Source organism: Pseudochaenichthys georgianus, chromosome 24 (genome assembly GCF_902827115.2).
Source record: "Pseudochaenichthys georgianus chromosome 24, fPseGeo1.2, whole genome shotgun sequence".
NCBI classification, from domain to species: domain Eukaryota; kingdom Metazoa; phylum Chordata; class Actinopteri; order Perciformes; family Channichthyidae; genus Pseudochaenichthys; species Pseudochaenichthys georgianus.
Genome location: NC_047526.1, coordinates 9325088 through 9435486, shown reverse-complemented (window position 1 = coordinate 9435486; position 110399 = coordinate 9325088). Strand labels below are relative to the sequence as shown.

At 41.2% G+C, this 110399-nt stretch overlaps 3 protein-coding genes across 3 annotated transcripts; 2 read left to right on the top strand and 1 right to left on the bottom strand.

Annotated features, from left to right (window-relative positions):
* Positions 1-2858: 2858 nt before the first annotated feature.
* Positions 2859-6886, top strand: sf3b6 (splicing factor 3b, subunit 6). Its single transcript, XM_034076711.2, has 4 exons — positions 2859-3022; positions 3963-4081; positions 5609-5747; positions 6339-6886. The coding sequence occupies exons 1-4, from the start codon at positions 2993-2995 to the stop codon at positions 6426-6428; spliced, it is 378 nt and encodes a 125-aa protein (XP_033932602.1). The 5' UTR covers positions 2859-2992; the 3' UTR covers positions 6429-6886.
* A 14572-nt stretch (positions 6887-21458) lies between these two features.
* On the bottom strand, positions 21459-56960 carry vsnl1a (visinin-like 1a). Its single transcript, XM_034075342.2, has 4 exons — positions 56692-56960; positions 49675-49841; positions 27902-28117; positions 21459-23552 (listed from the first exon to the last, which is right to left on the bottom strand). The coding sequence occupies exons 2-4, from the start codon at positions 49834-49836 to the stop codon at positions 23355-23357; spliced, it is 576 nt and encodes a 191-aa protein (XP_033931233.1). The 5' UTR covers positions 49837-49841; positions 56692-56960; the 3' UTR covers positions 21459-23354.
* A 341-nt stretch (positions 56961-57301) lies between these two features.
* Positions 57302-74782, top strand: LOC117440280 (uncharacterized). The gene is made up of 7 exons (XM_034076583.1): positions 57302-57373; positions 60575-63618; positions 64625-64756; positions 65265-65345; positions 67328-67442; positions 74431-74507; positions 74751-74782. The coding sequence occupies exons 2-7, from the start codon at positions 60594-60596 to the stop codon at positions 74780-74782; spliced, it is 3462 nt and encodes a 1153-aa protein (XP_033932474.1). The 5' UTR covers positions 57302-57373; positions 60575-60593.
* The last annotated feature ends 35617 nt before the right edge of the window (positions 74783-110399 follow it).

Below are 110399 nucleotides of genomic sequence, written 5' to 3'. Positions count from 1 at the left end.
CGCCCTAAATCAGCAGGATGTGCATGCTGCAGGTCAATCAGACTCTCAAAGTCTGTGAAAGGCTTGTTGTTCTTGGCCACATAATAGGCTGTCATGAATACCTTGGCAGTAGACTCAAACAAAGACTCCTGACTACTCACGTTCATGTTCAGAAGAATATATTTATCTGCTGTCTGAAGAATCTTGACTGCTTCATTATGTGCTGCAGAGTTCTTGTGCTCACGGATTTTTTTGCGCAGTGATGAAAGCTGGACATCCCTTGATTGACCAGCTGGGATTATCTTTCCATCAGCCCACTGAATAGCAATATTAACACCACGGGATGCCATGACACCCAGATCCTTCACATCATGGCATGGGGTACAGCCTAGCCTTCCATTGTGAGCATACATCCATTCATTTTTCAGTTTGAACTGTTCATATTGTTCTTCTTTCCATATAGAAGGGTATGCAGTAGGGCTAGCATCACTTCTTCTGGCTGAGTCTCCTCTTCCTCCCCTGGGCCTCAACTGTTATAAATTAGAATACAAATGTATAACTAAATTCAGCAGACAGTCAAAAATGTACAAATCTCTGTCTTTCTTAGAATTTTCAGAATATTGGTTACATAAATTAAAATACTAATAAAATAAAATGTCTCAAAATGTATGCAACAATGTGCAGATTAAAATAGAAGATATCAAAGCAAAAATATGTAATGTTTATATTTAAGATATACAGTTTGCTAGTTAGCTAACTTATTATACATCATGGCCAGGTTCATTCATGGGCTAAATAAGCATCATCACCTGTGTCATCTGTGGGTGTTGTTTTTCTAATTTTAAGCACATTCTGAGTTTCTTCATCTCTCTCCTTTCTCTTAAACATCTGAACAATCGTCGTTTGCATTTTTGCTTTAATTACCACGTAGCCTAATTTTCTAGCTGTCATTCAGTCACTCTATTCCTTTCTCCTCCCGCTGTTCTGATCAAGTGTGAAAAAGCAAATACCCGCTCTATCGAAATCAGTCGGAAGTCTCAACGGCTCATTTCAAAATAAACGTGGATTTGCGTAAAAAAACTATTTTTTCGGGGTTCGGGTGTTTTATTTGATTTTAAACAAACAAAGTCTTGGCTTTCAGAATATGAAACATTTCCAAAATCACACGATAAATACATTTTTGAAGCTTGTAAAGGGACGAAGACAGGCACCTCTCCCTCACAATCTGCTCTTCCAGCAGCGTCACCCCCCTCCCTCCGGCTGACATTATGAATGTAAGGCGTATAGTAATCATAGATAACACGGCAGGGTCCGTGACAGTTTGTTTTCATCTGATTTCAATTAAACAAAGTCTTGGCTTTCAGAATACTAAACTTGTTTCGGCAAATTCAGGTGATAAATACAACTTTGAAGCTTGTAACGGCATAATTACAAGCAGAGAACGGAGTAATTTAACGCCACAGCAGGCATAACAACAGCCGGTGTTTCTCGTGAGTGTTTTCCCCGGGAAACAAACACAATACGCACAAACGCAAACATACACAAACACACACACACACACACACACACACACACACACACACACACACACACACACACACACACACACACACACACACACACACACACACACACACACACACACACACACACACACACACACACACACACACACACACACACACACACACACACACACACACACACACACACACACACACACACTCGCGAGCTTCCCCCAGACCAGTAATCCAAACCAAAATATCTTCCCTTCGTAGTATAAATTCCACGGGTGGAGCTGTCAATTCTTCCTGGTCCTCCGGACCGCCTGGAAATATCTTACCGGTACTAAGGACCGGGTAGGACCGGCACACTTTCACCACTGCATACACTCATCCTGCGGGGGGCAGCACAGTAACGTAACTTGTGTCAGTATACACCACAGAGTTGTTGGCATTGGTGTTGTCATTAGAATAGAAATGGATAGAGGAGAAAGAAATACATAATAGTGTAATTGCATCTGACAGCTTTTCAGCATTATCAAGTTCAAGATCAGGCAGATCTTCATTTAGAATGGACATAATAAAGAATGGACATAATAAATGAAATATTTCTAATTTTATATAAAATGCAAAACAAAGGCATAGCAACTCGGTTCATCTGGGTTCCTGCTCATGTTGGTGTGGAGGGTAATGAACAGGTGGATATTCTGGCCAAACAAACACTCAGAATTATGAACATAGACATAGAAGTTCCACTCAGCAAAGCGGAGGTTAAAACATTCATTCAGAAATATGCACAAACAACATGGCAAGAACATTGGGATCTTAGTGATACAGGAAGACATCTTTATAAAAATTCAAAGGTGGGGGACGGAAGGAAGGTAGGGTTTAAAAGAAGGGAGGAAAATGTCATTTCTCGGATGAGAATGTCATACAGGTCTCAATCATACATTAAGTATAATAGGAAAGCATCCAACCGGAAAGTGTATACACTGTAGCCAGCCAGAAACTGTGAGCATTTTTTACTGCTTTGCAGGAAATATAGTAGGCCTACTCAGAGAAATGTGCTTTTCCACCTATGTTTTCCACACACTGAAGAAAGCAAAATTCCATGACTTGTCACTATCAGGGCTGTTAGGGAAAACATCAGGCAATATATAGTGTGAGATGATTACGTTTCTAAGAGAAATTGATACATTTAAAATAATCTAGAGTTTGATCCTTTGTTTTGTTTCTTGTTTTCTCCATAGTCTCTTGTCCACACTCCAGTCCAGTTGGTGGCGGTAATGCACTTACAAGTTGGTTTGCCAACCGCCAATAAACACTAAAGAAGAAGAAGAAGAAGAAGAAGAAGAAGTAACGTAACTTCACTTTTGGCCGGTCTCTCAACCGGAAACCGGAATAACATCATCCACTGAACAACGCTGCCATTTTGACTTCTTCAGAAGCGAGCTCGGAAAACTGCGTGTGTGTTCTTTTAGCGGTCTTATTTACACATAACATATTTCACCATGGCTATGCAAGCAGCAAAACGTGCTAATGTAAGTATAAACGATTTGGCTGTTGTATACTGAGGAATATAACTATGTATATTAGCTTGGTGTGGCTAGAAGTTAGCGACACACAGCGCTAGCATACGGTTAGCATGCTAACGGATTGAAAACAATCACACTGTCTGTGTTAAAATTGTCCAGATTCTTGCTATTTACAATTCTACTTCTTACAAAAACGTTGACCTATTTGGTGCGATTTGAAAACGTATGTTTAGGAAATGTAAACATGAACATTTTAAACAATTCAAAGTCAGTGTTTCGAAATGGCCAATGTGCTTGCTAAATGTGGTTAATGGGGTTTTAAGAATTGTGTTTCTAATATATGGGGGAATGCTTGAATTATCACAGAAGCGAGACAAATAACTACAACAAAGTGTTGCATTACAGGTTACATTATAATAATGTTTACGTTACAAAACTCTACAATTCGATAAATTGATAGATAGACATTATTTCGTCACAGCAGAGGTGTTATTTGCATTACACATGACTAACATATCTTTTAAATATATTTCAAAGATCGAATAAGATACGAATATAATAAAACATGTATGTATGTACACATTCACGGAAGAAAAAACATATCACTAGAGGACTAAAATAAATAATAGACAATATAAAGAAAATACTGAATACATTTTAATAATCTTTAAAAGACAATTTCATCAAGCAACAGAAATATACTACAGAAAAAGAAATCTATAGACATTGTATTCTATTATAGACATTACAATTGTGCAAACTAGCTGTTGTACAAGAGGAGAAACTTAAGAAGATTAACTTTATGAGCGGGTTGACATTGCTTCAGTAGTAGTTTGACGGTTTTTCAATTATTAAATGTCATTACATCTGCTTTTACTTCTCTACTTTTATAGCTATTATATAAATCTTCGTTAACTCCTCTGTTTTTTCTTGTTATGCGTTTCAGATACGATTACCTCCTGAGGTGAACAGAATCCTGTACATCAGAAACCTTCCCTACAAGATCACAGCTGAGGAAATGTATGATATCTTTGGGAAATATGGACCAATACGTCAAATCAGAACGTAAGTGTTTAAAATACAAGGTAGCTTTCAGCAGGATTTTTGATTACCACCATGGTAAAAGGAAGTACTTTAATGTGATCATTATTAATATTGACAATGCATCAGATCTAAGAGCACATAGGACATTAGGCCACATCTCACTACAGTGCATGACATTAAGGATTTTGGGAGATGGTCCTGTGGGCCATCTAAGCTAATTTACAGATGGCCCTGAGCCATACAATATCATACATTTATTTTTAACCGGTGGGTTTCCATTATAATGGTAATAAGTACTATCCAGAGATGGGGTCGTTAATCAAAAAAAGTAATATATTACATATTACTTTAAAAAAAAAGTTATATATTACTTTACTTCGTTACTCTCTACATAAACGCGTTACTTTACTCGCAGGGCCGCCCCTCCCTACAGGCAGATCACACAGACTGCGGAGGGTGCTTCATTTTGCGGAGGGAGGGGGCGGCCCTGTTTACATCCTCACTCTGTGTTCGGGGGTCCTTAGCTATTAGCTTCACGTTAGCATGTTGTCTTTTGCAGGTGCTTGTTGAGGTTTGACGTTGTGTTTGCAGCAGTGGATAAAAGCTTCTGGCCTAGATACAGTTTGTTTGCACCTCACCGTCACATTCCTGTCCTTTCTTCGGACAAACTCAAAATAATGGGCAGACCTCCACCCCTCAAAAGTTATCGCTGTTGACTGAGCCATATTTATGCACTGCATGTGGACGCGCAAGTCGCGCAAATGTTACGTAAATATAAACCTGCGGCGGTAATCCCTCTTGTCTTTCAAAGGGAGAATCTAGTAATTCTTTATGTTAGTAGGCTAACTGTAGTTTGATTACTGATTTTATAAAAGTGTCGGGCAATGTTAGTAACTAGTGTGATTACTGAATTATAAAAGTGTTACACTACTCCGTTACCGACAAAAGTAATATTATTACAGTAACGCGTTACACCCAACTCTGGTACTATCATAATACAGAATGGAGATATGGGATATAGAATTTGAGATGGTTCCAATTTTTATACAGAAAACATTAAAAACTATAAACTCTAACACGGAAAACTAACCTAAACTACTAAATGTTTCCATTGAATGTATTCAATAAGTCATTGGTTTAAATGAGGTAAAATATAATAATAATAATTTTCTAACACAAACATAGAAAATATTACTAGGTAATTCAAGCTTTGACATATTTCACTGCTGCTTTTTATAGACACAGAGATAGACTGACATTTTTATAATTTGTATTGGTTTGTTATCAATCTGATTCCTTACCTATGTAAATCTCACTAAAGCTATTTCATTTAAGTATACATTTATCAGCCTTTTAAGGATGCTTTTTTAAATTGCTTATATGTATACAAGGTATGATTGTTATGATTAGGTTGCAGAGTATGTCATTAGATTATTTACATTTTACATTCGTTATGTACCACTTATTTTCCCTTCATGCCAGTGGGAATCTGCACATGATGGTCTAATTTTCACTACTCTTGTGTTTCTACTGTTTCTCCCTTCTCAGAGGGAACACACCTGAATCACGAGGAACATCTTACGTGGTTTATGAAGACATCTTCGACGCCAAGAACGCCTGCGACCATCTGTCGGGTTTCAACGTCTGCAACCGCTACCTGGTGGTCCTCTACTACAATGCAAACAGAGTATGTATCAGTGTTACAGTAGCAGGGTTTCTCCTAGGGTTTTTCAGGCCTTTCTCTTTATGGATGAAATTTAAGTAAATAATTCGGATAAGCAAACCACACCATTTAAACCAAATCACACCTGCTAGGCATCTTCACATTTCACGTACAGGAGACACGGCTCCTCTCCTCAATTTTTCCCAAATAACCTCAGATTATCACAACCATTGACATTCTTGTTCTTCTTTACAAACCACTGTACCAAACTTGTCTGATAACGAAAAAAGATGTGCATTTGCGAGTGTGCAAAATTGATATTTGATTTCTAGATACATTTAAATTTTGTTCATTAATTACAAACAGTTTAAAAATACAACTTCAATCATGAGACATAACGGAGAAATGGGGCACCCCAATAAAGTATCCGAAATTGTATTACTAACAGATCTAAAGTTGGATAGAGAGTTCATGTATTATACAGAAACATTACAAGTGAAAAAACACCAACCGTGCACAAAATGCATTGGGGTTCAACAAGACTAAATGCAATCATTTTACTTTATCAACACATTTTATTTTAATGTGTTTCTCTGTTTATCAACTCTTTTTCAGGCTTTCCAGAAGATGGACACAAAAAAGAAAGAGGAACAGCTGAAGCTTCTAAAAGAAAAATACGGCATCAACACAGACCCTCCGAAGTAGCATTCCAGAAACCCCATGCAGCTCCACGCCTTTCACCTCCATCTTCTTTTTCTGTCTTTACTGACATGACATGTTCATTGATGTATGCTGGTAATTGTTTACTGATACAGCTGTTCAACATGTCATTTGTTGATGATTTGAATTAAAGGAGGTGTTAGATAATTTCTTTGTTTTTATTAAGTCAACGTTGATTTTTTCCAATCCTCACTTGGTAATCCTGACAAAGCTCGTATAATAAAAGGTTGCCCAACATTAAGATGACTGTTTGTATTCACCTCATGATAAAATTTTTAAATCTCCCAGAGTATTTTTCAATTTTTCTTTGTTAATCTCTTCATGGGTCATTTTTTAATTTAAAGCTAATGATGGCCAAGTTGTTTGTGATGTGGAATTGCAACGATCAACCGACTGTCTGAAGTTTACGATTTCTGTAAAATAAATGTTCTTTTGCTAAAAGATCCTGTCTCCTCCCTTTCAACATTCTGTGAAGTATAGAGGATGTCCTCTGTGTGAACCCATTCAGATCAATAAGACGGTGCATACATTTCCACAGGGGTTCGGGAGTCACCTGATTCTCATTTTGCCTGAGCCCCAAACAGCTTGTGATGTTGCAGTCCCTGGGGTTTTAGTTTTCTGTGTACCGTGAGGGCACAAGCCTCCAGTTGAACCCTGTGTGATGAGTAGTATTGTACAGGATTTCTTACTTTTCCATGCCCAAATGTTACTTTCAATGCTAACCCAAAAACAAATATATATTTCCATAGAGAAACATAAAATATACTGTTAATCTAGACTTGCTCCTATAGTACAATGTCTCAACAGTGACATCTGGTGGCAGTACAGGGGCATTATTTTAGAAATGTCTAACGGTAGGCACCATAGATATATATAAACACTAGATGACTCACCCGCGCTGCTGGCCAATGGAGACCGACGTTGCCACTTGGCCGCCATCTTGCTCTCATTCATAACATTATGGTTTACTATTTAAATAACCATAGCTTGCTCAATTTTTAACCAATTTTCAAACGGTTTGGTTTTTTATAAACATCAAAGATGTAGTTATGATACTGCATACTTATAATCATGGACTTTCATATGAAAATAACATTAATCAGATAAAGCAATAGCTATACACACACACACACAAGGTATTTATATTAAATATTTCCCGGTGTATATATTTCCATTTATTTTATTATATTGTTAATATTTAAAATAAATTATAAAATTAAAATACATTTATATTTTATATATAAAAATCGGTCTCATGTTACCACTCTGTAAGCCAAGAGTTGTTAATTTAGCAATGCCTTAGCTTTAAGAACAGGGACGCAACTAATGACAATAGCATATGTTGGTATATTATTTAGATATTCACACCTTTATCAGAAGAACCAAACCAACATAAAATGTGCTCACAGACAGGCCAGTTCTGTCTAATTTATCACAATTATTTTTGACATGAGATCTTCATATCATCCTAGTTTTGTATTTAGTTTCTAGATTTGTAAACAAATCCAGAACCTTTGAAATATGTTATTGAAAAAAGACCAAGAATAATATAAACTGTACCATGTGTCCTTTTGTCTGTAGTCCATTTGTGGTTTGTCTTGTCTCACCCCGGCTGATATATCACAAAATCCACTGTTTAAATTGTTCCCTATATTGCCCCTATGCAATATAGGGAACAATTTAAACATAAACTATCCTATGTGTCCTTGGGTGTTATGAAAGGCGGCCCCCCAAAATAAATGTATTATTATTATTATTATTAAGAAGAACAACTTGGTGTGGTGTGGAGGGGATGTAGGAAGCAGCAGCAGGTGGGGAGAAATGGGACTTCAAGGTTATTTGTTTTAAATGTGTCTTGGAGATAAGGACCAGCTGCACACAATAAAATACAGTATAACACAAAACCAATAAGACACACGGTGACACATGGCACACCAACAATCAATCATCGTCCAGCCTCAGCTTTGGTATTCTTTCACAACCATGTTATGGGTTTATTAGACTGAGCAAACATAAACTTATGTGGGGAACATAGTGCTGCGTCTCATGGAACATGAAGATTTAATAAATACATAGTAGGTGGCGATATATGCTCCTAGTGGTAGCGATTCGCCATTAATATATAAATATCAAAATATAAGAATATATAAATATAGTAATATGGAAATTAATATCCTTCTTCTAATATCCCTTCTTGTGCACAGCGTCAGTGTTGATCCTCCAGTTCAGCCCATTGTCTAAGTGCACTCCCAGGTATTTCTAGTCCTCCACAACAGCCACATCCTCTCCCAGAATGCACAGGGGTAGAGGAGACGTCCTCACCCTCCTGAAATCAATGACCATCTCTCTGGTCTTGGCCACATTCAGAATACTCACAACATTAGGCTGAGGTTCATCTTCCGCTCTTCTTGAAGTGGTTGTGCTTCTTGTTGCTTCCGGCTAAAATAAACATTAAAGACATGTTGAGTGTTTAAAATGTGCTGTAATACACAACACATTATTTATTCCTAAACTTGCAGAAAGAAAAACTAAAGTGTGACATTTAATCACATATTTATATATCAATCTTATACACCTTGAATTGTTGTTGGCCAATGATACACATTGAAGATGAGCTGGGAAGTTGAATATTGTTGGCACAACACCATCTTTAAGCCGGACAGTCTGCCCTGTCCGGTGTCCTGTCACAGGAAACAAAACCGTCCCTTCTTAGGGCGAGTTCCCACTGCCTCCTCCTCTCTTTGGTTTTGGGAAACCTTAAAAACATGAGAAAGGTAGCCAGATATATAAATTATTGTCAACATGTTCCTCCCTTCTTTCCTTTAACATTAAGGGTAGGACAAAAACACACACCGAAATTATCATATTTTTGGTATGTATGCATGTATGTATAGCCTACTTTAAGAATAAGACAACCACACTAAGAGTAATAAAAAAGGTGTCCAATAGAAATGTTGTAGCCAATTTGTGTGTGTGTGTGTGTGTGTGTGTGTGTGTGTGTGTGAACGCGTCATCTAATCTGCGCACCTGGGAGCACGGGAGGTAATCAAGCTATATGTGGGCACAGGTGATCAGTGGGGATGAGAGGTTAGAGAGGAAGCCACACGTTTTTTAACCGTGTGCGTGATTGTGATATGTTAACCAAGATTTTAGATAGGCCTAAAAGAACCTTTTAACATTTTATAAAGAAATAAAGCATTACAAATTACGTCATGGTGGACCTCATCCTTCACCACAACACGCGTTGGGAACTCTGGCCGCTAACCTCCATGAGTGGCTTTGTTTTGATGAGCGATCGTCGCTACACTTGTTGAAAAACTGGCTCCAATGAATGAATCGGAGGATCTTGGACGGAAGAAGGAGCTGCTGCGTTCCCACACAGCTCCAGATGATTGCTGACATGTGAACGCTGTGAAAGCCACGAGGAACCACGGTAGGATCGTTAAGAATTGTTGCAAGCTGTGAAAGACCTTCTCATATCAGGGTAAAGGTAAATCGTGCGACAATTCTAAACTAAAACCTCACGCAGCTGCTGTGTTACTGTCAAAATGAGCCAAGAGGGGAGTCGGCCTAAAGCGCCTGCCACTCAAAGTGATACAGAGAGTGGGCTCGGTAAAAGACAGCCTAAACTCACTGTTAAAGCATTGGAATTAAAAATAACTTCAATTCAACATGAAAGGAATTCAAGGATAAAGAAACTGCATACATTAACAAAGGATGTTGAACAATTGATACTTTCAAGCCAAAATGTGTCTGAGGTGGAATCCATGTGTGACATTTTTGTGAAAACAATGATCGAATTAAATGAGTTGCATGAGTCCCTGAAACCATTAATACCAGAGGATGAAGTTATAAAACAAAATGAATGGTTTGAAACACGAATGCACAGCAATCGAGAAATGATGAATACAATGAAAAGGTGGTTGCAAACTACAAAGGAGCAATTTACACATGCAAATGATGATGATGTGGTAAATGTCAATGCTGCAACCAAGACTGTGGTAATTGATGACATCTGTCCAAATGTCAGCGTTTCTAATGTAACCGGAAGAACGTGCACATCAGCTGGTCGCTCCAGCCACAGGTCCAAAATGTCATCCATCTCGTCTGCATGTATCAAGGCGGAGGCTGAAGCGGCTGCTCTCAGTGCTATGGCGGCTATCCTCAAAGAAAAACATGCACTGGAGTGTGAAGAGCATAGCCTCGCAGCAGCCAGAAAGTGTGAAGAGGACAGCCTCGCAGCAGCCAGAAAGTGTGAAGAGGAGCAGATCAGACAACGCAAGGAGTGGCTTGAATTGCAAAGTGGAATTGCTGCCTATACAGCAAAGGCCAATGTGCTCAGGTACAGAGGATCTGAGGTTCAAAGCTCAAGGGCTGATTAAAATGGAATGAATTCATATCTAGACAGAGCCAAAAGGAAACTCTCTCTTAGACCCTCTGCTACAGAATTCATCCCACAAGGTTCAGAAGGTCAGTTCAACCCCTCACCAAAAGGGGGCAGCAGAGCGGTAGTGTCAGTGGAGACTCTGCACAACGATGCAAACTTGCAGTACCATAATCCTACAGAAGAGGATAAGAACTTTGCTCTGTCAATGGGTGTGTGCCCCAAAGATTCAAACCAGCAGTTGCATCATCCACCAGTAGGTGGCAGTAACACTCTATTGCCAATGGAGGCATTCACAGCCACAACAATACCAGAAGGAAATGGATCTAAAGCCGATGAACTCAATCCCACGTCATCTCAAGTATGTCAGCAGACATTCTCTGCCACACAAGTCACTCATGATCTTGACACACATTTGGTGCAGGAAACCAACCAACATACGGGTTCAGTGCAAGGTAACATGAATCAAGGCAACATTATCAACATCATGCAAAGGCAACATGATATCACAGCTCTGTTGGTGCAGCAACAGTTAACATTGTCACTGTCACCAAGAGAAATACCAACCTTTGATGGAGATCCTTTGGAGTATAGTGCATTCATACGAGCATTTGAACATGGAGTGGAAGCAAAGACTGCTACCAATGTTGATTGCCTATACTTTTTGGAACAATACACCAAGGGACAACCCAAAGAACTGGTTAAAAGCTGTCAACACATGCCACCCGACAGGGGATACCAAAGAGCAAAGACACTTTTGAGAGAACAAATAATAGCCACTGCATACATGGAGCAAGCGCTTGGATGGACACCAGTGAAAGCAGAGGATGCTAAAGCTTTGCAAACTTTTTCTTTGTTTCTCCGTGTTTGCTGCAATGCCATGGAGGACATAAGCTACATGTCAGAGATGAATATGTCAACTAACATGCAGGCGATGATCTTAAAGTTGCCCTATAAAATGAGGGAAAGATGGAGAAACCTTGCTTACGAGCTACAGGAGAGGCAACATCGTCAAGCAAGTTTCAGCGATATTGTCAAGTTTGTTGAGCGACAAGTATCTATTGCCTCTGATCCACTGTTTGGAAACATTCAAGACACGTCCATCTCTTCACCAAAATACATAAGTGGAAACAACATATCCCAGCCTCGCAGCCGCCAGAAAGGAAGCAGTTTTGCTACTTCTGTTGAAGCTGTCAATTGTGGAACTGCACCTGAAAAGCAAAAGGAGAATAGCCTACCGTATAGGCCAAGAAGGATATCTTGTCTGCTGTGTGAAGAGCATCACAAGTTGGAGATGTGCTACAAAATGGAGAGGATGATGCACACAGAGAAAATTAGTTTTCTGAAAGAAAAGGGTGCTTGTTTTGGTTGTTTAGCTGTTGGACACATGAGTAAGGACTGCCGCAGCCGCCTGTACTGCCAAGTGTGTGATTTAAAACATCCCACTATCCTCCACATCCATTCACCGAGAAAGGAAGTCTCATCAGAGGACATACAGCACGAAACATCAACAGAGGATCACAAAGTTTCTACCGAAACATGTGGCCATATTGGGGCTGGAGGACAGGAGTGTGCCTTGCCCATTGTGCCCGTTCAGATCAAGGCTACAAAAGGCAGCACAGTGATACACACTTATGCCTTCCTAGATCCTGGTAGCACGGCCACCTTTTGCTCAGAGCGACTGATGAGGGAGCTTAAGATGACAGGAAGAAAATCCAAATTCCTGTTGAGAACAATGAATCAGGAAAAGCTTGTGGGTAGTCACATCATTTCTGGGTTGGAGGTGGCTGCACTCAACAGTAACAATTACTATGAGCTACCTGATGTGTTCACACAAACTGTAATGCCTGTGACAACATTCCAAAACAGGAAGAGTTAATTGCATGGCCCCACTTAAACTCTGTGAAACTTCCTGTCATTGACGCTGACGTGGAGCTGCTAATTGGAGCTAATGTCTCAAAACTCATGGAACCATGGGAGGTGGTGAACAGCGATGATGATGGACCTTATGCTGTCAGAACCCTGCTAGGGTGGGTTGTCAATGGACTGCTGAGAGGAGACCGCCAAATTGTAAACAGCTGTCCCATCATTGCAGTCAATCACATATCATTAACCAGCTTGGAGGAACTGCTGGGAAAGCAATACAACCACGACTTCAATGAGAGATCAGTTGACGAAAAGCCAGAAATGTCCAGAGAAGATGTTACGTTTTTGGAAATCATGAAAAGTTCCGCCAACCTCACTGATGGACATTACAGTCTGAAACTACCTTTCAGAGAAGAGAAAGTTTCAATGCCAAACAATCGTCATGTTGCTGAGCAAAGGGCTCTGTGTCTTAAAAGGAAAGTCAAGAAAAATGCAACATTTAACGAGGAGTATGTCAACTTTCTGGGCGATGTCATCCAAAAGGGCTATGCAGAAAGAGTGCCTGAACAGCAACTGGAAGACACAGAGGTCAAAGGTGAGGCGACAGTGAACGCCATCATCGTCAAGGATGGACGGACTACAACAAACCACATGATAACCTACTTCTCATCATGGACAAGGCTGGAAAAATCCGTTGCATGGCTTCTGCAGGTTAAAAGGACGTTGCAGATGTTGAGTAAAAATCGAAAGGATATACAGGCATCTGCGTTAAGCAATGCACTTGATATGACTCACCATAAGAACACAGTTGAAAAGGAGATGCAAAGATTCAGAGCCACACTGGGCGGTCAAACCTTGTCCATGGATGATATTGACACAGCAGAGAGAGCCATCATTCAATTCTGTCAAATGGAAAGGTTTAATGACGAAATCACTTCGTTGTCTGGAGTGAGCAAACAGAGTCACATTTATAAACTTGATCCAGTGATAGACAATGGCCTTTTAAGAGTGGGAGGAAGGCTCAGCAAATCAGCGATGCCTAATGACGTGAAACACCCAGTCATTCTCTCTAAAGATCAACACATCTCCACTCATCTTACGCCACATTCACGAGCAGCTTGGACATTGTGGAAGAAATCATCTGCTTTCTAGACTTCGGCAGAAGTATTGGATCACCAACAGCAATGCTTCTGCCAGGAAGATTATTTCCTCCTGCACTGTCTGGAGGCGTGATCGCGGAAAGCTGGGCGAACAAAAGATGGCAGATTTGCCAAAAGACAGACTTCAGCCTCACCTTCCACCATTCACGACAGGGTTTCCGCTAGGATTTTTTCTCGCCGGTCAAATGTCCGGGCAGAATTTATTTTACCGGACTAATTTGAAACTTACCGGTCATATTTCAATAATAATAGTTGTGTAGCAGAGTTTCCGTTAGCAGGTAATTACCGGACTATGAGCAGATATGCTTCAGTTTAAAACTCAGTTCACGGGGCTCATTTTTATATTGCTTCAGTTTATAATCGTAACAGATCGAAAAATTCAGATTCATTTTTCAATAAATTATTCCACAAATAACATAATTATTACATTCAAACAAACTACTTGTAGTAGATAACGTACATTATTCAGAAGTTTACATCAACTTTGAATAATAACACGGGAGAAACGGATCCTCTCCCTCTCTCTCTCTCTCTCCTGACAGCACGTCAGTTTCTCATGCAGCTCCTGCAGCCCGCTAAACAGAGGGCGGGTCTTCAGGTGATTATGCAGAGCTGCGTGTCTCGGTCAGACTCAGCAGCCGATCTGATCTCTCTCTCGCGTCCGGTTACACTTCACTCGCGTTTATGTCCATATCGCTCAGACCCAGCTCTCCTGATCGGCCTTTATAGAGAGCACCGATCAAACTATTAAGAGTGAATATCGGCCGATAATGACCGGCGGCCGATCGATCGGAGCCTCCCTAATTATTACCAGACAATTTGACCGTCAGGTTTTGAATTTACCGGTTTTTTTAATACATTTTACCGGCTAACGGAAACCCTGATTCACGAATGTGGGTGTAGACTATTTTGGCCCATTTGAGGTGAAAGTAGGCCGCAGCCTCTGCAAACGGTACAGGGTTATCTTCACTTGCATGGCCAGCCGTGCAGTGCATCTGGAAATTGCCTACTCATTAGACACCAGCTCTTGCATAAATGCCATACGAAGATTCATTCCTAGAAGAGGCCAAGTTTCATGCATATTATTGAAACGTGTATTATTGAAACTCTTGCGACTGAACTTTAGGTCTTCTGGACAAGGATTGCATGGATGTTTGGGAGGACACCACCCCCAGAGATTATGACTTCTGCCAGCAGTGTGTTGATCTCTTCGTCATTTCTCACTGCCAACAAGATGTGTTGAGGAGTAATGCTTCTGTACACCAAACAACGTTGGAAGCAAGGTCAGTTCCTGGCAGATCTCTTTTGGCGCAGATGGATCCGGGAGTACTTACCACTGTTACAGGAACGTCAACGGTGGACAAAGGAGAAGAGGAGTTTCGTCACAGGAGACATCGTCATCATTGCAGACTCTACTGCTCCCCGTGGATCTTGGTTGCTAGGGAAAATACTGCAGACCTTTCCTGACGCACATGGACTGGTGCGGTCTGTTAAAGTCCAGACAAAATGCAGTATACTGGAACGACCAGTCACCAAGATCTGTCTTCTCCAGGAAGCTGAATGAATAACTGACATAGATCCCTATGTTCGGATTACTTTTTCCTTTTTTTTTTGGGACCCTTTTTGACTGACAGTATGGACTGAGACACTCTCGTGCTCTTTATTAATAATTGACTCCACTAGTGTTTTGGTGTAATTGTCACTTTATTATACAGTCACAATTAGGGGCCGGTGTGTTGTAGCCAATTTGTGTGTGTGAACGCGTCATCTAATCTGCGCACCTGGGAGCACGGGAGGTAATCAAGCTATATGTGGGCACAGGTGATCAGTGGGGATGAGAGGTTAGAGAGGAAGCCACACGTTTTTCAACCGTGTTGACCGCGTGCGTGATTGTGATATGTTAACCAAGATTTTAGATAGGCCTAAAAGAACCTTTTATAAAGAAATAAAGCATTACAAATTACGTCATGGTGGACCTCATCCTTCACCACAACACGCGTTGGGAACTCTGGCCGCTAACCTCCATGAGTGGCTTTGTTTTGATGAGCGATCGCCGCTACAAGAAACATTAAATAATTGTGTAAAGAAATGGTAACAACATATTCTAAAGAGGCTGGGTCAACAACAATCTTGCAATACTATTATCTCACATAGCCCCACTGATCCTGTGTAGCAGGACTTGTAATGTACATACATCCACCAAGTAATTAACGATTATCCTAATTGTAGTCATAATATTGTCATATCTTACACGTGAAAGGTGATCCCACGGGTTCTTGTTTCCAGACTGTGGTGATTAGAGCATCCGTAGGCTGCACAAAAGTCCGGCATAGTCAGGTACTTCTGTAAACACAAAGCCAGCAAATTCCTGTATCATAATGCAAGATGTTTTTAACAAGCCAAACCACTTGGAAGAAATCATGTGTAACTTAAGTTGTGTTGAAAAGAAAGAGCAGTTCTGCCTCTCCCACTGGTGGAGTTGTGGGTCAACTTTGTAATACTAGGTCTCACTCACAGCCTCTTGTTATTAGCCAGCTAATAAATACAACCACATACACAAAGAAAAGCTGCCATTTCAACATGTCCAAGCATCCTGTATCATAGCCATGCTAATCATGTTTATAATAAACCAAACCGTTTGTAAATCAGTCAAGATTTCAGTGAGTTAAGAGTATTTTCGTGCAGATCACTCACCTTACAACAGCTACCATAACGCGAATCAGAGTAACTGTTGACTGTAGCAAGATGGCGGCCGGTCAGCTACGCTGGAAAATCTCCCATGAGCCATCTAGTGTTTATATATATATATATATATATATATATATATATATATATATATATATATATATATAGTAGGCACTGCATCAGTAGCCTACGACAATGAATCGTCTATTCTTTGTACTATTCATCGTTTATTGAGGGTTCGTCAGTTAACACCTAACAGTTGTAATCGGCTGTATGGTTGTAACTGTAAGGTTGTAATGTATTAAAGTATTAGGTTGTTAAGCCCTGAGACACAGTTTCGTGAATATTGTTGTTTTTAGCCCCCGGGGGCTCCGGGCTTAACAGGTTTAAGGTGGTAATTCTATTTTAAAACTTAAGTATTGCTACATTTACTTAATTCCAACTTTTACAAAAAGACTAAGGACAGTGGAGGAGCCATTTTATGGGTGATGCTTAATTTATATTCTTATACTTGCCATCTGAAATGCATCATTGCCCTGATCATATTATTGGACATATTCCACAAAAAGAAAATGTATAAAATCCTCCCCAGTAAGGTTTAAGGTCTGATTACATAAAGCAGCCAAAACAAGTCAGGTTGAAATGAATACTTTTGGAATAGCATGCGTATTTAGACTGAAGTCAATAACTTCACATGAGAAACTCTTAAGTTTGGAGATGTATCCAAATTGAACGGCCAGGTCAACCTTTTGTTCACAGTTGTTACTGATCAGAAATGTAAATCATGAGCAGTGCCTAATTGTAAACTGCAGCAATGCCACTCGTTTCTCAACAGCATGTGGCTAGTTAGACAGACATATTTCTGCAGACATAATTGCATCTTTATCCTAAACTAAAAATCACAACCTGTACATATTTAGGGTCCTATGGTTGCTGTTGGACTAGGAGCTTATCCTACAAATAATCAGTGAAACTTGAGATTCCTCAAAGCGCATGCAGTTTCCTTAGCTAGGAAGAAATACATTGAGCACTTTTCTTAGCATTCGACCAAATTTGTTTATCTGCTATTTAAGTGTCAAATAAGGCAAGCATCAGTTTAAAAAACACAACTTTATTATAAAATTAGCAAAACATGTATATTATTGAAACTCTTGCGACTGAACTTTAGGTCTTCTGGACAAGGATTGCATGGATGTTTGGGAGGACACCACCCCCAGAGATTATGACTTCTGCCAGCAGTGTGTTGATCTCTTCGTCGTTTCTCACTGCCAACAAGATGTGTTGTGGAGTAATGCTTCTGGTTGTCACGGCAAGCGTTTCCTGCCAACTCCAGGATTTCAGCACAGAGATATTCCCGGACTGCTGCGAGGTACACTGCACACTCTCTTCAGAAACCTGTGGATGCTGCCCACTGGGAAAGTGAGCCCTGCTCTGGTTTGGACACAGCTTTCTTTCCATGGCCAGACATCTTTAATCTGGAGTTGAGAGAAACGTTTAGAGTCAATTCAAATCAACACATATCCCCCTTCAACTAGAGATCCATAACAAAGACGTGCCGTCTAAAATAAAGACCTACAGCATTGTTGAGTCATAAGGCTAAATGGCTTTCCTAGGGACCTTTTGGAACGTTTAAACATTAGAGCCATCACCATCTTATAAAGCACAACATAGCACTCACCAGTATTCTGCACTTCCTTCAAGTTGAGACAGGCGCTACACTGAACCACAGACTACTGGTTTTATGTGAGACAGCCAGTAATTGGTTGATTGATTACACCTGGCTCCTCTGCTTCATGGATGTCCTTCAATTAAACCAGACAATGCTAATGCTCACACACTAAGTACCAAACTAAAACCTTTGTGAACTAGATCCCAATAACAGCCTCAACAATATCACTTCTAGCTTTAGATGTATGCGCTGTTAGTGGTAGCAGAATGACCTAAACACACACATATTGTTTAAATTAGTGGAACATTTAATTAAAATCATTTATGGAAGTACAACCTCCTAATGAATCAAACTTTAGAGATCCCAAATGTGCTAGATTAGATTGGTACAATTTAAGCAAGATTTGTTTGTAAAGTGAAGTGGTCTGTAACTAAGAACAAGAAGTAAAGTAAGAGCTGTTTCTTTCTGTTTTTTCACTCTAAATTAAGATCTAAAATCAACTGAAGGCTATAAATCAAGATGGATGTAGGTCTGACACAATTATCATCTTTCCCACTTGTGCTGATAAAACCTCAACAGCAGATGGCAGCACAATCCTCAGATTTAAAACATGCTCATTAAGACCCTAGTGCACCTGATTTTATCAGTATAGATGCTCTACACCCACTACTTCTAAATCAAGACTGTTCTTAAATGTTAGCCTACTATAAGACATTACTTCTCTGATAAAGATTGCGCATCCCCCTCCCTGACCATCAATTCTCTTGTTTTATTGCCCCAATAATGAAGTCCAAATGAGTCTTCAGCCATGTTTCTTGAATACAAATAACATCTGGTTTTTCTTTTAACTGATATATAGATCTTAAATTATTGGCCATTTGCAATAAAGCTTCTAGCATTCGACTGTAGAATGAGAAAAAACATTAATCTACTCACTAATCTGAATCATCATTATTGGGGGCTAGCATATATATCATGTAGCATTTCAACGGTCATATCCTGTTGCAACACATCCTCACAGGGGACTTGACATAACGTCAACATAGGCCGACCTGGGAGTGAGGATGTGTTGCCTTTACCCCCAAACATTCACCTGCTGCTTCCACTATTGTTTTCAACATTCACCACTTTTCCAATAAAGGCCACACATTTGTACGCATTAACAATCAATGCATCCTCTCCTATCACACACTTTATGTGAATATATTGTGGAGCTTTCCGTTGCCTGTGGGAGTTTGGGAAAATCTTTTGAAGAGAATATACTTGCTGCTTTGGGATTTCCTAGCTATGTTTTGTGATACCTGTTCTGTTGCTTCAGCATAATGAGACTTTGTTTTGTGCTTTGTATCTCTTTGCTCAGTTTTGGTCGCACAGTGATGATACTTATACCATTGGAATCTGTGGAATCTCAGCTTTCATGTGATATCTAGTTTGTACAGATCCGATGAAGTATAACATATTTCTACCGTAAGTTATGTGCTAAGTGCGTTAGCACTCTTTCGCTTAGTGCTGATTCAGACGCTCGGCATTAGAGTTGTGTTTTGTTTAGGTAAGAATTGTTCATATCGTCAGGTAGCTGAGTTTCTTCCAGTTAAGTGGGTATGACACATTAATAGGTTCAGGACCGTCCCTCCCTACAGGCCGATCATGCAGGCTGCATGGGGCCTCACATCGCGCAGGGCGCCTCGGTTTCTGAGCTCGGCTTGTGCGCAGCTCTCAGCATCTGCAATTCACGACATGACGAAGGCAGTCTCTGCAGAGCATACAGGCTAATGGAGAGGCAGTTATTTCCAGCATTCTTTATTTACCATTCAAGTATGCTATGCCTTTTATCTGCTAATGTACAGGAGGAAGAGTGATAAACTGTCTGTCTAGTTGGCTTACATAACAGTTAAAGTTTACAGCCTGAAAAACATGGAGCATTTTCCCCCCTTTTATTCATTTTTATGTCAATTTGCACATTTCATGGTGATGCTCAGCCTCTCCCCTAACTGCTAACAGTCATCATCATGTCAACCACAACACAGAGAAATACTGATAGCAATGTGTGTGTAGTTGTTGATACATTGCTGACAGAGGGAACTAGAATACAGATTTAAGAAATATCAGTTTTTGAGCATGTCATAAGCATGTTTTGTCTTGACTATATTATATATAATATAGTATTTATTTTATTGAATTGATTATGATTATTATTATTAGTAGAAGTAGCTTATGTGCATTAATTATATTTTAATCTTTTTGAGGCTAGTATTTGGCAGGAAATGCAGACGTATTCACATGTAAACGCATACTGAACGACATACAAGCACTTTTACCATTTAGCTCACTGTATAAAAAAGTAACTGTGTTGATAATAATAAACAGGAATTATATTGCAAAGTACTTTGTTTCCAAAACATTTGTTTCACTCCTGTCGGTGGGGGGGGGGGGCTCCATCTCACAATATCGCTTAAGGCCAGGGACGGCCCTGGTCTTATGTCTTCAGAAAGCTAAGGAATGTCGTTGGCAAGTGCGAGGCAAAGTAAAGCTAAAAGTAACGGGGAAACAGTTGATCAAATTAACTTAAAAATAAATGAGAAACAGCTGACTCACGCATTCTGGTGAGATCAGGTTGGCCAAATGTGGTTGATTAACCGTTTGAATAGTTATAAGGTAGCCTACAGTTAATGGAGTTAGCTAAAGTAATAAATAAACAGTTGAAATAGCCAGTTTAAAGTACTTTCTTCATCATCCTCTTCATCCCACCTCCTCATTAATCCAGATCTTCAGCATCCTCTTCATCCCACCTCCTCATTAATCCAGATCTTCAGCATCCTCTTCATCCCACCTCTTCATTAATCCAGATCTTCAGCATCCTCTTCATCCCACCTCCTCATTAATCCAGATCTTCAGCATCATCACCAGGGTCTAATCACCAAAGACTATTAACATTTATATCATACGGAGCATGTTTCAAAATGTAATCTCTGAAATATTAAATTGGATTAATCTAGTGAAATAATGCATAGTGTAATTTAACTAAACCAAATTAAGCCATTAAAATGTAGTTGTATGAAAATGAATATCCATATTTTTAAAGCGTTAATTTACATCTAGTAAAATCTAATACAATGAGCACATGGAACATTACGGGGTGTATTTGAGCTAATCCAATAGAATGGTTTGGTTTACTTCCAGCAACCCCATTGGGGAACAAACCCCTGTGCTGCTTGAGGAGATGATTTGCGGAGTTAAGAGACCAGACAAGAGCCCATAGAGTTCCTTTTATTAGATTAAATCACAACACAGGGAGTAGTGCAGCCATGTCGTCAGGGACACAATACATGCTACAAAAGAATCCTTGTACACTTTTGCTTACATTTGGTATCTTGATAGCAATCCTATTAATAACAGAGTTGGAATTAAAAACATTGTTTGGCCAAAAGATGTTTATGTAAAGAAGTTCAGAATACAAAGTGACATTGCTGAGAGACAATAGACGGGTCTGCTCGATCTTTATTGCAATACTGTTTATTACGACATATCACATCTGCTTGAGCCTCCGCTGCTAGTGTTGATGCATGTTGGAATGTGTCTGCTGCGGTGCTTTCAGACGTGACCAGGTCAACTTGTTGAAGTGGGCGCACGGGTTATTTCCAAATCATTAGTAGGAGACGCCACACTCCACTGAACTTCTCTACGTTTCGAATGTCTGAGTACGATGGGTGAGAGAAGGGAGTAAAAAAGTACAAAAAGATTGACTGATTCTTAAGAGGGAATTACGTCGAGGGTCTGGGGAGGGAGAATCGTCCAACTTACTAAACACATGGCTTCACAGGAAGGGCTGTCTTCTACTAGTTACAATGGAAAAACATTCACTGCTCCTCTCACTACTTCATTTACTTCCACTGAAAAAATACAAACAGGAAAATGCTGCACGGGGCCTATTTCTTCTCTTCTTTGACGCTCTAAAATAACTCCTCTGGATTTGTCTTCTTGATATGCAACCTGCAGGCTAATTGGAAAAGAAGTATATGTGATGGGAGGTTTGATAACAATGCTCTCCGCCTATAGATTCTTATTTCTTCCTTCTAATCCAATCATCTCCAGCTGAGGGACGCTTCATTCGTTCTCCAGGGAATCCTGATGGAAATGTTTGATCTCGCTTCACTTTCTATCGCCAATACTGGTTCCTCTGCATCGAACATCTACTTCTTTGTAATGACAGTGTGTTTAAATGCACAGGGGCAGGGTTTTAGTTCTTAACAACATATACTACAGCTATTTTACAAGGGAACATGCGCCCACGGTTAAAGCAGTCCAAAGGAAACGCCTTGACATATCACATCATTGACACCCTTGACTTGTAGAAGGACCTACTTCAATGTTTTTTTGCTCCCTATTCAGTAAACATATTTTCTCCCAAATTCTCCAAAGTGTCCCGCGCTGCTTCGATAAGGCTTTCTGTCATCGATTACAGGATGCAAAATTAGGATATTTTTTTTAAGGCAGAACCTAAAGGCATGCAAATTAACTACATTTACATATTTTTACCGACAGTACAGGCATGTTTCAGAAGGAAAAGTTGGACGTACGCTATAATCCATCTCTTCTAATAGTGCTAATATTTCGAGACGATGGATCGAGTGTTATTGGAGGCAGATACATTATCATAGGATTTGGTTCAGTCGACATTACTCGGTATTATGAAACACAGACAGCTAGCGTCAGTAAACTCGGAACAATAAATAGAGTAGCGGCAAATCAACGTGGCACATCCATGGTGCCGAGCTCCAGTCAAATGAAACTGTATGGAAAATACTTTGCACACTTCACATTTTGGCAGTTGATCTTTAAATAATTAAATATATATTCATATATATCTATATATATATTATTTGTGCGAGGTGTTCATATGTAGTGACGTGTGTGTGTGTGTGTCTGTGTGTTGTGCACTTGCACTGTTTGTATGTTGTGTGTAGATCTTTTTTATAGCAAATAACATTCTCATGCACACGAGTGTTCAACACAAGAAGCAGATCCATTGAAAGGTAGTCCAAGCATATATATAATTTTTTTCAGTGGAAATAGCTGCAAACTGAATGGAACATGAAATTCTTTCTGTGCAGTCCGTGCGGCAGGTGGAGCTCCGCTTGCCCTCCGTTCTATTTCTGGAGGTCGCACTGCAGCAGTAGTACGATGGACGGGTCGCTCTTCGCCGCCTCTTTGAACTCGTCCAGCGAGATCTGGTCGTCGTTGTTCTTATCCATCTTGGAGAATATCTTGTCCACTCGCTGCTCGGGCGTCAGGCCGTCCTCGTTCATCTTCATCATGATCACCGTGCCCACCATCTTGTAGATCGCCTGCAGGGGGAGAAAGTGAGAAGAAATTAAGTAAAGCTAAAGTATTGGGAAAACAGGTGAAATAATGAGCTTCAAGTAATGGATAAACATTTTAAATGATTAAAGATAATATACTTGATATTATCAGTTAAAATGTTTGCATAAACAATTGCTATAGTAAGGTAAAATTCATGTAATTAACTAAAAGTAATGGATATACATTCAAAAGGTTGCAAAAGTAACCGATACCATTTTGAAAGAATTAGCTAGGAGTGCACAAAGATAGACGTAAGCCTCACGGATCATCAACGGAAATAATTGCTAAAAGGAAGTGATGCATTTTTTTTAATATTGAGCTAAAAGTAATTGATAAACAGCGAAATATCACAAATAAGCAGATATAATTAGCCTCAGGTAATTGTTGGCATTGTTGATATTCCATTGTATATAAATAAATAACAGCCTTTTTCGTAGTGTTACTTCAAATCTGTTTGGAGTTCGACTGACATCACATTTGAATCATAACGGGGGTGTGTTTCAGTTAATCTGATATTATTGTGGGGTTCTGTCACACCAACACATTTGGAAACTCCTGGTCTTCAGCACATGCTCGCACTGCTTGAGATCATTTGCTTAATAATCCGATCAGACAAGAAGAATGCGTGCTACAAAAGAATCCTTGCTTTTGAGAAAGAGAGGGATTTATTTGAGAAGAGACGCACTACATCTGAAGTCTCTTGATGCGTCCATGTCTCCTTCACTCGTGACTTCCCTGAGATTCAAAAACAAGGGAAATGTCTCCGTGTTGGAACCAGGTTTCAGTTTCTGTGGCAGCACAGCTGGAGCACAGCTGGATAGGCCGTCAGCGGCTCTATATTTGTGTGTTCATACCCTGGTGTGTGTATTTCAAAGATAATGTGATGTGCTGTCCAAATGACAATAGAGAAGCACAGTAACTACAGCGTACGACGGCGTACGCCAGTTTCTTTTTTTGTGACCAACTTTTTATTGTTTTTTTTTTTGCCCTCACAAAAGGGACTTATACAGATACAAATGATATAGACAATACAAAAAGAAAAAGAAAAAAGAAAAAATAAAGAAAAAATTAAATATATATAGGGAATCCCTTTCCATGCCACCCCGTCCCCCCCCTCTTCCCCACCCATCTTGCCATTTCACAGAAAATCCTACATGATGATTTTAGCAATCGTCTGAGTTCATCTATATATTATATATATATTATAGCATAACAATTTATAGCATAACAATTTATCCACATAAAATACATACATTCATTCCTTTTTTTTTTTACGCCAGTTTCTACGCAATGTTTGCGATTTATAAAAAACAAACTTGACGGGAAAATGTGCGGTCCTCCACGCAAACTCTGACCCATGCGTACGCACTAAGCTCAACAACGGGAGAGACGAGAAACTGCGACACCGCGTTGGCAGAAGGAAGAATGGAGAGAAATATGTGGAAATAATACCATAAATAAAATGTTACCTCATTTATCATGTATGAAGAATTCATTTTCAAACATTGATTAAAGCCTGTTTGCGACTCCTCAGTGCACACAAAAACATAACTTGGAGAAATAAATAAATACGGATGTTATTTAAAACTACCTCGAATATGTTGTGTTAATGTTATGAAATGTTTTCTCATAAATGATGCGGTAAGCAGGAGGGCAGAATTACGTCTAAACTGACGCTGTTTTGCATTTCAGGTTGTAGATACGAGCATGGTTTTATATACTATTATGATTAATTGTGTTTTATGCCGTTTGCCAAGACTTGATACGTCGCTCGTAAAACACAGGAGGTATGGAAGCTAAGAACACCATGTGTGGTAAATTGTACAGCTGATATAACGCAACACATGAGTTGTATTTCCTCTAACTGGTGGATTATGGATATATAGTTGCTGATCGACAGCTGGAACACAAACCACCAAATACAAAACAATAATTCAGATCCAGTCGTCATGACTCCACTCCGGGGGGATTCCCCGATCACTTCTTACAGTCTCTCATCAAGGGCGTGTCTCCGGTCCCCGGTGCAAACACACTGCCTGAGGAAGGCAGTGTGTATTTTTGTTGTCATGAACCTTTTTCGGACCACTTATTTATTTAGGTGACGATCCGACCTCCATGCTGCTACTCTGGTTCAAACTGCATCCACCAAACAATATGATTTATCTCCACCTCCCCAAAATAACCAAAGTCTGACACGATGTGAGATGTCTTTTTTAGCTGTTCTGTCGTCATTTCCTGCGATCTCCTTCCTGCAGTCAGTCAGAATGAATGAATGGGCGTTTCTTTGACTATTTATAGGCAAATATGGGCGTTACGTGAAACCCGCAAAAGCTGCGCCGAATTTGGAGTTGATTGTGATTTATAAAGGGAAACCGGCGTAGGAAGTGCCGTACGTACGCAGTCTTTTATGAATCGGAAAATGTCTGTGCGTGTTTATTTGCTCTGTCCCACGTAAGCAACCTTCCCACGTGAATCCTACGCAAGGCTTTATAAATGAGGCCCCTGATCTTTTTGCTTTGTACAGTTTATTAGTGGGCGTTGCTGCTCTGTTATTGAATACATACATTTATTAAATAATTTAGATTACATGTCATTAGCTGACAGATCCAAAGCGAATGTAAAATGTAAATACCGTGGATCTACAGGAGCAATTAACACGTTGACTGCAGGTTACAGGGACTGAACCGCGGACTCTTTGATTAGTCGACACCGATTAACCCTATTTGCATCTGCATGTTTGGATATTCTGTTAAATTGTTATTTTGTAATCCTGCTTTTATAAAACATGTCTTATAATCTTTTCAAATAGTTTATGATTTTGAACAGAAATTAGCCTTTGTTAATATATCTATCATTACCTCTAGTTACACGAGGCACAGAGACTTCAGCATCGCAGTGAATCAAAGCGTTTGTTGCGCTGCCTGCATGTAATCCTCTCCACGAGGCAGAGACACAGCGCCATACATCCTGCATGAGCTGCTCAGAACATGCACCTCTGCCTTATTGTTGCTTGTTTCATAATATATTTGTGTTTATGAATCATTTGTGTCGGAGCGCTGCAGGCTCAGAACTGGGCTGTATGACCTTTGACTTAGGTCAGGTGCCTCTCTGTGACGCACCAGGCATCAGAAACAAAGCACTTGCTGCCAACGGATTACTTTCTAAGTATGCCATATGTTATGAAATAAAATGCGGTTGCCAGTAAACGTGGGGTGCTACTTAATTGAGGCATTTCAAGATACTGTAGATATATAAAAAATATTTAAATTACTAATTATTTTTACCTAATAATATTGATATTATAATGACATATTGGTATTCCCCCCACAACATCACACTCAAACACATATTTATTTATTACTTATTTATAAATATGTTTGACTTATGAATATAGAGGATATTACGTAGAAATAAAGGAAATCATTGATATTCTGAAATTGTATTTATTCTCTTAACTTTAAGTATGTGGTTCACCAGTATATACATATTCCCTAATTTATTTTCTCTGATTATTACCTCCAATGTGTTTACACTGGATCTTTATGTGTATTTGCTAAATGTCTTAACATAATACTGAGTTTAATTCTGCTTGAGGACTACCGTACTTTTCGGACTATAAGCCGCGACTTTTTCCCCCATTTTTTGTGTACAGCTAACGGCCACTAGGGAACCTCCTAAATCTATGGATTTTACAGGTAAAATTAACCACCTTTAACACTATGGGCTCTATGACCGGTCCGCGCCCGCCACCTTTAAGCGGCGGGCTCCAGCAGGAAAAGCTGGAGGCCGGAAAAGAGTGAGACAGGTGGCGCGCCAAAGTAAAAGTGGAACCGAGAGACAGAACGAGAGCAAGACAGACGGACAATTTAGCTGCTGCGGCTTACATGCAGGTGCGCTTTATAGTCCGAACAGTACGGTAGTTGAACTGAGACTTAACTTTAGGTAAATGCACTTTTGTGTTTTCTTTCAAACCCCTCATTCTTCCTGGGACTCAAAACAATATAATGATGCAGTATATAACACATGAGCTGTATTGTATTACCCCAGCTTGACATGATCTGTCTTTGTGTTTCCTGTTTTGTTTTGAAACGTTTGTCCACCCCTGTGTTGTGTCTGTTTTTACTTCCTGTCTTTCCCACTGGTCTCCTGTTGGTCTTTGTCGGATCATTTTTATGCTGTCTCTTACAAAGCTCCGTATATTTCTGTAAAGGCTTCCTGGTAAGTGCCCTGCATTTGGGTCCGCCCTGCTACGCTTGCTGAGACACAGTTCTCATGTTCTTGTTCCACTAAAACAAAATGACCAGTGTTTAAAAACAAATCGTTGCTGTGTTACCTGGATGATCTCCAGCATCTCCACCCGTGTGATCTTGCCGTCTCCGTCCAGGTCGTACATATTGAAGGCCCAGTTGAGTTTCTGCTCGAAGCTGCCTCGAGAGGTGATGGACAGAGCGCAGATGAACTCCCTGAAGTCGATGGTGCCGTCGCTGTTCTTGTCGAAGGTCCTGAAGGCGTGCTGGGCGAACTTAGACGCATCGCCGTATGGGAAGAACTGGGATGGGGAAAAGAAGAGAGTACAGAGATAAGTAAAGCTGCTTCACAAGATCAAGATCACTTCCAAACATTATGCATTGCGTATTTTTTTGCCTCTCCTTGGGATTAAATCAACTTTACTCTGAGTAATACGCTTCAAGGGAACATCAGTATTCAGCGAGAAACCGCTACACATCCAAAACATGTCATTAGTTATAAACCTTAAAATGATTCACTGGGTATAAGAGCGTTAGATTAAAGACTCAACGCAGGTCGTTCCACATGTTGGGACACTGCAGTGAAACGGGCAGATGAGGGAAACGGACTGTGCTGTTCGGGAATATAATGAATCATTTGCATTTTGGTCCATGCACTCTGATATCCTGCAGTAACCAATGGGTCGTGATTGTCTGTTCTCATCAGGGCTTTAAGGCTCGAGCTCTGCTCATGTTTTCACTGGTCTGTGACTTGGTGTGTGAGTTTGCATAATCATCTATTTAAATAATCTTAACATCAAATTCCAGTCTGTCACATTCAAGTACAGTTTTGAGGTAGTTGTAATTTACTGGAGTATTTCCTTACACTTCTACCGTAACTTCTATACTTTTAATGAACTTTTGATTCAAAGACTTTAACTGTCACCGAATATTTCTACTTCCACCACATCGTCAGTATGCTGTCCAATAACTTTCCTTTATTCGCAAAACGAATGACATTCCCATAAGCCTCGGTTGCACGTTGTATCAAGTACTAACTAGCAAGCATTAGCATGTGGAAATGCTTAACTAAGATAATATACATGGTAAACATTGCATCTGTGTTGTTCGCCCTTTGTGCATGTCAAAGGTTGCTTGAAATGGATTACACTTGACATGAATCTGCTATGGTGTGACGACGCCAAAGCCCACTGCCCAAGGATCCTCTGTTTTCCTACAGTAACCAGAATGCATCAGCCCTGATCTCAGAGTGAAACGCAAAGCCGCTGTGCACTGGCAGGTTATCCACGTCCTCTCTGCACCCCGCACTACACGTACAGCGAGTCAGAGGCTAATGCAGCGACCTGCTCGGATCTCATCCACCGAACACCGTGACCCCTGTGGGCGGCCGTCAGATGCCGAGTGATTCATTAGATGTGACCTTCCACTTGACCTCTCCGCTAAAAATTGGTCGAGCCGGTGGGTAATCTAGGCTGAGCGAGGCAGCTCTCTGAGGACTCCAGTGACAGCCTTCATCAGGGAAATGAAACAAACCGGGGAGATTTTCCATTCTGGTTTAGTATGTGAGGGACTGTCTGGCGCTTATCTCACAAAAACAACTCCGTCCTGGTTGGATGTATTTCAACTAGAAAATGAAACATATTTGATCTATGACGGAAGCGGTGTGTGAGGGGACTTTGTTTTGCCTCTTTGGATTTTGTTTGCTTATTTTCAGTGAACGCTGCAAGCATGAAAGTATTAAGTCATAGGGAATGAGCTCAGAGGAAATGTACCGTTTTTTTATTTTAATATTTCATCTACCAGGAAAAGTCGGCACACCGTGCTTGTACTGACAGTTCTCATGAACCAATCAGAAGTAGGGAAGTCAAGTCTCAGGAGTCAGGCAGGCTCTTTGTGAACATGCAATATGGCCACCTTTTGACAGCAAAAACACATTGGAACACCATTCTGACATTTAATCAGCTTTTAAGGTTAACAGTTGCTGTGTAGCAACACATTAGCGTTCATTTGTAGTTTCTTTCTTGTGAATTTAAGTAATATACACTTTATCTTTTAGCTCGGTTTTCGTCTCCTCCACAACTTTAGCTGCTAAATTATTAGCTACACTCTCCAGCCAGTTGATTACTTTCTCTGTCTGCAGTCTGCTGCAGGGAAGCTAGTAAACATCGAGATGTGTTGCATCTAGAAAGGATGTAAACAAGATCCGTAAGAGTGAATCAAAGCAGTTTACTTGCAGGTCGCATAACACCCTCAACACTTCGGTAAACCGCCGGAGGAGAACATCACGGTAAGTTCATCCTTGTCTGCGGTGTAATCACTAAAAGCAACCCATTTGACTTAAGAGCACACATTTCATCCATAATTAATGTACACCAAGTAGGATGATGGCAAGTTAAAACCATCCAGAACTTTACAAGCAGTTGGGAAATATGTTCAGTATTCAGACACACGTGTGTTTGTGTTCCAGGCGCTACGAGACTGTTTTACACCGTGTCCTTGTTCATGTGCGCTGCAGACAAAGGACGAGGACGCACACACTAACTGCCCCATCACGCACAAACTGTCTGAGTGAAGACGGAGGGGAATTGAAGGCCATGAATCCTAAAGTGAGCGAGAGAGTGCAGAGGATGGGAGATAAAAAGAGAAAGAGATGAGGGAGGGAGGGAGGGAGGGAGGGAAGAAGAAAGAGGAGGATAAATGAGACGGGGTTAGACGGTGAGAGTCAGTTAGGGTTGCATTAAAGTCCCACCCATGCACATTCTGCGGCAGTGGCAAAGCGATCAGACTGCAGTGAGGAGTTAACAGACAGGAAAAGAAGGGTGGGGGGGCGGCAGAGAGGAAGGAAACGAGCAAATAGATGAGAATAGACAGGAAAGTGAAAAGATGGAGGAGACTTAAATGAGAGTGACGGGGAGAGAGTTAGGAGAGTGACAGCCATCCCTATCTGGCCTTCTGTTCTGGAGAACTCATTTGAGGAAGGAAGCCCCCTGGGGACGGGGGGCTTTGGGAGAGGGGAGGGGGGGGCTCGAGTGATCTGCTAGGATGAACAGGACGTTTTCTGCACGAATGCGGCGTGGCTTCCTGCCCCCGTATGGCCCCGCTTTAGCTCATCTGCACACAGCCCGGAGGAAGAGGAGGAGGAGGGGGGCACGTGGACCGGCGGCGGGACAGAGCGCAGGGGGAGGGTTCGAGGAGGGGAGGGGGAGTAAAGGTGCCAGGGAAAGGATGCAGCGAGATGTCGACGGTGGGAGGGTGCGAGAAAGCCACTGCGGATTCGCGACAATCTGCAAAGTTATGAAACATTTAGTTACTTAAAGAGGGAGGGAAGAAAGAGGGAAAGCGGGGCAGGGGGTGAGTCTGTGAAAGTCTTCCATCGGAGTTGATTTGGTTCGTATTTCCTCGGTCACATAAGAACATGCTGTCAAGCACGGGAAACATTCGATAGATGACCAGAGTCTTGTTTCTCGCCTCGACAGCGACGGATATTAGCGCCCAACATCACCACGAGGGCTTTTCCCTGTCCTGGATTGGCCGTTATGGTCATTCGGGGCCGGCCATCAAAGGACCGGCTGAATGCCAGACTCTTTGTGTCCACTCAGGGAGGAGCGGGCAGGCACAGCTGGTTTAATAAAGGCTAACGTCCTTGTCTGTGTCAACTAGGAAAGATACACTAACTCAGACACACAGGACCCAAACATGCTGCCTGTAAATGGAACATTAAAGCCTTCATAAGCGGGCTGCAAGCTGCCACTGGTGCTGATCCAGAAACAGAGAGAGGGGAAGAGAGGGAGGAAAACAGGGAGGAGGAAGTAGCGAGATATAGAGAGTCACACTCAAACAAGGCCATTTCGCACTGACGGAACAAGATCAGAGAACAGATGAATAATAATGCTGCGAACAGCAGCACGAAGCAGCGATTCAACAGCTCATCAATAACAGGCGACAAATGGCGTCAAAATAACTTCAGTTGTTTAACGCGAATGTTCGATTCCGGATTGGTGTTTAGTCGCCCTGCCTGCAGTAGATAACAGCTAAGCTGGACCGACATCTTGAGGCTTAAAGGCTTCCAGTGATGAGCTGCCGAGGGTCAGGATTGAAATGCCATGAAGATGTGTTTACTGTACGACCGTGTGTTTCAGTTTAGGCAGCTGCAGATTGCATGGACCTGGATTCCTCTGATGTCTAAGTACAACGTGGTAGATATAAGCCTCTGAGTGTAGGTGATCTGAGACGGACTACAGGAAACAGTTGTGGCAGTCTGCAGCATCCTGATGATGTAGGTAAAGGCTGCGCCCCCCCACCCACTGAGACACCCTGCTGTAATAAAGCAATACTAATCAGGTTGATGGACCTCTGGATGAGCTGTACTCAACAGTCTGAAGCTCAATCCACATATGGATGATGATCAGCTTCTTTCTTTATTTGCATGTTTGTTCATTCTGATCAAAGCTGGTTTATCTACAGTTGAAGATGAAGATTAGACTATGCTAATATTATTATTATACTATTTGTAGCAGAAGATTGTTATAGTGGGGTGTAGGATTGTGTTGTTGATCTGCACATGTCCAATATCTCCAGAGCATGGAATTAGCACATCCAAAAGTCAACAAAAAAGAGAGATGTTAACATTTGCAAACTACTAAACCTGTTTTGATCAGTTTCATTGGCATCCATACTTTCAAAATAACTTCTCACTGCAGTGATAACAGCGTTTGCGTGAGGCTTCTTACAGTGTGGTCAAACAGCAATCTAATGGCACTATGAATCACATTTATATAACCATAATGCCAAATATCTTTCAAGCTATAACTAATATTGCAGTAAATAATTCTGTTGGTATTATTTATATAAAATGAACTGAAAAGTTATCAGATATGACGACAGAACTTTGAAGATTCATTCGAAGACTTATGAGCATAGAATAAAAAGATTGGTTTAGCCCGGCTGATATGTTGCTCTTCAAAAAGAAAGTTGTTCCATCAATTTAAATAAAGATGAAGATGATGATGAATTTCTGTGAATCACTTTTTTAAACACAGGAAAGGCGGCAACAATGATAGCCACTATACAGAGTCATGTAAGCATTTAGAGAACCAACATGGGTTTGATTAATAAAACAAATATATATTCAGTACAAATATTAAGTGCTGTATTATAACTTTAAAGGTTTAATTATGCGATTCTATCTTGATTAAATAACATTATGAAGACCCTACAACAGACAGCAACACTGACAGGCTGCAGCCCTCTCCCTGTCCTCCCTATCTCCCAGGACATGACCCGGTGTGTGATCATCCGTGCGCTCACTGTCCCATAATGTCTGTACTGGATCGCTGCCATGGCGATTCCATGCTCTGTCGTGTGTACTGCACCTCTATTTTCCACTGATGGTGTCAGATTCCACATCAATCCCTCTCCGTATCTTTCTGCTCTCCCTGCTGCTTCCATAGTCCAGAGACACATGATGAAATGCCACGCACGCACGCACGCACTCACTCTGGTAGCCTCAGAGCTCATATGTGCATCGCCTTCCTCGCCCTAAGCAATATGGATGGTATAAATGTGTATAAATGTTTTCATTACCTGCAGGACTGAAAGAAAAATGAATTCTTCACCATGACCACCGAACAAACAAGTGGAAAATTAAAGAGTATTATACAATAGTACGGCTAGGAGAATAGATGGTGTACAGTCTATTATTGTTTCCATTCATAAAGCCGACAAGGTCACGTCTCCTCGCTTAAGGGTCATACAGAACACTGCATCCAATGTTGTCAACAATTCGTAGCAGGTTTTCTATTGGCTATTCATCTCCACAGCGTACAAGCACAGGTTTTAGAGGTCAGACAGGATTTCCATTGCCTTTCAAAGCACTTACATTTTTCTCCAAAAATAACTTGTTTTTTACTGTGGCACTACAGGGGCCCTTTTATGATTTTGTGGGGTTTTTCAGTGCGTTATTCAGGTTTTTGTGCATGTAAATTACATGTCATTTTTCTTTTTTGTTAGACGCTTTTATCCAAAGCAACTTACATACATTCAGTACTGTGGACAATCCCCACAGGAGCAATTTGGGGTGAAGTGTCTCGCCCAGGGACACAACGACATGCTGACTGCAGTGGGACTTGAACTTGCTATCCCCTGATTCGAAGTCCAGCACACTATCCACTGAGCGACAGCCTCCCCCCTAAATGTTTACATTGCTTCATCAAAGCATCGCTAAGATGCTACTTTATTTGCTTGAGAGGCAGAGAGAGAGAAAGGGAATACATGCATAATCCATCACAGGGTTATTTACTGTGTGTGTGCGTGGGTGTGTGTGTGACGTGTGTGTCTGCGTGAGAGAGACAGAGCCTGCATGTACTCTTACATAAACCCTCAGTGACATGCCAGGCAGCAACAGAAACTTAGCCAGCGCACTGCTGCTTCCAAGCCTTCAGGATCTGTCAGGCAGAACACACACACACACACACACACACACACACACATATACATATATACATATATATATATATATATATATACATACACACACACACACACACACACCCCTCTGCACAGTGAAATGCATTATTAATTATCCTCATGTTATTCTCAGATGGGTTTGAAGTCATTTATCCCTGAGAATAATTTCATCGATATCCTCTATAATTATTCTTATTAAAAGTCAAAAATCATCACATTTACAAATATCCCTGGACCTGAACTACGAGTAAAATGTGTGAGGGAGGCGATTTCAGCTAAAACAAGGTGTTCAGTTAGGGCTAGGAGTCCAATCGATCAGGCAGGGGGTGTGTCGGATGTTGCATTGTATTTGTATGTCACTGCCAACAATGGTGCATTTTGTTCACAAAGTGGGCTGAAAGTGGCAGGCATCTGTCTCTGACTACTGCTGCCTAATAAGAATGCATTAATACAATTGTGACCTTTGTTTACGGTCAAGGTCTGTACGATTGCTTTTGCCTTGAGGGATGAGCCTTTGATTCAGTGGGACAATAGACTTTCAAGAAGACGGTGCACTTGATCAAACATAAACCGTGCATCATGAGTGTAAGAAGTCCTGTATGTGTTGGAGCAGATAATCCTCTTCTGTTTGACACCACATGGAAACCGTACTGTAGATTAACAAAGAGGACATTCAACCAGCTTTGAATGGCTGACTCGATATCACTGCTGCTGTTTGTCCTGAATGGCTGTGTTTGGATTTCCTAGACGGCACACAATCATTCAGCCTGTGATTTAATTGGTATTGGAGGCAGACCTGTCCCTGAACATGGTTTATCTGTGGTTACAAAACACCCTTCTGGCATCAGGAGTGTAAATGACAACACAACAGCAGATGGCACCATTGAGTGGAGGGGATGGTGAGGAGAATAGTTATTGGCATTGAGGGATGAAGAGGATAGCCAGTATGGACTGGCTGCAATACATGGTACTTAAATAGCAATTTTCCTATTAATAACCCAGTCCAGTAACGTTATGTTATGGTGATAACGATATCATTCAAATAGCACAAACAAGACAATGCCTGGCGCATTTCACCAGTGCCTTTTTGGATGCCAACTCTGATCTAAATCAGAAACAGAAAGGTAGCCAAGCAGGGCAGGAAGCAGAGCATGACTCACTGCTGGCTGCCAGGTAGACCAGAGGGCTACCCTCTGCCATGTGACGAAGCTGAAAGCGAGGCAGAATAATAGAGAAAGAAGGTAGGACGTGCTCCCTTTATCTTCTTTTGCCAGTGGTGTGTCCAGAATGGCTGGTCTCTAAAGTGCTTGGCAAGATAAATCCACAGCAGCACACTTCTAAGCCACCTTTTAAAAAGCTTATAATCTGCCTGCAAGCTTCTCGTGCTCACAGCACCAGAGGAGGAAGGGAGGAAGAAGAGAGGAGGAAGAGAGAGGCAAGGGAAGCGAGGGGAGAGCCAGAGAACACCACACAACCTCTTTCCCGTTTTCTTTAAATGTCCACAGTCTGGTTCATTATTCATGCTGTATCTCCTTCTACGTGACTCATCAAAGCTCCCTAAGCATCAATTCATTCTTCATGGGTGCTCAATCATGTCTGACATCCTTCATGCGTGCATGTGAATGAAATAACTGTCTGAGCGCGCATGCAATCATTCACATGTTTGTGCTCCCTTCTGCCGGAGTCCCTACTGTTTTTTTTAACCAATTGGTTAGGTTAAGGAAAAGACTGTGGTTTGGGTTAAAATACATACGTTTGAATTACTTGGGTGGGGTTAGGCCAAAAAACTACTTAGTTAGGTTAAGGATAATATTGTGGTTCAAACATTGACTTTTTGTTTCATACATGACGTGAACAGCAGTGTTCTGGGTTAAAGACTTTGTTGACCTAGGTCTATCCACCCCAACTATTTACCAATGCAGACTTTGTCTGTTTAATTCTACATTACAATTATCGTGCATTTCTTTTCACTTAAGTACGAACAGTGAATGAGAATAGCCTGATTTGTTCTTACCGTGAGGTGCATGATAATATAGAGATATCTGTTTTCTCCTGACAAGGGGGATTCAAAGGTCACAAACAGGCCTGTGAGCCATTTTAATAGCAGATTGTAGTTTTTCCAGCTGACTGCTCTATGTAGTTATCAGTGATCTCAAATTGCTATGCAGTGAATTATTGTGTTCCATTAAGATGAACTGTACCAATCTTTTTAATCCCCTCTCTTTATCTAATTCGCACACGTATCGACACCTTAGGTAGCCTGAATGCTACGTTAGTGATCCGTGTCACAGTAAGAAACTGAAACAACTTAACTAATGCTCTTTTATGTAACTGTTCAAATAATATAGAAGCAGGTAGCATCTTCTGAACCGGGACACAGCTATAATTTTGCAAAACAAGCCTTTGGCTGTCATCCCTCTAATGGTTTCTCTTCCCTAGCTGTCCTGCTTTCCTGTCTTGCTGTTTTGAGAAACGTTTCAATCTTTCAGGCAGTAAAGTCATGTTAAGTTATGCTAATCGTCGGACAGCTGGGTCAGTGAGGACAAATGACAAAACTGCGAAGAACAAAACGTCAGAACAAAAGCTGTCTGCCACGACTTTTAGGAATGACTAATAGGAGACAATTATGTGGTCTCTGGTGACCTCAAGACTGTTAATAATGTGCTCATCTACAGATAGCAGTGTCTGGTTCCCGAATTGTTCTGAAAGTGTCAAAACTGTTTTATGCATGATGAGAATAGTACTACTTTGATTGAGCTAAGTGTCGCTGGTGTTTTATTTTATTTGGTTGTTTAGCCCCTCAGGCTATAATCATGTGTATTTTCTCCATTCCTGTTCATGTGTCTTCTCGCAATTATCACTGGCCCCGTGTATCGCCTAATCGCTATAACCGGCCTGCTCTCGTCTATCCCACATGCTCCACTGAGATCCAACATCTAGTTTCAGGCGGCCTGTGGAACTGCCAGTCAGCTGTTCCTGAGGCTGACTTCATCTCTGGCTACGCCTCCCTGCTGACCCTGGATTTCCTTGCTCTCACTGAGACGTGGATTACTCCATCCAACACATCCACCCCAGCAGCTCTCTCCACAGCATATTCCTTCTCCCATACACCCAGACCCACTGGTAGAGGAGGTGGCACTGGTCTCCTGCTCTCTCCCAAATGGAGCCTTTCCCTCTTCAAGCTACCTAACTTCACTCCTTCCACCTTTGAATTCCATGCCGTCACAGTAACCCATCCTATACAATTAACCATTGTTGTTCTCTTCCGTCCACCAGGCGCCTTGGGGGACTTCTTGGAGGAATTAGATCATCTCCTCTCACACATCCCTGAAACTGGCCCTCCCGCTGTACTTCTCGCAGACTTCAACCTCCAGACGGGGAAGATAGACGAACTAACATCTCTGTTAACAGCCTTTGCTTTCTCACTGTCTCCGTCCCCACCAACTCATAAAGCTGGCAATGTCCTCGATCTCATATTCTCAAGGAACTGCGCTACTTCTAACCTCTCTGTAAACCCGCTCCACACATCCGATCACTTCTTCATTTCATTCTCTCTACCCCTTTCCAAACATAACAAACTAATCTCTTCTCATCCTGCACCTGTCCGCCGTAACCTTCGGTCCCTCTCCCCCTCTACCTTTGCCTCATCGGTGCTCTCAGCCCTCCCTTCCTCTGACTCGTTCCAACTCCTACCTCCAAACTCTGCTGCAGAAACTCTCCTCTCTACTCTCTCATCCTCTCTGGACTCTCTCTGTCCTCTCACATCTCGGCAGGCTCATCAGTCCCCTCCTGCTCCCTGGCTAAATGATGCACTGCGTGCTAATAGAACCGTCCTTCGGGCAGCAGAACGGAAATGGTGGAAATCCAAACACCGTGACGACCTCCTAACCTATCAGGCTCTCCTCTCCTCTTTCTCTGCTTCGATCTCTCAGGCAAAAAGCACTTTCTTTCAAGATAAGATCCAATCTTTCTATTCCAATCCCAAAAAACTATTTTCCATCTTCTCCTCCCTCCTGGACCCCCCCAAAGCCCCTTCCCCCTCCTCCCTTCTGTCAAGCGACTTTGTTAACCACTTTGAAAAAAAGGTTGATGATATTCGCTCTTCTTTTTCTGACTCACCTCTACTCACCGCTGGGTCACCTGAGCCACCTTCAACCGGCACACTGACCTCCTTTCCCCCTCTCTCTCCAAGTGAGGGGTCTTACCATCATTACCTCTGCCCGCCCTACCACCTGTCCTCTGGACCCTATCCCTTCAAACCTCCTTCAGACTATCGCTCCTGATATTCTACCGTTTCTCACCCATTTCATCAACACTTCTCTAACTTCTGGTCACTTTCGAAACAGTCTCAAGGAGGCAAGAGTAAACCCTCTCCTAAAGAAACCCACTCTCAACCCGTCAGATGTTATAAACTACAGGCCTGTCTCTCTCCTCCCGTTCCTGTCTAAAACACTTGAACGCGCTGTCTTTAGACAACTCTCCTGCTATCTCCATCAGAACAACCTTCTGGATCCGCACCAGTCTGGTTTCAAGACAGGTCACTCCACAGAAACGGCCCTCCTTGCTGTCACTGAGGAACTGCACACTGCTAAAGCAGCCTCCCTCTCCTCTGTCATCATCCTTTTGGACCTGTCTGCTGCATTCGACACGGTGAATCATCAGATCCTCCTTCGCACTCTCCAAGAACTTGGAGTTTCAGGCTCTGCACTTTCCCTCCTCACCTCATACCTCAAAGACCGCACCTACAGGGTTACTTGGAGAGGGTCCGAGTCCGACCCTTGTCAATTAACTACAGGGGTCCCTCAGGGCTCTGTTCTTGGTCCCCTCCTCTTCTCCTTGTACACAAACTCGCTCGGATCAGTCATTAGCCCGCATGGTTTTTCATACCACTGCTACGCTGACGACACCCAATTAATTCTGTCCTTTCCCCGCTCAGAGACCCAGGTCGTCGCACGCATCTCTGCTTGTCTAGCTGACATCTCTCAGTGGATGTCTGATCATCACCTCAAGCTCAACCTTGACAAGACTGAACTGCTTTTCCTTCCGGGAAAAGATTGTCCCACTCTTGACCTAACAATCAACATTGGCACCTCTGTTGTTTCCCCGACTCAGACTGCAAGGAATCTGGGTGTGACCCTAGATAACAACCTGTCCTTCACTGCAAACATCGCTGCTACAACCCGCTGCTGCAGATACACGCTTTACAACATCAGGAGGATGCGTCCCCAGCTGACCCAGAAAGCCACGCAGGTTCTGGTCCAGGCTCTCGTCATCTCACGCCGAGACTACTGCAACTCCCTCCTGGCTGGTCTACCTGCATGTGCCATCCGACCTCTGCAGCTCATCCAGAATGCAGCTGCTCGCCTGGTCTTCAACCTTCCTAAATTCTCCCACACCACACCACGCCGCTCCTCCGCTCCCTCCACTGGCTTCCGGTAACTGCTAGAATCCACTTCAAGACAATGGTACTTGCGTACCATGCTGCGAATGGATCTGGACCTTCCTACATCCAGGACATGGTTAATCCGTACACCCCAGCACGTGCGTGCACTCCGCTCTGCATCAACCAAACGGCTCGCTGCACCATCGCTGCGAAGGGGACCCAAGTTCCCATCAGCAAAAACACGTGGGTTTGCTATCCTGGCTCCAAAACGGTGGAATGAGTTCCCCATTGACATCAGGACAGCAGATAGCTTACACACCTTCCGGCGCAGACTGAAAACTCATCTCTTTCGACTCCACTTCGAGCAATAGAACTATTAACAAAGCACTTGTATACTAATAAAGGGCTGGCTTATCTAAAGCCAGTTGAGTAGCACTTGAAATGTTTTTGCTCTATGAAGCCTGATGTACTTATATGATTCTGTTTTCTTCAAGTTTGTATTTTGTTGGTCGAACGCACTTATTGTAAGTCGCTTTGGATAAAACGTCAGCTAAATGCAATGTAATGTAATGAATAGAAGTGGAAAAGCAAAAGAGACACTAAAGTATGTTGCGGGAATTAAGACTTAACTTTACTTAGCATTTATTTAAAATTGAGGCAGGATCAGGGGGGCAGAAGCACAGAAACCCAATATTCAAAATAAAAGGGGACCCAATGTTAAACCCTGAGGAGCACCTGCATACATTGTTTTGTTTGTGTACAGATTAAACAAACACATTCAAACAGGCGCTGAGAGATTTTTTTAAATAAGCTAAACGTCCCTGGCTATATATTCATATTTAGCATACAGATATGGTAACATTAGAAAGAAAAAGACATTGAGTTGTTGGATGAAATCATAGAATAAGTTATCCCGTAATGGACCAAGTGCTTAAAAATGTCAGCATAAATAAAAATGGCTGCCATCTGAACACCCAGCTGTGTTCATTAATATGAGAATCTGCGTTTTACTCATTCTATTTGTAAAGGAGAGATAGAGAGAGAAAAACAAAGAAAGCAAATATTAAGATAAGGAGAGCACAGGGAAAGCCAGGCCCCTAACCTAATAATCGGCTAATCCAAAGCACTACAAGATAGCAAGAAGAGTACCACTCCACTGATTTACATCTATTTACAGAGTACTCTGACAAACACAAGATTAACTGACTTGACATTGAGTGCATACACAACATGAGTCTGGCCTAATTTTTGTATCATCATTTGTTTTTCCCTCATCTTTGTATTCATACACATCAGTAATGTCATCAGATTCCTGTAAAGAAACTCCTTCCTTGTCTCTGTCCATTGATAGGGACTCAGCGTCTCTCTCATGGGTGGGTATTTGCTGACACGTGGCTTGAACCCTTGTTAACCAGATGGGGGTCACCCTCAGTATCACCCTAATGCATCTTGGGATTTAACCTGCACAGTGAGACTAATGGCTTTTTGGCCTTCACTACTCAACCATGATAACTGATTTATTCTCACAGAGGATGTGCTAATGGTTATACACAGCTTCATCTGATTATGATTTCCCACCAGAACAGACACTATTATCATATGCTGTGCATCCAAAGGTACTCAGTAGCTTCCCATTTCCTCTTTTCACTGTGCAGAAGCATTGGGGAGACTTTTATGAAAGTTGCTGAATAATTCAATTACAGCTTCAAGGTCCATAGCGAGACATTGCAAAGAGGCTATTGAGCAGCTGATAGGTCAAACACAATTCATCAATCCTTTGTTACCTCTCTCTGTGTCTGTTCTATCTTCCTTTCTGCCTCTCTAAGTGCATTCGTGTGTCTGTCTTCTCTGTAACAGCTCATTACCGATGCACCTCGACTGCAAATACTGAAATACTGTAGATACAATTAACACTTTTGGTAATTACTCGGCATGATGGTAAAACCTCCACGGCGAAGAAAAACACTCATGTCTTCGAGAAAATTACAGTCTGCTTACTCGGTGTCAGATCCCCCTCCCGCTCTGTTTTCCAAACATTGCAAACAAGTCATAAGTGAGTCACTTTGTTCAGAGTTCATCATTACCATTTGACTCAAATCTTCAGAGCAAAGAATCGGGATTTTTCTATATTTGAGCAACTCACAAAAAAAGTCTTGTGTTTTATGTTTGTAAAGCACACAGACAGAATTCCTTGCCTTTTAGGAGACTGTGTGTGTGTGTGTGTGTGTGTGTGTGTGTGTGTGTGTGTGTGTGTGTGTGTGTGTGTGTGTGTGTGTGTGTGTGTGTGTGTGTGTGTGTGTGTGTGTGTGTGTGTGTGTGTGTGTGTGTGTGTGTGTGTGTGTAGTGTGTGTGTGTGTGTGTGTGTGTGTGTGTGTGTGTGTGTGGTGTGTGTGTGTGTGTGTGTGTGTGTGTGTGTGTGTGTGTGTGTGTGTGTGTGTGTGTGTGTGTGTGTGTGTGTGTGTGTGTGTGTGTGTGTGTGTGTGTGTGTGTGTGTGTGTGTGTGTGTGTGTGTTGTGACATCGATAGAGAATGGCATGGGAGCTTCTGAAATGACAGAAGCTATTATTAGTGTATGGAAGCCGCGAGCCGACCCCGACAGAGAGGAAGGGAGGTGAGAGGAAATGGATAAAGAGAGAAATGGGAGAGAAAAAGAAGCGAAAGAGGAAAAAGGAGGTTGGAAAGAGAGAGTGACTTTAGTAAGACAACGGTGGAGTGTTATAAGGCCGGTCGCCAATTTGAAGGGGAATCAATTCATTTGTTCAATAAAATTCAAGCTTTTAAGTTAAGAAAAACAAAAAGTCTCAGACATCGAACCCAGCTCCTTTCTCAGAGTGCAAAAAATAATTAGTTACTTTCAGTAAAATCCCATTATGATTTTTAAAGCCAGTTTGGCCAATTTGTATCTCCAAATGTTATACTGAATATATTCTGAGACCATAATTGCTTCTAGAATACATCTATGTATATTTCAAATAATAAATCTTTGAGGACTAAGCTTATGTTTGTATTTGCTATTCTTTCTTAATAACGTGTGTACATATTTACATATATCTTTATTGACCTTATTGGGTCCATGTGTAAAATAGCTAGGAACAATTTGGGATGTAGAAAATCATAAACATTTGGATCTAAATAATATTTGACTTTTCTGTAGTTTGTTATGTACTAGGAACATTTGTGATCTAAAAAACTAAAAATAGTTTTACTTGCATTGTAAAATTATCAGGATGACGTACTATATTATAAGCATTGTTTTTTAGAAGATTTTGAAGTGTGAGTGTGTCGTTTCTAAGTACATTGTACGTAAAAAAAAAAAAAAAAGACTTATTGCCTGATGCAATAAAGAACAGAATATTGGAAAACCGTTCATTTATTTGAACTGTGAATTGGAGTCAATACACAGCATCAATGCAAATTAGCATGTTTTCTTTATCATCTCTAATGCACGAGTCAGCCATTGCAGTGGCTTATCTCCACTTTGTGGCACATCTATCTATATTATTACAGAAGCATTTTTTTCTCCAAATAATTAAAAATTATTTTGACGCATCTCTATCTGTTCTGTCAGTCTCTGTCTCCTGTGATCAGTCACCGTATGTTTTCCTCACATAAACAGACTGTTGACCAGATGATGTCAGTGTCTGTCTGTCGCTTCATTTACCTTCCTATCACTCTGTCTGTCTGTCTGTCACTCCGTCTGTCTGTCTGTCTCTCTCTGTCTGGGGAGTCTCACAGTCAGTGCTGTTGGATAGCCAGCGGTGCGCACACAGAAACAGACACACACACACCCGTCATCAGCAAAAGCCTTGAGGCTATGCAAGCGAGACGCAACCGAGCGGAATCCATCCATACATCTACATTCAGGTCAGCATCTGTGTGTGTGTGTGTCTGTGTGCATGGGCCAGTGTCACAACAATGCTTCCAATCTACAACAAGGCCGTCCTCTTTCCCCTTAATATTGCTTCTCTTCTAACCAACAAACCAGGATTAAAGTGTTCAGATTTTTCATTTCAAAATGTAAAATGTAGGATGGTATAAAGTTAACAGAAGTGAATTCCAAGGCATAATAGAATACTTTTTCTTATGTTTTATGCCTTTGTTGAAACCATGACAGCACCTGCAAGTTCAAAATTGAAAATAAAGTGGTGCAGGAATTAGTCCTAAGACCCTGAAGCAAGTTAGCATTTTAGCACTTCTGAGTTCCTTTCGTCTCCAAGTTAAGTGTTTTTTAAATGTGCTTGTTGTTAGATCCCTGAAATAAGGTCTGTGGTTAACACAAAAACAAAATATATGTCAATAATTACCCCACTGTTGAATGTTCGAAGCTTTTGTGTCATGAAAATGTGACTGAAAAAAACGACTCAACATCATCACACCAAACATTATCCGCCTTTAGCTTAGCGGTGATGATGCGCAGCAATGCTACCATGATGTGCTTTGTTTTCTAATTCAAAAATCATAAAAGTAGGATATTATCCTGCGCAACACGATGTGTGTCTATCTTAGAGGTATGTTTTCTACAGTTCTTATTTTCTGCAATATTTCGAAGGGACCCATTGAGTTGCTTACTTCCAGGTATGCCTACAAATATACATCATTACTGCACCACTCTATTGTAATGCATTTGTTCTACTCCTGTAGTTCTCCATAGAAACAATAACAGAGTAATATGAGTGGAAGAGCCAGAGAGATGATGCATGTTAGCAAAAACATAATGAGGTTCATTATCGAGTTGTTGAAACGCTACCCCATCACACTAACAACAGAACACCACCTGGCAGGAGACCAACAATATTGGTGCTAATTTCATATATTATATAACGGAACAAGTCAATTATAACCATATTTCAATAGCTCACTGTTAAATGTGTGTGTGTGTGTGTGTGTTTTCATGGCTATCTGTCAGTGACTGTTGTCTCTGCATGCGTCAATCTCGAGAAAAAAAAATCCAGTGACAAAATCTATCACCTTAACATTTCAGTGTTGTTATCCTGTTACAAATGGCTCCTAGAGCGGCTGCTGTGTCGGCGCTGAGAAACGTCACACGCCGTAGCATATACAGGTGCTGCTGTGTGAACAGGCACGGAAGCCCCTTTACATCGCTGCATGGCTTTGGAAATGCCACTAAAAGGGAAAATCCACTGGGAAAGAAGGAATATGAAATATGATGCTGCCCTTGGAAAGTGTTTTTGGTTTGACATATTGCTGCGACAAGATAACACTATATAAAAATGAATATTCACTAGATTGTACTACTAGTGCTGTCTATTTTTTGAAAAAGTGCTTATTAATTGTGTGTGGTTGCCCTTGTGCACATTATAATAAATAGTATAATTCAAATAGTTAATTCATAGAATGTTTTATTTTCTCATAGTTGAATAAAAATAAAGAAATAGGTGATGCATAAAAAAGTAGGGCTCCTATAATGATCATTTAATCAAAGATGAATTATTTATTATTAATGCGTTTTGCTGTGTGGCTGGCTTGGTACACATTATTCTAATATGGTATAACTCAATACATCTAATTGACAGAATATTTTATTTTTGTCTCACAAATAGTTAAATAAAAATAGATATATATAGATATTTGTGATTAACTGATTAGAAGAAGATGGAGATTGCCTTCGTAGATACGTTTTGTTCTAAAGATCTTAAATGTAAAAATGTCATTCAAATATGCAATTTCATTTGAATTGTCCTTACTGTTGGACATTTAAATCATCTTATTATAATCTGGGTCTCATTTCAACCACTTATTTCACAATCCAAATTTCTATATCCATTTAGCCATGATTTTGAATCCACCAATTCATCACGAGTAATTCTTAAACTCAGTCAGACAGAAAGAACTGAGATTGTTCACTTTTAATGAGTTATTTTATATTGATATACCAAGTAATTGATGACCCCCAGCCCTGATCAAATGAAACTGTAAGCTATGATAACACTGGTTACGGTATACAAAGCCGCAGACTATATGCAACACCACAGCATCAAATATGAATATCACAGACTGCCCTGAGATACGACATCCTACACCTGCTTTCCCTCCCTTCCTCTCTTCCTGTTCTTTGATGCCTCTCAACTCTCCCTCTTTATCACTTTCTCTTCCTCTGTCTCCCTTTACGCAGCCTAAGAGATGATTACCTGAGTGAGAGACAGAGCACAGAGAATAAGAAGAAAAAACAACGCGTTTATGTACAGCCAAAACAGTACATTAGATCCAGGCTGGCAGCCGAAGGCGAGGTAACTGCAGTTTGCACCCCGCGACTGTCGCAGGTGCAGATCTGTGTTAGTGTGTGGGCGAGCAGAAAAATAAAGATATAGGTGCACAGATGTAAGTGCACCCTGCCTGTCTCACGCATGCACGCACCGGGAGGACACAGACCATAGAAACAGAATAGGAGAGATTCCTATTTGAATGATTTGAATCAGAATAGAGTCGTGCAGTATTGGTACCAAAACCCGGAATTGAGTTAGCATTTTAGCCCTAGTCAAAGGTTTTTGAAACGTATTTTTGGTAAGAAGCCTGAAATAAGGTCGAAGGTTACCACAAGCTAAAGAGATTTTCACGTGTTGTTCTGCGACATAAAATACATCAGTAAATACAGAACTCGTGAATCTCTTCAGCTTCAATGTGTGAGTGACTAAATGAGACGACTAAACGCCTTTAGCTTTGCAGTTGTGATGCGACCCTGATGTAGTTTGTTAATAGCCTAATGTTAGCTTCACCCTTTAAAAATTATAAAATGTGAGATTATCCTGCTGAACTGTTAAGTATCATAAACGTGTGTTGGCCAGCTAGCTAGCAAAGTTATGGTTCGGTACCAAATCATTAAAGACAGTTTTGATCAGCCAATAATCAAGAACAGTGGCTTCTCTTAAAGTGTTGTGAACAAAAACAGGTATAACTTTAATCTGTATAGTGCTGTGTCCACCAAAGTAACCACAATTGCAGCCGGTTACGCCATCTTTGGTTGGTAGCCAAGATGGCCGCTGTTGAGGGTAGGAAGTGGCGTTCCACACTCAACTTTTTACTGTTATGCGGGCACCAGGAACTCTGGGATGTTCCTACATCCAGGACATGGTTAAACCGTACACCCCAGCACGTGCACTCCGCTCTGCATCGGCCAAACAGCTCGCTGCACCCGCACTGCGAGGGGGACCCAAGTTCCCATCAGCAAAAACACGTGGGTTTGCTATCCTGGCTCCAAGATGGTGGAATGAGCTCCCATTGACATCAGGACAGCAGAAAGCTTACACACCTTCCGGCGCAGACTGAAAACTCATCTCTTTCGACTCTACTTTGAGCGATAGAATTACTAACAAAGCACTTATATACTAATAAAGGACCGGCTTATCTATAGCCAGTTGAGTAGCACTTGAAATGTTTGGCTCTATGAAACCTGATGTACTTATATGATTCTGTTTTCTTCAAGTTTGTATTTTGTTGGTCGAATGCACTTATTGTAAGTCGCTTTGGATAAAAGCGTCAGCTAAATGCAATGTAATGTAATAGTACACAGAGTACAGAAGTATACAAATTGAGAAACAGCATAATTCTGCAAAGGGATCAGCGCCATTTTCCTCTGAACTAATTAAATGACCACGTCAAACAGTTTAATATCCGCTCTTATTCTATTTATATCAGGCAGACTCTCACAAACACAACTCTTCTCGTACGTTTCTCACAAATCCATTTTTTCCTCACTTTGCTTACTTTTCCCGTCTCTGTCCCTCTGCGTTTCTCGCTTTCAACCAACGCAAAACACGCTGTGCCGTCTCCCTCCATCTCCCACTGAACATATGACCCCCTCAGCGCACACACACGCACGCGCGCGCACACACACACTCTTCACAGGAACAATCTGTCCCATTAATGTGAGGTCGCAGCAGACCGTTTTTCCACTTATCAGCTCTCTGGATTTAAATAAAGCCCTATCACTGATACACTGTTGCCTAGAAACACAATAAGATGCATCAATAATAGGATGTACCCAGAAGCCTACAAGACCCCTTTAGATCTTAGCTGCCTTTCCCCCTTTGTGCAGCTTCAGATTTCCCTGCATCTGCTGCTTGTGTGCCGTCGTATTGTGCTCGAAAGAGATTTTTATTTTATTTGGTGTTTTTGTCCCTCGTTTATTACCTTATTTCCCAGGAGTCCAGGTTTCTTTTGTAGTTCAATTTGAACTCAATTCAATTTGATGCTTTTCCATTTCGTTTTGTTAACATGATACATTTGGCCAAACTGAAAACGTCATTCCCAGTGGTGACAGATGTGCTTTGTCTTGTTTTTTGAATCCAGTCAGCCCTACCTCAATTTATTTCTGGGATTTTTTTACTTTCTCTTTTGGTCTTAGCCGATGCTTGAGCTCCGGTGGCATTTAGAGGAAGTGCCCCCATGCCCTCAGTTCCAAGGAGTGTCTTATGTAACGACAGCCCCTCTGGTCGTGAGGCATTTCCCAGCACCAGAGATAAAAGATGAATGCCTATTCTTAAAATGGTCAGAGAGCTTTTTTAAGAACTCTAAGGAAATTGAGGCGTTCAAGAGGACACAAGATAAGCCTGTCCTACATTACGATTATTTATACAGTATTATTGCTCAGATCTAATTAAACCAGCAGAGATGGTAGTTAACTATTGCAGGTTTATTATATTAGTAACCTTTATTCATAGCCACTTATTAAGCAATGTTATCACAATTTCCCATCATGAAAAGGCCATCATCGTTTTCATGATAGTGCTCCTGCCTGTTTTATAAGACTTAATGAATACATAATGGATATATTCACACTTCTCTGTCAGTCAGAGGTAATGAGATATAGGTTAGCAGTAGAAGATAAAAATAATAATCATCTGAGCGCCTCTGATATCTGCCTCTGTTCATTTTCTGCCCAGATACGGCAGTGGCGAATGGGGATGTGGCAGGGTGGGTGCCTGCTCACATCTTGCAGGGTTTTTAATAGGAATGCATTTTCCCTCAGAGGATTCCCAGTGTAATCATGTGACCCGAACCAACCCGGTTAATATACATCGTGGGAATCCCAACTGAGAATGGTCTTTTCAGAATCAACAGATGGCTTATTATTGACCGTGATACTTCGTTACTATTACTAGTGTGTCTTCTGCTAATACTTCTACAATCAAAAAATGGTGTTAATACTACCATTATGACTATTACTCTGAGTTACAAATACTACTAGAGGTTTCACCTGGTACTTTTTAAGTTAAGCTAAACCACCACTTAAATCCTACAATAATCGATTGTGCAGTTCCCTCAGCTCTACAGAGTTTAAGTGTCTTTTAGCTAATTGTATTGGTTTTCAGGAATTTGTTTGCCACGCGTATCAACCTTATTTTGATTTCAGCAAAAGAAGTCTGAAACATGGGCTGTGTGGTACCGAACAAGCATCAAACAGGAAACGTAAGAAGTAGCAGCTAGCTAGGGAACTTAGCAGAGCATTTAGCCACTAAAAAGCCAGATATTTTCTCTATTAGGTGGCGGAGACCAACACAGAGGAAAAGGAGAACATGTTGGACTTCCTGTATCAGGGGTCATGACACATAACTTTAAATAAATGATTATGTTTCTTCTTTGTGTCTGCAACGTGTTTGCTAACACGCTAACCATACAGTGATCATATGTAAATTCTGTTTTTACAGCTTATTCCACAAGCCCTAAATGGCACATAACTTTTTCCTTTTTTAATTAAACATGAATTTGTACATCTTTGAATACATGGTCTGCTGTACTACATTCCTATTACTGATGAATACGTTTTACAGTCAATAAACTATGATGACAAAAAAACATTATCTAAGGTTTTTTGTAATCCGTTTGTATGAAATCAATCTGACCACAGTCAGCATGTTAAACCAAACTAGTGTGTGTTCAGCAGCTTTGTAGGAACTGTGAGCTGTTGTCCTCCGATGAACTCCAGTCAGATCAACAGGAGCGTCTCGTCTGTGTGTGCATCCATCAGGTGAAAGTGAGTCAGTGGAGTCTCACCTTGACATACAGCTGCTGGAACTCCTCCAGGTTCAGGCGTCCGGTGGGACAGTCCTTCAGGAAACCCTTGTACCACTGCTTCAGCTCATGTTCATTAAACTCTGTGTTCTTCACCAGGTCCTCCATCACTTCAGGGGTCAGCTTGCTGTTCTGTTTCCCCATGTTGCCTGCGAGAAGGCCACACACATAAAGAACAAACAAACACATTAGTTCATGATTATAAGCACCTTTCAGAATACAAGAGGTACCTTTTTATAAAGTGATGAAACTAAGTGTGGATGGTGGAAGGAAGAGTGACTTATGAATGCTAAAAACAGATTCCTAGAGAACTCTAAAAGTGCGAACCAAAGCTTTAATCTAAAACTAAGTGTAATATAATGAACAGGGACAGTCTCACTTGATGGTTAGTCCAGTAGTTGTTTCTTCATGAGGAAAGGGTCAGTTCAAACACATAGAACTGTCTTCCTTTGATCCGCGGCTTGCCCTATTTTATTTTATTTCGTTAGCCTAATATTTACATAGCATGTTCAAATGAAATTTCACAACATCGTTTTTAGCCACTTCTTTTTCAAGCTTTAAGATTATTACTTTCCAAATGGAGAAAGTCTCACCTCCAAATGAAACTCTTTGAATGTGGAAAGGGCCAATAGTTGGCTCTCTGTGACTTTTCAGAACAACTGAAATGTGTTTTAGTGTTGATTGGCTGCATCGGCACAGTGCTGATGCAGCCACTTCACCTCCTCGAGTACATTAACCAGTCTGTAAAGATCATAATCAGCAAAAGATGGTTTGAGTTTTTGGAAACATTTCTATTTCTCATTGCTTAGGATCGTTAGACGTCTTATGGACAGACTGGCAGCAGCAGTGTGTGTGGTGTGCACAGAGGTGAGGTGAGCATATACTGAGGACATGCTGCATTGGTTTTTGCAAAGCATCATTTAAGGACGCTTGTTTAAATCGACCATGTTTTTAAAGCATGATATAGGTTTTTAGATTGATTTTGCACCTTCAAGGTTGTAAATAGTTTCATTTGTGTTACAATACGCCAAGTAAAGAAACCATGCCAACACCTACAGCTCACCTGGGACTAATATTGCATCACTTTTATGCCTTTGTTCACTGCCAATGTTACATTATTGCTGCATGAGGTTACGTGCAATGACTATTTTCAATACTTTCCCAGTGGTGATTTAAAAAAAGCAGCAACATACAAACCGCACCATTTACATGGCAAGGAATAACTTAACAGACTAAAAATGAAGCATCTACAAGTGTAGTGATTTTTCTTTTTCAGGGCTTTATGGTGTCACAGGATGAATTAACCACATTTACACAGGAAATAGATCTACACTAGATGGTGGTTTTCCAAAATGGTCCTTTCTCAGAACAACACAAATAGAGTTCAGTCAGACAGCGCCATACAAATAAAGAAGTAAGGTCAGAAAGAATGAAAATCAGCAGTTGGATTTGGAAGTGAGGATATCAATATAAAATGTCAAGTGAACTTCGCACGTTGATACGCAACAGAAAATATATTTATTTGAGGTGGTTATCAGTTTGCCGGCAGGATTTCTGAAAAAACTACAGATCCAAATGTAATGAAACTTGGAAGGGTGCGGCATGGAACAACCAATCAAATGTTGAGCCAAATCGTGGCAAATCCACGCACACATTTTCACTGGAACAGCCTAAACGGAATTCTTCGCTCACTGATTGCCCTTTTATTTTGTCATTAATTAGATAAAACCTGCTATACCTCTCGTATAGAGCTTTAAAAGGACAGCTTGACATTTTGCAAACACCCTTATTTGCTTTCTTGATGAAAGTTAGATGAGAGGATCGATGGCGCTCTCCTCGGAGAGTCAAGATCAATCTTCTCCTCTAGCTCTTGGCCGGAACCCAAATAAGCTTATTTCGCCAAAATACAAAACTATTTGTTTAGGCTTCTATCGGGATGGAATTGGAGAGGGAGTAGTGTTTGTTTTAGTGTAATAAAGAGATGTGTGTGTATTTTTCATACAGGCATCAATATACACAGGGGTCAGACTATTTTTGGGAAGTTGTGGAATGGAGGCATGAGGTAGTTCTGTGTGTGTGTGTGTGTGTGTGTGTGTGTGTGTGTGTGTGTGTGTGTGTGTGTGTGTGTGTGTGTGTGTGTGTGTGTGTGTGTGTGTGTGTGTGTGTGTGTGTGTGTGTGTGTGTGTGTGTGTGTGGGCTATTATGTGATCTCATTTAGTTATCTGCGTTGTTGACAAAGTACAAAGACTGCCCCATCGATCAGAAAAGTTGTCCTTTGTGAATTGAGAAACTATTTTTTCATCTCACAAAGATTCCTTAGAACCTTTCCAAGCAGCTCAGACAGTCCCTGAACCACCATTTGGAAACCATTTGGATAGATTTTCTTTGCCCTGAGGCTGAAATACAATTTTAAAAACTGCTTTGATCCAGGCTTGACCCGGGTTCACCAAGGACTCATAATGAACAAAGTGGAAATTCACCTTATGACTGAACATGCTTCCATCCTGCATGTATACTAAAAGAATCAATACAAAAGAAGTGATTCATTTGTTAGGAATCAAACCTCTGCAGGTAAGACAATAGCTACGTTGTTCTTATGTTAATAAGGCATGTACTTATTGGATAACGGTGAATAGAAAACGCTATTTAATCAGGGAAACAATGCAACAATTTCATTTAAAAAAAGAAAAAAAAGAATCTTATTAAATGTAATAGCTTAACCTAAAAATCACAGACAAACGCACGCACGCACGCACACACACATTGATGAATTATTAAAGGATATGCAGCATTTTCGGTCACCTGCATTTGTGTGAAGCAAGGACCTTAATACAGGACAATGATAATGAGCTTTGAGCTTAGAAAGCCTTAATTTCAAAATGGACACTTGATATAAAAAAATCTTGATATCATCGAAACACCTTTGCCACGAATTATGGGTAATTTATTTAGGTGAGAGACACTTCGGTACATAACCATTATAGGACCATTACATCCCCGACGTCTCCCCTGATGTGCAGCCCTCTGGACCGATATGCAGTCTAATGACATGCTGTGTGTGAGCAGAGCATGCTCTGTAAAGTCACTATGCCACAGTGATATGAGCACAGCAGTGTTCAGATAAAAACCTTGCACCTCTCAAATAGAAGCTTTTTGGCAGCAAAGAAATGAGCCGTGTGTTAATGTGACCTGCAGAGCAGCCCAAGTGCATTCAGATGCCTCTGAAAAAGAAAGGAGAGGAAGTTGGACAATTCCCTCCTCCATAACTGACCCTGTGTGTGTTTCAGTGTGGGAAACAAAACAAGTGGTGTTCTGAAATGTTCCAACAGTAACTAAAATGATTCAGCAGCATAACTGTTCGTCAAGAGTTCAGAATATGTCTCTTTGATATGTGAAAATGATGCGAACACATCAATTGAAGGACAGAAACATTGGCATGCCCTTGCATAAGTGTTTGTCATTTGAGTAAATGTTTTATTTCTTGGTAGAATTGACAATTTTCTCTTCGGTTCAACATGATTGAATAAGAAACATTTATGATACTAACACCATTTATGGTAGATTTTTGGGACGAAGAATGGCATCACTAGAAGTAACAAGCTAATGCTAGGCTATAAAGGAACTTCATCACAGTAGGCTGACTGCTGGCGAATGACTCATGCTAAGCTAAAGGGAGCTAATGTTAGGCGTAATGATGTGTTCTAGTGGAATTCAGTCAATTGTTAGCAACTCCTGTTTTTATGACACACAGAAGCTTTAGGGCAGACAATAACCACTGGGGTAATTACTGACGTAAATGATGTCGTGAACATCTCTTCAGCTTGTGTTAACCACAGATCTTATTACAGGCATCCAATGAAAAGATGTTAAAATGCTAACTCATATCTCGGTTTAAGGACTCATTCCTGCACCTCTCTAGTTTTCCAAAAAATATTTTGTTACTCCAGTGAGTGCAACAAAAATATCCCAAAAAAGAATTTGATAATGGAATAATTAGAATGATCCTGAAGCATGAATCAGTATGCTACCCAGTGTTCAGCTTCTGTCCCAAGGGGTAACAACCACGCACTGACTAGAGAATTGTAAATTAGAATATCAGACCTGCAGCAATACTAATTACCATGCAGTTATGGGTTGAACTTTACTGTCTGAATATGTCAACTCTTTTCTCTGTGCGTAGCGATCAGAAACATCCTGCTACATGAAACGTCCCTAAGTGCTGCAGTGAAAGTGAGGAGGCAAGTTGCCAACACTGTTCTCTTACAACACAGGCTGCCAGACAAGGTGGGCTGAGCCTGGGCACTGCAGCTTCAGAGGGAGACAGGTGTGTCCCCCGAGAGATGTGCACAGCCATAACGTGCCTGTGTGGGTGTGTGCGCACGTCCGTTTGTACCTAAACAGCAGGTATGTGAATGTATACAATTGTTCATAGTATGTAAGGGTATTTGTGTGCAACCTACGGAAATCATCATTAAGTATTAATCTAAAGTAGTGCATTTGAAGGCATCACAAGCATATCATCAGCATATTGTCAGCTTACACAACTTCCAAAAGCTTCCGGGGAATTATTACGTTGAAAGATGCAAAACGATATGTTCATTCACTTCTAATATGCACACAATATGCACAAAGTTGCATGCACCATAATGCACTCGTCTTTTCTCATGCATGCAACAAAGCAGCAGAGCAGAACCTGCATCTGTATAATGTCTGGTGGCCCAGCTTTACGTCACCATCCATGATATTTCTTTCCATATCATACAATAAACTGCTATTATGATAAGATGTGATTACTTTACTTCTTGCACAATAATTTATCTCCAGTGTTTATTTATGATGTACCAGAAAGAAAACTAACACTTAAATAAATCACCGCCCACTCAGCTCTGCTTATATAAAACCTGCAACTGCACAACCTCTAAAGTGACGCAAGTGGCAACATGGTATGGCGGAGCACTTTCACAACATCATCTTCCTACGCCTTTTACTTTGTAAAGACTTTCATTTTGTGACGGTCCTCACAGATCTGAGTTGTGTGACGGTCAGTTTGGCCCAAAGAGAATACACATTTTTGTGCAGGTTCGCAAGATCAAATCAAATGTGTCTTCCATATCAGACCGTTGTCGAATTGTCAATTTTCAGAGCTATGCGAGAGCCTCTCTCATTTTTCTTTTGAACATGCATCAACCTTGTACTGCAATAGAAGAAGGAATGGAATGAAAAACATCTTTAAATGTTTGATAACTGAACAGATGTTCCCCCTTAGCAACTGCTTGACAATCAACAGCCTGCAAATGTGATAATGATGAAATCCCCTCTATATATCCAGCTACAAATTCTTTAGCAGTAAAAGATGTACACTGTACAAGCACAAGCTGCGTAAATCACAGTTAAAAGGATAAATGCTAGGAAAGTGATGTGAAAAAAGTCATGCAGATGTCAGTGCTTCATTTTAGCCACAAAAAAAAGAGAGTCGAGAGACACTTGGTTAGTCTGCAGAGCAATGCAGAGCAGAGCAACACACCTGAGTCATTACCCTTTGTCTTCTCGCCCACTGGGAGACACAATGACGATACATCATAGCTGTATCTGCAGACAGGTGTGGACTGACACATTTTACAGTCCTGTTACAACCAGACCTGCCTCCGAGCCGGGCGGATGGCTAATATATATCTGTCCCTTCACCAGCATTTACAAGCAGGGGATGACCTTGAGATGCAGGCAGAGCCCCAGCCAAGAGAAGCAACATTAGATAGGAATTATGCAGTTAGAGGGTTTGATCCAGGCACATCTGGGAGATTTCTGTGTAATCCTGCTGCCTTTATTGTCTAGAAATGTGTGTTGTGTATGTGAATGAATGTGTGTTTGTGTGTGTATGAGACGTGGGGGCACAACACAACACTGGTACTTGCGTACCATGCTGCGAATGGATCTGGCCCTTCCTACATCCAGGACATGGTTAAACCGTACACCCCAGCGCGTGCACTCCGCTCTGCATCAGCCAAACGACTCGCTGCACCCTCGCTGCGAGGGGGACCCAAGTTCCCATCAGCAAAAACACATGGGTTTGCTATCCTGGCTCCAAAATGGTGGAATGAGCTCCCCATTGACATCAGGACAGCAGATAGCTTACACACCTTCCGGCGCAGACTGAAAACTCATCTCTTTCGACTCTACTTTGAGCGATAGAATTACTAACAAAGCACTTATATACTAATAAAGAACTGGCGTATCTATAGCCAGTTGAGTAGCACTTGAAATCCTTGGCTCTATGAAACCTGATGTACTTGTATGATTCTGTTTTCTTCAAGGTTGTGTCTTCCTGGTCGAATGCACTTATTGTAAGTCGCTTTGGATAAAAGCGTCAGCTAAATGCAATGTAATGTAATGTAACAAGCATACAGTAGAGGCTGGTGGATGATTGATTTGCATAAAAGTGGCTTCCTTGTGAGGATGATGTGGGCTAAAGGACATACCACACCCCCACCTGCGCACACACACACGCACACGCACCCTGTTGCAACATCAGCACCAGTGCCAAACTACACCAGAATCATCACACCACGTCGTGCCAAGCAGACATCCCACGCAAAAGTCACAATTTTAGTCGACAGAATTCTCAGTCTGCATGAATTGCATAAATCAGACGTCACCAATCCAAATGTACCCCAGTCTTTACACTTTAATAGTTGAATCTAAATCCTGGTGTGTAGGCTATGTGTGTATGATTAGTTACTAGTTAGTCACCCGAGCAAGAGATAACCATGTTTATCCAATGCAGACAAGATTTACGTGAAAAACGTGCATATGGCAATATATAAAAGGCTGAATTGTGAATTGTGTCGTTATTGTAATTTGCGTATTTTTAGTCCTCTAATTAACCCATACATTAGCCTAAAGGGTGACGCACTGCAGGTTGAAACATGCATGTCAATGTGCAATACTATGTTTATATTTTCTTCAAGCACAGAAAGGGTTCTAGTTTAATAACCAACCTACCTTGAGAGAGTGCCGAGTCAACGGGAGAAGTCTGGTCTGATGTCTGGAGTGGTCCAAGAAACCTGCGAGGACTGAAAAAAAGAAGCGATTCAAAAGATCTGAAACTGCTCTTCTGTCGAGCCACTAGTAGCTTTATAATATTGTCGAGTGTTTTGTTTAATTCTATGGGGCTGTGGGAGAAAAGTCAGCCTCGACTGAAAGTAAGCGTTGCGGGTCCGTCGGATGATGTTGCTAAACACACACTGGTGCTGATGTACTGAGAGGAGGAGACCGATACAGAGAGAGAGAGAGGGAGGGGAGTGCATCTCTGTCTCTTTCGCTCCCTGTTTTTGGTTGAGTATTAGCCAAAGACGGTATGGCATTAGCATGATGTCGGAAACAATAAGTTACAAATAAAGGCAGCAGGAATAACAAATACAAATAGCCTACTAGTGTTCATATTCGACACTTATATTGAACTATTTGTTAACTGATTTTACTGCACATTCCAGCAATATATAAACTTTTTCTAATTTATTTAACCTGAGACAAAACAAGAAGGCTATGTTAGCTAGCTAAACCATTAACTAACGTAAAGGGAGTCCTTCTTTGTTCAGCGGTAGCAGTTTGGCGCCACATAGAGGACACCGGGGAAACGTCAGGACCAGAAACTAACGATAGCCACAACAGGACACTTGGCTAGGTATGTTGAGCTCTATTATAGATTTATTTAGAAGGTAAGTAGCTTACAAATATATATGTTAAGTAAAATATATTACTAGCTTAAAATATCAGCGACTGTCATCTTTAATATCCGAAATTACAAATTACGTTATTGAGTTTAAAAGGTTTGCTTATGCTAACATTAGCTGCATATGATTTGTGTTTATCGTGGTTATCAAACTTTAAATGGCGAATTAGTGGCTTAAGTTATGGAAATTGTTTGGTTCAAAAATATAATTCATACATTTCTTAAAATACTGTTGTTTTTTCAGTCATTTTGTACACTTGTTCTTGCTGGCTCAAATCTAGCATATAGGCTAGATCAGTGGTTCTCAACTGGTCAGGCCTCGGGACCCACTTTTTACTTGGTCAATACATCGCGACCCAACATTTTGAAGCACTCAAATCTATTCAACAAAAAATCGTGCTGTAATATATACGCTTTTCAGCATACAATATTAATAAAAGTGAAGTACAGTGCATATATCCCTTATATCCCTTCACAGAACTAAAGTATGCTTTAAAAAAAGGTTTAATGAGATGATGGAATCAAAGCTGAACTATATAAAAAAGCATGCATGCTGAAAACCCAACCCCAGCAGGGGGTCTGGGGGGATTCTCCCCCAGGAGATTTTTAGAAATACTAACATAAACTATGCATTCTGGTACACTGAGAAGAAAATAAATAAATCGATTACTACCCGACATATTATTAATATTTTATGCCATTGTTTGTTTTTCACTTTGTTCTGACATCTTGCAGAAGAGTAAAGAGGATAGTCTGTGTGACTTACTTTAAATTGTGGGTAAGGGTAGATAGCTCCCATTGTTCTGTGACCTGTCAGTCACAGTGGCGTTTCTATATGTACAAAAGTGGTGGGGCACAAAAAACGTAGATGTCTATATATAAGCTTCTGCAGTGAGGTTCATGGCTGGCGAGGCACTGGCACTGACTCTTCAGGTTTACCAATATTATATTTTGACCTAAATCAAAATATAATATTATTTTCAAAAGCCTCTTTAGTCTGATGCTTCAATTAATTTTAAACAGACAGTTCAACAAAAGGATACCCAAAACATGTAATTTTATCATTTAAATATTGAATTGTTCTCTCTTAGTAAGATCCCATTTTCAATAAAATTGCAGTCTTACCTTGACATGAAGATGACGTCCATTTGCCTATCCTTCTGGACAAAAATCGCTATTACTTTTTTGTAAAAGTCCTCCTTATCTTCTTGTAGTTTCAAAAGTCTATCATAAATCTAATCTAATCAATAGATTTATGATTCGAAAATTATAAAAGTAGGGTAGACATGTGGATATTAACCGGCTGAACAAAACGTGCATTTATCTAACAGGTTTGTTTCCCACAGATCTTATTTTGAGCTATTTTCTAAAATCCTATGGAGAAATCTCATTGCTTTTGGGTCGAGGGAAGCCATGCGCAGTTTACTTCCGGGTTTTAGGACGCCTCACTGCAGCTCTCTCGTCTCCTCTTCACACACCACACTTTTCGCGGCACACGTACTTACAGCCAATCAGCTCTGAATTATGTGAGATGACGTATGGTGGGGATGGCAGCTCTATGCCCCTATGGTCATTATTTTTTTGCCACACACATTAAATAGGACAATACTCTGAGCATGCGCAGTGTAGTTTTTACAGTCACCATTGACTTAAACAGGGAGAGGGAGGGGCAGGATCTGGTTTTGTCCCACATGGCTCTAAACAGCTCAATAGTCACACACTGTAGACACTAATCAGAAGAGCACAGACTGAAACAGCAATGTACAGACGAATCAGACGATTAAACATGATCTTAAAATATATTTTATATATTTTTATATATATTTTTTTGCATTTTTTTGTAATCATTATTTTTAATACTTTCTGCTGACACTAGGTGGGGCTGTGCCCCACCTGCCCCTAATGACCAGTCGCCACTGGTCAGTCATCAAACCGGGGGTCATATTTCATTATGTGTTCATTTCTATCTGAAGTTGTAACCATGGATGTATAAAAAAGAGTTCTACCGCAAAGTTATTCTCCGTATGGGGACTTCCGGCAACAATCTTGATTCTGATTGGCCAGAAGACTCGAAAAAACATCAGCAAAGATATTTTATTGAGAAGATGATCACTATGTGACAGAAGTTTTCAAAACCGTTTATGGTCTCCGGTACTTCCAGTCCAACGCCGACTGCATGCACAGCGTTAGAAAATCGGGCCTTCAAAATAAGTGTGACTTTCCCCCCAAAAAAAAAAATTCCAATTTTTTTTTTCTTCAATTTTTTTTCTTCACTCACACATCCGCGACCCACCAATTGAGAACCACTGGGCTAGATATCTAATGGAAAATCTTACACCTTTATCTAAGGATAGCAATAGCTGACCACCATAGTAACATTGGTGAAACATATCAGTCCACACTGCATTAACACTGCAATTTATTTTTCTTAAGAGAGCTTTGTGTATTATTATTTTGTTATGATATCCTTTATTGCTTGATATATCAAAAATAGCTCAACAAATCTCACACTGTAAAGTACTGACTAGACTAGAGTATTTAAACAGCTGACAGAAACACAGTCATGGCTCACAGGGACATTTTATTGAAACATCTATGTGATAAGAAACACCTGTGCTTTTTTTCTATCGAGTTTCTATCAAGTCAGCACGTTTGATTTTTAAATGGCCTGATGTGTGTAACAAAGATAGCATTGTCAAAAACGGATTCTCAGCAGTTCCTGATTGGGGTGTTATAATAGAGAAGCAACAGAGCAGTGACAGTGCCACAGTGCCATCTCTGTATTCTGCACAGTGAATCAGAAGCATGCTGTGTAACAATCTGCTGCGGTATAGGAAATCCACTGACTGCATATTATGTTGTTGTGGTTTGCCGTGGGATTACTTACACATAGACTATTATGGTAATACAGACAAATAATGGACTAGAGTACAGGCTGAACTTGAAGATTACAACACCATCATTAACCAGCCTATTTTGAATCACTAGATTCAGCCGTGGAATTGGTTTTCTAGAAATGTTATCTTCTAATAGTAAGCTATGCATTGGAAACATTATTGACATGATTCCATTCTTTTGATAGAGTGAGAATTATTGATCTGAGCAGTGTGGCTTTTTGATGCAGTGTTCACACTCCAGTTGTTTCTATTTCAGGTTCAGTAAATTAGAGAAGATGGATACAATCACAGAAGAAGATGTAAATCCACAAACCCAGATTGAGCTTTCTGCACCTCCCTCCCCCAAGCGACCAAGGACAAATTGCACGATGACAAACGACCACAGTGGCAAGAGCAGGTTTGACTTCCCAGAGCTTCTGACTTTTAGGAAAGCCATCAGCTCTCCATCATCAACAACTATCTTGCAGGAGAATACGGGCCTAGAATCCATGGCAGAATGTGGGGATTTTAAAGACACTCAATTGACTGTCACCCCTATTAGTAGGTTGACTACTTCACACACTGACGACGCACATACAGGATCATCTGAAGTTTGTGTGATCTCTGCTGAAATAAGCTCCAAACCTCTTTTGATGGATGAGCAGGGTTCAGTTTCTGAGACTAACACACTCAGTGTATACATGGAAGATGATGCAGGTGGGGCATTAGCAGAGTCTTCAAAAGAAACGTCCAGTCATCCTGATTGCAATCGGCTGGGGGAATCACTTGAAGACGAGCCCCCTGGTGGTTGCAGTCTTCAAGCAAGTAATGACGAAGATGGCATACAGGTGCAAAACAGTGTCAGTCAAATCCAAGCATTCACCTTCAGTTCAAGTGTTGAGAGGGTCAGATGTCAGTCTGATTGCAAGGTTGAAGATGTGCCACATGACACAGGTTTCTGCGATACATGGAGCCAATCTGAGAGTAATCAGAAGAGGGGTGAGCTCGGATTTAGTGAGAATATCCTTCTCATTGAAGAAAAGGCAGAGGGTTGCAGCGCAGCATCTTCCCCTGATTATACAGACTCTACATTATTCTGCTCTAACCCTGAAGAGCATCCCTCTGGGATCTTGGCAGAAAGTGTAAAAAATGAGGAAGAAATATTACAATTGCATATCTGTGAGAAGGAAAATGTTGCCGTCTGTGAGGGGGAAACAAAAAGCCGTGATAATGAGAATGCCATGAGCAAGAGCTCCATCCCTTCTGCTGCTGAATGTGCGGAGGGATCAATTGTTTGTTATGATGTGGTATTAGCCACAAATATTGCAATTGAGAGTGTGAGTCACGAAGCCGAAGACTTCTGTGCGGTTAAAGGAGAGCATGCTGCTGGCAAGATGATAGCCAAAGCCGGGAGTGAAACGGCTGATCACACAACAGACACTCCATTGCCTGCAAGAATCAGTCAAGGGCCTACTGGAGGAGATAATGAGGCAAGCCCTTTCAGTGTAATTGACCCTGCAATCTGGATTGAAACTGACAAGGAGGCTGAAGAGAAAAGTCGAAACTCAGAGAGCACTGCAGATGTTGAATTATTTGCATCGGGAAAAGTCTGCGAGATGGAAACACCGCTTACGCTCTGTTGTGACGTCGGGCTGTCACAGGAGGTTTCAGCTCCTGACCAGTTTAATCACCAAAACAGAACAGAGTGCAGAGATGAAAAAGAAATCTCATGGCAGTCACACTCCGATCCACAGGCTTGTTTACTCACCACAGACGAAACACACAGAACGACTGGCAACGAAGGCAGCTGTCACCGGCAATCCAGCCCCTGCAGAAGTCCATGTAGGCCAGCCCACCCTCCTCCTGCAGGGGGTGGAACACAAGAAAACCATGACACTGAGAAAGATCAGATGAAAGAGCCCGATCAGTCAAACTGTTTTCCTGTCAGTCCGAAGACACAGGAGGTTGAATATTTTGTAACAAATGATGAACTCGCCAGAATGGATGGGGAAACTGAGATGAAGGAAAGAGAAGGAATTACAAGTTTCAAAGAAGAAATAAGAACTGAAAACTCACCAGTCATGGAGGGAAATCTTCTGCACAAAATAGAAAATCACATTGAACACGCAACTGAAGAACCAACTGGTGACTGCGTGGTATACATCGACTGGACAGAGGGTAATATAAGTAAACATGGCGACACATTCACACACCTTGATGAGCAATTGGGAAATAACGTTGAATGCTTCTCTGATCACTCATACAATGTTGTGATAACAACAATGGAAGGAAAAACAGAGGAACAGGAAAGAGAAGAGGCAAGTGTTAAAACTGATGTGCAATATTTTGAGATATTAGAGAAATCCGAGCATGATCAACAACAGAAAGAAGACGTGACCGAGGAATGCATCAGTAATTGTACTGAGGACAAAACAAGCAAAATCGACGAGAAACAAGAAAACAAGCTTAGTTGTTTCTCTGATTACCAACACAGAGCTGAGACATTCATGCTTGAAAATAAAGATGACCTTTCGGCTTTCACTTCCCCCCCAACAAGCGATGCAGTTGTGCCAAGTCCTCATGAATTACACCATTTACAAAATGCTGACAGCAACCCCACAGCCCTAAACGCTACTGACAGATTCCCCCCTGTGCCATCTGCCTTAACTCTCAACGACCGTGTGCCGGGGGGCTTTGACACTTTCGAAAAGATCCAGCTCTCACTTGAATATGAGGATGGCCTGAGCAACAGCCCTCTCCTTACAAGCCTAGACGCGCAGCAACAACTTCAACACTCTATGCCAGAGGCAGAGAGCAATGAGCAGGAGGAGGTACCAGAAGAGGAGGAGAAGGAGATGGATGTATTTGAATGTCACACCGAGAACATGGCAAAGGGATTTTTAAGTCAAGATACCAGTTATAATCAATTCCCAAAATGTATCCCAGCATCATCAGCCCATGTCATTGCTATTGGTCGTCCAGAGCAACAGCCTAACTGTGAATCATCCTTTAATTCCTTTGAGTGCTTCGGGGTTGAGCTCGACTCTCGATCAACGCCCTTCCCTGTTCCCTCCAAGAGCGACAGTCTAGCCTCCGATGTGAACGAAGAAAAGTTTGAGATGAAAAAACAGTTTGACATGGTGTTGCGAGAGTTGAACTTGTATTTTGAAATCAGTCTGGGTGATTTGGCGAGTGAGAGCAGAGCATCATCACCTGAGCAGGTTATAGATATAACTGAAGCCCTGAGGGATGACACTTCAATCTGCAAAGAAGAACATCTCAGAAGCCCAGAAGGAGGAAGCTATAGAGACACATCATCAGGTAACTGCAAGCAGAACACAGTGAATACATCCATATTATAACAAAGGACTGGTTCCAGTAGTATTGATGACATCGATTCAGTTGTGAGGTACAGCTGTAAACACCAAAAGAAACTTTTCTTTGACCATTCTGATTGATGGCTATCCATGTTTCAATTACAAATGCCACTGTATTATTTATTGTTTACCTCATATTTGATTAATATGCACAATGTGTTCAGTACAAACATCATATGACATTCCCAACATCATTTTCTTTGCGAGTCGGTTGCTGCCTTTCAAATGCTTTACTCACAAATACAAACAGATAAATAGGTATATCAATTATAAACACAATAGTTTGATGATTTAAGTAAACGTATTATTTGTCTTTGTTTCCTACAGTGCAATAGATACTGAAACTGAAGTAGAACTGTAGCTCTGTGAGCAAATCTTAAAACAATATTTTGACTTTTCTGAGGGGGAAAACTCTTATTTGCTTTGATGCCGAGAGTCTTATCTGGTTGCTTGGAAACCTCACGGTCACAACAACCCTCCAGGAAGTGACTGCTAACAAAATTATCCATCCAGTAACCCCCGACAAAACCACAAGTATTTGCTTGCTACTGGAAATATAATAATATTTGAATGTAACTCGTGGCAAATATTTGTTACCATAGGATTTTAATTTTTAATAATATTGTAAACATTTCTTTTAAAATGTTAACAATTCTTTACATTTTCAATAGAGTCAAGTCAAATTTTAAGCACAGAACTAATTGTAATAAACAACACTGTCAATTCAGAAAAAGTTAGAAAATGAAATCAAAGTCAAACTGTCTGCTCCTCTTTGAATAATTAGACACATTTCAGATAAAGCATGATCATTAGGCCGGAGAACAGACCGTCAGTGTTTTTATTTGTCTTTTTTGACACCACAATAATGTGGAACAAAAATGGCAGAAAAACCTCAAGCATCACACACTGCTCCCATACTAATGATTCGCTGTGTGTTGCATGTTGTTCAGATGATGCGGATGAAGCCGGCAGCCTGGAGATGTGTGGAGGTGATGCAGTGGTTTCTCGTCCCTCTGGCCCCTGGGACGGGGAGCAGGAGGTGCCCCTCGGCAGCCACCTGGGCCAGGAAGAGAAACAGAAAGGTTTGTTGCTTTCTTTTTCAAAAGATTAAAGTCAGCCAAAAAAGTTTATTATGTCTTTGGGAAGAAAATAAGTGTCCCAGTAATCAGTGTTCATAACAAGGGTGAAACTAATTGAAATGTGTTCGGTCGACCGGAAAACTTCTTTGAAGCAAAAATAAACAATTCAAATAAAGTCTGAAAAACGGTGTTTGAGATTGCTTTAATTAGAGCTAAGTGTTCTTTTGTTCCAGTGTTTTCAGTACCGCGTTTATTTTCCAGACTGTCGGGTGACAGGCTTTCAAAAGGGCAGCTAGGTTAATTCATTGAGGAAATACAATTGCTTTTATTGATTTGTCTTTTCATATCGACTCAGCTTCCTGTCATTAATGTTCAAATATTCATTTCCCTTAATTAGCTGCCATTGAACGATAACAATGGCATGAATGTTGTTTAAGGATAAACAGACACATAAAAAAGACAGAATTAGCAGGTCTCGCTGTCTCTAACCGTCAATGTGTTTATTTTTCAGACACCCGGGAGATGGAGCAGAAAAAGATAATGTGGTCCCCGTCCTTCGGGTGTCAGCCGCTCGTGGATCAACTGAGCCACAGTGAGTTGTTATTGTAGTTGCAGACAAAAGACCCTGAGCATTTTATTGATAGAATGTAGGTCTTGGTTTCAAGATTCTGTAAGAAAGGACACTTTAAAAATAATTTGAAAGGTTTTTAATGTCCTTCCATATTGTTAGTTGACCATTTTATGAATCATTGTATTGACTTTTCAGAGTATGGTATTTTGACCATATTGTGACATAAAAGTAAAAGAAAAGTATGTGACCAAGCATAGCAGCTGCTCTCCGCTGCATTATAAACCCCAGTGTGTCTGCTGGGAGTTAAGTGTGCTGTCCTCTGAATGTTTAAAAGGAGCTTCAGGCTAACAACCTGTGTACCAGGAGATGAGATGTGTTCACCTTGTCAGAATGAGGAAATAAATCACGTCTAATAGCATGCCTTCTGTCTCCGCACATTGAGAAGGACTATGTTAATCTTGTCAGCTTTGGAAAGGAAAATAAACCATCACCATTTGTTCTTTTCAACCTCTAACAGAAACCAAGATCCAGAATATTCTGTGGGGCTTTGGGGCCCAAACAAATGCATGCTCAATGCTCAATGCAGGGCACCAGGCACGCAGGACTGCTATATATTGTGTTTATTGTAATGCTGTCAAACGAATGAAAAATGTATCACAGTAAACATCTGAGATGAAACATAACCAAGAAGGATTAATCTCAGGTTATTGGCCTGAAGTCCAACAACTTTCCGACATTTAAAACATGAACAAAGCCGCTGTAACGGAGAGCCGGTGTGATTCCCCTCTGTGTAATGTGCACTACACAGGGCATACTATCTCGTACTGCCAGCACTATCTGTTCCTACAGTCGTGTCCTCACTGCAATCTCCCACCACTGTGCAACCTTAAGGAACTGGCACATAATGTTCTTCCTCTGTTTTTAATCACACGTAAAGCGAACAATTCTAGTTGTGCTGTTACACCGAGGTAGTCACAGTTCTCACGGACATCCCGTGATCTAGAGTTAGTTCATCACATGTAGATTGTGCTCATGTCTACGCGCTCTCTGCCTCCTCAATGCCATCAGTCCATGGTAAACATTCAGCAATAAGGTTTCCTGATTACTTGCAAGCTCACAGTCCTAGATTATTTCCATCAGGAGAGATTTATTTTGATTGAGCAAAACATGACAGACATGCAAATAGATTTTGGCGATTAGACCCCATCGTGATGTGTCATATATTTGAAAGGGGAGGCTTAGACGTAAGTAGAATAGAACCCAACACTTGTTGTAATGTAGATGGGATGAAAAGGACACTGATGATCTGGTTTTGGCGAGGAGTGGACTTTTGAAGCTCGCTGATAGCAGGAGAGAAGCGAACATATTCAAAGTTTAACAGCAGCACAATGATTGGCTGTTCACAGTCATTGCAAGATGAAGTTGGTTATCTAAAAGAGCGGACGCCCCTGATTGGCTTATTACAGGCAGCTAGAGGAGTGAGAAAGTAGTCTTCCTGATTGAAATCACGCTTTGTTATGGTGTGGCACTGTTTCCTGTTTTATATTGAAAAGTGTTTCTCAATGTCGAGGGCGCTTCCTTGGTAGGACAAGTCCCTCCGAGTCAGGTCCTTCAGAAGCAAGGCAAGAATCCTTCCTAGCCTCGGAAAACGAAGAATTGTGGAACAGGCTAACAGGTGTGCGTCATATGCGAGGCCCCGCCTTAAATGGAGTGCGATTTCCGCACTCGATGACGTAGCATCCTTGAAATAGTGGCTCTGGAGCAGCCTTCCTCGACATTGAGAAACACCCCCTGTGTTATGTCTGTTTTTACTTCCTGTCTCTGTGTTTTCCCACCTCTTTGATTGTCTGATTCTTTTCACCTGCTACCCTTGTGTTCTTTCTTTCTTGTGATTATCCACTATTAAATGTATTTTCTGCAAAGTGATTCTGTGTACCTGCACTTGGGTCATCAACACTGTCTTCCACCACTTGACACGCTTGGCTCATATTTTATGTTTGCAGGACAGCCCGAGCAATACAAGAGACTGGAGCCCCTGAGAACATGCAGCAGGCCCCTCCGGATCGGACTTTCAAAGAGAGCCAAGACCAAAAACCTACATCGCCCCCACCCTTACAAGTGAGCGTTCACAAAGCAATCAAGATGATGTACATGCGTGTTATGAAGCTTTCCTTTGTTGCCATGTTCAATAGCTGGAATGTTATTTGCTGCTTGGTATATCGTTCATGGATTTCTTCTTCTCTGCTTTCTTGGTTGAGTTGTTCTGGTTCATTTGAACTCCCTGTTTATCCAGGGAAGGGTTGAATCCTCTTAATGCCAACATGTATATGCATCTTCTAGTTTGAGGTTCCCATATAATCACAGTCTGCTGCTGTTTGCCCTCAATCTGATTTGTATTTGTTGATCAAAGCAAATCTGCTTCCTGTTCATATTTTCCCTCCTGCAAAATATTCAGCTTTAAAAAAAAAAGCATTTCTAGTAATGTTTATGTTGGTATTTATATGTCTATTTATATATTTATTTATTTATGAATGTATTGGCTTCTTACCAAACTAGATTTGGGTTTTATTTATATAATATTTATCAATACTAGTTTTAAAATGATTGCGTTCTATAAAATACATCCACTGTTCCCAGGTTTGTTATATATAATTGGTTCGTATGTGTTCCTCTGTGGGTGTATTGATACAGTGTTGTACTTGTTCTGTGTGGGCGGACTTTGCCATGTTACTGTTGTGGTGTTTTTATACCATTAAACAGATTCACGTGTACTGTATGCAACATATCCTTGAGCTGGTCTGTGGGAGGATAGCTTTTGAAAAAGCCTATTCACTGTTGAATTAAATAATTGCATAAAATGTGTTTGTATGTACTATACATGCTTGACAAAGGTACTTCTCAGGAAGACAATGATAGTCAACATATGTCTTTGTCTAATTAGTTTGTCAGCTGTGGGCTGATATTTCCTGCCAAATGATTGAATACTTTCCACGGTAAAACTACATAGATCCTAATTAGATTCACTCTTTTTCAAAAACATCCTCAACTAAATGTACTTCTTGTCGTAGTGACAGACTAACACATTTAAATGTAAGTAACTTCCTGCCACTGCTGGAGCACAACAAAACAATAAATACTACTGAGGTGATTTCAAATGAAAGCCTCCTTATCTCTTAGCTCTCTGACATGAAGGCTGTTTACCTCACTAAACGTTGAGCAGGTTCCCCCATACAACATAGATACTCATCTGATTTGAACACGGACTCAGCACTTGTCCTAGAGGCTGGAGGCAGTGGCAGTGACACCTCAGGTCGATTTATAACGATGGTATCAAGCTCTGTTTGGGTTTGTTTTCCTCCCTAAGTGTGAAGTAAACGCAATTGTTTTAGTTCTTAAGTCAGGCGGTTTCTTCTCCAAACTAGAGGGCATGTTGGAGACAGATCCAGTGGGTAGAAGCGGGGAAAACAATGACAGCTTGACTGCATCTGTTTGAATAAATAGCAGAGCCATATTTTCTGTGCTTACCTTTCTTCACTGGGTTGTTTACAAAGCAGCGTTGTAGGGCTGGAAGATTAGGACAAGCAACTCATTGCGATTTTTGAAAGTGATCATGCAATTACGATATGATTTTCAATTTTTAAGGGTACTTTAACAAATTAATTACAATTAGGATCTGTACCATACGAGGATGTTTTATTTAAAGACTACTATTACAGTATACTACTTTTTCTAGAGTGTCACATAGGTTTTTGTGCACGTCAATGGTCTGCAATGGCCAAAATCCCCAAATTCCCTCCAGGCGGAGAATCTCTCCCCCCTCTCTAGATTAGTTTGTCCAGGCTGGGACTTCTCTGCAGTGCAACAATACTTGAATCAGATATCCTCACATATGTTGCCTTTACCAAATATTGCGTTTGCATTTGTCTGTGTTGCTCTTTCGATAACGTTTTGATTAATTGTGCAGCCTTACAGCAGAATACAAGACAATTGGCTTCAATCACCAGTTGAACCTGGCATTGTAACTGATGATCTAAAACTTGAGGTGGTTTTTGTTTTGTTTTTGTTTTTTGTCTCTCAAAGACCAATTAGGATTGTTCTCTTAAATCTATCTCCAATTATTCCCTTTTTGTCAGCAGGAACCCCCTCAGTGTATTTTATCAAAGCAATTGAACCATTCTTGTATTGACTGATGTTTTTTCAAACTTCTTTCCTTTTTTCTCACCTGATCACATATCTGAATCGAAATGGTTGGATTTATTTCTCTTGTGAATATAACATTCAAGGTGCAGCTTTCCAAAAATAATTGGATTCAGACGTTACGCATTCAACCTGCCACGCACAGTCTGAAAGCTGAAGGACTTGAATTAGATGTTTTTCACAAGTAATAATGAATTTGTCAATGCTAGTTGCATCTGAGCCATATTTACTTTGTTTGATGATTTGTCACATGGATGGATATTTCTTCGCTCTGTAGCTGAAAGCCTATTCCCCCCGGCCATGGATAAAGACAGTTTTTATTTCTAAAACAATTGATATACACTAACTTAATGTTCCATGCTTTGTCTGGAAATTCATTCCATCCATTTTTATTTCATATCAATTACACACAGGCCAGTAACCTTTTGTTTTAGTAACACTTCACTTGCAGTGCAGTGGAGTGCGTAAGCAATGCATTATTCTTACATAATTGTCACATTTCAAAATTAGCATTATGAGCCATTACAACATGCTTTGTAAAGAGGGTGGCAAATGAATTCCAGACCGTTATACAGTTAACGAGCCAGACTGATCATTAGGAAGTATGCTCTGTCCTAAAAAAGTACTTGGCCTACATACTGTAGGTACATTTGAAAATAGACTGTGAATTTGGAAATGCTCCAACTGCTGCAGCTGGTGGATGAAAGATGAGGTCATTTTTAAAGAATTATATATGTGCAACATAATTAGCACCAGGAATAACTGATTGCTTAAAACAGTTTTTAAACCTTACGCGATGTAATCTTTCACTTTGAATTGTTCGGTTTACATTGTAGTGTGTTTCTGATTATCCAAATGAGGGAGTTTCAGGTGGCACAGCTCCACACTAGTGGAAGTGGAATGTTAACCTTAGCATGCTAACATGCTAATTTAAAGCAAGTATAATGTTTACCATTACATAGCATTTAGGTGACGCATTTAAGTGCAATAAACCATAAAGATTCAAACTAAGGACATCAGGAACAGTGCTGACATATTTACTTCAAACAAGCAATATCATTGTAAGTGTTTGTGCAGAAGTAAAACTCTTAAGTGCGTTTTCTTTATTTTTCATTTTTATATATATATATTTTTTACTAAAAGGATTTCCGTAAATACTTTTATCGTTTTATGTTAAACTGTTATTTTTAAATGTATTGACTTTAAGTAACAATGTGCATTGGACTCACTGATGGAGAAATACTTTGAGGTTTAACAATGACCCATGCCCAGTTTTAGCTTGTTTTACTAAGCCCGGCATTTTGTGCAATATGGACCAAACACGACTTTTTAAATGTTCACACATTAATATACAGTTACTCTTCCACTATATTGAATAACAGAAGCGCTACGAAGGACACTTTAATATATTATCCCACACTCCCACGAAACAGACCCCTGCCAGCATGTGTGTTTGTGTGGTCCAACATGCCCAATGGGCTTCCATTGTAGAGAAGGAAGACACATCTAGATTACAAAAAACATACATTTGATGGTCTAAATGGCAAAAGCAACCAGAACAATTAGTTACGGTTGATCCGCTTTTTGATAGATGTATAATAAATCATAAATCATAGTTCATGCATTACATTGATAATTCTTTTTTTCATTTACGTCAGATGTGTCAGGGTTCCTTTAGAAACAGGGACAAGGCTTCTTCTTTTCTTCCAAAATGACTCCTCTCCCTTTTCACAAAAGCACCACTGTATAAATCACGTACTGCAAATGATGGTATAACGGCATAACCTGGGGATTCAAGATGTTGAACAATTTGAGAAATGAAACCTGACAGGGATTTACATTCCTTTGTTTTTAGTTCTTCTCCACCACTAAAATTAAAGGGATAAGGCAGCACTCATTTGATTATTTCATTAGGGGTAAACTGGGCATATTCCCAGCATGAGAGTCCGAGTAACGTTATTATGTTTGTGGAGAGACCTTAAAAATGCAGAATACCCCTCGAACAATTTCTATGGTTCGCCAGTGCAGAACGAAACACTGTCCTACAATTGGAAAGGTCTGGATAATAATGCGTATCACACAATATGCCTCAAATTTCGACTTCTTCCTCCAGAAATGTCAGCCATGCGGACGTTAACAAGCAAAACATCTGATCAAATAGGAAAATAATGGCTTGTTTTTCCTGTGCAAAGAAAAACATCTTTATAGTGCCATGGTTACTTTGAGTAAACAATCTTAAGGTATCTGTCTGCCACATTTCACTACATGCTGATGCATCCTTGTATTATTATCAAAGCAGAAGCTGTATCACACTGTCGGCAGCAGACTACATCGTCTCTCCAAAGCAAACATGCAGGGCTTAAGCTAAGAGAACGTGTGTGAAAGGCAATTTCACACACATTACAGCACTATATGTCTATTCAATCATACACACACTCCCTTACAGAAGCTAACCCTGCATGTAGTTGCTGCCTTTTCCAGATCAATAGCAATCACCGGTCCGCAGTAACAGAATCAGATGATCGACCCGGAGACTAAAAATACTCTGGAATATCTATCGCCTAGCGGGCTGCTGAGTCCAATGCTTCACTGTGATGCCATTAAAGTGACCAGAACTAAACCCCTTTGATTCTACAAATGTCATTTCATGGATACTTCCGTCATACGTGCACGATACACATTATTAATCTGTTGATAAATCGTGGAAAACCAACTCTGGCTGTGATTTTGGACAAGTATAATGTTCAGTGTGGGTTGTAATGATTTCAAAGTTGTTGAATCACACTTGATTTATCTCGCCCAACACCTAAAAGTGGACAATTTGTGAAAACTTGAAATATTGACGCTGCTGATTTGCTCAGGTCTGCACGCACAGTAATCTCTACTTTGGTCCCGAGCAGATCGCAACGTAGCGAGTCTAGAAAAAAGGCAATAAGAGGATTTCACAGTCGAGTGTTACGACACAAGTTTGCGATATTGTTTAGCCTGTTCCTGAAAATCTTTAATTAAATTGGCGTCGACTGAACAGAGACCCGTGCGAGCTCAACAAACAGCAGTGTCGGTTTAATAAACAGCCGCTGACTCATGACGGAGCTTAGATCAACTCCGCGGTGGGGGAGTGGGGATGAGGGGGGCGACTCGGACAGCTGTTCTGAGCTTTTATTAAAGCCCTGCACACAGAATGGTCAACAAGACTGCTCTACGAATGCTAGTTCATAAGTTTGTTTACACTTCACACCATATGCTGCCTGAAGATTTAAGAGATTACTGTATCCTTTCAACTCGGAATAAACTATGGGAGTCGGCTACGTTCGTGATCTCTGCCCAGTCATGACCAACTACAGTATAAAATACAGATTCACTGTATAGAGAGAAGTACATTTAAGATTTCTGTAACTTATAAATACAAATGTTGTGTCATCAGTGACAGAAGATGGACCTACACAAGGCCGGACTGGGACAATAAGTCAGGCCGGGAATTATACACCCAGCCAGGCCACTACCAGTTTGTGCCATTTTGCTGGATTTATTTGTCAATATTTACAGTGTTGGTGCCCGTAGTGATAGCCCTATAGTTTAAATCTACTACCCCAGAATAAACATATGGACATGGGCAGAGTTGGGTGTAACGCGTTACAAAGTAATAATATTACTTTGTCGGTAACGGAGTAGTGTAACGCGTTATAATTCAGTAATCACACTACAGTTACTAACATTGCCCCGACACGCGTTACTTCGTTACACTGACAGACAAGAGGGGTTTCCGCCGCAGGTTTATATGTACGTAATCTGCTCGTCCACATCCCCACGTGCAGTGCTGCATAAACATGGCTGAGTCAGCGAGAACTTTCGAGGAGTGGAGGTATGCCCGTTATTTTGAGTTCGTCCGAAGAATAGACAGGAATGTGACGGTGAGGTGCAAACTGTGTCCAGGCCAGAAGCTGTTATCCACTGCTGGAAACACCACGTCAAACCTCAACAAGCACCTGCAAAGAACACATGCTAAGGTGAAGCTAATAGCTAAGGACCCCCGGACCCAGAGTGAGTGAGGATGTTGTGAGTGCCTCGCCGCCGACTCCGAAGCAGCAAACATTTTAATTTGGAGGACCGGTAACCAAAGCAGAGATGGACAGGCTTGTAGCATCCTTCATAGTAGAGGAAATGTTGTCCATTTGCACAGTGGAATCACCATCGTTCAGAAATATACTGCGCAAAATACAGATAGCAGGAGACAGAGGACAGCCACGGTCAGATAGGAAAACATTCAGGATCTGGATCAGTCTTATGCGACAATGGAAACTGAACTAAAGAGAACATTTGAAACTTTAGCAGTCTGCGTGATCTGCCTGTAGGGAGGGGCGGGCCGGCCCTGCGAGTAAAGTAACGAGTAAAGTAACTTTATGTAGAGAGTAACGAAGTAGTGTAATATATTACTTTAAAAAAAAAAAAGTAATATGTAATATATTACTTTTTTTAGTAACGACCCCATCTCTGGACAAGGGTTACTATTAAAAAAAAAAAACACAAACTAAAAGCTCAAATAAAAGGAAACTCTTTAGGGTTAGGGTTTATAGATCTTAATAGATTTTATAGACGCTTATTTGTATATCCTTAATTCTCAGAGACTGTAAAGGTTACAATAACTCCAATATGATGTGAAGTAAAGTACAGCTGAATTAAAAAAGTATTAAATGTAAGTTTACTTTTAAAAAACATTTCTTTAAAGAGAATCTGTGCAGCTCCACAACACTTCATTTAAAATTATATTTGAACCTTTAAGAAATATGGTGCTTCCTGTGATTTTAATATTGCAATAGTAACAGTTTTTTCTTACTCATCAACCCATTATGCAAGCATCTGTATTCATGTTTTTTTCTACTCTGATACCTTTCCTTGTATTCCTTTTTAGGTGCAGATGGCTACACATGACAATAATTAAACTCCTCTTACCAATGACTGCATGTGCGGGAATATCAATGGAGAAAAGTATGTTTTCACCTTTACAGTACATATCTTCAAGAAATCCTTTAATGCAGCACCTACAGTGTGGTGCTTCTTCTGGCAACGAGCTGTTGTACATGTCAAAGGCTATGATTTGTGTTAAGATCTCCTTCTGTACAGTTATAATTACTGCTATCAGGTCATATACCTCACAGGTGGCTATGGATGGAGGGAGTGATGGCTTATTGATGGCTTATTTCTCTCAATTACTGTGTGTTGGCTTTGTAGGTCAGATCCAGACAGCTCCTGCCAAGCCATAAATCATCATTAGGTCCCTAACATCAGATGCTGTTGTGGGCATCAGTAAAAAGTACCGCTGAGTGATGGGGTTAGTTATTTTAGTGAGGCGAAGTCCAGCTGAGTGTGGAGCCTGAATCAGGGCTATGAGCTCAAAGAACGTGGGTGGGGCCATTTAGTAATGACCTGAATAAACAAGTGCCTAAATCTCTCATAATTCCATTATGGTACTTCATTACGTACATGCAGCAGAACCATTTTAATCCACCCACACTCTGGAGTCTGGACACTGGCCTTTTGTACACCAGCTGTCTCTGGAGTTGAGCTTTGAAGTGAAATACTGAACATTGCTATTCAAGATATGCAACATTTAAATAATCATGCTGTTATTCCTTTAAGAAAAAGCTTTTTGATTTGCATATAAGGTTTCCAATGTTCACATTGGGCTGATTAAAAATAAGTTATTTAAAATGTGTCCTAGTGCTAAAGCACAGTCACTGAGCTGACGTGAAAATGAGGCGCTGTCAGAAATGCACTGCTCCCGGTGACTAATGGTGTCAGCCTTTTCAGCTAACCCCAGAGGCATGATGGGATGGGAGTGGGCATTAATCTGAGGACTAGCCAGGGATTTGTTCCCTCCTCATAGATTGGAGCCGTTTGTGCCTTTTTTAATCTTTTTAAAAACAGCAGTGCTGCTAATTTTTTTATTATTTTAAAAAGATGAGTCACATTTAATGAAAAAAAGAATAGGGTACATCCTAGTGCTGGAACAGCTCTGTGGACTGTTAGAGACATTTCATAGTATTTAAATGGGATGAGCTTCTAATTAGGGAACTGCCTAATAAAGCTCAAATGTGAGCAGATTGTGCAGAACATGTAGTAATAATTAATAATTCCTTACATTTATTATAGCGCTTTTTCAATGACTCAAAGCGCTTTTACATATACACACAACACATATATCATACATGCAATGGTCAGAAACTGTGGACAATACCCACAGGAGCAAGTTCAGGTGAAGTGTCTTGCCCAAGGACACACCGGCTTTACAGACGCAGCAGCGGCGGGTTTCACCCCTTGATCATTGCACAGCACACTGCGCCACACCGTCCATCTTCACGGCTCGAGGTCATCGAGGCGCTTTTACAAGTACACATTGGTATCATACATGTACTGTGGACAATACCCACAGGAGCAAATCCGGGTGAAGTGTCTTGCCCAAGGACACAACGGCCTGACGCAGTGGGGGCGGGAGCGGGTTTCGAACTGGAGTTCCCCAGCACTCCCCTTGATCTGATGATCAGATGCACAGACCACTGCGCCACCCGTCCGTTAATCAATCAATCAATGTCAATGTTTATTTATATAGCCCAATATCACAAATGTTACATTTGTCTCAGTGGTCTTCACAGTGTGTACAGAATATCAGTATGACAATACGACACCCTCTGTCCTTAGACCCTCACATCGTACAAGGAAAAACTTCCAAAGAAAACCCAGTTTAAAGGGAGAAATGGGAGAAACCTCAGGGAGAGCAACAGAGGAGGGATCCCTCTCCCAGGACGGACAGACTGCAATAGATGCCGTGTGTAAATTAATGTTAATGTAAGCTTCTCTTAGCAGTGACAACATCTTTTTGAACCTCTTGCTCTGTAGCAATGACCTATTACAAGATAGTGTTGTCCATGGATGTATAAAGAGAACTGGCTACAATGTTGGAGGCGGGGCCTGATACATTTGCAGTGGCCCATGAAGAAAACACCCAAATCTTCCCTTGATCTTCTGGCGTTCTTCTGCATCCATTGGTCCCATTGGGTGCGAACTTGTCTACTATATTTCCTGATCCCCGCCTCCAATTCGCTCCGTCATGGCAGCATCATGTCTGGTCTTGGCTAATGCTAATTATTTACGTAATTCAAACATACGATGATTTACAGACGGCTCCCTCCCAATGTTAGTCAATAGGAAAAAGTATTGTTGTGCCCAATGACGTCACGGGACTGATATGTTAGTAGCACCACTTGGCTTCTTGTCTAATTTGTTTCAACTCCTTGCTCACTTCCTATGAAGTGTTATCGAAATATTTTATGTCATCCATTTCACTGTACCAGTAAAATGAAAATAAATATGTTTATTGTAGTTCGGTGACTCGGCTCATCAGTAAGGAAATCCTGCAGAGCAGAAGCTAAGTAGTGCACATCAAGTAAAAATAAATATTATTTTGCATTGAATCCACTTTTTCGTTTCCTCACACACTGTAAAACATTATTTTTCAGAATATTTGCCAGTGTGCTCATAAATGTGCCAGACCTGCTCCTCATTTCTGATGAATGATGTGAAATGTGTGTTTGTGAACATCACTTAACTCTGCTTGCTGTTGCCTCTGTGGTGGAGAAAATGATAGCATTTGGTCTGAATTCAACACTAATGGTTGGGATCCAGGGCTGCCAGTTGTACACCACTTTGGTCCGGAGTAAAATATCCTGACAATATCTGGATAGATTGCCATAAAAACATTCTGACTGGTCGTCCCACATGACGAAACTCCCCATTTTCTTGCAATTTTATTTTTGACATATCACAATTGCGATTCTGTTTAAAGTTAACAGAAATCTGCATGGATAGGAGAAAGGTTGATAAACCAATACTTTCCCGCATGAGATGTGTGTGTTTTCTGTGTGAAGTTAACATTAGTTTATTTTAATCTACATCCGGAAAAAAAAGACATTACAAATGTATTTCAAGCCAAAACAAGATGTTATGCCAAACTTCACCAAGTAGTTTTGTTGTGTTTTATGTTTTGTTCTAATTTACAAATGCAAGCACAATCGACCCAGCAAGAGTAAAGTAGACACCAACATTGCCAACTCTTTCCCAATAACAGTAGCTAGCCGTACTAACTCCAAAATGTGGTAGATACAGTTTGAAAGATGCTATGTTGCCATCATAATATAGGTATAACATATTTATTTAGATTTTTTAAAACATTTTTATGTCGGATCAATTAATGAATGAATTGCTGTTGGGCTGTAAAGAGTACTTCAACACAAATTATAAGAAATGTTACAAAATCTGATAAGAGTTACCTTCTCAGATTTGCGGTAACATCAGTGCTGACATGGCAGAAATAAGAAACAGTATTGATCCTGATCAATGACGTTTGATTTGTTCAGAGCTACTACATAATATCTGTTGCTCTGTTTAAATGTGTCTGGCCAGAGTCAGCATTCCTTCTGCTGCTAAATTAAGTGTATTTATTATAGCTGTGTGAGGGGAGATTGGGCTGAGCGTGTTGTCAGTGAAATAGTTTATAGTGCATTGATCCTCCAGACTAATTCTCATTCCATGCAACCCCCCCGATTCATAGTGTCACGCCGATTCTCTCATTGATCTCCAGGGTGCTGTTCCACAAGAGTCATGACTAAAAAGGCTTTGGGCTCTTAGGCAGTTGTTAGTGCCGAGCTGATTCTCATACAATTGATAACACACAGGAATTCTGGATACATATTGACGTGCTAAAATGACAGGTGATTGGTGGCCAGCAGAGACAGTTAAGAGAAAGTGGAAAGGTGGAAATGACTGATTGATATGAGCATGGAAACATTGCTGCGATGTCAGTCCGGGAAATCTATTGCCGCAGAGATCTTTTCGTTGAGAATGAATCGATGCACTGGGTGGATAATTTAACATTTGGACGACAGAATTTATAAATGAAGTGTTATCTATGGCTGCTGCAGAACACAAAGCAGCCTTTTTATGTGAGGCAACCCAGCTGGGAAACAGTTTTCCTGCCACTTACATTTCAAACCGGAGAGACGTGATGTAAGGAATACATATTTATTGTTTACACGTCATATGAATGAAATGATTGCCCTGATAATACAAAAGGAGAATGGAATGGTGTTTGGCGATTAGGCCCCGGTTTGCAGGATAATCATTCAGGAGGGAAAGAACCGCTCCGATGAAATCCCCGGGGTCTAGACACTGGTGGTGGTGATAAGTAGGTGGGACCGGTCTGAAGAAGGAAGTTTAGCTTTGTCCTGGAGGAGACGGGAGGCGAGAGGGGTGGAGGCGGGTTGCGTGTCGTCACCTGAAATGACAACTGACAGGGAGGAAGAGCAGGTATTTAAGGAATTTAGCCTGTGCAGCAATTGGCTGCTGAGGGGTGACGGCCTCATATTTAATGAGGGGGGACGGGAGCAATAGAGTGACGTGTAAGTGACTCATGTTAGGTTTTCCTTATTGAACTTGCGCTAAAGCTTTCATTTCAAACCGGAGAGACGTGATGTAAGGAATACATATTTATTGTTTACACGTCATATGAATGAAATGATTGCCCTGATAATACAAAAGGAGAATGGAATGGTGTTTGGCGATTAGGCCCCGGTTTGGAGGATAATCATTCAGGAGGGAAAGCACTGCTCCGATGAAATCCCCAAAACCCGTGAAGTATGAAATACTGAGATGAACTGAGTTTCTTACCTTGTGGGGTGACTGTGGGGATCTGGGGATGAAATAATAGATTAACATATGTATGCGGCAGTGGGCCGGAATCACTGCCGGAGCTTACGGGTCATGCTGAGACTCTGACTGCCGAAATCAGTGCCGGTCTTATCTGAAAACGACCTGAGGGTCGCCTGCCTGGCTAGCAGGGCTTGACTACGCCGCCCGAAGGTCGAACGTCCTGCCGGAGCAGGGATCTTGTTTTGTAACTGACACCGAAGTGTGCGGTGGCCCAACGTCCACGACACCGAAGTGTACGGTGGCCCGAAGCCACGACACCGAAGTGTATGGTGGCCCAAGTCCATGAGACCGAAGTCTGCTGGGACCAGCAGTCCACGAGACCGAAGTCTACATGGACCCCCAGTCCACACCTGACGTCGCAGGGTATACATTTTACACAAACACATTTGAGCAAGGGCCTGGGATTTAGATACCTGCGTGCAGGAGAATGTAGCCCGTTACATGTAGATGCATCGTGAGACGAGACATTGTTCCCTGTGGGCGGGGGCCCACGGACTAGGACAGGAATGCAGTTTGAAATCTGATACCATAATGAGACATGTATACGTGTTATGAACCACCACCAGTTATATGCATAGATACCATAGTTAGGGTCTGAAAGATCTTTGGGAAGCCAGTACGGCGCTGATGTCCGGGCGAATGGAGGTTGTGAAGGCGGAGGAGGACCACCGTCCTAGTTGTTGTAGGGATGAGGTAGAGAGACCTTGATTAGCAGCAGAGGTGGCTGCACCTATCCTGAAGGAATGTCCCGGGTATGATATAGGTGATAGGCCGGATTTAATGAGAACTTGCTTGAGGTAGAAATTGACAGGGGCCATGACCCTGCGAACCACTCTCCCTGGAAGAAACCCCCAAAACCCACGGATGGGGCGGCATCCGTGAAGAACCTCATTGAGTCAGAGGAACACGCGAGGTCATCGTAAAAGAAAGTAACTCCGTTCCAGTGGGCGAGCAGGAGGGACCAGGAACGTAGGTCTGAGCGGCAGCCTTCGTCTAAGAAAACGCAGTCATGGAGGTTGTCGACCGCTGATGCTGCGTCCAGGAGGCGGGAGATGAACGAGCGCCCCTGGGGGATGACGTGCATGGCGAAGTTGAGGTGTCCGAGAAGGGAGAGCAACTGTTGTTTTGTGATAACTTGTTGCTCGCAGTATGACTTGGTGATGTCCCGGATGCGCTGCAATTTGTCGGAGGGGAGAGACGCCTTCATGTCTATGGAGTCGAGGATGATGCCTAAGAACTCTAAGCGTGTGTCGGGACCTAACGTTTTCTCTTTGGAGAGAGGGACGCCTAACTCCTGAAGCAGTGTTTAAGCTTGGCCAGTGAGATCCCTGAGCTGTCCTGTGGCGGGTCTATGGGGAAGAGTCGTCCGGTAGGTGAAGGACGGAGGGGATTCTGACGATGTTCAGCAGGATCCAGCAGAGCGCTTCCGAGAAGGAATTGAAGATGCTGGGGCTGCTTCTGCACCCGGAGGTCAGGCGAACAGCGAAAATAGAGTTTGGACTCCCACTTAGTACCGAACAAATTCCACTGAGACGGATGAATGGGGATGATTTTGAAGGCATCGGTAATGTCCGCTTTGGAGAGCCGAGCTCCGTGCCCTGTGAACTTGATCATCTTTATTGCATTATCCACTGAGGCATAGTGAAGGGAGAACTGATCTGGAGGGATGATGCTATTGACGCTGCAGAATAGGCCGGAGCGGGGAGCGGACAGATCGAAAATCAGCCTTTTATTTACGTGTGGCTATTCCGATGGGATTTGAACGGAACACTGAGAAGGGGGAGGAGCTAAAAGGGACGATTATATATCCTTTGAGAAGTTCTTTGTCGATGAGCTGGGAAACTATGTTGGGTTCTTTAGCGGCTGACTGTAAGTTTCTTGCTACGAAAGTCACTGTGGGAGATGGGAGGTCCCCTACCCTGAAGCCTTGGGAGAGCCCTGACAGGAGATAGTCAACAAACACGGAATCTGGGTGAGTAGATAGCGCAGCTGCTAGCTGAGGGATGTTAATGGGAGTGGAGGGGTGATATTCCAAAATGTTTTTGTTTTTTTGTTGGTTTTTTTCCACGAGGTTTCTGGCGCAGAGCTACTGTGACGGCCCGTCCACACGGTGGCGTGCGTTAAAGCTTCCAACGCTTCTGCCCATTCACTTTGAATGGGGTGACGTCACTTTTAGCAGAACTGTATTTTGGGAAGTGACGTGGAGCGTTGCTGGCGTTGCTCGCTTCAAAAGTTGAGCAATGTTCAACTTTTGGCGCCTCGGCAGAAGCGTCAGCCAATGAAATCCCGTTTATGCAAATCTGCCAGTACAAGCGCTAGCCAGTCAAACCGCGTGTATGCTGGAAGAGACTACGCAGGTCATTTCCTCATATTCCAAAAAATGGAGGGAAAATTGATTATAGCGGTAGTGAATCACCTGGTGCTGTATGATCAGTCTCTGTTCATCTACCGGGATACAAACCGGAGGAGCGAGGCATGGAGGGAGGTGGCAGAGACAGTGGGTGAAACTGGTAGGTTTTCGCCTGTTGGGGATTTTTTCCAGTTTACTTCGTTTTAACATTGCTATTGCTTTGTATGTCGGGGGAAAGAGATTCATGTGATTGGTTGTTGGTCGCGTTGCTCGCAAAACAAATCCCCAAGCTTCAGACACGCCGAACCGCCAACGTCAACGCACGCACGCCAACGCACGCGGACCAGTAGCGTAGGCAGAAATGTACTTTAGGGTGGGCCTGTAAAAATATAAGGTGGGCCAGATTTTTCTTCTGCGCATCAGAAGCTAACAACAGTCCCCGCCGGTACCGGTGGCAGATTACTTTTAGAATACTTCCTTTTCTTCTCTTTTTTTTCTTTCTTCTTCTTCTTCTTCTTCTTCTTCTTCTTCTTCTTCTTCTTCTTCTTCTTCTTCTTCTTCTTCTTCTTCTTTCTTTTTGTTGGAATACTTTATTTTTCCATAACAGATGGGTATGTTTTGGTGAATGGGAGACACGTATTTTACTGTTTTAATGGCTTATCAAGAGCACAAACACAACATCTTAGTGTCATTCTGGACAGCTCTCATCTGCACCACACGTAAAACTCACCCATACTGCATTCTTGTACCGTCTTAAAACCTTTCCTTGGAATATGTTATGCATTGTAAGGTGTCCTTGGGTGCTTTGAAAGGCGCCCCTAAATAGAATGAATTATCATTATTATTTATTATCTGAAACGATGTAATAACTTTTAAAACTTTTCCCAGTCACTTGCCCCATGCTTTCAGCAGCAGCAGGCCATTCACTTTGATTTCATCCCGTTATGAAATGTCATCATTTCGACAATAAATAAATGCTACATAAACGTTATCTTGCACATTTTATCTAACCATCTCCGTTTCTACCTTTCAATATATTTTGAAAGAGAACTCTCTCTCTCTCATCTGCGTGCGGGGGCAGGGCCTCACAGACACGCTGCATCTCTCGCTCACAGACACGCTGCAGCGCTGTGCCGTGTGCACACGGTTCTGCTGGTAATGAATATTACATTTTATGAGGACATTTTCCACCAATAATTCCAATTCAATTCAAAACCTTTATTTATCCAGGTAAAATCCCATTGAGATCAATGATCTCTTATTTCAAGGGAGACCTGCAGCAGTAGGTTCCTCCAATAAGTATTCACTTCAGGTTTACGAAAGTAACTGTACTCAGATTACTCGTTTTTCAAATGTAACGCCAGCTGAATATACTTGATTTTTTGTATTCTGATAACGTAACGCCGTTACATCTATTCCGTTACAACCCAACCCTGTGTAATGATGAGTACAAACATTTTCGTTAAAACTAGTACCTGAGTGCAAGGGAAGTCGAAGCTCCTGTGACGGAGTCTTCCAGGACCTGGAGGCGAGCATCGATAGCTATCATGGAGCTAGCCAGGGATTGCAGGGAGCCGGCCACGCTACTCTCCATAAGGGGCGTGTTAGTGACACTCCCGGACTGGCGAGCCTGGGAAGGGGTGGATTTTGGAGGTGGACGGGATCCTGGAGGGCTCGACGTCCTGCCCTTTTTTTCCTCCGCGGCTTTGCAGCTTTAATGAAGCTGCAAAGTGCTTTGTCATTAACTTAACAGACGAGAGAGAGATTGGATGGGACCATTTGCCCTCGTCCTCGCCCTGCTCTCTGGGGAGCTGACTGGAGCTGCTGCCCCGGACTGGGGAGCTACGCTGGACAGAGATGTTCACAAGTCTTTTTTTGCAAGTCCAAGTCAAGTCTCAAGTCTTTAGTCAAGAGTCCAAGTCAAGTCTCAAGTCTTTGTGGGGTGAGACTTGATCAAGTCTCAAGTCTTTGGTCATGAGTCCAAGTCAAGTCTCAAGTCTCTAAAAAAATAAAAGTCTCATGTGTCTTCTGGTTGTAATAAGCCTTCTATTGTCTGCTGCTATCCAGTCTGTTAAGAATACTGCAGCTATATCTAAGAAATTCAAAGCATTTACTGTGTTATTATACACTGGGTCTCTAATGACATCTTTTAAGTTTACTATTAATAAATATATTCCTCTATCCTCTCACTCAAACCCAGTGTAATGGTAACCTGATAAACCTGTAACATTAACGTTACGTGGTCAACAATAAACCTGTAACCTGCCTATAAACCGACAGATGTATTTATGTATGTAACTATGTATTTTTCTACGTTTAACGTTAGCCAGTAGATGGTGACAGCGGGTAATGATTAACGTTACCGACCGTTTTTATGTCATGTCAAGAGTTGGATGTCAACGCCACTCAACTCAAACGAGTGTGAAAAGCAAATCACTAATCTTTTCAAATATTCAGTTACAAAGCTAGTAGCAAGCTAAACATGTTTGCTAACCGTCCATATGCGTTAATGTGACTGACCTCTCCGGGTGAGTTTTCAAGTGCCTGATGAAATTCGACGTTGTTGCGCCAGCATCCTTGATTTTGATATTGCAGACTTTGCAGTGTGCGCTCCTTTTGTTGGTGCCGCCGGTGTTTTGTTCGAAGTTTTTGTAGTTGAACCTAATTACAAGCGGTACAGCCGCAGGTGTGCCACCGGTCGCCATTGTGTTACTACGAGGTAGTAACAGAGGCGCGCACGTCTGCGTAATGAGCCCGGCTAAAGTAACTGGATGGCCTACTTGCCTGTCAGCCTTCCATCGGGGCACAAACTTATCTCGTGCCCTCATTGGTCATGTGCGCGTTCGTGTGTGTTGGAGGAGGCGGGCTCTATAAGGAAGTAGCCGCCTCTAGCAGATTATCTCCGGTTGTGTATTTTCAAATTCTAGCGATCTCGAGCCGGTTTCTCTCAAATGTACCTACCCCACCTTTAATACGCCAAAAATAGAAAACACAATGATTGTTCACGAGTCCCAACACACGAGTCCAAGTCGAGTCTGAAGTCTTTTGGTCACGAGTCCAAGTCAAGTCTGAAGTCTCTGTGTGTGCGACTTAAGGCCCTGACACACCAAGCAGTCACCAGAGGACTAGCCGACGCTGAAGTCGGCTGTTGCCTGGCCGTGTTCTCCTGCGTTTTGGCCATGTGTCGCACGGGAACACACCGCACCGACTTCAGTGCATGAGTGGCAATAACTCTCCTTACCAGCAGGCGGCGGTAGTGTGTTTTCGTCATTCAAAAGAGGCAACAACCGGAAGACAGAGAAGAAGAAGAGTATCTTTTCTCCGTAATATCATACAGAGCTGGCCTCTCCTGGATCAAGGTGATGAGCAGGTCTTCGTTTGCATCATTCCAGATCGCCATGATGAGATGACAATGAATAGCAGTCTGTGTGTGCCTTCTTAAATCGTTTGTTTACGTCCCTCACTTCCGCTTCGCTTCTCATGCACTGATTTGCTAGCTGAACAGCCAATCAGAGTGATTATTTGGTCCGACTGCCAGACCCGATGCATGCATCGGGTCTGGCAGTCCAAATAAGGCGTGTCACGGTCGACGGTGCGGGACACACCAACCTGACTACGGCGCCGCGAATGCCCGACAGCCTCTGACGGCCTCTGACTCCCAAAATCGGGTTGGTGTGTCAGGGCCTTTAAGTGCGACTCGAGTTCGAGTCGCAGACTCGAGTCCCCATCTCTGACACTGGAGACCTGGTCCGAGAGCTCTCGGAGCTGAGAGAGAGTGAGGCCTGGGGCTGTGGGGATGCCCTGCTGCAGGAGCCGGGCGATGAGGAAGTCTGCCTCTGTTGGTAAGCCGCTGTGGGGAGCCAAACCGGGATCGGAGACTTCCAGAGAAGGTTCGTGTTCCGAATTGTCCGAGTTGGACATCTTGAGCTAATTGTTTCTTACGGTTTTTCTCATGAGGAGGAGTATTGTAGTACTACCACAGCGTGTGGTCACCTGAAATGACAACTGACAGGAAGGAAGAGCAGGCATTTAAGGAATTTAGCGTGTGCAGCAATTGGCTGCTGAGGGGTGACGGCCTCATATTTAATGAGGGGGGAAGGGAGCAATAGAGTGACGTGTAAGTGACTCATGTTAGGTCTTCCTTATTGAACTTGCGCTAAAGCTTTCATTACGGTCTTTCTCCCTAAAATCCAAAAGGTTTAAGCTGCTCCAAATGGTCCCATCCAATCTCTCTCTCGTCTGTTAAGTTAATGACAAAGCACTTTGCAGCTTCATTAAAGCAGAGTACTAACATTAAGACATCAAGGCCCTTTGTCCAGTGTCCAATTCATTCAGCTGTATTTGCATACATTATTATATTATTATTATTTGATATTATTATATCAAAATGTTAATGTACAGTATATTGACTTGCATACAGTATAAACTCACAAAGTAAAATGATGATTCAGCAAAGGTAATTAAAAAAGGTAAAGTGCAGTAGATGTATTATTAGTAGGCCAGTATTTAGAGTTTAGGCATAAGTACATCTACAGTTCAGTGCATAATTGTGGAGCTGGAGCCAGGATAGGTTTATATTACAGTACCTTAGTATAATTGAAAGTAGTCAAGTTCTTTAAAAAATCCAGCCCCTCCATCTCCTTTAATTTGACATAACATATTTAACACTTTATTTACACTCTTTAGACACACTTTAAATATAAATAAACCACAACACCGTCAATTTTCTGTTAAATGTGAGGCTCAAGCCAGTTTAGCTTAGCATAAAGGCTCTGAGAATCATTTCAATCCCCCTACTAAATGCATATCTTATTTATATGTGGAGCAGAACCTATACATTTCATTTTCAAGTTATTTGATTTGTGTTTGAATGTTGAACTGATCCAAGCTAGCTGTTTGCCATTACTTTAATTCCTTATGCTAAGCTACGCTAACCTTGCCTGAAATCAGACCTCTGTGACTTCCTCTTTGTGGGATCCTGGAGGAAAAGTCATGATCTTGTTTTTTGTTTCTCCTGTTGAGTTTGAAAGGTTTTTCCTCCTGTATTATGTCTGTTTTTACTTCCTGTCTTTGGGTTTCCCGCCTGTTTCGATTGTCTCGCCCGCCCTGATTCTCCCCACCTGTGTTTAATCTCCCTGTATTTGTGCTGCCCTCTCTAGCTGTGTCTTGTCTATGTGATGAGTTCTGCCTGTATTCAAGTCCATGTGCTTTTTAGTTGGATCCTTCTATGTGGTTCATAGAAAAGCTCTCTTCTGTTTTGCCTTGCCCCGTCTGAATTTCCTCAAAGTAAAAGTATTTTCTGTTCCAAGTTCCTGCCTCATGCATTTGGCTCCTCCTGACTCTGTTAGCCTTGACAAGTCCTTTAAAATGTCATTAGAGTCCATCTGTTTATCCAGTTCACACTCAATGGCAAGCACTGCCAGGTTGTTAAGCCTCTCCTGGCTCATTGTAGAGTGAAGTAATTCTTTACTACTTTCACAATTGTAAGTCCCCCGACAGCGCTCATTGGCTCGATTGCTTTTTAACTGAGAGACCGCTGTTTAACCGCCTCCTACCTTTAGCTAAGAACTTAATACAGACATGACAGCGGTATCTATCTTCTCATCTGACTCCTGGCAATCGTGTATTTCCTTTCCTTTAAGACGGTTACTTAAATAAATACTGAACATGTTTGAGTATTTCAATTAAAATGCTTTCAGTGGGAATGTTCTGCTTATAGGTAGTCTGCTTCATACTTGCTCACATTCATCAATGCAGAGTCTATTATTTACCTGTTGTTGAAGAAAAAAAGTGTGATTTGTATTTCCCTTAGATTCGTGCTTCATTTCTTTTCTGTCCCAGTAGTCCCTTCCAGTGTCTTGTGTGAAAAATGTTTGACCTCTGCAAGAGAGTTTGTCAATATTCTGACCAAAGATAATTTCTCCTCAATCAGCCGTCTCACACATCCCTACAGGGATTAGCTGATTTGCCACATAAGAAAATAAAGTATTGACAAAGCTGTCCGTGTGGGCGCAGAGGCTAATACATGGCTTTGATCTGGTCAGAGAAATGTAATGTCAGGGACAATAGGGCTATTAGTGCTACTGACGAAATGATATGGTGAATTGGGGGAATCTATGAAAGTGTTATAGATTGGAAGGTGGATGATACAAAATGAATTGATAGAAGAGCAGAAAAACAGCCTCCTCCTCCAGTGAGAGCATGAAAAGCAGAAAAGCTCCCGGATCATCTGAACATTTGTGTTTCTTCAGAATAAGAACAACAGATCAATCGAGCTAAGAGCGCGAGTGTGTTGGAGTGGTGTGCATAATGCGAGGAATTGAACTAAGATTTAGGCTGCCATATTTTCTTTTTTCACTCTTCCTCCTTCCCAGGGAGAGGGCCATAAGGGAACCACTGCTGCAATGCAGCAAAACAAATCACGAGAATCTATTAAGCGTTTGTGATTGCGAGACATAGACTCTCCCTCGTTTTTCTCTGTGGCCAGACGTTAAAATGAAACTTTCCCACTTCATGTATCTTTACTTTATCTATTATATAAGGAATCTATTATAAAACCCACAATAACTTTAACATCAGAGCTCAAAAGGCCATGGTGGACAGTTATTATTCATTATATACTTTATATACATTATTATATACTTGGACAACAATTTCCCCGCACTGCCCTGTTGCACTGATGCAATGCTCGTGCTAAGCTGCAGTACAGATTAAGGATTTCCTTTGTTCCCGTCAAGGTTTTACCACCTATGGTATTCTCCATTCAAGACATGTTGTTCAACCACACTTCTCCGGGGCTTTCAAATGCAAACTTGCAAAGTGCTGTCATGCAATTCTCAGCCAAGGACACCTCTGCCATACTGAAAAGAGAAGTAAATAAACTATACTTTCCTTTATCCACAGGACAAACTCAAATACTCATGACATACCTCATAGTAAAAGTAATGTTAGGATAAGAAGCATAAATCAGATGTTGGTATGTAAGTGAGGTTCTTTACGAATAAATACCACACCTTTCCTTTTATTAGCATTTTATTGTCTGAAGATTAAAAGAAAATTGTTATCTTTAAAACACATGTCACAAGTGAAGTCAAAGGGCCAAAACATACTTTCTTGGTTCTAAAAGTTGTAGAATTTGCAAGAAGCCGAATCCAGGATATTTATCTCCATTTATTTGACTGTTCGGAGACCGGACATGACGCATCGAATTGGAGGGGCAGGGCTTAAGGTAAACGCAAGTCTTTGGGACCAGATATCCAGACAGTCTGGGTTTTTTTTGTTCTTGAGAGTCAGGCCAATCTAGCTATTTGCCTCTGAGCAACCTTCAAAGGAATAGACAAAGCCCTGCTTCCAACACTGTATCCAGTTCTCTTCATACATCCATGGCCATTACGCCAAATGTGTCCAGTTGCGTTAAATCTGGGAGGCCCTGTATCTTGCACAGTTGTCACGCTTTCAATGGTCACAACATATGGATAGAATGATATAGGCACCCTGGCAAACTACCCAACACTGATTTACTGTTATAAATTCAGTAATCACACTACAGTTACTAACATTGCGTGAAAAGATGACTAGATTCTCCCTTTGACAGACTAGAGGGATTACAAGACGGGTCGGTGGTTTGGCGGCACCGCTGTATACTCTTTACGCAGAGCAGCGGAGTCCGGGCGGTGCTGCAGATCCCGATCGGAGCAGAGACACACGCTCACTAAGCCGAAAAACCTATATCCTTTCACAGAGATCTGCTATTTTAAAGTAAAGTCAACACATATCGATCCTAAAAATAGTCTATATTAAGAACAACATATATATCGTTTTTTGTAAACATATGACAAATGTGCGAGGGTGATGACGTCAGAGCATCGTCCTATGTGCCGGGACAGCCCGGGCCAAATGTATCCCCTGGGTGGAGGTATGCCCATTATTTTGAATTTGTCAGAAGAAAGGACAGGAATGTGATGGTAAGGTGCAAACTGTGTCCAGGCCAGAAGCTATTATCCACTGCTGCAAACACAACATAAAACCTCTCCAAGCACCTGCAAAGGCAACATGCTAACATGAAGCTAGTAGCTAAAGACCCCCGAACCCAGAGTGAGGATGTTGAGTGTGTGCCGACTCCGAACAAGCAGCAAAAACTAGAATGTTCACCGGTAACTAAATAGAGATGGATAGGCTTGTCGCCTCCTTTATAGTAGAGGAAATGTTTCCCATTTGCACAGTGGAATCACCATCTTTCTGAGATATACTGAGCAAAAATACAGATAGCAGGAAACAGACAATGGACACTGAACTTAAAGGTCCCATGTCATGGCCATTTCTACTGATCATAATTCCATTGTTGAGGTCTACTAGAATAGATTTATATTGTGCAATTTTCCAAACTCACATTGGTTTCTCATACAGCATCTCTGTATAGCATGTGTATTCACTCTGTCCTAAACGGCTTGTTGGAGCTCCTGCCTCCCCCCCCTCCCTGTGAGTCCAGTGGCCACAGACTCACAGCCTCGCCGCGTCCCGCCATCTCAGTTTGAGAAATCGGCGGAGCTGCAGCTGAGAAAAGATTGAGTGTGTGTGTGTGTGTGTGTGTGTGTGTGTGTGTGTGTGTGTGTGTGTGTGTGTGTGTGTGTGTGTGTGTGTGTGTGTGTGTGTGTGTGTGTGTGTGTGTGTGTGTGTGTGTGTGTGAGAAAGTCCTTTCTCACACACTTAACGGCTCCGTGGACGTAACGTAACGTCACTATACCCAAATACGTCACAATACCCAGGAAGAAAAAAATGGAAAAAGAAAAATCTCCAACGAGGCGTTCTGCGGCAGCACAGACAGGTATTTTCTGTGTTCGAGTTTTACTCTCGACAGTGTGTACTTTGAGGGTTTGTGACTTTGCAGACGTTTCACATGCAGAAACACCTTCATAACACAAGGGGACGGGTAATAACCAGAAAAGCATGACATGGGACCTTTAAGAGAACGTTTGAAGGTTTAGACATCTTAAAGAGCATAAAAGAAAGACTTGTGTTATTTCTTCCTTATTGCAGTAGTAATTGTTATATGTGTGCACATGTAGGCCTAAGTTTTAAGTTTTGGCTATAGACTGTTGCTGAGTAACGCAAAAGTAATGTAAAGACCAATGTAACCAGTTTAAGTAAATAAGTAAAGTAATATATTACTTTTTTTTTAACGTAATTAGTAATGTGTAATACATTGCTTTTTTTGAGTAACGACCCCATCACTGATCCTGTGACAAATAGAAGACCAATATTTACTATTTTTAGCTATGTTTTGGTCTCCACCAACTGCTGAGAGAAGTATTTTACACTTTATGGCTCCGTATTCCTTTTTTGAATAAAAAATAATTATGTCAGGAATGGTACTAGGTTGCTTATTGTTACAATAGGGAGAAGATCAAAGGCCCAATGCCTTCAAAGGAATGTCTTCTGGGCCGTAGGTCCCGTTGTTCTCTTGAAACTCTGCCCACACAAACGAGAGCAATTTCAAACGTGTGGTCGTATGTCATGCCTTCTTTACACTGTTCTCAATGTGACAAGATAATTATAATTACCAATGATTACTCTTGAGCCAACATTAACTGTTACTGTTTCGGCTAACCACAAGCTATCAAATCTGTCCTGTTGAAATTAGTAGCTCTCTACCTGAAGGATTTTAAAAACAGGCCACGCAATCAACAGGCAACACTGTGATCATTCAAATAGTCAGCGGGGAAATAAGCATCCTTCTCTGGGCTGCGGCCCCATTTCATCCTTGTGTCAACACATGGAGAAAGAGAGATATGGTGGCAGATGGCAAGTGAGAGATGGATAGAAACAAATGGAGAGTTGGAGGGTCCCCTGGATGTTGTGGTGGGTGATGAAAATTCAACATCAAACGCTAATTCTCACACAGCAGCAGTGACAGAGGGAAGAAACCGGTGTCATCTGCCTCAGACGAGTGATGGGAAGGGGAGGAGAGAGGGAGGAGGTGGAGATGGAAGGTGGTGTGGCACATGGCCTGTTACCATGGCAATGAATCCCATGTCGACCTGCAGAACATAAATTAATTCCAGTTTTTCTAACGGCTTGACATGGAAATTCCTCTCACTCCCTCTTTGCGTCTCCTCTCACTCTCTTAACTTCATCTTCCCTGACTTCTCCCCCGCGCTGTGAGGCGGATGCATGCTGCCTAATAATAAAGAACAAGTTCTTTGTCGTCTGCTGTTTACTGTGTGCCGACAGTGAGATAACGCTTAGTCATAGCTCTCATTTATATTCATACTGCCGTAACTTATGCTCATAGAGGCAATGTCGGATCCTGTGCTGTTGAAAGACGCTCGTTTTCTCGATGTTAAACAACCTGCTGACATGAGTTCCTTTTCATAATTCTCCTTGATGTGTCTGACAGGTTGGTGGATTTGATTTATGGTGATGAAACATTGATGCTGATGTTCAAGAGATGAAAGTCCTCTGCAGGTGGGAGATAAAAAGAGGGACAGAAAGTAGAAAATGAAGACAGACAATTCCTTCAGTCTCTATGTTTCAAGCCTTAACCGGGGCAGTATAACTAATTGAGCTGTAGCTTTCTATGAATTACATAACAACTAACAAATCAAACACCTAAAACGATGCCATACAGTTTCTTATTTCTATCAATAATAAATGTAATTATAACATGGCTTAGTTGAAAGCTCAATTCTGATTGGCCAATTTGGAAATGCACTTGTGTCCTTCTTGATAGCAGCCTGCTGTTAAGGACGCTCGGATAAAGGGACTACAAGCAGAAAGTCCTGTCAATTTCAGCTTTGGCCAAAAAAAACATGTTTACCACTGTCAGAAAACACCATGGAATACTTTTGAATATTCATTTTTATGATTGTGGAGAGTGCGATGGATTCATGATGGCTGAACTGTCCTCAAGAAAAATAAAAGAAAGCACCACAAGAGAAGGGGAAGAAGCTCACAGAGCTAGAGAACAAAAAAATGGCAGAAGAAGACAAACAGGAAGTAAAGGTGTAAAAGAAAAGATGGAAGCACTGAAGTTTTCTGTAACTGTCCAAGTCTGCTCACATTTTATTTTCCATTCACCAGTCTTTAAACACTGCCGGAGCCCATACCTTCATCACTTTTGTGTTTAATTCCTGTATGTCTTCTGCTGATTTCTGTGACCTCTGGCTAACCTCTGGCCCCGTTTTCTTTTCTCTTTTTCTTTTCTTTACAGTTGTTTTGAGCTCTCCAAAAATTTAAAAAAGATTCCATGTTGTAATTTAGGCCACAGCTAAATTAACAGCACTTGGTCCCTTTTATTAGAGCATTCTTGGCAACAGTCTGCTATCGAACAAAACTGACCACTGAATGTCCAAATTGACCAATCAAATTGAGTTTTCAACTAAGTCCTGTAATAGCAGCCATTTAGCGCTCTGGATTTTTTTCCTGTCATTTTCTTCTTTTATTATATGATCATTCTTCTCGCCAATATGTAACAGTTTTTGCATTATCTGACTTTCTTCTTGTTTGACAAAATTGACAAAATTAGCCTACTGTTGGTTTGTGTGCTTCCTAGGTTTATCTGTGTGCATGATTTGTTACCTACTTGGTCTCAGGTTGGGGAAAATTGGACCCAAGTGCAGTTCAAAATACAAAAAAGGGTTGGTAACGAAAAGCGAGCTTTATTAAAAAAAAGCAGAAGACAGGAAAAACAAGAAACAAATTAACATAAACAAAACCGGGGAGCACGACAGACAGGAACACAGTTACAGACGGGAACAGGCAGGTGACATGGACAAGCATAGACGAGCATAGAACATGGACATGAAACGATGACGATCAGACATGGAGTACAGGGAAGACAAGACTAAATACACAGAAGGGTAATCACAGGACAAGACACAGCTGGGCAGGGGAGGCAGAAACACAAGGGCAATCAGACACAGGAGGGAAACTAAAGACAGGAAGGCAAACACAGGAAGTAGGATCAGACAAGACACAAGGAGGAAAACATTTCAAAAAAATAAAAGGTGGAAAATTAAAACATAAATCCAAAACCATGACACTTGGAGGTAATGAAATAACGGCAAAGACAACATTTTCTATTGAATTTATATTATTTAACTAATCCGAAAACCGTGTAAAAATGTGTAAAATGGGTAAAGTGCTCCTTTAGGTAATGTTCAACTTTGGGAAAAAGGGTAGCAAACGTGAGTTTGGAACCATTTCACTGTTAAAGGTGGGGTAGGTCATTTTGGAGAAACCAGCTCGAGTGCGCTAGAATTTGAAAATACTCAACCGGAAAAATCTGCCACTTCCTTACAGACACACACAAACGTGCACATGACCAATGAGGGCACGAGATAAGTTTGTGCCCAGATGGAAGGCTGACAGGCAGGTAGGCCATCCAATCACTTTAGCCGGGCCGGCTAAAATTATTGGTCGTGCTTTTTACAGCACTACGGCTTCCACAGATGACTTTTTTTATGGATTTTTTGTCAAAGTTCTTAAGATATTCATTGCTATCGGGATGTTAAGAGCATTCCATGGAATATAACAAAAAGTGCATCTCGAGCCGGTTTCTCAAACTTACCTACCCCAGCTTTAATACAGGTATTTCAGAAAAAGCCAACAAATAATAGTTGTTACATTTCACCATCACATCCATGGTCACAGAGGGTTGGTGAGAATGCTTTCTTCACCACCTACAGAGCTTCACTGTATCTTTACAGATGCCTGAGAGAAGCAAAGTATCAGACACATAAAAGAAATGCCCCATGTTCCCTCTATTCAATTCCGTTTTACAAATGTGACCTTTATTCAAGGTTATCCCAAAAAAGGAACACAAACATCACTGTTGTGCAACTATTATCAAGAATATAACAAAGTGCTGGGAAAAGGGACAAAATCACCTAACAATTAAATATATTATTTACAGACGGCAAGTAAAACAATACTTCATATACTGAGCGTTTGTGGATCCAGCAGCATTTAAAAATAGAGCATCCCTTGATCCTTGTCTTACTGCAGCTTCAAAAGCCATGAAACACTTAGCGAGTAAAAATATTGACAACTGCTTCAAAAGGACTGCAAACAATAAACCTGACCTCATAAGAGTGTTTGCTTGCGAGTTTCTTGCCGTCTTCTTTTCATGAATATCTCCTGTTCACTCGGAGGATATCCAGCAGCTGAAACAAAAACCCCTTTGCAGCACATGCACACAGAGAGAGCAGCTATATAAACCCTGTGCTACAAATCCTGCCACCAGCAACTCCAATTGATTCCAGATTGCATTAACCAAAGGAACCTTTCAAGTCCATCGACAGATTGACTTGGTGCAAACACACCCACTGCTGCAAAGCTTCAGAAAAGCTGCAGTGGTGCTGTACTCCAGAGTCACACCAGTCACACCACATAAAAGCATTAGCTGTAACCTTTATGAATGTGGCTTTTCCCTAATACATTTCCCCAGCTGAATTTCTGAAAATTCAAAGATAGAAAGGTTACTTGCTTTGGTGTAGGCATAGTTAAAACGATTGGTCTATGTCAAAATTATAATGACATTTATTGAATGCTTAATTTTGAGTTTTTTTGGTACCGATATTTTATTATATAACCATTTCCCCCGCTTTGAGTGCATTATGGTGGAAACATAACATGTGAAAATCAAGCAAGCTTAGATATTGTTTCCACATTGAAAACATCTTCAACAACAACATTTACTAGCTATTCATTAAGGTTATTGCATATATATTATGAATGTAGATGTATTTGAGTAGTGCCTAAGGCTACATAACAAGTTTTATCTGAATATCTCTTTTTTTTGGCAACAATACAATATTTTTAATAATTGTAATAATTGCCGAAAAGACCACGTTGTCAAATTGAATATACTATTTTGTTGCATTGAGACCATATTATATTCCCATTTGACACACTCAGTTTCTTTTAACTTTATGATATTAATTAATTATGAGTCATAAATACAACAATGAGTTACCAGAGTGCTGTTTCATGCTAATTTTGAGAAGGCACACTAGTCTTCTGTGGAGTGACCCAGTTAACAGTTGGTAAGCCCCAATTCTAATTTATAATTAAGATTTAAAAAATAATTGTAGTTCTATCATGCAGCTTTTTGTGAGTTTCCAAATGTTATTAGACAGAGTTGTGACACTCGACTATTTATCAAGTAGCTACGGAGTAAGCAAGGGCGAAGCGTATTGGCTCTTAGTCTAGTGTTTTTTAGGAGTAAAACAGTCAAAATCAATTTTTTCATAAATGTATTGTAGACAATTAATCCCAAAGCCTACTCTGTGGTACATATTCTATCTCAGTTTGTAGTATAGAGCTGACTGCATGCTTCATGCGTTGCTTACATTCTCTCCTGAGTCCTAATGTTAAGTCTGATTGCAGAAGAGACAGCTATAAGTGAGTAAGTGAGTCCTGAGGCCCATCTGCTCAACAGCAGACTTATGGGTAAATCTCAAGGGGCTTGCATGTTATTTAACAAGCACTCGGCCTGATCAGAGAGGAGGGGGGGAAAGGATAGATTAGGAGAAAGAACAAAGGAAGAGTCGGAGAGAGGACCGTTTGTACTTTCAGTCACCGGTGGAATGCAGGCCGGCAGCTCCCGTCAAGCTGCTCCAAGACACAATGAAACTGCTGCTGCTGCTGCATGGTAATGCACAGTCTCAGGGGCCTTGGAGATAGGAATTGGCTGGAGTCTGCCCGGGGGGTGCACGTTTCATCTGTCATTCAGCTAACACGCAGAAACAGCAGAGAACTGAGCCCCGGTCACACAGTTTAAACATGTTGCCTTCAGCGTCCAGTAAGGTCCTCGTTCGGACCAAGGTTTGGTTTCCGCGTGGAGCTGAAGATGAAGATGGGTGTCATGTCAGATGTGTCCCTGTCCTGTTTTTACTGATGAGCCTGTCAGTTGCTGGTTTAATACTATATTGAGGGTCGAAGAGGCAGGGCAGCGTACAGTTAAACTCTGTCTCCTGAAGAGCTCCTGTAGCCGTGAGTATGAAGCTGCTGAAGTACAGTAGGGCTCATCGGTTCATTAAAGGTGGGGTAGGTAAGTTTCAGAAACCGGCTCGAGATACACTTTTTGTTATATTCCATGGAATGCTCTTAACAGCCGGCCCGGCTAAACGGATTGGATTGCCGCCCTGTCTATCAGCCTTCCATCTCGTGCACGCACAAATGTATCTCGTGCCGTCATTGGGCGTGCCGTCATTGGGCGTGCCGTCATTGGGCGTGCATTGCAGCAGTACTTCAATGACTCGCCAGCAACAGGCGGCCACTTTCACCAGTCTGCTGACGTCATGTGCGCGTTCATGTGTGTTGGAGGAGGTGCTCTGTAAGGAAGTCTGAAGGAAGGGGCGGATTCTTTTCGGCTGTGTACTTTCAAATTTTAGTGCACTCGTGTTTCAGAAACCGGCTCGAGATACACTTTTTTTTATATTCCATGGAATACTCTTAACATCCCGATAGCAATGAATATCTTAAGTGCTTTGACAAAAAATCCATAAAAAAATGTCATCTGTAGAAGCCGTAATACTGTAAAAAGTACAACCAATCCGGCCCGGCTAAACGGATTGGATGGCCTACCTGCCTGTCAGCCTTCCATCGGGGCACAAACTTATCTCGTGCCCTCATTGGTCATGTGCGCGTTCGTGTGTGTTGGAGGAGGGGCTCTATAAGGAAGTGGCAGATTTTCTCCGGTTGTGTATTTTCAAATTCTAGCGATCTCGAGCCGGTTTCTCAAACTTACCTACCCCACCTTTAAATATCAGATCCATTTAATTAACATTTCATATATTACACTCAAGCGGCAAACTCTGGGGAACAGCCGGGAAGCCAATACGGAAGTGCCACACACTGCAGTTCATACATGGGCCGCTAGGGACTGGCTGCAGAAAGGAGCAATTTCCATAGACCCCCATGTTAAAATGCCCAACTTTACAGCAGAAAAAAACATGTTTCTACCCATGGATGCAATAAATATTATTATCGATATAGTTAGATTCCACCTTCATGATTATGGATCTGTGAGTGAATTGTTTTCTAACACGACCCTTTTATTTATATTGGGTCTTAAAGTTGTTGCATAAATTAGGGCGTGGTCACTTTGATGGACATGTATATGCCTCACTGTCAGCTAACAGCAACTTGTCCACTCTGCTAGGCTACATTTACATTTTAGTTTATGATTCAGCCTTGGGTAAGACTTTTATAGTCTATGGCTATGACGCCCATAATGCTAAATGGGAGCAAATGTTAATAGGGGACCCAATTATCCCAGTGGATAAGCTAACGGAGCCGCAGGGGGCTAGCTCCGGGACGCCGGCTGGAGCTAGCCCCCTGCGGCTCCGTTAGGTCCGGGCGGTGGAGTCCGTCTTTTCTCAATGACAAGCATTAAGAATAACAAAATATAGCTAATTCTCTTGCAGATTGTCTCATTTGATTATGAATGTAACGTTTATATAGGGGAACTACACTGTTAGCAGTAACTTGGTATGCATGTATGTCATGTTAGCTTAGCTTCTTAGCCTGAGCTAGCTCTGTTTACTTCCAGTTCGGAGGCAGCAGGTCCCGCCTCGACTCCGCCTCTTTGCCCTTATTTGGAGCAGGCGGGATTAGACTCTGACGTTGCTGTCAAGCCGTTAGTGGCCGACTCCGCCTACTAAGGGCTTCTCGGCAACTCTGCAGAATCCTATGGGTGACGTCACGGACACTACGTCCATTTATATATACAGTCTATGATTACACTGCTTGTGTCATTTTATGGTTGTAGGTAAAGGTTGTGAACATTAATTAGGCTGCTACTTAAAACTTTATTATTTCCAACTTGTCAGCCAAGGTTAGTAGAAGTCTGTAAAGGTCCCATGTCATGCTTTTCCGGTTATTACCCGTCCCCTTGTGTGTTATGAAGGTTTTTATGCATGCTAGTGGAGCCTCGCGTTCCCCCCTTCCCGCGTCCATTCGCGACGTCTCGCTGTCTCGCAGATCCCACGCAACAAGCAGGAAATGAACCCAGCTCACACTGTCCGCCCCTCGCAGCAGCGAGCCGCGCAACGTCCCGCCAACACGGCACCCAGACCCCACGCAGCATTCTCATCTGTTTGTCATTACTGGTGTCATTTTCTGGTTGCTAACGCCATTGTAAAACATAATCACCTTTTTTTGCTCCCGATCCGATTCCGATCATTTGATTTTGACAATCTGCCGATACTGATTTTTCCCGATCCGATCTTTATGCAATGCATTAAGAGAAAAAAAAGGTAACAGATAACGGCTGGTCATCCAACGCGATGAATTCAGCTATCTTGGCTGTTATGTTTTTGGCCTTTTAACTGTTCTGGGGCAGTTTCTCTTTCCTTTTAAAAGTCTCTGAAAGTGTCGGTTGCTTCAGTGCCGTTACCTGAGTGGCCGCTGTGTACTCGTTGTGTTGTTGTTGGTGTTTGTTTCTCAGGTGGCGTATTAGATTGTTCGTGTTGAACGTAGCTCTGTTCTTTCCACCACGCGGAACCTCCGCCTTGCAAACATTGCATCTGGCTGTTACACTGCCTTCGCTTTCAATTTTATAATACTTCCAAACTCCTGACATTTTCTCTGTCCCGACTCCCGAGTCACCAGCTGAACGTAGCCTCTCGTTAGCTTACTGCTACTATTAGACACTGCGCCCACTCTGTTGCCAGATTTGAGAGGAATAAGCAACCAGGTCTATGAAAACAAGCCCAAAGAAAGCAACACATACATGATGTTGTGTAATTTTAAACCAAAACTAAGTCCTCAGGATGACTTTAAGACGTGAACATGGTCAATTTTGTTTTGTAACATTAAATAAAATAATACAAATATTTTATAAAAAAAAAAAAATTCCCAATCCCCGATTTTTTTCTCCCGATTCCGATCTTTTGAAAATCGCGTGATCGGCTTCGATCCCCGATCACGTGATCGGATCGGGACATCTCTAGTTCCCAGCTCTTAGTTCCCCCATGGAACTAAGAGCAGATCTCGTTCACACCGGAATAAGTTCCCTGAGGGAAGATTACTCAAATGAAGCCGCTGACGTCACTTCTTCTTCTTCTGCTTTGGGTTTACTGGTAGGCCGCAAACAACTTCACGGCGTATACTGCCACCCGAAGTCCCCGGCCGGAAGTCCCCGGAGTTGGGGTGGGACTGGCTTCAGTAGAAGCTGCTGGGATTCCCAGCAGTTTCTACTGAAGCCTTCTGAGTAAATCGCCAGAACGTCGACACCTACTCATTACTCCACCGCTCCCATGGTTTTTTTGTTTGTGTTGCCATAAGTTAGTCTCTCTCTGTTGGTGCGCTGGGCTAATGCTAATAATGCTAATGCCAGCAAATACAATGGCGGCTTCACAAAACTTTTCAGAGTTTTACGGGGCATGGTTTGCAATTCGCCCAGCCAATCGGAAATTGGAACTTTTTCTCCCCAGGAAAGTACCTGCTCTCTAGCAGGGACTGAAAAGGGGGGGGGAAAGTTCTCATGAACTAAGTTCTCTTTTTGGTGTGAACGCAAAATCCCAGGAACTATCGGAACTAAAAGGGAAAAGTACAGGGAAAAGTACTCCGGTGTGAAAGCGCCTATTGTTTGTTGTTTGTGCCTACCTTCTAATATGGCAGGAACATTTCCTAAATCAGCATCCTTATTGGTGGCAGATCAACTCATTCAATAACACATTGGTTTGGTTGCAACAATGCGACTTACTTAGGTTTAGGAAAATATCCATCATTTAAATAATTTGTTAAAAAAAACCTTGTTTGTTACATAACTTGATTCAAATACATAAGAAAACCTATGTGTACCAGCGCAACTGCTTTTGCAAAGAGGCTATTTTGCTTAGAAGTGACAATTTAGCACCAATTATGTGCATATGTCTTAATTAAAATCCTTGCAAATGACACAAAAGGACCATGATGTATTTGCTTTGCAGTACAATTAGGATGCACTTCACCTTTTTAGGTGCTTTAATTAAAGTTTCAATTTTTTCTGATTTGCACAGGTTTAGCAGACATAAGCCTTTTTGTCAAATTAGCCCTACAGTATTTTACTCTCTAATGATCAATAAACAGATTTTGCATGTGTCAATCAATTTGGTAGATTTGATGTCATCTGCATATATTCCGAATATGGTTGCTCAATAAAATGTTGGACTATACAATAAACATTGTGGTTTGGGCCGTACATATAAGAATGTGACTTTGTCTTGACCAAAGTTTTCCCCCCTTGGAAAGATGTGGAGAGTGATAGTAGTGTCTAAACGTGTTTGTCAGCTCTTTTCTCCTCTCCATTACTTACCCTCTTTTATTTTTTCTTCGGGGTGTTCTTGGCTTGCATTCAGAGGTCACCTCTTCATCACGTTGTTAGGGTCGACTAACCATCGATCTGCGCCCTCCCTCCTGCTCCCTCTCTTCTCCACTCACTTCCATCAATCCCTCTGGGCCTGCAAAAGATCACCAGCTCTCAGCCCAACCTGAAGAAACCCAATCGGCTTGAATATCGAGTCTCTGATCTTGGTCCAGAAGTCGGGGCAAATGACTCAAAGTCTCAGATGTGCACTTGTTAGGGAGGAAAGGTGCTGACGATCGGAGAAAAAATAATCACATTTTGGCAATAGTTTTTTTTATTTGGAGCATAAAACTTGAAACCCTAACCCAAAGCTCTTTCAGCTATTCTTGCGCTAAAAGGATGAACTATTTCACATATCCTGCTGAACAGTTATTGATTATTCTATCCAGCACATGAGTAAATCTGAAGTCTGTGTGTGACTTAGAAAATCCTACGCATGTAGCCCATGTTAGTCATTTATCAAGTCTATGCTTCTATAAAAATAGTCAACCAATCCACATTTGACATGTTTTCATTTCCTTGAAACCCAGAACATATCCTCCAAACAGAGGATCCATTTATCCTGCATGACACTGACTGAGCATATTTCACTCCTTACTGCTGCTATAACTCTACTATAAAGTTATTGGTTACATTTAAAGTTAGGGTTATAACTTATTTGTGTGACCAACCTTTGATCAAATTTCCAAACCACCTTCACAAGGTAGCACAGATATACAAATGATACAAATGAAAATACAGAAAAAGAAATACTTCCAACGCCCACCCTTATACTGTAGGTACTGTTTGTTTACTATTGTTTAAGTTCATCTATTAAAAACATTTCATAGTTGTTCATTAAGGTATAGTGAACCCCCTCCTACTACTATATGTTGTTTAAGTTACTTCTTGCAATTATTATTATGTTTTTTAAGGAAAGGAAAGGAAGGCTTGTAATTTTGAAACCAAAATAGCATTTCAATGTTGAATTGTCACTCTGGTTGAACCATTGTACTGCTATGCTTTTTAGCACGATCCTAATGCAGAGTAACATCCATTTGTACATATACAGAGGATTTTGTACAACCTTAAAGCATTCCAGATTATTTAAATGTTCAGAGTAGCCCTCTCAGACTGCACCGAATCAAGATTTTGAACAGAACTATACATATTTGATTAGCTATTAGCATTCACTCAAGCAGCTGAGGTTTCTCCCATGTTCCCCTTAAACTGTGGGTTTTATCTGGAAGTTTTTCCTTGTACGATGTGAGGGTCTAAGGATAGAGGGTGTCGTTTTTCTCATACTGATATTCTGAACAATCTGTGCTTTTGTATTTGCTTTAAAGTGTCTCTACTGTAGGCTATTTTTATTATATGTACAGCACTTTGGCTCGACCAAAAATCGTTTAGAAATGTGCTACAGTATATAAATAAAACTTGATTTGATCTGTCTGCTACAAACTCTCTAAATTCTCTGCTCTTTTGCCAGTTTATAGTCTGAATATAATACAATTAGGAAATATTACTTCCCATACTGTAACTAGAACCACAGATGCTTTTCAGGGGATTGTGTCTTTTGAGTACAATATAGTTTTTATTAAAGGGATGTAATTTCCCAAAACACCCTAACAGCGATTTATTTGCCGGTTTTACCCAGATCCAAAAGATAAGCACTAATTAAGCATTAATTTAAGGTTAGGAACCTGTCTGGCCTGGACATATGTTTTACATTTTGTTAAATGTAATGGCAACCAGATTGAGCCAAGATTAGTAAATCATACCAAAACACACAACAGCATTTTTAAAAAGGTGGTACAGCTATTGCCATGGATCCCACATCCCATCTGGGTGAGGCAGCCATTCATCTTGTTGGTAGGGAAGCACCGTCAGGGCACAGACAATTTACAAATGTGCATTGTGGCTGTGTGTGATCTCAGCGGGCCTTTGTACTAAGAGGTTGTTATCTCTGCTATTTGTTTAGGCAGTAAACACAGAGGAGTGATAATAAAGATGGATGGGGGCTGATTAGACCTCGAAGAATGCACATAGTGAATATTGAATGGAGTTTTTGCTTTATTTCCATCCCCAATCTTAACATTAAGGCGAAATACCTCCAAAATAACGGCCTTCTCGTCAGCCTCAGCTTTATTCTTTGTGTGGTGCTAGCATCAGCATGCTAACACGCTAATAACCCGTGTTCAACTCTGACGCAGCACACTGTTGTTGTGAGTGATATTCACTCTGGCATGAGAAAAGCAGCAACACATATGGTGTTGTCATGACGTTGCTCCTACAATGCTCTGGTTGGTCGAACACAAACTAGTTCATTGTGTTTCCAAAGCAGGGGAAACGACAATTGGTTCAACTGTGGCCCCAACAATCTTCTCGCCCAGCACCAATAACCAAGACCCACGAATGTCGGAGGTTTATGACATGTGGGTAAATTATCCTGAGAAATAAGATAAGAGAAGAAAGTTGTTGCTAAGCAGTAGCGCCAAGAACACATATTGTCTAGAACGAAGAAAAAGAGCAGCATGAGCACAGCTCCGACTCAGTCCGTTGTTGTTGTTGTTGTTGTTGTTGTTGTTAATGTTGATCATGCAGTGTTGCTGAGAAAAGCATCTACGTAAATAGTAACGTTATGACATGGCTCCTACAGGGCTCGGTCAGTAGGGAAGCAAACTAGTTCTTAAGTGGTTTGCCATTTTGAAGCAATTGCGAACCAAGCTAGCACTAGCATATCACTGGAACGGAGCTAATTTGAGTGGAAAATGGATTCATGTTATCTATCCCTCATGCCTATGTAATCAGTCAAGGATACAAAACTGTCATGTATTCATACAGTATAAAGATGTGTGAATTTTTCATTTATTATAAGTCTAGCAATCTGCAGTCCTAAAATGTATGGCTGATTGATGCATGTAATAGCTGAATCGAGCACACAGCTTTTCTTCATTAGGCATGGTGTATAGCTTTGCATTTTGTCTGTTTGTATGTTCATCTCTCCCTGTGTCAGTTTGATATTTCCGATGACTCACCGTGACCTGGACAGCTCCTTAGTGGGAGGAGAGAGGGAGTGATTTAGCCTGCATAAAGAAAGGTTCTTCTTCTCTCCAGGCATGATGTTCTCACTTCTCTCCAGGGGAAAAGGAGTGAGACAGCACAACCCACCCCCCTCTCTCCTGACCTGCAGCCTGTCTCTCAGCCCCTCATCATCCATCTTGTATTTTTTTCATCTCCCAAACCTCATTATGTTAGCATGTGTGTGAAACTAATTACTAGCATTTCCCAAATGTCCCCCCGCCACAACCTGTGGGCACTGCACAATGTTCATTTACATCATTTTATTCAGTTATAATTGGTGCAATCATCATTCTGCTTGCTAAAAGTGTCACTTAGGGCACAATAAAACAACACTGACTCCTAATGCTTTAAACACACAGTTTGTAACACTCTGCAACTCAGGGTTTCTCAAGCAAAACAATAACAAGATTTAGTAACATTGTGTAGTCAAATTACCAATTTTCACAAAAGTGAATTGTAGAAATGTGGCTTGAACGGGATGAAAAGTAAATCAATAGGCGCGTTCACACCGCAGTACTTTTCCCACTTTAGTTCCGATATAGTTCCGAAATGTTGCGTTCACACCAAAAAAAACGGAACTAAAATGAGTTCATGATAACCTTTTTACCCCCCGAGAGAGCAGGTACTTTGGTGGGAGAAAAAGGTTCCTATTTCTGATTGGCTGGGCGGATTGCCCAGATTAGTTCATGAGAACTAAAGAGTTCTCATGAACTAAGTTCTGATGAACCTTTGTCGGAAAAGTACTGCGGTGTGAAAGCGCCTTATGATTAGCTTCTGGCAGACAAACACAACACTGACGCATGCACAAAGGGGAGATGACACCATTATAGGCGACCAAATGAACTCAAATGATGGATTTCTCAGAGTTTCAACAACATTATCTCTTTGATGCAAGTTTGTTTGAGAATAGGGTTCACAAAATCATGTTGAAAAAAATCGACCATGGCCTTAATACTGCACCAAAGAATGGATATTTTTAACCATTTAGCCTATAGAAATGGGGGACTGGGAGGGAACATTTGGGATGATATGAGTACACAACTCAACAATGATTTATAAATAATAGTTATAAGACCCTTTGAATACATACAAATTGTTGATTGTTAAAATTTGCAAGGTGCCCTGGTGACGATAAATTGTAATGTCCTTACTTTTTTTTTCCTGTTACCACTATCTTTATTGTTCTAATTGCCTAAGTAAAACCATAGTTTATTTGCCAAGCCACAATCCTTAAAAAATCTTTACCGTAGCCTAGTTGCGATGATATTGTGGAAAATCCATATATTTTAAAGTTGACAATGGAAATTAAAACAAATATTTACTTAAAACAAGTATTATCTCACTTCAAAAGCTGTAGTTTTTAGCAAACAGTACTCAAAGAGTTAAAACAACACTGTATTTTTTCGATGAATCTGAAGATTCATATACATTCATATACAGCAACAGGACAATTGATGTGCGAAAGACTCAAACTATACTGCAGCGACCTTGACAAAAGAATTATGGAAACATGAGACTCTTATAATAGTGGCTTGTTGATGTGGACATTGAAAGTCTCAGAGGCACCAAAATACACCAAAAATGCTGAACAGTAATTAATATCATCAGCATTAATCTTTGCAGGGAAATTTCAGTTTAATAGAAAGTCAATCTTAATTTTATGGTTATTTTAAGTCACTCATAAACACAATGTCAGTGAGAAAAGTAACTGCTAAAATGATCAAGAGTTTGGCTATTAAACTGGTTATACCCCAGATCTCAATTAATTTGGTTGAGCACACAATAATATCCAAAGTTGCTGAAATGTTCTTTTAACTTTTGATGTGTTTACAATATGAGGCGAACATGCCTCCCAGTCAAATATCCAGACATTGTTTTAGGAACAGTGCATTCATTTAATAATCCCATATAAATGATGCTGTGTTCAGTGGAGCGAACCATATTTAAATGTGCTGAAAGATGGACACAAAGAAGAAAAGCAGCTCTTCCGAAGCAAATAACCTCACACAGAGGCAAATACACAACTGCACACACAATCCTACAGACACAATGAATGTATAGATGTTGCCGCGGAGACAGGATGGCCCTAAAGCAAATTATGAGTCAGCCAGAAAATATCTGTTTTCCTCTCAAAGCATCAAATCCCTCCGGTTCGCGTTCACAGCTTTTGGCAGCAGGTTCGTTTTCCCTGGCCGGCCTTCTATCAGATCTTGCTGAAAAGTGGTGGGTGCTGATGTGGGAGGCAGTCTACTATTGTGCTAGGCCTAGCATCTTTCCTCAGTTACATTACAAATCAATGAAAGGACCTTCATTGAGTCTCTCAATCGTCGCCCCTCTGACTGACCAATTCTGTTTCCCGTTATTCCATTTCCAGTGTTTACCGTGAATTGCATGGCAGTGAAAAGGCAAAGAAAAAAAAGCAGTTGGCACGAGTTACATGTGTTGCAATGACTGGAGAACACTGGACATCAGTAAGAAACATTACACACCTTATCCTTGACAAATGTTCTGCACTCATTCTTTACGTACCTGAAGCATGCACTAGCCAGGTTCCTGAAGTTGCACAGGAGTGGGAGATACGGACAGAGTCACTAATGTAGACATAGATAGTGTTCTAATATGAGAGCAGCAGCAAGAATACTACCATATGAGCATCTGCACTGTTTAGCGCACATTATACAGAAGGGAATCACAGCGACCATGGACACTTGAAAAAGCGTTGGAGGCGGGACACCGTTTATTCGTATGAAAGTTGCTCAAAATCACCTGCCTCTCGAGGGCAAAAGTACCCGTATATCTGGGCCCATAGAGCGTGCTCATTTGAGTTTTGGTTAAGCCCCGCCTCCAATCCGCAGATTCACAGACGATCTCGGCTCATTCAAAGGGGGAGGTCGAATCACTCTGGATTCGGTTATAGCGCATTTTATAATTTACACCCGATTTAAAAAATATATGAAAGGGTTTTTACTGGGAAGTTGATTTAGTTAATATAAAAAAATATTCGCACTCGCTGGGGGCTTGGTCACTACGTTCTCTTAGCTTAAAGTCGGAAAATTGTCTGACTTTAAGCCAATAATTCAGAAATCATGTTACAGTTTGATATAGTAAACAACCTTCTGCTCTCTCTTACAAGTTTGTTATGCATTTCTTTACAAAATACAAGTAAATACTAGTATTTCAAACTTGTGATTAATCCTGATTAAGGCAATTACATTTTTTAATCGATGGACAGTTACAAGTCTTTTGGCAGAATACACTTCTGACACATGTACAGTACAGTTAGCAAATTAGATCTACTGTGAGAGACTATGAATATTCCTGGATAAAACGTAAGCACAGATTGCAGCTTTGACCTCACATAAATCATGTGAATTAAGGCAGGGATATCTCTGGGACCACTAAATTAAAAGTGCTACGGTAATCAATAGCAAAAGAGGAATCTGTGTGACTAATCATTTAATCATTCAGGCCCTCCCGCAATGCCCCCCAGTGCCATTTCCATCTTTGGCTAATGCATGCGTACTTTACGACAAACTTCATTAAGGGTGGACTCGTCTGCCGCAGCTCATACATTTCCCTTTTAGTTACAGGCTCACATCCTCGCCTGATGAGCTTTTAATGATCAGTAATGATGTTGTTGGAAATAAGGGCTATGCTAGCCGATGTCAAACATACAAACAACTTGTCAAATGATGATAGTTTAAGACGACATGCGTGTTTGATCTAATCTATCTAGTATGAATCTCAAAAGCTGATGCTGGGATAATTTTAGCCTAAAGTTTCTGATTGCCAATATGTTCCCCTAATCTTAAAAAACTTTATTTGCTGCAGAAAAGATTTGTCAGATTTGCAACTTAAGAACTCAAACTCTAACGAGGCATCTGTCTAGGAAACAGAACTTTCAGTACATCACATAAATAGTTATCAGATATGTGTGCTCATTTATAAATATACTGTATGTTCTAGCCTTTTCCCCAACCATCATCATTTTGCAACTTTAGCAACAAATTGAATTCATGAGATGTTTGCACTGATTTGGTTAGTTTTCTCCTAATTTTGTGCGCTTATTGAGGGCGTCTTTTGTTTGTCTATGTTATGTAGGGTTACTCTTTTATTGTAAAAAGTGAGATTTGTATGTCATTTATGATGACATTTAGCACAATATGTCCTATTAAGTTGAGTGGAGGTGCGTTGTATAAGGCCCGCCGTTTCTTAACCTCATCCATCTAGTTTTTCGTCAGCTGGAATATATGCATTCTTACAGTTTGTGTGTGCAAATTGAGAAAAACATAGTTAAATATGTGCCAGTGACTTCAAATTTTACAGTTTATAAACCATTTGAAACCGTGGCATGTTTATTAACAGGGGGGACCAGTGATTCTTAATGTTGCTTATAATCACTATGATAAATTAAACATAATCACATATGCTGATGAGGCCTATAATTGAACAAATTAGTTAATTACCAAATATTTCTATGTCAATGTGCTCTATTATCTAAATAATTCGCAATCCTCGCTGGGATTATAGTTGTGCTGAAACTACTGTAAACTGAGCAAATAGTCCCATTGCAATATGATGCTATTTTAAGTTTATTTAGCAGGCAAATCCAGCCACTGGCCCGAGGCTCTCAACCTTGATCTGTCCTAGATTCACTGTACCACATGCTTTGTGGTTATTTGATCAATTACAAATTTAAAAAACGTACCCCAAAAGCACATTGAATGAATTGATCATGGCCTGAATACTGAACACATTGATATATAGTTTAAATTATTTGGCCTTTATTAAAGTGTAGAAACTGGGACAGAGAAAGTTCCAAGGCTGGAATCAAACCAGAAACTTTGCAGTTCTTTGACATGCTCTGCAACAACTCAGCTTCAAAGGCGTATTTGTTTATTAAATAAATATCTTTAAAGTGAAAAGAGTTGCTCAAATAGTGACAAACCATTAGAGAATTATCACCTGACTGTAGTTCCCCATGCAGTACGTTTTAGCATCTTTCAGCTCAATGTTTTCGGTTAACAACCGGCTAGATTACTTTGTTGGTTTTGTCTTATAGCTCTCATCAATCTTATTCCTAGCATTAGGCAAAGGGAAAACTTTACTGAAAACTACCGACTTAGCACCAAACTGCAACTGTAAGCTACTAGCTGGTTAACACCGTAAACCGGCAATATATTTTTTTTAACAGATGATGGAGAGACCAAAACAGAGCTTAAAGTGAGATTTTACATTCTTCAAGTAAATATTAAAACAACTTTAAATTCATTCTTTTTTGTATGAATCTATTATTTAATGTCTGTTGGATACAGTAGGAGACATGCAGGAACATTTGGTAAAGAAGACATTAGCTATAAATAGCCCTAGATCTAGTATGTTAATGGAACCTGTCCAGGAACGCAGGGTAAGGCAAACAAGTCGTTAATACCATAACAGTAAATATTATGGAGCCTAATGTTTCGACGATGTTAACAAGCAATAGAAAGCTGTTTTATTTGGAACAAAGCTCATTCCAATCCACTCGTTTCTGGTCCTTCTTGTAAGACATCCAGAAATCTATTCAGTATACCTTATTCTAGCTTTAGGAAACGATACACATTTACCGTATCTGTGGTTTAAATAAATGTACAATGCCAGTATTTCATGGTAACTTGGTTGACCTGTGATTAAGATGTGTTTGGTAAAAATGTATTTAAATAAATTCAGATGTATTTGTAACTAAATTACCACAAACAAGGACAATAATAATAACAGGTTGAACTCTGGATTACAGGAGATCTGATTTTGGAAAATGCTTATGAATTTTACAATCCTAGGGGCATCTCCTACTAAATTTCAGTTTTTATCTTAATCATATTAGGGAATAAAATATATCAAAGACCTATGTACTTAGGTAAATATGCATTTAACTGTATGCATAGCTAGCATAGCTACTGGTAAATATACTACAGTTTTTTGAGCTGAAAAATTATAAATTGAAGACATCAAGATTCACTGTAAAGCCTCGGTCTTCTCTTAGACACAGCTGCATGCCAAAACTAGGTAATAATCTAGAGCAGTGCTTCTCAACTGGTGGGTCACGACCCAAAAGTGGGTCGCGGACTGTTTTGAGTGGGTCGCGGATGTGTGAGTGAAGGACATTATTTTGAAGGCCCGATTTTCTAACGCTGTGCATGCAAAATGTTGGGTCGCGATTTATTGACAAAGGAAAAAGTGGGTCCCGAGGCCTGACCAGTTGAGAACCACTGGTCTAGGGTTCACTATTCCAGCCTTTTCTCATGGCCTCTTCTCAAGGGGTATTGAACATGCTTAGCATAATACCTTTACAGTACATGGATTCCGCAGT

Excerpts from the sequence above, each read along its gene's own strand:
- sf3b6 (XM_034076711.2), top strand. The coding sequence starts at position 2,993 with ATGGCTATGCAAGCAGCAAAACGTGCTAAT. Across the intron at positions 4,082-5,608 it reads CCAATACGTCAAATCAGAAC|AGGGAACACACCTGAATCAC; the intron begins GTAAGTGTTTAA and ends CTCCCTTCTCAG. Across the intron at positions 5,748-6,338 it reads TCTACTACAATGCAAACAGA|GCTTTCCAGAAGATGGACAC; the intron begins GTATGTATCAGT and ends ACTCTTTTTCAG.
- vsnl1a (XM_034075342.2), bottom strand. The coding sequence starts at position 49,836 with ATGGGGAAACAGAACAGCAAGCTGACCCCTGAAGTGATGGAGGACCTG. Across the intron at positions 28,118-49,674 it reads TCCAGCAGCTGTATGTCAAG|TTCTTCCCATACGGCGATGC; the intron begins GTGAGACTCCAC and ends TCCCCATCCCAG. Across the intron at positions 23,553-27,901 it reads AGATGCTGGAGATCATCCAG|GCGATCTACAAGATGGTGGG; the intron begins GTAACACAGCAA and ends CTCCCCCTGCAG.
- LOC117440280 (XM_034076583.1), top strand. The coding sequence starts at position 60,594 with ATGGATACAATCACAGAAGAAGATGTAAATCCACAAACCCAGATTGAG. Across the intron at positions 63,619-64,624 it reads CTATAGAGACACATCATCAG|ATGATGCGGATGAAGCCGGC; the intron begins GTAACTGCAAGC and ends CATGTTGTTCAG. Across the intron at positions 67,443-74,430 it reads CATCGCCCCCACCCTTACAA|GTGCAGATGGCTACACATGA; the intron begins GTGAGCGTTCAC and ends ATTCCTTTTTAG.